A 124,169-nucleotide genomic window follows, 5' to 3' on the forward strand; every position below is an offset into this window, starting at 1 on the left:
AGGTTATTTGGATAAAAACATGGGAATGGGTTTTGATGGTTTTGGAGAAGAGATTTTTGGGAACTTGGTTGATGCACCAAAAAGGCCCACGATCGATGAAAAAAATGTTCAATTCAGGCCTTACTCACAATTATATTCTTTATGAGAAAAGAAAGAATCCATTTAAGGCCCATCGGATGGGCCAAATATCTTTAAACCCCCTTTGGGTCCTTAAATAAATTCTCCTGATCCCTAAAAACATATTTGCTTTCCGGGTTCACGAAATCCAAATGTTTTGGATGAATGCCAATGGAACCCCAATATCTTGAAGGCTCCTTGGTATTCAAAGAAAACATAATGGTTCCGTAAATTAATCTTGGTGTGTTTATTAAAGTGAGACGGCTTAGATTAATTCTAATGACTAACGCGTTGCATTTATTTTCATGGCATTCAAACAATCCTAGCATACGTCTAAGCATCATGGCATAGTGTGAAAAATCAAAGTCCTAAGCATGCATTCTAATGCAATCATCATTCACAAAATCAATTCCTAATTTCTATATGCTTCTAACATCCTAGAATATCATGTATGCCTTTTCTATTTTACATCCACTATTTTTGCTACACTATTACAAGACTTACATTTTATAAGAATACATGACAAATAATAAAATTAAAAAATGAAATTTATACAAATGTACAAAAACCCAATATTGCCCGCGAGGCCCATTGCTCCAATCCAACCCAAATCCTCTAAGTATTCCCCTCGGCCCAAGTGGGATCAAGCCCGGTCCAAGCCCCAACAAACAAACACAAAAAATGGGGGGTCAAATGGGTATTCAAAACCAATATCAAATTCAAATTAAATTAAGCACAAATTCCCATATATTATAAATATATAAACTAACATGTATACATACACAAACACATATACATATACCTATAAACCTGTACATCTACATAAACATATATACACGTACATAATAAACCTGCATCTATAGACAAACTTATATATACACATACCAACAAATTCATATGTACACACAATATATATACATGTATATAAACACAATACAGATCCTAATATGAGACCTAACATTAAGCCATACATAAGAATGACCGGCCTTAATTCAAACAGATCTAAGCAGAGATGTCATTTAACAGGGAAACAAATACCTTAGGCTTTACTTTTAAGTCCAGTAAACCAAGAAGCCACAAAACCAAATAGGCCTTCATCGAGTCATACCTCCACAGATTTTATGGAATTCACATATATGCACAGATTTATGTTACATGTAAATGCTTTTTTCCAAATCAGATCTGAAACTCCCATTTTTAAATTACATTTTGGCCAATCAATCGGACATCCAGAACAGAACTTCAGGCAGCCAAACCACATATTAGAATAATGAACAAACAGGCATAGCAAGGTCAGATATCAAAATCAATGGGCAAACAAACATGGACCATATTTCACTCACCCACAAATCACCTACGGCCAGCAAAACCTCAACGTGGGCAAACACATATTACAAACTCAAACAAGCCACATGCAACATATCGGTTACTCATCCTTAACACAAACCAATGATGTGAACCAGGTCTAAAATGGAGCCACATTCATGAAAACAGAGCATGATAGAAGCCTGTGCACACCATTACCATCTCAGAAACGGAATCCGGAAAATGCATCATAGTTTTAGAAATTGACTAGGAACATGCATAAATAGAACCAGAGGAATAGAATCAATAATGATAGAGATATGTGCGGGCTAACCTTCTCAAAAAGATGAAACCACACCGCTTTTCTTCTCACAAACTCGCTCTTTTCTTCTCTGCCGGCTCCTCTCTTTTTTTTTTTTCTTTTCTTTTTCTTTGTTTTGTCTTGGGCGGCTGTTTTTTTCCCCTTTTTTCTTTGTCAAAGAATATTGCATTCCTTTTATACTAAGAGAGACCTCATCTCCTAAAACCCTAGTTCTTTCAATTTGTCTTTTTTACCCTTACTTTCCTTTTCTTTTAACCAAGGTGGCTATTCTTTTTGGTCTTTTTAGTTTTCCATTTAATTTATTTATTTTTATTCTCTAGATATTTTCTAGGGTTTTGTTGTATTGGGCTTGAATTTTTATGGGCTTATGGTCCAAGAAATAGGCTTTAGGATTTTTTGCATGCTTGTGGGTCCAAGAAACAGGCTTTGAATTTTTGTGAGCTTACGGGCTCGAGAACGGGCTTTTGAATTATTATTATTATTATTTTATTATTATTTTTTTTTTGGGGGCCGGACGAAAACCGGGTACTACAGCTGCCCCCCTTTGTATGTCTTTTATGAAATAAAAGATAAACAAAGGTGTAGTCAACCGAGTTTCGTACGAGAACTGAAATGCGCGGGATCACTGTGGCCATTCCCGGCTTGGCCAACTGTTTGTGCAAGAAAATAAAGGGCACGGGATCACAAGGCCATTCCCGGCTTGGCCAAATGTTGGTGCAGAAAAATAAACGGCGCGGGATCACAAGGCCATTCCCGGCTTGGCCAAATGTTGGTGCAGAAAAATAAAGGGCACAGGATCACAAGGCCATTCCTGGCTTGGCCAAATGTTGGTGCAGAAAAATAAAGGGCATGGGATCACAATGCCATTCCCGGCTTGGCCAAATGTTTGTTTGAATTTATGCAAGAAAATATCCATGAGTGTATGAATGCATGAAGAAAATTGTATTTTCTTTTATTTTCCTTATTTTGAAAATTTGATTTTGGTTAATTGTCGTAAGCACCATCACCCCTATCATCCTGCAATTATCCATCATGAGAAGACTGCATCTTTTGCCTCCATCCCATCTTGAATCTACCATGTTACACTTATTCTTGTATCTTTCATTGTTGTTTTGTCTTGTCTTTCCATCGATTTGCTGCTTCCATCTTATTTCCATCAAATCCGACATACCTTTAATGCCAAACCAAAGCTTTTCGGCTCCAGAATCTCTTGGGTCCCACTATGTCTTTTAACGTCATTTAATTTCTTTTAGCCTTCTTAAAATTAAGAACACCACAATCTCTCAGGCTCCACCATGCCTTCTAGCACCATTTAATTTCTTTTAACTCCTTTACAATCAAAAACACCAAAATCTCTTCAGCTCCACCATGCCCTTTTAGCGTCATTTAATCTCTTTTAGCTCCTTTACAGTCAAGAACACCAAATCTCTCAAATTCCTGCTAAGAACAATGTCCTAATACACTTGTCATGATTCTTTTATTACTAAACTTAACTTCCAAATAAATTCAATAGTATGGCGACGCTTGTACTACACGAGATTTCTGAAGGCAAAATATATAAGCAATAAAATCGTGAAGAACACAAGCAATGAATAAGGAATTTGGAAATGAACTGAATAACCTCAGAGAGTTTTATTTAGAATAGATAAATAACAGGAGAGATTGATCAAGTATATATGATTCAAGAGGGTTAGAAATAAAGGAAATAGCAGAAACTTTTACAGGATATGAGATAACTTTGACACCGCACAAAACTGCCCCAGTTTTGTGTGCCCCCATTTTGCAATTATTGAATCTGACTACTTCCATATGAAGCTTCTCCGTCATAGACTCATCATGCATACCCCTAAACATAACCAATTTACCTTTGTACAGCCTCGCTATCTGTCATTCATTGTATTTCCTTATATTCATCTCAAATCCTCGAAAGGCCTCTGCCACCTTCCCCTTAGTTGTTTTCACCACCCCTTTCTGATCTCAATATTATTTGAAGCTCCCAGGAAGGGTTTTCACTTTAGTAGAGACTTTAATATTTTCCCTAACTTTTGCCTGAAGCGCCCACGAGGGGTTTTCACTCCAGCGGGATTTTTATGGCTCTAATTTTTGCCTAGACCGCCCTTTCGGGTTTTCAATCTAGCGAGCTTTTTAACTCTAATTTTGCCTAGATCGCCCTTTCAGGTTTTCAATCTAGCGAGTTTTTTTTTTTTTTTTTTTTTTTTTTTTGCTATGAGTAATACTTTTTGATGGCGTCTGCATTCACCGGATTAGACAATTCTTCTCCATCCATTCTTGTCAAAATTAATGCACCCCCTTCAAAAGCTTTTTTCACCACATATGGTCCCTCATAGTTCGGTGTCCACTTCCCTCGGTGATCCTTTTGAGGTGGCAAAATCATCTTCAACACTAACTCTCCCTCCCTGAAACTGCGAGGTCGAACTTTCTTATTATGTGCTTTCATCAATCTTCTTTGATACAATTGCCCTTTACAAATTGCTCGTAATCTTCGTTCTTCAATCAAATTCAACTGTTCATATCGCATTCGAGTCCATTCTGATTCTTCCAATCCTGCCTCCAGAACTACTCGAAGGGATGGAATCTCCACTTCGATAGGCAAAACCGCTTCCATGCCATACACCAAGGAGAAAGGTGTCTCCCCGGTAGATGTCCGTATTGAGGTCCGATAACCATATAGAGCAAAAGGGATCTTCTCATGCCAATCTTTGTAATTCTCTGTCATCTTCCCAATGATCTTCTTGATATTCTTATTCGCCGCTTCGACAGCCCCATTCATCTTCGGACGATAAGGAGTCGAATTATGGTGATAAATTTTGAACTGGTCACAAAAATCCTTCACCATTTTGCTATTGAAATTCGTGCCATTATCAGTGATAATTCTTTCTGGGACTCCATATCGACAAACAATCTCTTTCCTCAAAAACCGAACAACCACGCCACTCGTCACATTAGAATATGAAGCAGCCTCCACCCACTTGGTAAAATAATCAATAGCAACCAAAATGAAACGATGCCCATTAGAAGCCTTTGGCTCAATTGGACCGATGACATCTAATCCCCACATCGAGAAAGGCCATGGTGACGTCAACACATGTAATGGATTAACCGAAACATGTGTCCTGTCTGCATAAATCTGGCACTTATGGCATCGGTTTGCATAACTTATGCAATCCCTCTCCATGGTTAACCAATAATACCCTGCACGTATAATCTTCCGTGCCATTGCATATCCGCTGGAATGAGTCCCACATATTCCTTCATGAATTTCCTCCATAATTAGTTTAGCCTCCGCCATATCGACACAACGCAAGAAAACTACCCCATCATTCCTTTTATAAAGAACATTTCCATTCAAGAAGAAAGATCCCGCCAATCTCCTGATGGTGCGCTTATCATTCTCTGATGCCCCTGATGGATATTCTTTCTTTTCAATGTACTGTTGGATATCATGATACCATGGTTTACCATCAGGCTCTTCCTCTAAATTTGAACAGTAACCTCGAACTTCTCGTTTCTCAATTTTAATTAGCTGCACTTCCCCTTTTGGGTCTACATCAAACATTGCCGCCAAAGTCGCCAAAGCATCTGCTATTTGATTTTCTTCCCTGGGGATATGATCAAACTCAATCCAATCAAAAAACTTAACTAACTTTTTGATATGTTGGTAATATGGAATGAGCTTGTCATCTTTAGTTTCCCACTCATCATTCAATTGCCTAATCACCAACTGTGAGTCACCATAGACCTGTAGCCTCCTAATCCCCATATCGATAGCAGCTTGAATTCCCATCGTACATGCTTCATACTCAGCCACATTGTTAGTACATTCGAAATACAACTTAGCTGTAAACGGGATAATATTCTCATCAGGTGATATTAACACTACACCAATTCCACATCCCATGATATTAGAAGCCCCATCGAACAACATAGTCCATTTTGCCAAATCCTTCTGATTCCCTTCTTCTATCGACACAGTCATGACATCAATATCTGGAAACTTCAAATCCATAGACTGAGTATCATCAATTGCTCCATCTGCCAAATAATCTGCTATTGCACTCCCTTTGATTGCCTTCTGTGTAACATACAAAATATCATATTCTGATAACAACATCTGCCATTTAGCTATCCTCCCTGAAAGAGAAGGTTTCTCAAAAATGTATTTGATAGGATCCATCCTGGAAATCAACCACGTCGTATGATAAAGCATGTATTGTCTAAGCCGGTGTGCAGCCCAAACCAAAGAGCAACACGTTTTCTCCAACATCGAATAATTTGCTTCACAACTAGTAAACTTCTTGCTTAAGTAATAAATGGCATGCTCTATCCTTCCTGATGAATCATGCTGTCCAAGCACACATCCCATCGAAATATCCGAGACAGTCAAATAAAGAATAAGCGGCCTGCCAGCCACAGGAGGCATCAACACTGGAGGACTTTTCAAGTATTTCTTGATCTTTTCGAATGCAATCTGACAATCTTCGTTCCACTCAGTAGAGTTACTCTTACGCAACAATTTAAAGATAGGTTCACAAGTAGCTGTCAACTGTGAAATGAATCTGGCAACGTAATTCAATCTTCCCAAGAAACCCCTAACTTCCTTTTCTGTCCGAGGGGGTGGCATCTCCAAGATCGCCTTCACTTTATCAGGATCTACCTCAATTCCTTTCCTGCTTACAATAAAACCTAACAACTTCCCCGAGGTTGCCCCAAATGTGCACTTAGCTGGATTCAACTTCAATTGATGTTTCCTTAATCGATCAAACAACTTCTGAAGATTCACAATATGATCTTCACCTTCTTTGGATTTTGCTATCATATCATCGACATATACTTCAACTTCTCTATGCATCATGTCATGAAACAAAGTGACCATGGCTCGTTGATAAGTAGCACCAGCATTCTTCAGACCAAACGGCATGACTTTATAGCAAAAGGTTCCCCAGAGGGTAATAAAAGTCGTTTTCTCACGATCCTCTGGCGCCATCTTGATCTGATTGTAACCCGAAAATCCATCCATGAAAGAGAAAGTTGAATGTCTAGCCGTATTATCCACCAAAACGTCGATATGGGGAAGAGGAAAATTATCCTTCGGGCTTGCACGATTGAGATCTCTGTAATCGACACACATCCGAACCTTACCATCCTTCTTGGGAACAGGTACAATATTTGCCACCCATTCAGGGTATCTAGCCACTGCTAAAAAACCAGCGTCAAACTGCTTCTTCACTTCATCTCTTATTTTCAAAAGCATATCTGCCTTTAATCTCCTCAACTTTTGTTTCACTGGAGTACATTCTGGAATTAATGGCAACTTGTGAACAACTATACTTGTATCAAGACCGGGCATATCCTGATAAGACCATGCAAAGACATCCTGGTAATTATGCAATAAATCTATCAATTTCTTCTTGTTTTCTCCTTCGAAGGCAGCTCCTACCTTAACCTCCTTTTTCTCCGTTTCAGTTCCCAAATTAACAACTTCTGTTACCTCTTGATGTGGCTGTATTATTTTCTCCTCTTGATTGACTTGTCTTAACATTTCAGGTAAAATCTCAATTTCTTCCTCTATTTCATAGTCAGATTCAACATTGCTAATGGGTGCATCAAAATCTGGTTCATTAAGCTCGTCATCTTCGTTATCATCATTTTCAATCCTGTTGAAGAAGTGAATAAAATAGCTTTGAGAATGGAGAAGAAAAACTCAAATGGGAATGAAGAAACATGAATATGGATAACTATCAAAAGACTCTCATTTCATGGAAAAGGGAATATGTACAAAGATAGAACATGCAATCGCCATACTATAAAATTTATTGAAAGCAAAGTAAAGCATGCTCATTACAAAAGACCCAAACGAAGGCCGTGAGCTGGGCCCACGATGGTAGTGCACTCGGGATTACTCTTGCAAGTTCTTGAGAGATAATGGGAGCTCCAGACTGGTCCAGTTGCCTAATTTGAAATTTGAAGGACGCGAGATGACAAAGCAAGGTCTAGCAGCCGAACTCTGTTCCTTTTCCACCACAGCAACTTGGAAATCTTCAAACTGATCACACATATTTGCCAAAATTGCCCCAATTTCATCAGTCGATTTTTCAACTGGCAGTTTTCCAGAAACTGCCCCAGTATCAGCCAAACTTATCTTGTTCTGCATCCCTCCATACACAAAACTGTCATAAAGCCAAGGAATCGATTTCTTTTCGACTTCCAGCTCCTTTCTTTCCAGACGAGCAAACCTCTTTGCCTGTTTTTCTGCCTGCGCACGGTTCTGATCAACCCTAGTTGGCTTATAACCCAAGCCCCAACGTTCTGGATGTTTCACCATTTCTACTGGCTTCTTAATTCCTTGTCGATTCTTACCAAGTCCTTCTCCCGGGCGAAACCCTTTTTTCAACATAAATTTTGCCACATTCTTCGTAACCTTGGATACTTGTGGCTTTAAGGGAGAGAGTCCTTCCTTCACATAGCTAGCACTAGCAATTTCAAAAGATTGGAATGAACTCTCAACCCCCTCTGCCGGAGCATCAATAGGAGAACTATTAGACAAACTAGCAACCATCCATTCTGACTGGCCCTTTACTATATAAACTCTTCCATCATGGACAAACTTGAGCATCTGATGCAACGATGAGGGAACGGCTCCTGCAGTGTGAATCCAAGGTCGTCCCAACAGGCAACTGTAAGTTGGTGAGATATCCATTACCACAAATGGTACATTGAAAGTTACGCTTGCAACCTGTAAAGGTATTTCAATTTCTCCCATAATCTCTCTACGTGTTCCGTCGAATGCCCTTACTACCATCGGCACTGGTCTTAAATAAGATCTGTCAATCGGCAACTTTTCAAAAGTCTCCTTTGGTAAAATATTGAGCGATGACCCATTATCCACCAAAATACTTGCTAATTCCTTTCCACGACACATGGCTGAAATATGCAAAGCTTTGTTGTGCCCCATCCCTTCAGGCGGAATATCATCCTCAGTAAAGGACAATAAATGGGACGCCAACACATTTCCCACAATGCCATTAAAAGAGTCTGTAGGAATTTTGTCTGATACATACGCCTGATTTAACATTCTCATCAAGACTTGTCGATGCGGTTCAGAACTCATTATCAACTCCAAGATCGAAATCTTTGCAGGGGTTTTCTTCAATTGATCCACTATCATGTACTCACTCTGTCGAATAATTTTCAGGAACTCCTGGACTTCCACATCAGTTACAACTTTCTTTTTCTCCTCTGGGCGTACAAAAAGACCTTCTTCTGGAATAGAACCTGATCCTTCAACTTCAGGTATTGCTTTCCCTTTTCTTTTACGTTCAGCTTCAAGATCCACCACCGGATTCCCTTCTGGCTCATTTCTCGTGTAACATCTCCCACTTCGGGTAACTCCACTGACACCAGAAATATTATCTACCATTTCTCCTTGCTTTCCTTTAACTTCAGCCTCATAATTCCATGGCACAGCCTTGTCATCCTTGTACAAAGGATCTATCTTTGGTTTGAGTGGCCCAACTGGTGGCGCATCTTCCACATAATACTTCAAGACAAATTGCGGAGCACGGTTCGGCCTAGGCCCTTGATAATATCCTCCTATAACACTGACTTCATTTGATTGGCCTTTCACCTCAAACTTTATTATCTTCAAATCCATTAACTCTTGTACCTTCTCTTGAAAGCCACAACAATTCTCAATAGCATGTCCCCTTTGTCCTCTGTGGAACTCACAAGTCTTCACGTCATCAAAAAGTCCACGTTGAATGGGCGTATCCATTGCCACTTCCTCAACCAATCCTTCTTTCCTCAACACCATAAACAACTGGCCCAACGGCATTGCAATCTCTGATACCCATCTTTTTGTAGCACGAAATTCTTCAATGGCATTCACCCCCTCTTTCTCATGATTAGGCAATGGATTGTTGTTGACATTTGGTTTATTGATTGCACTAAGATCCAGCCATTTCGCTTCAATCATCCCCTGGACTATCCTTTTGAATTGTAAACATCCTTCAGTTGAGTGCCCGGGTGTACCCCCATGATATAAGCATGTAGCATTAGGATCATACCAATGGGGATATGGAGGTTGATGGACCCGTCCCGGAACAGGAGCCACTGCTCCTTGCGCTTGAAGTTTCGTGAAGCATTCAGCATAAGTTATGGGTAAAGGATCGAAATGCTCAACAGGCCTTCTGGGTCTTTGGTTTTGGAAATTTGGACGAGGGCTTTGGTAAGTGTTTGGATTTTGAAAATTTTGGTAAGTGTTTGGGTTTTGAAAATTTTGGTAAGTATTTGGGTTCTGCGAGTATTGATTGGGTGATGGTGTATTGAACCGGGGTGGATAAGGATTTTGGGTGTGGGTATGATTATAGTAGGCTCCTGGGCTTGACATCCTTGGAGCATTGCTTCTAGGGCGATAATCTGAAGTAGGCACACCATAAACAGCTGGATTTGAATCAAAATTCACAGAATGCACTTCCGCCTTCTTGCCTTTACTTGCTTTAGCGGGGTCTGATTTATCAAGGGTGGGATAATACAGAGTACCTCTCTTCATGCACCGTTCGACTCGTTCACCTGCTTGTATCATATCAGCCAAGTTATTATGGCCACCTCCCGCCAAATTGGAAGTATAAGGCTCCTGGAGAGCATCAATGAAAGCGTTCAACAAATCCTTTTCTGAAAGTGGTGGAATTATCTGGGCTGCCAAATCCCTCCATCGATGGGCAAATTCCCTAAAGCTTTCCCCACTTTTCATTGTTGTGTTCTGTAGATCGTAAACGGTAGGGATCTTTTCTTCGTTATGTTTATACTGTTTCATAAATATTTCAGCCAAATCCTCCCACGAAGCTACTGATGAAGGATTAAGGGTATTGAACCACCTTTGAGCTGCCCCAGTCAGACTATCTTGGAAATAATGCATCAACACTTTCTCATCGCTTGCATATGGCTGCATGCGCCGACAATACATCGTTAAATGATCAAAAGGGACTCCAGTGCCATCAAACAAACTGAATTTTGGTAGTACAAAGTCATGTGGAACATTCAAATTCTTCACCAAGCACAAATTGGCTGGGTTCAGCATCCCTGCAGTATTGAAACCCTCCATGGCTCTTAATCTCTTCTCTAACTTCTTGATAGCATCTATTGAGCTACTTTCTTCATTCTGAACTCCCTCAGTTACTACCCCGCCAATAAAGGTTCCCGCGGTATCAGCACCGACTGGGAAGGGATTCTCATGCCCATGAGGGTCAACTTGATGAATGTAAGCTGGGTTCTGAGTCGTTGCCTGTTGAGAAACATATTGATGCTGGTGCAAACCAGGCAAAGATTGGTTACGGACAGGAGTGAACCCGGGTGGGTAAATTGGTACTTCTTGGTGCAAATGATTCTCAGGAACCTCTGGTGTTTCAGAATTTTCAACTACTCCCTTTCCTTTCATCAGCAACGCCATATTCTTCATTAACAGGGCCATTTGCTCTTTCAGTTCAGCTATATCCTGATTCTGACTATGCTCACCCGTTTCCTGCTCCATATTCTCAATAATTCTTGATTGTAGGCGAGTCTGATAGGGGTGTCGATGGTGCTTCTTGGGCGCTATGATTATTTATGATTTTCTCCCTGCATTATACAAACAATGACATTAGTTCTCATTTATTTTACAAAATGTGCATGTATGGGCTATTATTTGTGCAAATCCTAAGCATTCTTTGCAATAGGACAAGACAGTTAAAAGCAGAATCTCCTTTTATTCATTTCATTCATTCAAAGCATACATGAGAACCATCAGATTCAGTCCAATTGAATAACCGGAATTTCAACCACCAAAGCACCTCCTGCTTGTACTGCATTTAATCTCTTCTGAAGCTCCTGTAAGTCACTTTTCAAATTCTTCAAAAATGCCCATATCTTTGTCAGCTCTGGCATTTCCAAAACAGGGTTGGAACTCAAATTTTGCAGACGTCGTTCATAAACCTCAGCCCAATCTGACAGGGTCATCAAGCGACTCATCATCAGCCTTACTTTGAATTTGGTACTTGCCTGCTCTTGTTGGACCTCCTCCAGCATTGAATAAAAATAATCATTCTGTTCCTTTAAAGTTGTGATCCCCTCCACCTGTTGCTGGTTCACTTCAAACATTTCATTCATCTGTTCTATCAGTCCATCCTTCTCAGCTTCTATTCTTCTTTGCTCTTCTCTATCTGCATGCATCTGCAATTGTAGTTGATAAGCGTCTTCTTTCCAAGATGTGAGCTCTTCATTTAGCTTCCGAATCTGCTCCTGCATTTCTTGGAATTCCACTTGTGTCCTGCTATGCTTTGCTAAATCATTCTCTTTTCTTTTCTTCATTTTCTTCTGCAGCTTCAAGAATTTCTTTTTCAACATATCAAACTGTCCTTTTTCCGCTTCTCGGGCTTCCCTCTCTCCCTGGACCTTCCTCTTCAGCTTTTTGCATTTATTCTTATATCTATTATACTTCTTTTTCCATGAATTCTGCCTTGTTTCTATCTCTTCTTCAATTAGGGTGTCCACCACTTCATTAATCTCATTGGATGGTATTTCCAGACTTGAATTTTCATTTTCACAAGATATAGTCTCCTTCCTCTTCGTACTAGTAAAGCTGCCATACTGGGTAATAGTTTTCTTCCTTCCTCGGAGCCATTGTACATATCGATCTTTCCCTTCCGAATCTACAGTAAGCCTTCCGCGCTCCATTATGTGGGTCCTTTTCCAGGCTTCTACCACTTGGTGAGATAGACATTTCCCTTTCTCATCCCCATGTGCGAATTCAAACTCCCACAAGCCATGTGTAACTGGCGTGCATAAATTGCCAGCCTCTTGACGTAAAAACATTGCTGGTGCTTGACCGGTACCTCCCCAGGGTCCCACCAATGGTACCCAGTTGTAATTACCACATCTGTAAAGCAAACCTTTGGGTTTGTACCATGTTGCTCGATCAAATGTCTCCTTCAGCTCTAACTCTTCCAGGAATTTTCTCCACACGTCAACCGCTGGTACATTAGATTGCATCCTCGCCATCTTGAAATTCTGAATAGGATCTCTAAGCATCCGAGTGTGATCTTCAAATATAATGATCGGAGCTCCAATTCCTTTTGGGTACTTCAAGTGACTCACCAACCAGAGTCCTAATAATTGCGAACATCCCCGGAAACTGCCTTCTCCTTGAATACGACAATGATTAAGGGATCGGATTGTCTCACATAAGATTGCAGGTATTGGATTGGCGCCGTACTTGACAAGGTGAACCAATTTGATCACATTCTTTTCTACATATCCTCCTGCACAAGGAAATAACACTGCTCCATACACCGCCAGAGCAAAAGCCATCTGCCATTCTGGAGTCGCAAACCTCCCCTGAGCGAAACCCATAAGTCTGTCAATTGGAAACACCCAAATATTACCTTTATCCTTTCCAGGAGTCCTGGTATGCTCTATCTGTAAAAGTCGGTGAACAATCTTCCTTCCATCAGTTACCTCCCCCGGATTATAAACCTTGTTCATATGTGGATCATATCCCAACAACTGACCATATTCTTCTAATAATGGAGACAAATCTGTTGTATTGAAAGTAAAGTAGCGATATGCAGGGTCCCAATAATGCATTGCAGCCTGAAGAAGAGTTACAGGTGTTCTGACAGTTAATAAATGCCCAATATATCCATAAATTTTCCCAAAATTCTTGCGTGCTTCATTACTTTGTGCCTCCCAAAACTGCGCTAGCCCTGGTGGTGCCTGTTCTTGAAACTGCGTCTTCCGAACAATTCCCAATGGTAAATCATCTTTTAAACTATCTCCGAGTTCTGCCTGTAATTTCTCCAACGCATCTCTAGTTTCCCACGGGCTGTCTCGTCTTATGTCACTGGTTCCTATCACTGCTTCCGCAAACATCCTCTTGTCCAATTGCAAAGAATGTGCCTAGTGAATGTATGGGGGTTTGAAAAGAATAAGTATAAGATGCGTATGAACATGTATGGGTAATTAACATTTATGAAAGTATGTATGGACATGTATGGGTAATTAACAAGTATACAAGTGTATATGAACATGTATGGATGATTAACAAATGTACAAGATCATAACCTAGGCTAACATATTCATGGCAAGTGTATAAAAGATGTACATGTGTGGTTTGATGAAATGAAGAATAAAAAATACAAGAAATAAATAAAGTCAAGGATAGGAGAGTTCCCCCATTGTTCCTAAAAAAATGAGGTTCCTACAAACTTCTGAAGGTCTCGAACTAGATCTAAGGGTTATCTAATGTGCATATGGTTGGCATATCTAACTATAACGCGGCTACGCGAGAGGCCACTGGATCAGGTTAGTTCACACCCCATATCTGGAAGTGGAACCCATCCCCCAATATCTTGAAGGGACGTCAATCCAGGAGGATGTTTTTCCTTGCTTACGTGAGGACAAAATCCATCAAAAGCAAAGATCAATCCTCACTAATCACTAGTAGGACCCGGTTTTTATGGGCCATTTGTGTGCATGTGAATAGTGATGTGTGTGCGGGGAAACATACCATATCCTTAAAAACACTCAAACACTCAAATTTTATAAAACCAAAAACCTGTTATTTTGTCTACAATCATGAACAAACACATTAGATTCCTCAAAATGTTGAAAGACTATTATACAACAAAATAAACAAATCAACCAAATAGGAAAACACCAAGACAACAAGGCCCGACCCCTTTGGTACAACAACCATTGTCCCCAGTGAAGTCGCCAGCTGAAGCAACCGGCATTAAACAACAATGAAGTCGCCACCAATTGATTTTTAGGATGCAATTGGACATCCGTTCTGGTCTACGAGAAAAGTGGGTAAGGGGGTCTATTGAGTATGGGGAAGGTGTTAGGCACCCCACAACTCCCGAAAACGGTTACCTTCAAAAAAAATTTCCTATTTGGCTCTACTTTGATTTGAGGAATGATTGTATGTCCCAAATGTTTTAATGAGTTTTCCAAATGCCCGGAAAATCATGTATTATCAAATGGGTGGAAATGTTCCATTAATGTTAGACCAAGATTTGATTTTAAAAATCTTATTTTTATGGGTTTTGATGTTTTGGATGATTTGGAAATAAGGTTATTTGGATAAAAACATGGGAATGGGTTTTGATGGTTTTGGAGAAGAGATTTTTGGGAACTTGGTTGATGCACCAAAAAGGCCCACGATCGATGAAAAAAATGTTCAATTCAGGCCTTACTCACAATTATATTCTTTATGAGAAAAGAAAGAATCCATTTAAGGCCCATCGGATGGGCCAAATATCTTTAAACCCCCTTTGGGTCCTTAAATAAATTCTCCTGATCCCTAAAAACATATTTGCTTTCCGGGTTCACGAAATCCAAATGTTTTGGATGAATGCCAATGGAACCCCAATATCTTGAAGGCTCCTTGGTATTCAAAGAAAACATAATGGTTCCGTAAATTAATCTTGGTGTGTTTATTAAAGTGAGACGGCTTAGATTAATTCTAATGACTAACGCGTTGCATTTATTTTCATGGCATTCAAACAATCCTAGCATACGTCTAAGCATCATGGCATAGTGTGAAAAATCAAAGTCCTAAGCATGCATTCTAATGCAATCATCATTCACAAAATCAATTCCTAATTTCTATATGCTTCTAACATCCTAGAATATCATGTATGCCTTTTCTATTTTACATCCACTATTTTTGCTACACTATTACAAGACTTACATTTTATAAGAATACATGACAAATAATAAAATTAAAAAATGAAATTTATACAAATGTACAAAAACCCAATATTGCCCGCGAGGCCCATTGCTCCAATCCAACCCAAATCCTCTAAGTATTCCCCTCGGCCCAAGTGGGATCAAGCCCGGTCCAAGCCCCAACAAACAAACACAAAAAATGGGGGGTCAAATGGGTATTCAAAACCAATATCAAATTCAAATTAAATTAAGCACAAATTCCCATATATTATAAATATATAAACTAACATGTATACATACACAAACACATATACATATACCTATAAACCTGTACATCTACATAAACATATATACACGTACATAATAAACCTGCATCTATAGACAAACTTATATATACACATACCAACAAATTCATATGTACACACAATATATATACATGTATATAAACACAATACAGATCCTAATATGAGACCTAACATTAAGCCATACATAAGAATGACCGGCCTTAATTCAAACAGATCTAAGCAGAGATGTCATTTAACAGGGAAACAAATACCTTAGGCTTTACTTTTAAGTCCAGTAAACCAAGAAGCCACAAAACCAAATAGGCCTTCATCGAGTCATACCTCCACAGATTTTATGGAATTCACATATATGCACAGATTTATGTTACATGTAAATGCTTTTTTCCAAATCAGATCTGAAACTCCCATTTTTAAATTACATTTTGGCCAATCAATCGGACATCCAGAACAGAACTTCAGGCAGCCAAACCACATATTAGAATAATGAACAAACAGGCATAGCAAGGTCAGATATCAAAATCAATGGGCAAACAAACATGGACCATATTTCACTCACCCACAAATCACCTACGGCCAGCAAAACCTCAACGTGGGCAAACACATATTACAAACTCAAACAAGCCACATGCAACATATCGGTTACTCATCCTTAACACAAACCAATGATGTGAACCAGGTCTAAAATGGAGCCACATTCATGAAAACAGAGCATGATAGAAGCCTGTGCACACCATTACCATCTCAGAAACGGAATCCGGAAAATGCATCATAGTTTTAGAAATTGACTAGGAACATGCATAAATAGAACCAGAGGAATAGAATCAATAATGATAGAGATATGTGCGGGCTAACCTTCTCAAAAAGATGAAACCACACCGCTTTTCTTCTCACAAACTCTCTCTTTTCTTCTCTGCCGGCTCCTCTCTTTTTTTTTTTTCTTTTCTTTTTCTTTGTTTTGTCTTGGGCGGCTGTTTTTTTCCCCTTTTTTCTTTGTCAAAGAATATTGCATTCCTTTTATACTAAGAGAGACCTCATCTCCTAAAACCCTAGTTCTTTCAATTTGTCTTTTTTACCCTTACTTTCCTTTTCTTTTAACCAAGGTGGCTATTCTTTTTGGTCTTTTTAGTTTTCCATTTAATTTATTTATTTTTATTCTCTAGATATTTTCTAGGGTTTTGTTGTATTGGGCTTGAATTTTTATGGGCTTATGGTCCAAGAAATAGGCTTTAGGATTTTTTGCATGCTTGTGGGTCCAAGAAACAGGCTTTGAATTTTTGTGAGCTTACGGGCTCGAGAACGGGCTTTTGAATTATTATTATTATTATTTTATTATTATTTTTTTTTTGGGGGCCGGACGAAAACCGGGTACTACACACCCTCTTTAGGCTTTTAATACACTAGGAGTGTGGTTTTCACAAGAGCTTCACGATACTCAATATACACCAAGGTTTCAAGAACTCCCTCAAACTCAATAAGGTTTGTGCTCAACAAAGGACTTTTTCAAATAGAGTTCAAATGGGTTCTCACAAGAATAACACTAAGTTAATGAGATGTAGATGTTGAGTGTGGAGCGAATTTCTAATGTTTTGGTGTAAAAATAGTGCAAGTCTAGCATTGCCGTCCAGACGGATGTTCGAGGTGTCCAGACGGCTCAGGTGCTCAAAGTACACGACTTGTCAGATTGCCCTTACTGGAGAGCCTTCCTCGAGGAAGCCTTTGGTAGAGAATGGGCAAATTGTCTTTACTGGACAGCCTCCCTCAAAGTAGTCTGAAGCCTATTTAGAGACATATAAATAGATGTTGTTTTACGGTAGGTAATTATGATTCCTATTGTTTTATTCCTCTGAAGAGAGAGAGAGTGCGGTCAGACCTTGTGAGAGGGAGTTCTTGGTGATTGTACTCTTAATTCATGATCTAGTAAAGCCTAGTAACAAAGTGGACTTAGCTTGTTTGATCGAATTGAGTGAACCACTTAAATCTCTGTGTCTCTTCTCTTTTATCTTTGTTCTTACTTGATTGTGTGATTGTGATTTTGAATTTAGGTGAAAATAAGGAATGTGAACCTTCTCTTTATCTCCAAAATATCTCTAGTTGAACAATCTTAATATGGCAAGAAGATATCCCCTTGTACACTCTTCAACTCTTGCCAACTTGGCATTTTCCATGATAAGTTGAACTTTCCAAATTTACTTCAACCTCTTCTAGTGAATTTAGCATGGTGTTTAGGTGTTTCTTAGCAAGCCCTAGGTCTTCCAAGACCATTCTTGAACTGCCGAAAAATATATATATATATATAAACTAAACTTGAAACGACGTCAAAAATGTTTGTAAGCTCATTTGAGCTTCATGTTTGAAACATAGGTTAGTTACGTTCAAATAATCCAATTTTTAAAATATATAGCATCAAAAGCATTTAGCACATAAATCATTTAAGATATAGTCATAGTTCACACTTAAGATCATGTATCCAAAGTATAAATTAAGAAAGAATTGATGCACAAGAAAGTCAAAATATTCAACATGTATTTTGCCAAGCAACTATCAAAATATATTTTTTTCTTTCAAATTTTAAGACATATTCAAGTCAAGCATGCTCACACATATTTTGATACACAATCATCAAAAACATAATATTGACCTAAACATTAAGTCTTGATCCAACAAAATGCATCGGCCGGCTTCTTGTCACAGTTTGTTAAAGAAAATAAATCGATTCCAGACTAGTACATGTACTGTTTAAAACACCAGTAGAAACTCCTTTCCAATCAAAATCGTGTAATATTCAACGCATATTAAAAGTTCAACAACACTTTAGTGACAATGAATAAAAGCAATGCACCTGATAAGTATGTTGTATTATTTCGGATACGAAGTACAAGTCACCAATTGACCAAATCAAATACTACACTAGCTATATATGTGTGTGTATATATATATATATATATATATATATATATATATATATATATATATATAAGTATTTTATCAAAGTTAAACCAAATCAGTGTCTACAAATCCGTGCATACAAATGACCAAATCAATGCAAAGTCGTGCCAATCTGAGCATGAGAAACTATAACACAGATTCTAGATTTCAAGAGAGAAAGCAGCAGATTAAGCATGGCATGTCAATGTTCACAGCTTCAAAAAACCCAGTATAGTATGTAAAAGTCCGAGCAATTCGTTCCTGTTGGACATGACCTCTACTCCACTTGTTGGGTCTGGCATAACCCAGTCCACAAGTGCGGGGGAGTGTAAAAGTCCCACATCTAAAGATGTGGGCACTCATGCCTTATTTATAAGGCCAAGCCCACCTCTTACCACTAAGGCCTTTTCCTAGGCTTGAGTGGGTTGGGCTTAGTCCACCTGCTTGGGCCTAAGGAGAAACAAAACCGTGCGGACCCGATGTATCCACGGGAACCGGACAACCCAAAGCGGACAATATTGTTGGTGTGTATGGTGGTGTGGATTTACAACATAGTATAAACCAGAAGCAGAGAGTAAATCATAGCAAAGCCGTAATCATTGTTATGCACAACATTCGAAATAACGGTATACATATCAAATCAGAGTCTATGACAATTAAACACGTACACCGGATCAAGAAGTTAATCACTTTCAGATTGTTAGATCCGAATGTTCAAAAACGATCTCTTTTCTGCCACTACGAAAACAAACACTTAGTAACATTCACACAATAAACATATATCAATCAAGTACAAAAACACCAAGAATGAAAAACAAACCAAGCAGAGGTGATTTCACTTCTGACCTTAAAGTGATTAATTATCCTACATCTATTCTTGCAGTTTAGGGCTTTGGTCGATGTACTTCTCCCTCCATATGTGATTTTCTCTTCTTTTGATGCTTTTTTTCTTTGGAATGGGATAACATGTTTTAAGAATTGATAAAATTATTAATTACTAGTTCATCGTTACCGATCGATCGGTATACCATCAAAGATAAATACGTAGAACCAATAACCGAACCGAAATTGAACCTTAAAACCAATTAACCATTGATAGTGGTTCTGATGTTATATGGTCTAATTTTGGTTTCAATATATGTAAAACCGTTAGTTTCGGTTCGATTAGTGGTTTGGATTTAATGATCCGGTTAGCTGGTCCATGCACAACCTTAGAAATGAGATCACTTTTTTTTGTTTTAGAAAATATAGAAGGATTTTGTAATGCATTTTTAATATAGGCTAACGTGGCGAAGCAAACAATCTACTAGCATATATAGTGATGAAGTGACACATGGCTAGTAAGTGCGTTGCACGTGACCCAGCATTAGAGTGGAGGCCCCACGCCCGTACTTCCGGGATAGTTTTCTGAAAAATATTTGAAAATGAATAATTTCAAGATTTTGTTTTGAAAAAACGTTTTAACTTTTCCTGACTAAATGGCTTGCTTGCGTGTGACTAGTTCTTTGGTCTTGTATTTTTCTTTTAAAAAAACCACAAAAGTCTATAAAAATATTTTTTTGAGATGTTTATTCATTTATGTATTTATTTTAAGATGGTCAAGCTTTTTTGTTAGAAATGCTTAGTAAATTGAAAGTTTACAAAGGTGAGGGTTTGGATCCGGGGGGCCTGTGCACATTGAACAGGTTATTAACTTGTTCAGTGTTTTGCACCGTCAGATCTTGGTTCTAAGATCTGACAGTGGCCCCCATATTTTTTTTTTTTTTTTACCTTTAAAGATTAAAGTTGTGGTTTGTTTTACTGGCATGAACTTATAACTTATGCACTCTGACGAATAAGCTATTCATAATTTGTATGCTTATCTTTTCATTTAACTTTGAACACTACTGTCGTAGATGAACTGTATGATTTCTTGGCAGCAGAATTTAAATATGCACTTTTTAGTAAACTTAAAACCTGCAAAAACATGGACTGAATTAAAATTTGCACTTTTTACAAACTTAAAATATGCCAAGAAACTGAACTTGATTAAAACCTGCACTATTTACAGTCTTATAATCTGCAAAAAACTGGACTAAAAATCTGCACTATGTACAAACTTAAAATCTGTCAAGAAACTGGACTAGATTAAAACCTGCATTGTTTACAGTCTTATAATATGCAAAAAAAAACTGGACTAAAATCTGCACTTTTTAAAATACCAAATCAGTCACCAAATCACCATATGAAACATGCACTGTTTACAAACTCAAAATCTGCAAAAAAACTGGGCTAAAATCTGCACTTGGTACAATCCCAAATCAGTCACCATATCAGTATTGAACACTTTGTAAATGAACACTTTGTGCTATATTGAGACTCGAGCAACCCAAAAGAAATAAAAAATCTCAAACATCAACCATGGCAAAAACAAATAAGCAAAATAAAAGTATTTAAAAATTAAAAATTACCATATTAGGATTGCAAGATTTCTTAACTTTTCTTCTATGCGTCTCATATTGTGGTTTCATTCTTCTCTTTCCCTTTCCCTTTCCCTTTTGACCTTCCTTCTTCTTCAATCCTTTGACATTTTCCATTCGATTGTTAACCTTATTTTGAAGCACTTTCTCAATCTCATCTTCCTTACACAATGTGAAATCTTCAAGTTTCTTACTACACTCATTTATCATTGATTCCATGATAATACGTGAATCTTTATTCATTGAAGCTTGATATGTTAACCGTAAGAGTTGTGATTGAACTCTTCGAGTCCAATCTTACCATCTTCTTCTTCATTTGGCTTCCCTTCATCTAAGACAATCCGACTCTTCACAACTCTCGTAAGTCTATGGCAAATGTATTTCTCTGGAATTTTCGTTACATTAAGCCGGCTAAACACTCTCAATATATGACAACACAACATCCCCTCACTTTCAAACTTCTTGCAACTACAAGTCATCAAGTCATTGTTAGTGTCACAAAAAACCTTATATTGTTTCTCCATTTTCCAATATGGAGAAACAATATATACATATGGGTCTTGTATGTACTCCTTCACTATATATGAATCGACAAAACCATACTCCTCTTTGAATAGATGAAAAAATCTAGGAGTGTACATTTTCGAAACTTGTCTTATAGTATTGGAAATTTTGAGAAACCTAGCGAAGGTGCATGTTCTCTCATTTTAAACTCGGCCTCTAACTCATTATTTCGCTTTTGTTCCACCACCCTATCAAAATGCTTGAAAAATTCACCAACACTCAAAGTGCTTTTCAAATAATCTTTCAAATCATTGTTTACACTTTTAGACATTTGTGTGCTTCGAATGCCCAATGTGAATGAATTTTTCATATATGCCTTGGCCCATTTTTCCTTTTTCCCATATATGCGAGCCAACCAACTATTCTCCATCAAATTGTTGTCTTCAAGCATTTTCTTCCATTTATTCTCAAATTCCCCTTCATCTTCATATTCGTATATGCACTTATTAAAATCTGTCATAAATGGAGACTTATTCCTCATGTAACAACCAAGATGTTTCAATGCATTCTGTCTAATATGCCAAGTGCACAATCCATGAGATACTTTTGGTCACTCACTCTCTAAGGCATTTGCCATAGCAGCATCTTCATCCGTAAAGATTGAACGAGGCTCCTTACCACCATGTGCATTTACAAATGTGTTAAAAAGCCACTTGAAAGATTCAGCAGTCTCATCATACAAAAGTGCAGCCCCAAACAACACTATCTGTCTATGATGATTATATCCAGTAAACACGCCCAAGGGTCTCTTCGCTTCATTAGTACCAAAAGTGGTATCGAAAGTGACCACATCACCGAAAGTAACATAATCATCAACCATTTTTGCATCAGCCCAGAATATATTAGTGACTTGATCATCACTATCAAGTTGTAGTGCATAGCAAAACTTAGGATCACTCATATTTTGCTTCTCAAAATATGAGAAAATACTACCAAGCTCCCCACTTCCAATATTTCTTTCCCTCCTAGATCTTAAATATGATTTTTGATCTTCAATAAAAAACCCAAGCTTAGCCCCACCACCAGCTTCCCTGCTCATTAATTCTTGTGTTACTTTAGGAGTAAGCCCTGAATCAGAAGCCAATTCAATTGCTAATGCATGCGCCGTAATAACCTCTCTATGTGATCTAAGCATGTGAATTGTTGTCGGAGGTTGTAACTCATGATTATGTTGTTCAACAAACTCATTCACAATATATTTTGCTCTATGTTTATCTAAAAATACCTTTAACCTTGCCTTGCAGTCAGTTTTCGTAGACGAATGGTGGCGGATCATGTCATCATCATCTTTTTTTTTCCTTTTTTTTCCCCTCCTTGCAACACACAAACAATTGACTAACAACAACTCCTGTTTTTCGATTTTTGTTGTTGTACTCTTTTCTAACACCAAAACCAATCTTTTTTGAGTAAGCTTTCCAAAATTGATATGCACCATCTAAAGTGTCAAATTCCATACCAATTCTTGGTATTCCAATTTGCTCCTCATCTCTCATTGAAGGACTATTATCACAAGTGGCAATTAAGCTATCCATGTTTAAAAAAGTACCTGACAAGAAAAAGAGAAGGAAGTAAGTGGGCACGCATGAAGAAAGGAAAAATAAATATAGTACTTACACACAGATGCAACAAAAAAAGGTTTGATAAATACACTTTGCTACAGTAGATAAAACAAAACCAATTCCAAATCAGCATGTGCAAAGATGATCAATGCCTTGAAAATAAACTACTCTCAGTCACGCAAGTACAGGCTTATAAAAAGATCTAAAGTAGTTCATTAGTTCCACAAAAGAAATGATCAAATTAATAGATCTGGAAGAACTAAAGTAAGGAAATTCTCTACACCAGTACAAACAATGCAAATAGCAATAAATCAAACAAATTCTAAGAAACGAAAAGATCAATAATCGGTGCTAAAGTATAAGCATAATGCAATTGAACCCAACAAGTAGTTTACCTTAAGAAAATTTACGGAAGGATAGCGGCTGCATAAAGTGTCAACAAATGGAGATATTTGCTTGCAATGCAAGTTAGAGGCTGCTTTAACATGGACAACAGAGACTCCTGCAATTTTTATTTCGCTTATTGGAATATAGACTCACCAGTCAAGCTACTCTCTCAAGCTTGGTTCATTAGGACTCATTGCATCTGGATTGACCATCACCTGCACTCATGAGATCATTCATTCGTTAATGCAGAATCAGATAAAGATGCAGGCATAAAAGTATTTGATTTTCCTTGAAGCCAAGAATCAGAGACAAGGTTGAAGAAGACGTTGCATAGGCGTGGAAAACTGTACAGACGAAGTGTTGCACGTATGAGATAGGGTTTCACACTATTGATAAAATTTTTTACATAAATTTTTTTAATCTTTACAGGTAAAAAAAAAAAATGGGGGCCACCGTCAGATCTTAGAACCAAGATCTGACGGTGCAAAACACTGAACAGGTTAATAACCTGTTCAGTGTGCATAGGCCCCCCCCCCCCCCGGGGATCCGAGGGTTTTGGTTGAGGAAACTTTTGTGGAGAATTATTGCCCACCCCCCCCCCCCCGGGATCCGAGGGTTTTGGTTGAGGAAACTTTAGTGGAGAATTATTGCCCAATTGCTCGATCTTTTCTGCGCTAGACAAAAGATCAACTGCTTTAGAAAATTGAGAATAGGAGTGTTTGAATTGTGGATGATGTGTGTTCAAGTGTGTTAGGACTTGTTATCAGTCTAAAGATTCTGATATGAAATTGTGCCAAATCTGACTTGTCACCAAACGAGTTGTGTGATGTCTGAGAACACAAAACTACTGGTTTGAGGTTATCCTTTTAGAAAAAAGACTTGGAATTTATTAGTATCAAGTGAGAAAAGTAGGATATATAATACTAATACCGGAATGAAAGAAATTATATTAGCAAAATGAAAAACAACAAATCATCATAATGCATCTAGAATTTCTTTAACTAGGAATACATCATGAAATGTGTTAAGGAACGTGCTTTACAATCTAAAACAAAGACATAGCCACAGAGGCTACAACCATGAAGTCTGTGTTTAATGCGGGGTGAGTGTACGTAAATCTCTCTTCTTCTTCTTTTTATAGTCTTCATGGTGATCTTCATCTCCTGTTTTCTTGGCACGATCTGGACATGTTCTGTCGTGGGAGATCGTGGGAAACAATCTTCTTTCATGTTGCTTGAATTGCAAGTTCAAAACTCTTCATAACCGCAAGTTCTTCATGATAATGGACATTTTGAGAATCTCAGGTCGTGCTCCTTCTTGAAGGTGGATGTGGGCATATTGAGAACATGCATTCTACTCCACTCTCTTGGATCGAGGGGAAATGGCTAATAGTCATCATATAGGTAATGGTCTTGTATGCTTGAACGTGAGAAAGTTTATTCTTCCTCAAAACGTAGGATGAATGTACGTGGTTCTGGCCTCTAGTTATCGTGTAGTTGTTATAGATGTGTTTGAGATTTTTTGGGAACGTGTAGGTTACAAACTCCAAAATCTCCAAAGCTTCTTGTGTGCTTATCCAGTTGAAATCTTTGTTTCCATTTAACTAATTGTTTTAAATCAAAATAAGACAACTATGACAACAAATCTCTTGATGGTAAACTTTTGGACATGGTTCTTCAGGCATCCCTACTTTCCAGCAACCACCTGCTAGATTTTAGCAAAATGAACGTGTCTACTGATATTTAGTTGATCATTGTCAATTGTGGGCTCCAATCTGCCATGTATCGATAGTCAGATCACTGGAGGTCACTTTTGGTACAAATATCAATGTAATAATACATAGTGATATTAGTTGACCTATGTATATCGAAAGTGATTCTTTTGTGTACATTTCGTTTTCAGCCCAAGTAAATTAAACAAATTGCTACGACACTTCAAAACTTAAAAGTTTTATCATTTTTTTTAAAAAATGTTGTGCTTGTTTTGTAATTATAATAGTAGTGCAACGAGATACGTCAATCTTAACCTAATTCAAGTCCTAAGAAATATTCTGATTCAATGGGACTCAAACATTAATCTGATAAACTTCTAAATTATGGTTTGAATGTACCTTAAAAGCCGAAATGTTTATAACTTCTGTCGCGCTAGCTAAGCGGCGACATCCAATAGAAAAAGTTGTTAAGAAATAAAAATCTATGTGATTTATATTGTAATTGATAAAACCAAATTGCCCTCCACTCAACAATGAACACACGGCAGCTTAGTTGGACACTGAGGACATACACTGCTACAGTTCAGACGAAGATAACTTGGTGTTAGAGAAGTGAAAGGATATGTTAGAGAAGTAAAAGATCTGTATTTCACTATATGTTGATTGTGTACAACATGCCTTTATATAGGCGTTAGAAAGGAAAAGTAAGAAAAATAATGTCAATAAAGTAAATCAAAAATGTTGTTGATATCTTTGACAAATTCAAAGATTTTGTTGATTTGTCAAAGATATCATTGATATTTTGTAGATATCTTTGACAAATTCAAAGATTTTGTTCATTTGTCAAAGATATCAAAGATTTTGTTGATATCTTTGACATCCCCCCTCAAACTCAAGTTGGTGCAGTAGAAGTAAGCTTGAGTTTGGAAACTAAGTCTCTGAAACGACCTGGCAGGAGTGGCTTGGTGAAGAGATCAGCAGGTTGGTCAAGAGTAGATATTGAGCAGAGTTGAATAGTTCCCTGTGTGACATGCTGACGAGTAAAATGGCAATCAATCTCAATGTGTTTGGTACGCTCATGGTAAACATCATTGTGAGCAATGTGGATTGCACTTCTATTATCACAAAATAGAGGTGTAGGACTGGGAGATTGAACTCCCATATCTCCAAGAAGCCAACGAAGCCAAACAATTTCTTGAGTGGTAGTAGCAAGTGCACGATATTCAGCCTCCGTGCTCGAACGAGCAACTGAAGTCTGCTTCTTGCTTCGCCAAGAAATGAGAGAATCCCCTAACAAGATGCAAAAGCCAGTGGTTGATCGTCTATCAGTGGGATCACCAGCCCAATCGGAGTCAGAGTAGGCGCGCAACTCAAGTGAGGAAGCAGCAGAAAAATGAAGGCCATAATAAAGAGTTGCTTTGATATAACGCAATATATGAATGACTGCTTCATAGTGGGAAGAGCGAGGAGCTGACATGAATTGACTAACAACATGTACAACATAGGCTATATCAGGGCGGGTGACAGTAAGATATACGAGACTACCAACCAATTGTCGATAGAGGGTGATATCACTGAGAGGAGTACCATCAGAAGGTTTAAGCTTGATATTAGGTTCCAGTGGAGTAGAAGTAATCTTACTATCTGTGAGACCAGCCCGAGCAAGTAAATCAGAAGCATACTTAGCCTGAGATAAATAGTACCCGGTAGTGTCCGAGAGTACTTCAAGGCCAAGAAAGTAACTTAGAGAACCAAGATCCTTCATCTCAAATTGTTGTTGAAGATATTCCTTAAGATCAGTGATACCAGAATAATCATCTCCTGTAATAATCATGTCATCGACATAAATTAGTAGAAAAACACAGCCTAAGGCTGTCCGACGAACAAAGAATGCTGAGTCATAAGAACTGGATTGAAAACCACGTTGTTGAATAGTAGAGCTAAACTTGGCAAACCATGCGCGTGGAGCTTGTTTGAGGCCATATAAGGCACGACGAAGGCGACAGACTGTATTAGGGGGATGTGAATAGCCAGGAGGAGGTTTCATATAGACTTCTTCAGCAAGATCACCATTGAGGAAGGCATTCTTCACATCCATCTGTGACAATGTCCAGCCTCTAGCAGCAGCAATAGCTAACAGACTGCGTACTGAAGTAAGACGAGCAACTGGAGCAAATGTCTCTTCATAATCAATGCCATACTCCTGAGTAAAGCCTTTAGCAACAAGACGGGCTTTGTATCGCTCAATAGAACCATCAGACTTGGTTTTTATTTTGTAAACCCATTTGCAACCAATAGCAGACTTATCTGGTGGGAGAGAAACAAGATCCCAAGTATGAGATTGCTCAAGTGCCTGCAATTCTTCAGACATAGCTTGTTGCCAAACAGGATTAGATTTGGCCTCCGAATAGAACTGAGGCTCATATAAGGTAAGAGTAGTGGCAAAACACTGAAAATCACGAAGTTTAATAGGAAGTTCTCTTACCCGGGTAGAGCGTCGAAGAGTAGGGGAACTGGTAGTGTCTGCAGTAGATCCATCAGACAAGGAAGACAGTTCAGGAGCAGGCAAAGTAATTTGAGTGTCACCTGTATGAGACTTAGAGGGAGATGGTTCATCAGGAAATAGATCAACCATGTTAGTGGGAGAAGGAAGAGATAAGAAATGTGATACTGAGGAGAACAAAGTGTTTTCCAGAAATACGACATGACGAGAAATGCGAAGTCGTTTGGAGATAGGATCCCAACATCTATAACCTTTATGTTCTATCCCATACCCAAGAAAACAGCAAAGACGAGTACGAGGTTCTAATTTAGTGTGTTCATGTGGTTGAAGGAGAACAAAACAAACACATCCAAATACTTTGAGTAAATTGTAGTTAGGAACAGACCCATAAAGACGTTCATAAGGTGATTGATTACCAATGACTGATGAAGGAATCCGATTGATGGTAAACACAGCAGTGAGAGCTGCTTCACCCCAAAAACGTGCAGGACAAGAGGCAGAGATAAGGAGAGCCCGAACAGTATCTAATATGTGTCGATGTTTACGTTCGGCTCTTCCATTTTGTTGGGAAGTACCTGGACAAGAACGCTGACAAATAGTGCCATGGTCATGTAAAATGGTTAAGAATTTAGAATCCTTATATTCCATGGCATTATCAGTGCGAAAAGTTTTAATAGGACATGAAAACTGAGTTTTAATCATCTGAGAAAATTCATGATAGATTGTAGTAAATTCAGAACGAGTTTTCATGAGATAGATCCATGTAAAACGAGAGTAATCATCGACAAAAATTACAAAATATTTGGATCCCCCCATAGAAGCAGTAGGAGAAGGTCCCCAAATGTCAGAGTGCACAAGGTCAAAAGGTGCATGAGAAACAGAATCACTATTATTGAACGATAAAGCAGATTGTTTAGCTAGAGGACAAGTTAAACAATCAAAATGATTATTAGAAACAATTCCCAAATGACCATGAGAAACAAGAGACTGAATACGACTAACAGAAGCATGACCCAATCGAGAATGCCAGAGACTCAAAGAGGAAGCTGGAACTGTGGATGCAGCGAACTCATGACACGGGAGAGTAGGATGCAAGGGGTGCAAAGAGATGAGCTCATACAGTCGCCCAACTTTACGGCCTGTCCCAAGCGTCTGTCCCGTCTTCGGATCCTGTACAGAACAGCCAGAAGGAGTAAATAGAATATTAAGACCAAGTTCACATAACTGACCAACGGATAACAGGTTCAAAGTGAGTTGTGGAATAAGAAATGTATTGGACACTGATAGGTTTGGAGTAGATATGTGCCCAATATGACTAGCTTTTATCCTTGAACCATTGGCAGTTTGTATAGATGGCAAATGCGAAGAAGAGTGTGTGGAAGTGAAAAGAGTAGAGTCAGCAGTCATATGATTGCAACATGCTGAGTCAAAGAACCATGATGATGATTTACCTGACACAGTGGTGGATGCTGAAATAGAATGGTTACCAGAGTTAGAAAGGAATTGACGAAGTAGTGACTCAAGATCACTGGTCAATTGAGTGGTTGTGGGTACATGTTCAGGACTCTCCTGTGCAGTATGATCAGTTGTGGCAGCGGAAAGATGTGTTCTGGAATGAGTGCCCTGAGTTGATCCACCTTTGCTGGGACAATCTTGTTCATAGTGTCTTGGTCCAATTTTGCGACATATGCGACATTTGCGAGTTGGACATGTAAGTATCATATGACCAGATAGATGACAATATCGACACTTTGAAGAAGTGTCAGCTTTCTTTGTTTGGTGTACCTGAGGAGTGGCAAGTACTGTGTCGAGATGTCGTGGTTGACGGATCGAGAGCCGTGTTTCTTCAGAAACAAGATCATCAAGGGCTTGATCAAGAGTGGGTAATGGCTTCTGATGAAGTAAGGCTGCACGAGTAGGCTCAAAAATATCTTGTAAGGCCATAAGAAATTGAATCAGCCGGCGATGGTCTTTATATGTGGTAAAAGCTTTGGCATCTTCAGTATTCTTCCAGACTGGTTCAGTAGGAGTGAGTTGATCCCAGAGAAACTGCATTTGAGAGTGAAAGTCAGTGACAGTTTGTCCGGATTGTTGACGTAGCTGATTGAGATTCTGAATTATCTGATATTGATGAGAGAGATCGGTGGCAGTGTAACGATGAGCAAGATGATCCCAGAGAGTTTTGGCAGTATCAAATCGACCAAAGTGAAGATTGATGGAGGATACTGAAGTATTACGAAACCAAGTGATGATTTGATGATTTTTGCTATCCCAAGTTTCTAAACGTTCAGCAAACTTATCATCAGCTTCATCTTGGGATTGTGTAGGTAGAATGAAATCACCAGTGACATATCGCCAAAGTCTCCTACCCTTGAGAAAGCTGCACATGGCTTGTGCCCATAAAACGTAGTTACGCCCATCTAACACAATGTTGATGGGTTGAGAGATATCTGATTTGTCCATAATTGCAATAAACAGGTGCAAAAATAACAACCAGATCAAGGAATGACGAAAGAAAGGACTGCAGTAGGCAAGAAAGATGAAATAGAATTTGAAGGTGAGAAACTGATATGAAATGGGATAGTGATTACCAAGCCTCTGATACCATGTTAGAGAAGTGAAAGGATATGTTAGAGAAGTAAAAGATCTGTATTTCACTATATGTTGATTGTGTACAACATGCCTTTATATAGGCGTTAGAAAGGAAAAGTAAGAAAAATAATGTCAATAAAGTAAATCAAAGATGTTGTTGATATCTTTGACAAATTCAAAGATTTTGTTGATTTGTCAAAGATATCATTGATATTTTGTTGATATCTTTGACACTTGGTATGACCTGAGCTGAGGTATAATACATTTTATTACCCAGATATCTCAGGTCGACCCATATCTCGATATATCTATTACAGCTATGTCATATAAAACATGGAGGCCATTTAAAATAGAATAGAACCCCCAAGTAGAATCCATCTCCAAATCGAAGATCAAGAGAGGTTGTGTCCTAATCCAGCTAGAAGTTTCTCAAAATAAAAATCACACTCCATAACAAAGTATGAGCTATTCAACTACCATAAAAAGACAATTCAACCCGGTATAATTTACACACACAATTTATAATATTATTATTTTACTTGAGAACTCCAATCTATGAAGTTCTCAACCTCTTGCTTTCTCACATTATGACTTAAGTATCAGGACATTTTTTCAAGGAAAACACACCTCGGGGAGTCAGGGGACCTCTTAGCTTACATTTGCTAACATCTCATAGAAGCAACTTTCAACACGCATATAGACTGAAAAGCCTAGTTGACAAACCTAATACATTAGCAAACCAAGCTAGATTTGCACATCATGAGTAATTATATTTAAACTCTATAAAAACTCAAATTTGCTCAAGTTTACCATTAATTAGAGAAATGACATTGTAATACTAACTTGATTATAATTCTATTATAATATATATATATTAACAAAATAATTATATATATATATATATATCTAATTTTGTTATAACTTGAATATTATATGTTGACAATTGAAATAACTAAAAAAAAAAAAAAAAAACCCAACATGAATCTTAAAGTAGAATTGAAAATGACGTAATCTTAAGTTTTGAAAACCAGAGATCAATAAATGACAGTATAAAAGGCTATAATTAAACACTGCTCTACCTCGTCACCTACTATGTATACCTTCCATAGAATTTATGCGGTTTAAGGCTTTACGCACCATTTATGGCCTCCCCGCCTTGAAATCCTTACTTCATAAAAATGATTTAATGCTTCATTGATTTTTGTAAACCCAAACAATAAAAAAAAAAACACACACACACAGAAATATATAATTTGGAGTTAAAAGAAAGCAGTGGCAAGTAATAATTGGACACCCCAACTTCCGCACATAATCCAGACCCAAACAGAAAGTAAGTGTGTGATGAGTCTCCCCTTACCCTTCACCTTTCTTCTTTACTATTCAAAATCTAAACCACTTTTGGAGTCATCAACCGTTATTGCGCCTCTCCCTCCCTTCACTCTCTCTCTCAAACACACAAGAAAAAGAAAAAGAAAACAGCTTTAAAAAGAGAGACAGCACAAAGTGAACGGCCCATATTGCGCTTACTTTCCGTGAACCCTAACTCTCTCAACCCGCCACGTACCCCCACCTCCACACTTTGACGTGTCAACCATTCCCTCTACTTCATTTCTACATAAATACCCCCCAAGTCCTCTTTCCCTCATCGTTCTCTGCTCTCCCTCCTCTCTTTTTTTCTCACTAAAATGTCAAGCTCTGATGTTGTAGCAATGGACGGCCCAGATCGATCCAAAGACTCTCCTCGCGATTCTCGTGACCTTCCTTCTTTCATGTCCTCTTGTTATCCGATTACACTCAAGGTACTCAAACGACACCGTTTATTATCAATTTCACTTAGTTTTACTTGAGTCAAACAACCTGTTGACTTTGTTTGACCACGAATTTCATGCAGTTCATGGACGTGTGTTACCGAACAAAGATTGAGAACAAAAGCAAATGGAATTTCAATTTAAGTCATGTAGTTGGCAAATCATCGTCCGATCAAAGATCAACGACCGCGATCCAAGAACGGACGATCCTTAACGGGATAACCGGCATGGCATCCCCAGGCGAAATCCTGGCCGTTCTTGGTCCGTCCGGAAGTGGAAAATCAACGCTGCTAAACGCAATTTCCGGCAGACTCACTGGTCACGGAGTCACCGGAAAAATCCTCGCGAATAACCGGAAAATGACTAGACCAATCATGAAACGCACCGGATTTGTAGCTCAGGACGACGTTCTCTACCCTCACTTGACCGTTCGCGAAACCTTGATTTTCTGTTCGCTCCTTCGGTTACCAAAAACACTGTCGAAGAAAGAGAAGGTTCTGGTAGCCGAATCAGTTATAGCGGAGCTGGGATTAGGTAAATGCGAGAATACAATAATCGGAAACACCTTCCTACGTGGCGTTTCAGGAGGTGAAAGAAAGAGAGTGAATATCGCTCACGAAATGCTAATAAATCCGAGTCTGTTAATCCTCGACGAGCCCACATCGGGATTGGATTCGACTGCCGCGTACAGGCTGGTGTTGACGCTGGGTTCACTGGCTCAGAAAGGGAAGACGATAGTGACGTCGATGCATCAACCGTCGAGTAGAGTGTACCAGATGTTTGATTCGGTGTTGGTGTTGAGTGAGGGACGGTGCTTGTACATTGGGAAGGGAAGTGAAGCCATGAATTACTTCGAATCTGTTGGTTTCTCTCCTTGTTTCCCCATGAATCCTGCGGACTTTCTCCTCGATCTCGCTAATGGTACGTCTCTGCTTTCTTTTCTTTTTTTTCCGCTTATTGTCACTTTGTTACACTGAGGATGATGTTTGGTCTTAGTTGCATAAACACGAAACTATTATAATCACTCAATTGTGTGCGTATTAGGATTAGTTTATGTTGCTAGCAAGTTTAATTAGAGATCTAACAAATAAGTTTTGGTTAGAATGATCAACTTGATTACGTTAACATTTTGCAAATGCGAGTGGTTGTAAATTCAACTCTCATGCTCACATGCTTTGACCCGATCTTACCTGTCATTAGTGTAGAGCAAATTGGGTTAGCGGTCCATATTTAAAACTGTCTTAGTTGTCTAGTGGACATTTTAGACTTAGAATTTTTGGAATAAAAAAAGTTGAAGATATCTTTATATTGTCATCCTCTGAGTTTTGTCCCGAACTATTTCGTTAAGAAACAATTAAGGATGGTGGCAAGTGCTACCCCAATTCTCCTCCTAGCTATATCCAGGTTTGGGTCGGATTGTGTAGGCAGTTTATTATCGTATTAGTGATTTAGTGTCTATTCAATGGGAGATATTTTATCCGATGTTCGTGAAAGGACATCTATTGAATAGGATATGGTATCACATATGACTTTGGACTAGAAAGGGTTATGTAAATATAGATGGATTGTGATGGGTGGTCCTAAGGAGTTAATTAGTTAAGGTGGCATGGCACCACACTCCGGATCCCTACTACTGTGTAAGACATACTAGCTACTTCTCCATGCCTAACATGCTAGCTATCCTATATATATATTATTTTTTCTATCCTACATATATTAACTATTATGATCATCTTTTCCAGTACATCTATGTATAAATTAATAAACTATGGGCCATTCCGCCCACCCACTTTGACACTCATGATACAATAATATTCATTATTTTATGCACCTCTCTCATGACATTAATTAATATATTATGTTCCATTTCTCGCACAACTTTTATGACACTAGAATTCAATTAACAAACATGGAATATATATATATAAAGGGGATTTGATGGTTTTAATAATAGTGAAAGTTGAATTATTTATGTATGGTAGTGGATAAAAATTGGAGTTAAAAAGGATTACGTGAAGACGTTTTAGTGCGGCATATAATGCTCCCCGTTTTAAGTTTCAACACAACGTGTCCTCTTTTGCTTCAGCTTAAGACTTGGTCCACTATGTTTGGTTGTACCATTCCAGCCGAAATCGGAATCCTCAATTCCTATTCCTAGCAAATTCCTGCGTTTTGTATGACACACAATGACGAAACGGAACGTTGAATTTCGATCCTCTCCAGAACTCCTATCTCCCCTTAGGACTTGTATATTCCAGCGGAAATGGAACTTGTTTACATTTTCAATTACAATTTTATCCCTCTTCTCTCCCCTCTCTCCATTTGCATTTCGTCTCTTCCCTCTCTTCAGCATCCCGTCTCTTCCCTCTCTCCAACTGCATTAAGATTGCAAAACTCCAACTGAGATTTCAGTCCAAAACTCCAACGAAGATTTTAGACCACTAAACCCCAAATTCAAATCTGACTAAAACAGAGAATGGGATGGGGAATTTGAGAATGGGCATGCAAAATTTGGTTAAAGGAATGAAATGGGGAAGATGAAGAGAAGGTAGTGAAAGAGGCAGCCACCATGTTTGAGTGCTTCAAAAGCTGATGTAGGAAGAGGAAGAGAATTATGTTTTTTTTTTAGAGAAGATAAGGTTTTGGAGAAGATAAGATTTGTGAGATATTTATTTTATATTATTTTCTATAGAGACGATAAAACCAATATAGATTTTTGTTTCTGTTTTTTTTAAAAAAAATAATATAGTGTTTATTGAGTATTTATATTTATTTTTAATTTTATGGTAATATTTTGTTTTATGTTATTTTGTGTATGTATTATAGAAATCAAAGTATCAAATATTAGTACAGAACAAGGGATGGTATAGTCTTTTTGCAAATAAGGAATATAATATTTCTATCTTAATTCTTTTACCAATCAAACATTGAAATCATTGAAATTCTCATTTCCATTCATATTCTCATTTTCATTCATATTCTCATTCATGTTTCTATTTCTGTTTTCATTCTCATTCCCGTTCTCACGACTAACCAAACATAGAGTCATCATTTTTTTCTGTTGGAAAAAGCCTATTTTCACGCGGGCGTGATTAATCAGCCTGGAACCGCCTAGTCCTCATATTTGATAGATGCGTCTCCGTCTAAGAGGACGAACGTACCTAGGGATGGCAACGGGTCGGGTACCCTTCCAATTAGGAAATACCAAAACCGTTTCCATTTAAGATACTCTATACCAAAACCGTTCCAAAACCATTTAAAAAACCATTTAAATTTCCAAACCCGGAACCGTTCCATAACCGTTTACCATCGGGTACCCGTTTACCATTTAACTTTTAATATTTTTATTTTTTTCTTTGATGATTATGTTAATATAAATTAATATGGAGTATGATTTATATTAATTATGATTTTATAATTCAAATTAGTATAATTTATAGTTTTATTAGTATGTTTCTATAAATATATATGTTTTAATATGCTTTATCATGTTATAATTTAGTATCCTAGTAGTATACCTTTATAGATGATTTATAATATTATTACTATAATGAATCTTTTTATTAAACGGTTCGGGTACCCTAAACCCGGCATCAAAAACCAAACCCGACCCTAAACCATGACGGGTTTGAAAATCAAAACCAAAACCGTTTCCAAAACCTATAGGATCGATTTTCGGGTTTTAAATGGATCGGATACCCTGCGGATAGTGCTCGGATCGGTTTTTTTTGCCATCCCTAAACGTACCGACGGAAGGGGCGCGTGGTGTGTACTTGAACTTAAACGCGCCTGTTTAATGATATCGTGGTTAATGGTGGATGATATTATTGTCCCATCCTGCGTCATGATGGGAATTACCAAATTAGGATGAATTGGTAGAGTATGGGTTGACTACTTTTTACTGTAAAGGTTTGGCGAATTACATTTTGTGGTGGATGCAACTTAGATATGCATATAAAATAGGGGTAATAAAAAAAGAGTTGATCAGATTAAATTGGATCACCTTATATTCAAAGTACTAACTTGAGAATTGGAAATGAAGAATTATTTTAGTATGCGTACTCGAACGTTTTTTCGAATGATCAAATTGCTCATGTACAATAAAAAGTCGATATAAAGAATCTGTCTGAACAATAAGACATCTGTACTTTTGTGCATACTCGATTAATTTTCAACTTTATGCTCTCAACTTGAACGTTGTGAATATTCAGCGTCTGAGTTGGAAATTGACACTCTTTACCAAAAGTTGGAGTACCCATATAAAATAAAAAGTTTTTGTATTCATGTCCATCTTGTAAGACACATATCTAGGTTATATAAATAAATTAATAATAGTGCTTACTATCTAATCTAACTATGTGTCAAAGCACTCACATCATATTAATTGAATATGGTTGTTTTACTATTTTTAGAAATTAAATAGAGAGGACTAGTCAAAAGCATAGTTTCATCATATTACTACCTATTTTACATAAATGTTACAGTGATTCCCTACATAACCATTGTAGCATTACTTACAAATAAAATAATAATAGAATGTCTTTACCATACATAAAAAGTTTGAACATAAATTTTCTGATGGGGTAGTGTTTGAGCCAGATCACTGTCCGAGTCCAACTACTTATATATAACAGAGAATTCGAAGAAGGGAATTATCTCCTTTAATTAATTATAATATGATTTAATTTTAATATATTCTTATAAACCATGATGATGATTTCGATTGGATGGATGTGCACAAATCTAATGACATCATTGATTGCATGAGAAACCATCTTTTGTCTCTCTAATTTAGAGCCATCCACCATATGTGACCAAATTATTGACATTGTGCTTCCACTAGTATCATTTCTTTACTATTATTGCCAATATTTTTATTAAATAATTCCATTAGCACCAATTTCTTTACTATTATTCTCAATTTTTTTATGACACAAAAAATCAAGAACATATTATGTCATGTTGTGTGTACATATGCACCCTACTTTGAAATTAATTATGTTAATCAACCGACACCACAATTAGCAGGGAGATGATTTGATATGTAAAGAACTTTCTATAATTAGTCTTTCAAGGTATGGTTTTGTTTGTTTTGTTTGTCAATGCAATGCATCGTAGTCGAGTTGGTTGAAGATGAATCATTCTCAACAAAACATTTAAGTTGGAAGGGATAGTCATGATTTACTTAATTGATATATATTTTGGAGAGAGTGAACATATCACATAGTTGCTGTTGGGGATTTTGCTTTTGCAAGAATAGTCTTCAAAGTGGTTTCTTTTCCTATTCTTCTACTGACAGATGAGAGATATAGGGAAAGTTTTAAACTTTGGGTTGGCTTTATGAATTATATATATCATGAATTGAAGAAGTAGTAATACTTTGTTGAACTTAAAATTGAAAACTTTGATGAGTAGAGGTGTGGTGGTCCAAGAAAAAGCTTTAGTAGGAGCACCAACACTGATTAGTGGAGTCCCACCCCTTCCCACCAACACTGGTCAGCTAAATAATGGTTACTATTATTATCATTACTTGTCATGTACCTGCCACTAAAGTCTTTTACACTATTAAAACTGCTCTCTCACTCTCTCTCTCTCTCTCTCTCTCTCTCTATTACTTAATTAGTTAATTGTTTGAGGTTGTTTTCGGTCCAACAGACTATATGTTTATCATTTCTTAAGATTAGCTTCATGTGATGCCCTATTAAGATATAGATCTTGTTTATCTGTAAGAGCCCTTGCTTTTGCTAGAAAAAAAATAAAATAAAGCAAAACTTCTCAACCTGACCTTTTTTGCACTCATAGATATGAATATATATGACAAACACAATGATGCATTGTCCACAAGCTTTATCGTATTTAATTATTATTAATTAATTAATTTTATATGCTCAAATCATGCATGTCTTTATTCTTTGCTATAGGCCACAATTAATAAAATCTTGAAAGAGTCGTTGGCCCGGGCCCCGGGACCATACGTGTTGGGGATAGTTGGGAGGTGAGGATTGGGAAAGCTTGGAGAACTGAGGGTTTTGAGTTTTTAAACCTCGTTTAGGACGAGGAATAGCATTGAGGTATCAGTGTATGTTTTGCAAAACAAGGTTTGGACACTTACCTTTCCTAACCCTCTCGAACCACTCTGCCAATCATAAACTAAGGGTCCTATTCATCGAGTAATGTGATATTTTAGGCCGTTTTTAGTAGCTGATAAAGCAGAAAACGATTTTGAAGCAAGTTACTGACTCCATATGTATAATTTCCAATGAAACCATTATAATCAGTTATACTCCATTTGTTGTCAATAGTTCCATTACAAGGTTTCCTCTGTTGAATTTCACCAAAATTTATCTTTCTTTAATGTTGTCTAATGAGGAACTGGACTGAGAAAACCAATTATACCTCAACCTTTGTGCAGGTATTTGCCAACTTGGTTCAAGTCAAAGAGACAAATCGAACGTAAAGCAATCCCTGATTGATTCTTACAATACAATGCTGGCACCAAAGATTAAAACTGAGTGTTTGATGGAGTCAGCCACTGATGCCACAAGAAATATAGATTTCATTGGGAGCAAACAACATAGAAACAACAGTAGTGACAGAATCAGCATTTCCATTTGGTTCAACCAGTTCTCTATTCTCTTCCAGAGAAGCCTGAAAGAACGTAAACACGAGTCATTCAACATTCTCAGAGTATTCCAGGTAATCACTGCCGCAATACTAGCAGGTCTAATGTGGTGGCATTCGGATTTCCGGGATATTCAGGACCGATTAGGCCTCCTCTTCTTTCTTTCAATCTTTTGGGGTGTTTTTCCATCCTCTAATTCCGCATTTGTATTCCCACAAGAACGCGCAATCTTCATGAAAGAAAGGGCTTCCAGTATGTACACACTATCTTCATATTTCATGGCTCGAATAATCGGAGACTTGCCAATGGAGCTGATTCTGCCCACTATATTTCTCACCGCGGCTTATTGGATGACTGGTTTGAAACCCGAATTGAATGCTTTTCTTCTGACTCTGTCAGTTCTGCTTGGTTATGTGCTTGTCTCTCAAGGACTTGGACTTGCTTTAGGTGCAGTAATTATGGATGCTAAACAGGCTTCGACCATAGTTACTGTCACAATGCTAGCATTTGTTCTGACTGGAGGATTTTATGTTCACAAGGTCCCGTCTTGCTTGGCTTGGATCAAGTATGTTTCTTCAACATTTTACAGTTACAGGCTTCTTATCTATGCTCAATACGGGGATGGGGAGAGAATTTCATCGACATTAGGTTGCTCAGACCGGGGAAGCTTTACTGCTAGTTGCAAGTTTATTGAACAAGATGTTGGAGGCCAAATTAGTCCCCTGCTCAATGCTGGTGCCTTGATGTTTATGTTTGTGGGATATAGGTTACTGGCTTACCTTGCTTTGAGGAGAATTTAAGTTTGAAATTGAACTAGTGTTTGGTTTAGGGGATCTTTTTCTCAGATTGGACGTCTTTGTTAACTGTTATTTTTTGAGTAATCAAGAGATGGCGAAAGATCAATGTATTTGTTTCTTATTGTTCGTAAAGGCAGAAGGTTCAATTCGTAAAGAGGGATATTGGAGTCACGCTTCTTTGTAACTGAAATGTTGAAGAAGAAACAGTTCAATTGAGAAAAATTGTGAATAACAAAGCAAGCATGAGCACTTTTTCAGTTCAATGTCATTTGATTTTCAGACTGCAATGATCACATCGCTTAGAGGGTGGCGATCAGAGTGAAACCCAACTTGGCCCGTGTGGGCCTGTGTAAAAGGCTAAGCCAACATCTGTATGAAAGCATTAGGGTTTCCCACATTTTCCTCTCCTTTTATTGGAGGTGTATGTGCCTCATGACGCAAACACAAAGTTCCTACTGAGAAAACACGAGAGAGACATAGGTCTTCAATTTCATTATCAATCATAAATTCACTAACATAACAGTACTTACGACCTATATATCAAATGCAACCACCGACTTAAGCTAACGGCGCATTTGCCACCTAACAAAACCTTTAACAGAAATAAAATAACACATTTGGGTTTCTATCAACTACCCTCTCCTTGAAAGAATCCTTGTCCTCAAGGATTCAGAGCTACAAGTGGCCACAACCAAGAATCCCAATATCAAACACCTAAAATACAATTTCGTTGAATTTGGATAGCCGGATCCCATTGTAGGAATGAACAATTTCAGGGAACGCTTGAGATTTGCAACAACAATCTTCCAGTACTTATCCTTGAGCAACTTACGACCACGAGGATAAAAAATGAGAGGTAAAAATCCATTTTCCCCCTCATGTAGCATATAGTCTAAAATGTCTATTGTACAAGGTTCTATACCTGGTTGAGGTAATTCATCAAACACCTTATGTGTACTTGTAAGCAACTCAATTTGAACTTGCAACCTCTTGAATTCTTGCCGCATATCAGCCACTTTCTTAATAGCAGCTATTCTGTCTGGACGAAATTGTTCATCCATGAAAGCATCAAACCAATCTCATGGTTGATAGAACTTAAAATTTGGGGTCTTTTCATTAATCAATTTCTTTGGATAGTCGCGAACAGCAACCACCAACATAGTGTCGGATGCGAAATTTGACAAACTCCATGTGACTGAATCTGCCTGCATCTTTCACTTCAACAAAGCAAGGGAATTCGACTTTTTGCCAGTGAGTTTGTTGATTTGGACAGCGTGTTTCATGTCCTTCAAATCGTCGCACAGGACAATTGAACTTTTGCTTAAAACGTTCATCATCCTCTTCAACAGAACCTAGATCCTGGCAATGATTCATTTCATACTTTCCATTAGCAAGAATGACAAATAGCTTAGCATCGATTCATGAATCAATCAAACTGGTAGTTTAGCAAATTCAGCATGAACAAAGATTTGTAAATTGGCGAGAATAGCAGTGATCTTTGTAACTTTTTCTTCCAGAATTAAAACTCAATTTTCAAGATTTTTATCAATAAATGATACTTGATTATCGGCTAAATCATATTTTATGTCCTTGAAGTTTCATGGATTTTTCGTTTATATCCTTAAAATTTAAAATTCATTGTTTATATTCTTAATGTTTCAAAAAGTCACCCAATTCTATCCGATATCTCTTTTCCGATGAGTGAGCGCCGGAATTTGTGTAGTTGGCTATTGAATAACAATGTGGCTTACACATGGCAAATGACATGGCATTTAATTTTAAAAAATAATTTCTTGAAATAATTTTATTTTACACATGTAAAATAAAAAATAAAAATTCAGAAAATATTTCAAAGTGGTTCTAGCTTAACAAGGTCGATTGATTCTATGTTTGAGTTCGAACTTTGAATCGCTTATCCTTGGAGAATCGAACTGGTTCACGAACTTCAAAAGATGTGGTGGTGATGGTGGATGTATGGGTTATGGTTGTGGTGGTAGTGGTGGATCTATGAGTTATGGATGGGTTTGAGTTTGGGGTTTTCGTGGGTATACATGCAATGATTGTTACTATAGCCAATTTTGATGGAGAAGTGAGACAATGGTTTGGAGAAGTTGATCTATGGGTTGTGGGCCGTGCTTTGGATAAGTGGATCTATGGATTTTACTGGAGAAGAGAGCTTGAGGCCAAATCCCATCATCCATATCAATTACTCCTCCTCCTCTGGTTTTCAGATTTCCTTCTACAACCAATATCGATCCTTCCAATTCCTTCTTCTTTCACAAATCATCAACGGTTCCACAGCTATAAACCTTTGTAGGGGCCATGTGTTTACAGATCTGATGGTTCTCTTTTAATTTCTGTTGTCTTATAACGATTGTTGAAATTATTCAGCAAAAGTTTTGTTCATTGAAGGATAAAAATGGAGGAAGAGCATCGACAACAGTCACCGAAAATATACACCAAAACTACGGCTTCTTTGGGAGCCCTCTACTCTAAATGCTGGCGCGTTCCAGCTCAAGGAGCCATAATCTTCGATTGACTGGAAGTGTGAAAGGCAAGTTTTTTGAGGATCTCCATTGAAGTTTCCGTTGAGTTCTTCCATAGTGATGTTCTAAGAATCGAATTGATTAAGACTAAGAGCTGGAAGAATTAATTGGGATTTTGGGCTTTAATATGGGGGGTTTTTCCAACGTGGCTTTTTTTTTTCTTTTTATATGATTTTTTTTGCATATTTCTTAAGTTCTACGTGTAATGCCACTGTTAAAATTGGTCATCCGATTTCCATGTAGGCATTTTCCGTTGAAGGTACAGTTGGAAAAGGCGTGTCCAGATAGAATTAGGTAGTATTTTGAAACATTAAGGATAGAAATGATAAATTTTAAACTTTGAGGACATAAACGAGAAATTGATCAAACTTCAGGGATATAAAAATATGATTTAGCCCTTGATTATCCATGGCGTGTGTGAAGGATTGGGACGCACATGAAGGGAATTGTAGGCTCCGATACCAATTGATATGAACCCCTTTCAACTTTGACATAGTTGTTGAGATGGAATGGAAAGAACTAGAATGGGTAGAAGAAGCCCTTTATCCATGGTGTGTGTGGAGGATTGGGATGTACATGAAGGGAATTGTAGGCTCCGATACCAATTGATATGAACCCCCTTTCAACTTTGACATAATTGTTGAGATGGAATGGAAAGAACTAGAATGGATAGAAGAGAAAAGTTGGCCCAACAAACACTCGAGGTATTGTCCCACATTGGGCCATTGGGGCAAGTGGGTTTTGTCCCTAAAAGAGCCCTTAAGTGGTGAAGGTTGGTTTCCAACTTATAAACCATATCACTTGGCTTGAACCAAGCAATGTGGGACATTTTGTCTAACATATACTTCATTACTCAAGCTATTAAATACGATGAGCGCTATATGCACCTCACATTTTACTAAGTGCACTCCAAAATCTTGTCAAAATACTCAATCTTCAAACACCCCATTCTCTTGCTCTATTCATCATCATTAATCATAAACCCATAGAAAATCCAAAACCATCCATTCATCTCTCCCTCCTCTCTATCTCCAAGACTCTGACCTCGCTAAACCTCTCTGAACTAAGCATGATAGCATCTTCAAAAGCAAGCATGAATTAATTTAATTAATCCTCCACCAACTGAGCCAAGTTTTTGACTCAATTTTGCCGGAAGGGTTCCTGGAGAGGACAAAAGAAACGGGTTTAGTAGTGAAGGTATGGGAACGACAAGTTGAGTTAGTAAGTGGATGGGTTCGTGAGTCAGTGTGGCTTGGCCTTTTTACGCGGAGCAGCATGTTAACGCAAAGGCTTTAGTTGAGGAAATCAAAGTGGCTTTGCCAGTGATGAAGGTGGAGGAACTAAATTATTGCTGCCATTTCTGGGAGTATTGATTCGTGTTGAATTGCGTTCTTATTATTGCAAAATTTTCTGGGCTTTGTTGTTGAAATTCTAATTTTGGTGTTGCTGCTGCTTTGAGATTTGATGGCAAGGAGAAGAAACCCTAGGCAGAGGAGGAAGAAGAGGGGTGCAGATGTATTTTTTTTAAAAAAAAATGAAAAGGGGTGCACTACATAATGTTATTTTTTTTTAACTAGGGTGTAAAAAGATTGGGGTGTACTTAGTTATTTTTTGGTGCATATAATGTTCATCATTAAATACAACTCATTGACAAAATCATTAATTTTAGACTTTGCTGCACCATAGAATTGGAGTGATTTGTAATACTCTAGTTTTGTAGTCTCCAGAGCCTGTTTGTAATCCTTATGAAAAATTGAATGTGTTCTCAGATGCCCAAGCTTTGCTACCATTTATTTAGCCAATGCTCGTCTGCCGTGGTCCAAATTATAGTTAATCAATATGATGTTGGTATGGTCAAAAACCTCTTTGAATGAGTTTATAGCATCTTTAAATGCAACTTGAGATTTCATCAAATCCTTCCTTTCAAGTCTAATTCAACCAAGTTCATTGCATACCCAACCTCTCTTTTTGTTGACAAATTGTATTTCTGCTGAACAAGAAGGAAAGAGCACTCAGTGGCTTTTTAGCTTCTTCATAACAACTTAGAGCAGCTAAAAGATTGTGTTATGGTCCTTCTCATCTCCAACCAAAGGACCCTTAAGATACTTAAATATCCCACCATCATTTGCTTTAGATGTTTCTCTCATAGCAATTTCAGTATGAGAAATCACTGATGAATCTACATAATGCATCCTTGGAGAACCATCCAGTCTTCCCCAACAATTAGTATGCAAGGAATTTATATCAACCTTGTCCCCTATTATTTTAGAAGCGTCGCTATGGGTGTTACCATCTTTGCTGTTGAGCAAACATTGACTATCAGAATGTTTTGTGTTTGGATTAACATTTTCATTTCCACAATCCTCCAAAAGCAAGAAGAAAAAACTTTTACCATGAGATTTTTTACTATGCTTTCTGGCATAAACTTTTGACTGCATATCCCATTGCTATCACTTGTGCTGCTACCACTATTGGCTCTATCACTCTTGCAACTGCAATTCATTAACGAGCACGAGTTGCAATTCTGGTCATATTACCTTAGCTTCTTCGTCTTCTTCTTCAGCCTTTGCTTCATTGAGTGATCAAATGATTTCTAAATGCTAGGAAATTTTATATGAGCATTCTAATATGTATGAAATGATTTATCATGCAGTAATTTGAATTTTATGAGTTTTTTTTCTAACATGATTAACCAAAATGCCTTTTATGAAACTCTTTGAGCTTACATACAATTGGCGAGTTCTATCTCCTAATTCCTTATAGGTTAATCATCATTGTGGTCTAATATCTCTCAGAATTCGTTAGGTTCAAGTGAATTAAATTTCGGTTTTCAAGAATGAGCTTGGAGCTCTAGAAAACCAAGAAAAACCTATCTTCATGAACTTTCCAATAAGGAAATTATTGAGGTGATTGGAACAAACCTTCTGGCTATATATTCTTGCGTATATGAAGATGCAAATTCTGTTTGTATATTGAAGATTCAGACCTGGACAACTGATTTTTCAAGAAATACCTTATTGTGCATAATGTGTTTCTTGAAGACATAAGTACAATGATTAATTTGGACCGGCTATATGGAGCTTAGCATTGCTGGAATTTAATCTTTGATCCTTCTACAAGAAGTTCAATGTGTTTCTAAAAGTCTAGTAGTTTATTGTTGTTTTGGTATTTGTGTTTTATTGCTTATTTGGTTGTGTCTATGTTTATGAATGTGATTGTGGTCCGAGTTTGGTGTGTTATCCCCACATATTTCCCTTTTCCCCAACCTTTTATTTGTTATACCATATTTTTCAATGACTTGGCATAATATGATAGGATTTGTATTGGCAATGTCATCTGCGAAAGGAAAAGAACTGTGTGATTGTTGTTCAGACAAAAGTGATAGTGTTGATATGTGGATGATTCAGAATTTTAGAAAATGCTTGACGAATACATGAGTAGTTTAGAGGAAAAAAAAGAAATTCTGAGGTTCAAGAACAAGGACGAATAAACCTTGAAGTTAATGTAGAGGATGGGGAAGAGGGAGAGGATGTTATTGATAATAATGGGGATTTTGGGGAGGATGAAGATGACAATTTGAGTTTAGGCACTGATGAAGATGATCCTGAATTCATAATGGTCTATGAATAAGATGAGTTAGAGAGTTTAGCATCTGCTGGTGATGAAGATGGAGCTAGGATTCGTAAGAAAGTAAATCCAAAGTTTAAATCCCAACTGTGACATGAAAACTTTCAACTTTCAATTAGGGTAGGGATGGAGTTTACATATATTAAATAGTTTAAAAGCGTTCTAAAGGACTATGTAGCGGAAGGTGGATATTGTGTGAAGTTTGTAAAAAATGAAAAGAAGAGATACCAAGTGAAGTGTACAACAAGTTGTCCTTGGATGGTTTGGTGTTCTAAACTTGTAGGTGAGACAACTTTCGAGATTAAAACATATGTTAAAAGGCATAGATGTGGTAGATCAATGTTAATTAAGCAAGCCAACTCTAAATGGCTTGGAGAGAAACTGGTAGATAAGATAAGGACGGAACCTACTATCAGTTGTGGGGAGCTTGTTACTTATGTGAAAGACAATCTTGCATTGGATATAACCAAGACTCATGCTTTTAGAGCAAAGAGAAAAGCCTTGGAGATGATAGAGGGTAATAATGTTGAACAATATGCAAAACTGAGAAACTACTATGCAGAGTTGTTGCACACTAATAGAGGCTTCACTTGCTCAATATTGCTGGATAGACGCACATTGGATGATCCACAAATATTCAATAGGATGTATGTCTATCAAGATGCATTGAATAAAGGATTTTTGGAAGGATATAGGCCACTAATTGGCCTAGATGGGTGCTTCTTAAAGACTATCTATGGGCAGCAATTGCTTATAGCTATGGCATAATATGGGAACAATGAGATTTTCCCAATTGCTTGGGTAGTGGTGGAAAGAGAGAATGTAGATTCTTAGGGTTGGTTTCTTAGAAAATTGTTGCTTGACATTGGGTCACTGGATGAAACACATATATGCAAATACCAGTCAAAGGTGGAAAGGAGAACAATACAAGGACCAACTGTGGAGGTGTGCCAGAGCTACAAGAATTTCAAGTACAAATGCAAGTTATGAAAAAACTTGATCAAGAGGTATGGAAATACTTAGATGAGATAACACCATGTTTGTGGACCAGGGTTACTCTTAGTACACACTCCAAGAATGATGTACTGGTGAACAACATGTCCGAGAGTTTTAATTCAAAGATTCTGTCATTTAGAAGCAAGCCTAGTATATCCATGCTGGAGGATTTGAAGGATGATGCAATGTCAAGACATATAAGGATTAGAGAGAAAATGCAAAGATGTCAGACAAGAGTTGTTCCAAGAGTGAATTTGAAGATGATTGAGGAGACAAAGAAGAGCCAAAATGGCACGCACAATGGTCTAAGGATGGAGAACATTCATTGTCTCACGTAAATACTAACACTGTCAACAATGTATGTACTAGATAAACATGCTTCTATTTAATGTATGTTTCTTCTATGTTTTATAGGTCACATGCAGACCAGAGTAGTTTGTTGTTAATGTGAAGCATTCAACATGCACATGAAGGGTATGGGACCTTACATGTATACCTTATTGTCAGTATGGGACCTTACATGTATACCTTATTGTCATGCAATCGCAACAATAGGATTTCTCCACAAGGATCCACGTGAATTTGTCCATCAAACATTCACAAAGGATACAATCCTTCAAGTATACCGACACAATTTCATGCCTACTAGTGGTGCCAGTTTATGGCCTCAGGTCACTAGTGATGTGGTACTCTCACCCCTTACAAAGATTGTGATTAGGAGACCAAAGAAGAAGAGAAGATTAGAGCACGATGAGCCGAAGATGAAGAGCAAGCTTCGAAGAAGGTATCTGAAGTTAAGTTGCATAAAGTGTGAACAAGAAGGCCATAATAAGAGAACCTATGGTAGACAAAGGAATCAAGTAAAAATTTTGTTACTAGGTTTTATAAAATTATCCATTATAGAGAATTTCTTTATGAATGTATGTTTGTAGCAAAATGATGGATCCAATGTTGGAGCATGTGTTGGTGGTTCTGATGGTCCCTTTGGTTGTCCAAATGTTGGTCCCTCTGGTGGTCCATCTATTGGTGGTTCTGCCATTCATTCTGGAGTAACCATTGTTGGTGTTGCTACACAAAGGAGGAATGTTACTGGTGGAGGTGGTGCTCAAACTAGATCAAAAGTGGCTGTCAAGAGAGCAACCACCACAGAGACCCTACAAGCTGCCACCTCATCTTCAAGATACACACCCATGTTTAATTCCACACAAACATATAGCAGTCACACTACTTTTAACTTCAATATATTTTCTAATATGTTTATGTTATTCTGGGGCTCTTTTTATGTGTATTGAAATATTGATGGAATATGTACTGAAATTCAGGTATGATCACCCTAGTTTTTTTTGGACCATTATGATACATATTTATTCTGTCAGGGGCTTTTTTGTTACATTGTTGATAAGTTCTGATAGTTTTACTTGCTATTCCATATGTCAATTTGCTAACGTGCCATCTGGATTTTCATTAAAAATTTAGAAAAAAAATATTCACTTATGCAAAAGTTGGTTAAAAAACAGTTAGTTTGAATTTTTATGACAGGTCAGCAGTTTGACTGATCGGTTTTACAAAAATTATGCCCGTGAAACACTGGTGTAAAATGAGTAGACAAAGTGAAACAAATGAAATGTGAGGGACTGAGTTGTAACTATCAGTGGCCAAAAGTGTACTTTCCTCTTGAATTACCGTATGCTAGATGATAAGATACGTATAAAAGCCAAGTAAAAAGGCATATAATAGAAGATTCTATAACTTTTAGGTCTCAGTGCAAATTGGGAGGAGAATCGTGGGAATGGGTTGAAGAGTGCCGGGCAAAGCCCGCTGTAATTCATTTATAAGCTTACAACATACTACAATTTTTAGTTTTTTAAAAAACTATGATTGTGTATTCATCAAGATTACGGGTCGAACGATATTTTTTTTGACCCAAATAAAATCAAATTGAATATTGAAAAGGACATGAATTTTTGGAGTGTTGAATATAAAATCACTATTTTTAACTCAATCCTATTCAAATGGGACAAAAACTGAGATTTCAAAAAAAAATTCATAAAAAAAATTCGTTCTTTTTTCTTCCACAAATGCCTGCCACACATTAATAACACAACCAAACATTCTACAATAGGGTATTGATAATGAAAATGCTAATCCTCCTAAAGATTTGGTCCATATTGTTACATAATCTATGTGACATGGCAATTCAGCATGCCACATAGATGAAAACTAAAAAAATCTAAAAAAGAAACATGTTTCCCGCTCCTCTCTCCTCGAACATTTCTTTTTCACCTTTTCATTTGCTATCTCCTTTTCCTTGTTCTCTACACTTTTCATCTCCCTCATTCTTATCTCTCCAATATTCTCTCTTCTCTCCTCCTATCCCCCTCTTCCTCGTCCCTCTCTTTATCCACAAGGCCAATGGAAGTGATTGTCATCCATCATTATGCTCCAGCCTATGGGACCATCAAATCCACTAACTTGTTACTTATCTCTCTTTCTTCTCACCCGAGCTCACCACTACCCATATATCATATTTTCCGTCCGACCACTGTTTGTGACATGACTGGTCCCAAAGGAACCACAAAGAGATGAGGACCCAAACCCAATAAACCCCAACGAGTTTTATCCATCGTAGATGGAGACAATTCCTTATTATGCTTTCTTAATGGACAGTGTAACTTATTACATTGGAAGTGTAATAAGCCACTGTCAGGTTTGATTGCGTTGTTCAAAATGTAGAAAGTGCTTTAGTGTGAGGTACCAATTGAAAAATGATGTTTAGTCACTCTGTTGTAATTAGACAACGTAATAAGGCAATCCCATGTTGGGATGCTTTGGCTTAAATAAAGACAATTCCTTATTACGATGTCCTTATTGGACAATGTAATAAGTCACAACCCAATTTGATTGCATTATCCGAAATTGGCCAGACAGTCTATCTAATTTTGCTGCAAATGACCACAATGTAATTATATACATAATACAAACATCATCATATTTTGCCTAAATTTAACAAACATCATTATAATTGTGTAATGAGGCACTGTGTCCCTTCATAACAATATAACAATAAGAGATCTAGGAGTTTAGAGAGAAATAGAGATGGGAGAGAGGATTGGGCTTTGAAAAGAGGCATGTAGATGTTGAAGATGTAGATCTTGTAGGTCGCTTCTTCACACGCTTTTTTTCTTCTTCTTGTAGGTCTTTAGATTATTGATTCTTGTTGTATTCTTGCATATCAGAAGAAGATGGAAGAATGAGATTAGATGAAGAAGGGAGAAGATGAAGAAGAGATGGAAAGCAACTAAAAAATTGTGTTCGTATATTCAAGTTGTAGTTACATTCATGACTGAAATAGCCCTTAATACAACACAAGCAATTTGAACTACAACGGCTACTGTCTGTCTTGACAAGACAGGAGCCAAAAATCACAAACAAGGAGAATAAGAATTGTGTCATTTAAGGCAACAAGAAGTAAAAGACATTATGGGCCTAAATGCCCACAAAACAAATGTAAAAATAAAAGACCAACATGGCCCAATAAGAGAAAGAAAGACTTGAAGCCCATGAAACCCAATAGACCAGCAAGGGCTCTCATGTGTTGGACCTATGGTCCTATATGTCTAATTTTGATGATATTAAATCATTTATAAATCATAATGAAACATTAAAGCAATATTTGATTTATATGAATTGAATTTAAATGACTATATATTTTTTAGATAGTGCTGGAAATTAAGTTTTGAAAACAAACATACATGGACTAAGTTAGAGCATCAATTTTCCAATTATCATATCTTAACCAACTTAGGTCTAAATGACTTGAAACTTGAATCACATGCACATAAAGGTTTAATATATGTTCTAGGACTATAATCATGAGAAATTAAGTGCATCACATATATATTTGGTCATATGCTTAAATTCCGCCAAAACTAGGTTTTACCTAATTTTGTGCATATGTGTTCTTTGTGAACGTGGTGAACCAAATGAACTCCGATTTAAATGAAATTTCGTGTGCATCTTAGTTTCATCACTATGAACATATTTGATTTAGTAAAGTTCAAGAGAAAAGGTCATTTACACTGAGTTAGCAAAATGACTTTGAATTTACACTTAGAATTTATCGGTTTCACTATTAGTGATCAAATTGCTTGGTTGAGTGACCAAACGATTTCCGATTGTTATGAAATTTTACATGGACATTCTAATACATATAAAATGATTTATCATGCAGTAATATGAATTTTCTGGGTTGTTTTTCTAATATAATTAACCTATGCGCTCTATATGAAGCTCTTTGAGCTTACATGCAATTGGGGAGTTCTACCTCCTATTTCCTTGTAGGTTAATCATCATTGTGGTCTCATATGGCTCAGAATTCAGTATGTTCAAGAGTGGTCGAAGTCCAGTTTCTAAGAATGAGCTTGGAGCTCTAGGAAACTATGAAAAATCCTATATTTGCCAACTTTCCACTAAGGCACTTAATCAAGTTAAAAAAAGGAGCATGTGCAACGTCTATTTGCTCTATGGTGGAGATTTGTTTGCTCAAATCATCAATGACCAAGATTAGGAGCTGCAATGGATGGTAGAGATCAACTCTTGAAATTTGATCCAATGGCTGCAAGCATAGGAGAGAATTGCCTTTAAAAGAAGATCTTCCCTTTCATACAACTTGGAGAAGCAAATTGAAAATTATCCTTGAGAGAAACCTCTTGCTATCAAGTTCATCAATCATCAAGCTTTCTTGCTATTTGCTACAACAATCTTCTCCAATACAAGCCTCTACAATCAAGGACTTCTCACTACTCTTGCTTTTGCAAAAGGGAAGTTCCTATATCCTTTAGGCTTTGTTTACTTACAATCTAAACCTCTCTTGTTCTTAAAATCCTATCTTTGAGAGTGTTGCTGTAATCTTGAGAGTTCCACACCAAATACCTTTGAGGTAACCTGTGAGAACCTTGGTTGAAAATCCCATTGAAAAATTCCCTTTGTTAAGGGAAATTGTAAACATTGAAGTTTGAGGGAGTTCTTAGAAACCCTTGGTGTAAGGAGTTTTGTGGGTCTCTTAAAACCACACCTTAGTGGAGTTGGGAAAATCCTAGGTTGGTGAATCTAGGTAGTAGACGTAGGAGAAGGGTCTCCGAACTACTATAAATCGCTGTGTTGATTTTTTTTGTTTACTTGTTTATATTTACTACTTGTTTCAAACTGCAGGATTTTCAAAACCCTAATCTGTCCGAGATTAGCAGACTACCTTAAACTTTGAATTTTGATCTGAAATTTTGATATAGTGTTTATTAAGGTGTTGTGACATTGCATATAAAATTTCGTTGCATTTTGACATCATTTGATAGGTAAAATCTGAGTTGACAAATCTGTGTGCAGTGTGTTGCTTGAAAATCTGTTTTGTGCAATTCTTGATTATTTGATATTTGGTCATTCACTATATTGTATCACATCTTGCATTGGATTGAATATTGATTAGGAAAATCATTAGAGTCTAAATTTGTGTGCTACTTGTTAATTGCCATTAATTTGTTTAAATTGAAAAAGGAAAAGAGTGAGTTTACTAAGGAAGATAAGAGATTACTTAGCCTAAATAGTAAGGCAATCAACACTTTGCACATTGCACTTATTAGGAGTGAATTTGATTACATAGCTCAATGTAAGAGTGCAAAGGAGATTTGGGATATGTTAGAGTTGAAGCATGAAGGAACAAGTCAAGTGAAGGACTCCAAGATAAACATGCTAGTCACCGAGTTTGAGACCTTTAGAATGAAGAAGGGTGAGAGCATTAGGGAGATGTTTTCTAGACTTACTTGCATATGTAATGAATTAGAAGCTTTGAACAAACCATATGAGGAAGTTGATAAGGTCCAAAAGATCCTTAGGAGTTTACCTAGGATTTGGAAAGATAAGGTAGTAGCCATTAAAGAGGCTAAAGACCTTAGGAAGCTTAAGATAGAGGAATTAATAGGAAGTCTAATGACACATGAGTTGGAGATGTCAAGATTAGATGAGGAAGATGCACCACCTAAGAAAAATGGCTTAGCTCTTAGGATCAATGGTGACACTAGTTCGGATTCTAGTGATGATGATAGTGAAATAGGGGCAGCCCTATTAGCTAAGCATTTCAAGAAGTTCTTGAAGATGAACAAACGTGGAGGATTCAAGAATAGAAAGGCTTTTAAAGAAAAGAGAGAGGAGAAAGAGAAAGAAAAGAGTACTTGCTTTAAGTGTGGCAAAGTAGGTCACTTTATGACCGATTGCCCTAAGCTTCAAAAGAAGAAGCATAAGGAATATAGAGAGAAAGAGAAGAAGAAGGAAAAAGGGAAGAAGGAGAAGAAGGCATTCAAGGCCACTTGGGATGATTCTTCATCATCATCTTCAAGTGATAGTGAAGAGGAACTCCAAGCCAACTTGTGTCTCATGGCAAATGAGGAAGAGGAAGTGTCCTCATCAAATTCGGATGAGATGGTAACATCTTCTAAATCTTCTTATGATGAGCTCTCTTGTGTTTATGATGAACTTTATATTGCTTATGAGAAATTGATGCATAAACACAAGCATGCTAAGAAAGAAGTTAGTAGACTTTCTAAAGTAGAAAAAATGCATCTAAATGAGTGTTGTGATTTGAAATCTAAATATGATGATGTATGTTTTTCACTTGATGCATTAGTTCAAGAAAATGAGGATTTAAAAAATCAATTGAAAACATGTGTTAATTCTAGTAACATTGCATCATCTAGCAATTCACATGACTTAGATGCTTTGCATGCTAGGATTCATGAGCTAGAAGGTGAGTTGGATACATGGGATGATCATGAGTGCATTATTATGCCTAACTCTTCTTCTCTACAAAAAGAGCTTGATATGGCCAATGAGAAATACAATATGCTTGAAAAACAATTTTCAAAATTTTCTATGAGTTCTTCTAAATTGGATGAACTTCTTGCATCTCAAAGACATTATCTTGACAAGAGTGGATTAGGATATGATCCTATGAAACTTAAGGACACCCTAGAGGCTAAGGAGGCCACGGTCAATGTGAACAAAAATGGTACCTACCCCAAGGGTAAGGCTAATGTTCCTAAGGGAACTACACCTAGGAAGAGAAAAGTTTATGTGAAGAAGGTTTGGGTGCCTAAAGGGTTGAATGACTTTGAAAAGAAAGCATATGTGATGAGAACTTTCAAAATTGATGCATATGCCTTTATTGCTACTAACCCCAAAGGATCCAAAGTTTGGATACCTAAGGTATATTAAACATGTGTTTATCTAGGTGTGCTTAAAATCCAAATCCGAATCATGCAAATGGTATTTGGATAGTGGTTGTTCTAGACACATGACGGGAGATGCTTCATTATTCACATCCTTTGAAGCAAAGAAGAATGGAGGATTTGTGACCTTTGGAGACAAGGTCAAAGGTAAGATCCTAGGCTTGGGATCCATAGGTAACTCTTCTTTCTCCCTTAGTGAAGTAAGATTGGTTGAAAATTTATCTTTTAATTTATTGAGTGTTAGTCATTTAGCCGATAAAGGCTTTGATATTCTTTTCAAAAATGATAAATGTTATGTGTTTGATGTTTATGGTAATGTTGTGAAATTAGGAAGTAGAAGTGGTGATATGTATGTAATGCATTTTGATGCTATGAAAAATTCTAAAATATCTTGCTTGCTTGCTAAGAATGATGATGCTTTGCATTGGCATAGAAGATTAGGTCATATCGGAATGTCTACATTGAAAAAGTTGTGTGCCAATGAACTTATTAGAGGATTGCCTAAGTTAAATTTCAATGTTGAACATGTTTGTGATGTTTGTGTTAGGGGTAAACAAACTAAAGAGTCTTTTAAGCCTAAACTTGATATTAGTACTTCTAGGCCTCTAGAATTGTTACATATGGATTTATTTGGTCCTAGTAGAGTTAGGAGTCTAGGTGGAAAATACTATGCATTTGTTATTGTGGATGATTATACTAGATTTACATGGTGTTTGTTTCTTGTGCATAAAAGTGATGCATTGCATGCTTTTGAAAACTTACTTAGGAGATTGCAAAATGAACATAACTTAAAAGTTTCAAAAATTAGAAGTGACCATGGAGGTGAATTTGAAAATGCTAATTTTGATTCTTTGTGTGCTTCTTTTGGTATTAAACATGAGTTTAGTGCTCCTAGGACACCTCAACAAAATGGGGTTGTAGAAAGGAAGAATAGAACTTTACAAGAACTAGGAAGAACCATGCTTCTAGAATATAATCTTCCTAAATATTTTTGGGCCGAAGCTACTAGTAATGCATGTTATGTGAGTAATAGACTTAGCATTAGAAAAGGATTAAAGAAAACTCCTTATGAACTCTTGTATGGCAAGAAACCTAAAGTAGATTACTTTAAGGTTTTTGGTGCTAAATGTTTTATTTTAAATACCAAAGACAATTTGGATAAATTTGATGCAAAGAGTGACATTGGAATATTTTTAGGATATTCATCATCATCTAAAGCATATAGAGTATTTAACTCTAGAACTAAAATTGTGGAAGAAAGTGTAAATGTTAAATTCGATGATATGACCACACTTGCTCCAAATGTGCGTGTAGAAAATAAATTTTCAGATTTGGAACATCCTTTGAAGCACAAAAATGAAGGTACACATGGAGTACAATTGCTAGAAGAAGATGAAGATGATGTCCCTTTGGTGGAGAACTTAAGGGAGATGAATATCTCAAATGAAGAAACACCACCAAATGAAGAAAGTAAAGGTGAACCCGAGGGAAATGAAGAACAAAATGAAGTTGAAAATGCTATGGAACAACCGGGTGTTCACAAATACAAGGTGATGAAGTCACATCCAAAAGAACTAATTATTGGAGACTTGCATCAAGGAAGGCAACTAAGAGCCAAAAGGGACTCTACGGTCAATTCTAATCCTTTAAACTCTTTTGCCATGCTTTCTTTAGTAGAGCCTAAAAATGTACGTGATGCTTTGCATGATGATGATTGGGTGTATGCCATGCAAGAGGAGTTAGAACAATTTGAGAGAAGTAAGGTTTGGACTCTTTGTCCTAAACCTAAAGACCACACCATTATAGGAACAAAATGGGTCTATAGGAATAAGATGGATGAAAATGGTAATGTAACTAGGAACAAAGCTAGATTAGTGGCCCAAGGATATTGCCAAGAAGAGGGCATTGATTTTGATGAAACCTTTGCACCGGTTGCAAGGTTAGAGGCTATTAGATTATTGCTTGCATTTGCATGTTACAAAAATATCAAACTTTTTCAAATGGATGTGAAAAGTGCATTTTTAAATGGTGTGATAAATGAGGAAGTTTATGTTAAACAACCTCCCGGATTTGAAAGTAAGAAATTTCCAAACCATGTTTACAAACTAGACAAGGCTTTATATGGTTTAAAACAAGCTCCTAGAGCTTGGTATGAAAGATTGTCTAAGTTCTTGCTTGAAAATGGTTTTCAATGTGGTAGTATTGATGATACTTTGTTTATTAAATACAAAGGTCTTGATATGCTAATTGTGCAAATATATGTTGATGATATTGTGTTTGGTGCTACATTAGAATCTATGTGTGAAGATTTTGCATTATGCATGAAGAATGAATTTGAAATGAGTATGATGGGTGAGTTGACTTACTTTCTAGGTTTACAAATTAAACAAACCCCACTTGGCACTCACATTAGTCAAACTAAGTATACAAATGAGATATTAAAAAGGTTTGGCATGGATATTTCTAAAGGTTCATCCACACCTATAGGAGTGGGAACCAAATTAGAACCCGACCTAGATGGTAATGATGTTGATCAAAAGAGATATAGGTCAATGATTGGTAGTTTACTTTACTTGACCGCATCTAGGCCCGATATTATGTTTAGTGTTTGCATGTGTGCAAGATTTCAATCTAATCCTAAGCAAACACATCTCATGGCCATAAAGAAGATTCTTAGGTACTTAAAAGACACACCTTCCCTAGGGTTGTGGTATGATAAGAAATCTTCATTTGACTTGCATTCATTTGTAGATGCCGACTTTGCGGGTTGCAAAATAAATAGGAAAAGTACTAGTGGTACTTGTCAATACCTAGGAAATATGCTCATATCTTGGTTCTCCAAGAAGCAAACATGTGTTGCTTTGAGCACTATCGAAGCCGAATATATGGCTATTGGTAGTTGTACTTGCCAATTGCTTTGGATTAAACAACAAATGCTTGATTTTAATATAGAATTTTCAAACATTCCAATTCTTTGTGATAACATAAGCGCCATACATTTGTCTAAGAATCCTAGATATCATGGTAAAGCTAAGCATATAGACATTAGACATCATTTCATTAGAGATCATGTTGCTAAAAAGAGCATTGTGCTTGAACATGTAGAAGGGGAACATAATATTGCCGATTTGTTCACTAAACCTTTAGCTAAGGATAGATTCATAAAACTAAGAAATGCATTGGGTTTGTGTGAAGCACCTTGAGTGCATATTACTTGAATGCATATCCTTGTTTGATTGATATCCCAAGATTGAACTTGAATGCTTATTATATTTTCTTGGTGATATGTGCTTATAAGCTAAATGTATAAATTGGTATGCATGATTGAAGGGGGAGTAACCTAGTGTCATTAGGAGGCCATGGGTCACTTAGTGTGATAGGCTCCAAATTAGGTCACTTAGGTTCTATTAGTTCAATTGGTGTGTAGCCATGATTATTTGTTGATGAGAACTAGTTTTGATATTATTTGAAGAATGTTTATGGTCTTAAATCACTTTTGTGATAAAATCTCAAAAATGCTTATAAATCTTTTACAAAACTTGCATCAACCCCTTAGTTCTCCACTTTTTGAATTATTACAAAAAGGGGGAGAGACATGATGATAAATTGCATTAAAATCATTTGCCAAAATGCATATATAGGCATAACTTAAGGGGGAGTGTATATGCCATGATTGGGAGAGAATAGATGTTTAAGTAAGGGGGAGCTAAGCTTACTTAACTAAAGTTGTATATGAGTTTCAAAATTGTTTTAAATTGATATCATTAAACTTTTTAATGCACTTTGAATTGATATTAAATTCAATTACAATCAAATAGACATTTATATCATGCATGTTTTGTAATCATCAAAAAGGGGGAGATTGTTGGACCTATGGTCCTATATGTCTAATTTTGATGATATTAAATCATTTATAAATCATAATGAAACATTAAAGCAATATTTGATTTATATGAATTGAATTTAAATGACTATATATTTTTTAGATAGTGCTGGAAATTAAGTTTTGAAAACAAACATACATGGACTAAGTTAGAGCATCAATTTTCCAATTATCATATCTTAACCAACTTAGGTCTAAATGACTTGAAACTTGAATCACATGCACATAAAGGTTTAATATATGTTCTAGGACTATAATCATGAGAAATTAAGTGCATCACATATATATTTGGTCATATGCTTAAATTCCGCCAAAACTAGGTTTTACCTAATTTTGTGCATATGTGTTCTTTGTGAACGTGGTGAACCAAATGAACTCCGATTTAAATGAAATTTCGTGTGCATCTTAGTTTCATCACTATGAACATATTTGATTTAGTAAAGTTCAAGAGAAAAGGTCATTTACACTGAGTTAGCAAAATGACTTTGAATTTACACTTAGAATTTATCGGTTTCACTATTAGTGATCAAATTGCTTGGTTGAGTGACCAAACGATTTCCGATTGTTATGAAATTTTACATGGACATTCTAATACATATAAAATGATTTATCATGCAGTAATATGAATTTTCTGGGTTGTTTTTCTAATATAATTAACCTATGCGCTCTATATGAAGCTCTTTGAGCTTACATGCAATTGGGGAGTTCTACCTCCTATTTCCTTGTAGGTTAATCATCATTGTGGTCTCATATGGCTCAGAATTCAGTATGTTCAAGAGTGGTCGAAGTCCAGTTTCTAAGAATGAGCTTGGAGCTCTAGGAAACTATGAAAAATCCTATATTTGCCAACTTTCCACTAAGGCACTTAATCAAGTTAAAAAAAGGAGCATGTGCAACGTCTATTTGCTCTATGGTGGAGATTTGTTTGCTCAAATCATCAATGACCAAGATTAGGAGCTGCAATGGATGGTAGAGATCAACTCTTGAAATTTGATCCAATGGCTGCAAGCATAGGAGAGAATTGCCTTTAAAAGAAGATCTTCCCTTTCATACAACTTGGAGAAGCAAATTGAAAATTATCCTTGAGAGAAACCTCTTGCTATCAAGTTCATCAATCATCAAGCTTTCTTGCTATTTGCTACAACAATCTTCTCCAATACAAGCCTCTACAATCAAGGACTTCTCACTACTCTTGCTTTTGCAAAAGGGAAGTTCCTATATCCTTTAGGCTTTGTTTACTTACAATCTAAACCTCTCTTGTTCTTAAAATCCTATCTTTGAGAGTGTTGCTGTAATCTTGAGAGTTCCACACCAAATACCTTTGAGGTAACCTGTGAGAACCTTGGTTGAAAATCCCATTGAAAAATTCCCTTTGTTAAGGGAAATTGTAAACATTGAAGTTTGAGGGAGTTCTTAGAAACCCTTGGTGTAAGGAGTTTTGTGGGTCTCTTAAAACCACACCTTAGTGGAGTTGGGAAAATCCTAGGTTGGTGAATCTAGGTAGTAGACGTAGGAGAAGGGTCTCCGAACTACTATAAATCGCTGTGTTGATTTTTTTTGTTTACTTGTTTATATTTACTACTTGTTTCAAACTGCAGGATTTTCAAAACCCTAATCTGTCCGAGATTAGCAGACTACCTTAAACTTTGAATTTTGATCTGAAATTTTGATATAGTGTTTATTAAGGTGTTGTGACATTGCATATAAAATTTCGTTGCATTTTGACATCATTTGATAGGTAAAATCTGAGTTGACAAATCTGTGTGCAGTGTGTTGCTTGAAAATCTGTTTTGTGCAATTCTTGATTATTTGATATTTGGTCATTCACTATATTGTATCACATCTTGCATTGGATTGAATATTGATTAGGAAAATCATTAGAGTCTAAATTTGTGTGCTACTTGTTAATTGCCATTAATTTGTTTAAATTGAAAAAGGGATTCCAATTGGAATTTGGGGACACAATTCACCCCCCCTCTTGTGTTAAACTCGATCCGTCATCATGGACCTTCAATGAAGCAAAGCTACGAGACACCAGAGAAAAACTTTAGGTAGGACAAGGAGAAGGCATCTTTATGTCTCAGTCTAACATCCTCCCTCAAGTGGAGCATGATCAACTTGAGTGATCATGTTCAACTTTCCAGAGATGCTCTAAAGTCGGTAGGTTTGACCAGCTTTGGTAAAGATGTCCCAAGGCTGAGCTTTTGTTTTGAGGTATGTTAGCTTCAATAACCCTTCTTGAATCTTGTCACGAGTGAAATGCAAATCGAGTTTAATGTGCTTAGTCCTTTAATGAAAAACTGGGTTATTGGCAATGTGAATCGTTGCTTGATTATCACAGTGTAGAGTCATGGGTAGAGCAACTGCAATCTTTAATTCTTTGAAAAATTGTGAAGCCATGTGAGTTCACTAATGGCAGCTGTAACTTCTCTGTACTCTGCTTCTGTAGAGGACCTTGATGCTATGTGTTGCTTCTTGGACTTCCTGGAAATTAGGCAGTGCCCTAGTATAACACAGTATCCTGTGACTAATCTCCTTGAATCAATGCACGCAGCCCAATCCACATCATAATAAGCCTCGACCTGTAATTTGTTAGTGCTAGAATATAATAGACTCTGATTCACGATTCCTTTGAGATATAAAATTATCTTGTAGGCTACATTTAAATGTTGGTCAGTAGGTTTTGTCATGAATTGACTTAGCTATTTACAAGATATGTAATGTCTGGACTCGTCAAAGTCAAGTACATCAATTTCCCTATAATCCTTCTATATTGTAAAGGGTCTTCTATTAACTTGCCATTGTTTCTAGTGAGTTTAACATTTGCATCAGTGGGAGATGTACTTATGTCATTTCCTCCTAGTGCCATGTCATCCATATAAAGTAATAACATGATAAATTTAGAGTCCTTGTTATAATAAAACAATGAATAGTCAACTTTACTTGGAGTAAAGCCAAAGTTTAACAGAGCATTTTTACACTTCTCGTTCCATTGCCTTGAAGTTTGCTTCAAGCCATAAATGAATTTATTTAACTTACATACTAGTTTGTTATTCTCTTTGTCAAAACCTAGAGGAATTTTCATATACACCTCTTTTTCTAAATCTCCATTTAGAAAAGCATTGTGCACATCCAAGTGTTGGATATGCCAATTATGCATACTGGCCAATGCTAAGAAAATTCTCACAATGGTTATTTTAACAACTGGTGTAAATATTTCCTTATAATCAAAACCTTTTGTTTGATTAAAACCTTTAGTAACTAACCTAGCTTTGTGTCTTTCAACTGTACCATTTGAATTGTACTTCATTTTGAAAATTCATTTACATCTTATGCCTTTTCTTCCTTGTGGTAAGCTAGTTAGAGTCCAAGTGTCATTATTTTAAGGGCCCGCATCTCTAAATTCATAGCATCATTCTAATTTTTATCTTTCAAAGCCTTTGTATAATTCTTAGGCTCTTTGTGAACAGATATGGCAGCAGAAAAGACATTATAAGGAGTATGAATGATGCTTTCATATGCATGATGTTGTGCAGATGCTATGTTACACACATAATCTTGTAAGTATTTTGGTGATTTCCTTATCATGTTTTCTTTATTTTCTATGTTTTCATTCTGTTTTTACACTATTATATCAGTAGAATCATCCTTGTGAGTTATGCTTTCTTGTTCTGACATTGTCAGATTTTGTGTTTCCTTGAATGAAAATTCATCTTCATGATAAACTACATCTCTACAGATGTATATTTCATGACTTGGAATATCCATCAATCTGTATCCCTTTGTTCAAAGGGAATACCCTAGAAAAATGCCTTGGGTTAAAACTTCGAACTTTGTGGCCTATTGGTTTTTGCTAAACAATAACATCCAAATGTTTTAAAATATTTTTAGTTTACATGCCTTTTGTAGAGAATTTCATAAGGTCATTTGTTGTCTATTACTCTGCTAGGTAGTCTGTTAATTAGAAAAATGCTAATTTGAATGCAAAAAGACCAAAAGTATTATGGAATGCCACTCTGTATCTTGAGTGTCCTAACAACATTCAAGATATGTTGTTGTTTCCTTTTCACCACTCCATTTTGCTGTATAGTGTATGGACAAGAGATTTGATGTTGAATTCCCTTTGTCAAGAAGAATTCATACATTTTAAATTCCAATCCATTGTCTGATCTAATGGTTTTAACCTTTTTATCAAATTGATTCTTAACATAATTCACAAATCCCTGAATATAGGTTCTGGTTTGTCCTTTTGAATGCATAAAATACACCCAAGTCATTCTAGAAAATCATCAACTATAGTTAGGAAGTATTTGTGTCCATCAATAGATATCACAGGGTTTGGTCCCCATATATCCATATTCACAATTTCAAAACACTCTTTGGTTGTAGTTTCACTAACACCAAAAGATTTTCTTTTTAATTTTCCCATAGAACATTCTCTACATTCATTCAAAAACATTACTGAAACCCTCATGAATTAGTTTAGATACATTCTTGGAAGGGTGCCCAAGCCTTCTATGTCAAATCTTAGGGCTAACAGTAGAATTAACAAAATAAGAACTCCTCAAGCTTTGATCTCCATCTTTATGAAACAGATATAGATCCTTATGCACCTCCCCCAAGCCAATCTTCCTCATAGTGACCATGTCTTGCATGTCACATCTATCTTTTGTAAATATCATTGAATAGTGTCCTTGTTTAATTAATTTACTCACAGATATCAGATTAAAAAAAAACTAGGAACACATAAAATATTTTTTAATGTCAAACCCTTAGTTAATTTTACTTCTCCTATGTGTCATATTTTATGCCTTTCATTATTTGGTAAGCTCACATATGCTTCATGCATTACATGACAAATGATACGATCACTAGCTCCACTGTCAATGAGCCATTTATGTAAATATTTTTGACAATTATTTAAACTGTTACTTGTGGCTGATGCCACTAAAGCCACACAGCGAAGCTCAAATTGCTTCTCTGTGACACTATCATCATGATTGACTTTGTTCCTCGAGAAAGAATGGCATTGAGCATTTGTCAAATCTATGCCATTTTGTTGTTCTGAATTCCCATTGACTTGATTGACTGTGTGAGATTTGTTGTTTGAATTCCCTGGATTGTTCGGTTTTGCCTCTTGAATGGCTGTTTTGGGAATCCATGAATCCCGTAGCATCTGTCCATAGTGTGATTTGTCATCTTGCAGTGAGTACAGAACAAGTTTTCCTTTCCATTCTATTGATTTCTTGGACCATTGTCTGTCTCTTTTGTTTTGATAATTCATGTTGAAAGGCTTGGAACCATTGTTGTTTGCCGAATAGTTAGAAGCCATTGCCATTGCTTCCCGAGACACAGATCCAGTGTTCTCTATCACTTTCTTCTTTCTTTCCTCTTGATTAACTATGTTATATGCCTTGTTTACATCTGGAATTGGGCTCATCATTAGGAGTTGACTGCTAATGTGACTATAACAATCATTCAGCCCCATTAAAAACTGCATGAGCCTCTTTCTATTTCTATTTTCTAAAAATAACTTGTGTGTTGCAAGACTTACACATGGGAATCTCCTCATATTCCTGTAGCTCATCCCACAATGCTTTGCACTTTGTGTAGTAGTCTGTCAATGACAGATTGGTTTGCTTGATAGTAGAGAGTTCTCTATAGATTTCAAAAATTCTAGCTTCATTTAGGACTGAATATGTATCCTTCAAATCCAACCACACTTCCCTTGCTAATTTCCAAGATGAAATGCTTCCAACTATTTGAGTAGATATTGAACTAGTTATCCATGTCTTTAGCAAACTGTTGGCTTGCATAAAAGGTCTTGAGTATCTAGAACTGGTATTGATCCATCAATGAACCCTTGTTTGTTTCTTGCCCCTAAGGCATTGAGAAAATTACCACTCCATAAGTGGTAGTTTGAACTATTTATTTCAATGGTAATCAGCTTGTTGATTGAATAGTCACTTGGCATAAAGCTATATGGACTTGAAAAAGGGTTTTGTGACAAGTTATTTGTAGGATTTGTTGCATTCACAGCTTGATAAGGTGAGGGATATGGTGCGATTGCAGTATGTGTAGAGTAAATAGGAGGTGGTGTAGGTAATATAGGTTGTGATGAAGGCAATAATGGTGGTATATTTGAGATTAGAGGAAGCAAAGTGTTTAAGCCTCTTATAAAATTTGTGGCTTCAGACACAACTGATGACACTAATGTTGATGATGGTGGATTAGCATTGGATGATGTTAAATCAACACCCAATGTATCCTACTCCGATACCATATTGAATCTTGTTGTGTTCTTGCAAGTCAGAAGAAGATAGAAGAATGAGATTAGATGAAGAAGATGAAGAAGGGAGAAGATGAAGAAGAGATTGAGAGCAACTCAAATATTGTGTTCATATATTCAAGTTGTAATTACATTCATGGCTGAGATAACACTTAATACAACACAAGCAATTTGAAATACAATGGCTAGTGTCTGTCTTGACAAGACAGGAGCCAAATCACAAACAGGGAGAATAAGAATTGTGTCGTTTAAGGCAACAAGCAGTAAAAGACATTATGGGCCTAAATGCCCACAAAACAAATGTAAGAATAAAAGACCAACATGGCCCAATAAGAGAAAGAAAGACTTAAAACCCATGATACCCAATAGACCAGCTAGGGCTGTCGTGGACCTTCAATTGACGCAAAGCTACGAGACACCAAAGAACAACTTCATGCAAGAGAAGGAGAAGGCATCTCTATGTCTCAGTCTAACGCAGATACCCTAGATGGCACTGTTGGAGGCTCTGATCTGTTGGTGGATGCCATTAACTGCAAGAGATGGAGAAAAACATATGAAAACCCAGATCGAAAGGAAGAGCTTGAGGAGGTCGTTGTGAGTCATAGCGATGAGCTCATAAGGAGGTCTTCGATACCATTGATCGCGAGAAGGAGATGGAGAGGTGGAGGGTAGAGAGAGAATGAGGGGATGGGTGGAGGAGGGGGAGAGAATAAAGAGAGAGACGAAGAGGGATAGAGAAACATTATTTTAAAATTTTTTTTTTGTTTTTACTTTTGCAGGAAAGTTTAAAAATTAGCTTTTTCAAATTTTTTGAAATTATATTGTTTAGGTGACATGCCACCTAGGTTATATAAGGTTATAGATAAAATCCTTAGGGATGTGTATCACTATCGATTTTTCAAACTTAAAATACATATTTTCTCAGATTCCAATGCACTTTTTTCATCCTTATTTAGTGTCCTAATGACACTCATTAACATTTTCCTAAAAGGTATTAAGATTGTGTTATATGTAAGGGCATTTTTGTCTAGCAAAAAATGAAGGACATATTGGTGTAATATGTTTGGCCTTGAACATGATGCATTATTTTTTACTTAGAGTGTGTTTGGATTGAAAGATTTGGAAGGAAGAGAAGAGAATGGAAAGGGATGGAATGGAGAATACAATTCCCTATTATGTTTAGATAGATAAAAATAAAATAAAATAAGTGGTTTAATTTATTAATTTATCCTTAATTTTTTATGTTTAAATATTATGTATAAGGGTAAAATAGATTTTTAATTTATAAATAACTTAATTAGTTATCACTCCCCTCAAATCTCTCCCCCTAATTTTTTATAAACAATTAGAAGTAAACTTTATTTCTCCTCTTCCTTTCCTTCCAATGCCCTCAATCCAAACACACTCTTTGGGACCTCACAATAAATTTCCTAAACTTGAAATCTATATTTTATGACACTCTATACAGGCTCCTGACTAGTTAAATGACTTAAATGTAAAAATTTTCTACCATCCCACAGTGTTCTAAACGTACTTCAATATTTAACACTGTTGGACTTGTACAATGTACATCACAATTCGAAAGATGGTTTCCTCTTGACTATTCAAAAAATCATGCAAACAGTGTAGAGCTTAAACCTGATTTAGTTAGATCAGGAATACGATTTTTATGAAATCATATGCTATGGCTCGAATTCATAGTCAATCCTATTTCTGATAAGAGTAGTTGACAATCGAATCTAATTTTTCCCATTATTTTCGTATCCATAATAGTGTGAAAAGAAAGCCCGACTCTAAATTGTTCGATTACTCAAAAATAGCTTTATACCAGAGTAGCGATCATATATACTGCATACTGCAAAGTAATAGTTTTGCACTAAATAATACTATTAAGAGACAACATATGAAGTCAATATTACTGGAGATGATTGAATTCCGATACAAGAGATGGTGAGAAAAACGCTAAGGAAGCTTTCTAGATTCTATAGCTTTAATTGTGTCATCAGTGGGGAGAGTAACCAACCCCGGTATTACATGGAAACGTGAGGACTTGCCCAGTAAAGCTCCAAGGCAGGAATAAAATTGCCATCCAGGACCTGCAGCTCCACTTAATTCAGTATTCTCAAAAGTCGATACCTTTACTACTTTAATCGGATTTAGGTTGGACAGGAGAGACTTGAACAGCATGACTTTCATTCATATATTCTTTTCCTCTTCAGCAGGGTAGGAATTATAATTACGGATCCGATAAGGAAAAGCACAGACAAAGTTTTGAAACCATACAGATCCTTGACTGACTTCAGATCACCAAGAGCCAGGCCAGCCTGAAAACAATAGCAGTAGCAGCAGCACAATTAAGAGAGAATTATATCGAACAGTCTAAGAAGTCACTATTCAATAAATCAGAAGAAAATAACACTTGCCATGCGGCATTGTAACAAGCTGATAACCCACGAAAAATTCTCATCTCTTATTATAATAATTGGCACAAGTAACCGATTAAGGTAATCCAGCCAAAGAAATTATTGCTGGTAACTAATTACTTGAGGCAAGCATTAGAGTCTAAATGACTTAAAATTAAGTAGGACTAAAACAAAATATATGAAATATGAGTTTAGTAATAGTAGACAAGGCAGCGAACAAACAATTGAATTAGATGGGAGAGAAGTAACAAAAAATAAGGCTTTTAAATATCTTTGATCGATTTTTCAAGAAGATGTAGTTATTAGGATTAAAAACGGGAGGGGTAAGTGGAAGAGTGCATCCGGGGTTTTATGTGACCAAAGGATTTCTTTAAGGTTGAACGAAAAATTATATAGGTCAGCTATACGACCCACAATAATGTATCATTCCGGGTGTTGGGCTATCAAGAGACAACATATCCAAAAAAGCTTCAAGCATACATGCAAATGTTTCGTTGGATATGTGTTCACACTAGAAAAGATAGAATAAAAACTGAGATTATTGGATCTAGGGTAGGAGTAGCACCAATTGAAGATAAGTTGCGAGAAAATCGTTTAAGATGATATAGACATGTTCAACGTAGAGATAGCGGTGCAACGGTGAGGAGAAACGAGAAAGTAGGAGACGATGAGAAAGACCTAAAAAGATGGGGCCTGAAGTAAAAAGAAACGATATGAAATTAGTAGGAGTGGATGAATGCATGCTAACACGTAGTGGATTCCCATTCATGTTCTCATATACTCATGTAGCCGACCCCAAACTTTTGGGATAAAGGCTTTGATGATGATGATGAACTAATTAGTAGAGGCGGTATCAAACAATAGCTATACTATCTAGGAGAATTTTCATGTAGAGGGCACCGTGCAATTTATACACAAAATTGAGAGGACTCTAAATATTAGCTTTTGCAAACACAATTTACCCCAAAGGCTGAGGAGTGAAAAAGCAGCAAACATCCTGTTCACACAAAGATATCATTTGACATGCACAATGAAGAAAATGCAAAATTCATCCATCTTTCATTCGTGTTTAGCATCCTGATTCTTGCCTATAAGGAGCTAGAATGAGTATTGAAAATGATGAGTAACGTCCATATGACCAAATCATGCTTTTGGGTAATGTACCCTGGCCCATCCTTTCATTCAGTCATGAGATGTGATGCAGATTAAAAGACACTAGATTTAAAGATCATGGAATTTAGAATTATGGTTTATTTAGAAGTCTAGGTCCTTTTCTTTTAGATTTAGGTCTTATTTATTATTTATTGGAGTTGGTATTATTGATTGATCATTATTATAGGGTTTTATTTAAGTTTTAGAAGCAAGGGCATTATCATAATTTTTAGGTTAGTTAGATAAACGAAACTAAGTATTTATAAGCATTTTATTATGATATTTTAGGGAGTCTATTGCTTATTAAACAAGTAGCAGCTTTTAGAGGTTTTAAGGGTCAATTAGGGGTAGTTTTATTTATTTTTAGTATTTGTTTCCAATTAGGAGTGGTTTAGACCTTAGGTTTTGGCCTATGATTTCTATTTAAGGATTGTAAGCTCCAATGAGAGAAACAACTTTTGACTTTATTCCATAATAATAAAAGATTTTATGTGGATTTAACCCTTGAGATTCCCTAAAGTCGATTCTATCGTCCCTTATTCTAGTCTATTCGTTCAAATCCCTATTGAACTATTCATTATTGTTGTCAATCAATTTTCGCCGCATCAAATTGGTATCGAAATGAAAATTGATTGACAACAATAAGGAATAAATGCAATAGGGATTTGAACGAATAGATTAGAATAATGGATGATAGAATCGACTCAAAGGGAGTCTCACGGGTTAAAACCCACAGAAAATTCTATATTATAAGTTTACAGTCTTTAAATAGAAACCATAGACTTTGCCCTAAACCACTCCTAATTGGAAACAAATACTAAAAGGAAATAAAACTACCCCTAATTGACCCCTAAAAGATACTACTAGTTTAACAAGCAATTAAATACTTAATTTCTAATTGACCCTAAAAGATACAACTTATTTAACAAGCAATAGACTCCCTAAAATATCATAATAGAATACTAATAAATACTTAATTTCGTTTATCTAACCTACCTAAATATTACGATAATGCCCTTTCTTCTAAAACTTAAACCTTATAATAATGACCAATCAATAATACTAACTCAAATAAATAACAAATAAGGCCTAAATCTCATCACAATGTTAACCTCGCCTAATGTTCACTGCCTCCAAGCACCAATGGCGCAAGTCACCAAAGGAGAAAACCCTTGGTAACCCTCTCTAATTTGTCATACATTGAACGCCTACCAATGTAATGTGTTGCTTTCAGCAAACGCCCTTACTAACCCTCAACTGCTTCTTGCTGTATTCAAAGACCAATGCAGGATGTGAGAGTAAAAGCCAAGTAGCCAACCCAAAGCTCTCTCAAAGAACACCCAGTGATTCTTGTGGATAGGTTTTTAGTTTTTACCCAAGGATTTCGCTCCAAAAAAAAAAAAAGAACTAAAAAGAGGTTTTTTGACAAAAGGAGAACTTATAGAGAAAATCTTCTATAAGAAATATTAGCACAAAACATCAGTTGGTATCTTTTCTGTCACTTGTAACAACCCAAGACAATAAACATGATTAGTACTCCCAAATTCCATTCACTGGGAGAAGAAAGACAGTCAGCAGAAATTTCCCTTTTTCCAACCAAAAAGAATAACTTAATAGTTCCCAGACAGACACAGGGCTAAAAATTAAGATGGATCAAAAAGGGGGCGACTAACATAATAACCCCCATTCAGTTAAGCTCACATTTGCACATAAGTCTATTTGGCTACAGGAAATGAGAAAAAAAAGACCAACAAGTTATTGCACAAGCTCCAACACTAGAGACATTCCGTACTAAAAGAAAACACCTCATATCAGAGTTCAGAGAGAATTATTTAAACCAAAGAGTAAATGAATGTATGCACAGCACCTCCAACTGTTTGAATAACATAACTATTTCTGCCAAATCTAGGAGATTGAGAACGCCCTTCATACATATATCAACTTATCTATACCTATATCCAAATGTTTTAATAGCACAACCAGCAGAATAATAATCTACAATTTAAAAGAGAGAAAAAAGAAGAAAAAATCAAATGTATTGTGTGTCACAAACACAGGCGAGGGGCACGTACACATGCATATCTCAAATCAACATAAGCAAGCCAACCAAGAATTGCAACTGTGGATACGCAGAAGAGGTACTTACTCTGACAGTGATAAAGGAGGCTGGAATAAGACCAAGCAAAGTTGCCAAAACGAAAATGTGAAATGGTATGTCAACAATGGGAGATGCCAAATTAATGAAAAGGTTAGGCAATGATGGAGTTATCCTCAGAAAAAGCATGTAATTCAGCAGCTTTTCCCGACGCTTCCCTATCTGAATCCAGAAAAGGTTCACATCAATACAGTCCCCCACAACTGGTTGTATTGCAAAAGAAGTTAATGAACATCAAAGTAGAAACTCATCTATAGTAATAAAGATAAAAGAATTACCTCTGCCTGAAAAAATCTTAACTTTTCAGGCCATAACCTACAAACTAACGGTCTGCCAATCAACTTAGAAAGAAAAAAGCAGGATGATGCTCCAGCTGTTGCATTTAAGACAACTAGGGCAAGGCCTCGAACAACACCAAAAAGTGCTCCAGCGAGCAGAGACATGAAAATTGTTCCAGGAATCATAAATGTCTGCATGAATATATAAGTTGAGCAGTAACCCAAAATAAATTGTGCCGGATAATCCTTTGCATATGCCGCCAGATGGTCCCTAAGTCAAATGTGAATGCCAAGACAATCTATGTCAGAAAATTAAGCTGCAGCTAAGACATTAAGAAAAAAAGCTATCACAAAGAATCCATGGCTGCATTCCACTCAAAAGTGGATGCTCTAATACAAAATAATAAACAAAAATGACCACGCAAACAGATGTGAAGCAAATAAAAGAATTTGCAGGTGTCCCACAAGTAGATTTTGACGCAGACATCTACATAGATCAATGACAATTACGAATTTGAAGCTATCCTGTACTTACTACTAAACCCTTTACCTGTACAATCAATATGTTAAAATATACTGCAAAACACATATTTAGACATGAAAGAAGTACTTCATCGTATAACTGTATCTCAGAAGCTTCACTATTTATATACGCTTCGATGCAATATTTTATATAGTTTGGCAGTGCAGTAAAAACAATGATCGTTATAGGTTATGAACAACAAAAGAGTAGGAGAAAAAATACAATAAAAAGTAAATAAAAAGTTACACAGGATGAGCCAATCAAACAGAAAATAGCTATTTGTGCAAAACAGTGGCATGAACAAAACCCATAAGAACAAAATTACAAGGATTACACTAGAGTTCCAGCGTGAAAAACAATTGTTTCTTGAGAAACCTTTTACCCTCAAACTGAATAGCATCTGAATATTCTAAGAACTCAGATCCTTTCACCAAATATGCTCATCTTATGATCAAATACAACCTCTCCTACCAAACAACCGTCCAAATCTCTCTTTTTCTTTTAACGAACATTCAACAAAGCTTCTACCCTTACTCAACAACAAAATATGCATCCCAGGATAGCCAACTTTACAACCCAAAATTGTAACGAGAGTGGACATGGTTGTTCGGACCATGTTCTTAGCTTCAGCTATGAACACGTCTCCAATTTCACTCAATTCCCGTTCCATATACTCCACCTACCAGCAACAAAACCGCTTTATCGAAATAAAAGAATTACAAACAAAAGCAGATCAAAAAGCCATACTTTAGCATACGGAGATCCGAAACAGTGCGTGGCAGCTTGAGCTTGCCGAACTGAGCTGCAGGCATTGTCAAATAGACGCAGAAGAGCCCCGTCGAGAAGATAAGAAAGACACAAACAAACACGACGAGTTCCCATCGCGTGAAAGGAAATCGCTCAGATTTGAGGCGCTTGGCAATGGGAGAGTCGTCCTCCGCTGCGTTCTCCTCGTCCTTCATGGCCCCCACCCTACCCACCGGGTCGCCTAGCAGGCTCCTCGGCGCCGCCATGGAGGAATGGAGACTGGAATCAGATGAAGCGGGAGGAGCGTGATGTGGATCAGGAAGCTACCCTATTCATGGAGAAATATGACCGTTGTAACAGCTAGTAAGAGTCGCACGCTGTCTTTGGTGTAATTGTTCTCCACTTTTGTTATTGTTTTGTTTGTTTTGGTCTGTCCTGTTGGGCTGGGTCTTGGTGTTCTGGCCCTGTTTTGTTGTAGGGCCTTCGGCCCATAATTCTAGGGTTATGTTCGTAGTCTGTGTTTGGTTGAAGTAGTTTTGAAAATAGAAAGAAAAAAGAGACTAGTTCTCCGCCGTTGTCCCAATTCTTGGCATCTGACAAGATCAACAAGTGTTGGTTGATATTCTCTACTCTAATCTTGGTATTCTTAGGAATCAACAGGGTTTTAGGGTTGAATTTACATCAGTTGGTATCGAAGCAGGTTCGTTCCACTGTCCGTGATCTGTTTAAGGGTATCAGTCCAGTTACGATATGCCACCTAGGAAGCGCAACAACAAGGGGGCCGAGGAAGGAGGTGCTAGCAGTCGGGGGGATATAGACAAACTGACCGAACAGGTAGCCACTTTGACCCAGCAGATGATGGGGGTCACAACAGCCTTGCAGGGCATGAGTTTTAACCAACAGGCTCCAGACTTAGAGGAGACATTAACGGAAGGGTCAGATGAGGACTTTAGTAACCCGTTTGCACCAACAAGGCATGAAAACCACCGTAGAGAGCAACACCCAGTGGTAAACGTTAGTAGATGGGAGTCTGGAATTCGGGTTGATATACCAGAGTTCACGGGTGGTTTGCGGGCAGAAGAGTTCATGGATTGGCTGTATGTTGTAGAGGAGGTACTTGAGTTCAAAGAGGTACCTGCACAGAGGCGAGTTCCTCTGGTGGCTACGAAACTTAGGGGGCGTGCGGCGGCGTGGTGGCAACAATTTAAACTTAATCGTTTGAGGCAAGGAAATGCCAAAATCGATTCCTGGGAAAAGATGAAAAAGTATATGCGCGCGGCTTTCCTTCCCCATAACTACGTGCGAACTCTATATCAACAATTACAGAATCTGCGGATGGGAACGCGTAGTGTTGATGATTACACAAGTGACTTTTATCAATTGGTGGCACGGAATGATTTAGGGGAGACAGAGGATCAGCTCGTATCTCGCTATATAGGAGGGTTGAGGGTGCAATTCCAAGACATTCTTAACATGTTTGATCTGTTTACAGTGTCGGAGGCATATCAGCGCGCGAAACAAGTAGAGACCAGACTAAGCAAGAAGGGAATAGAGTCCTTTTGGAGTGGAGGAGTTGCGGGACACAATGCTAACAATAGTCTTGGAAACAAGTCGGATAGTACCGTGGTGACAAAAACTACTCCACCCATTTCTTTGAATCGAACAGCAGTTGGTGGATTAAAGTGTTACAAATGTGGTGAACCGGGTCATCGAGCGTTTGAGTGTCGTAAGGGTGACCGTGGGGGCAAAGCACTGCTAGTTGAATTGGATGAGGACCACCCAGATGAGCTGGAGCAGGGTGATGATCCTGAACATGTTGAAAGGATAGAGATGCAGGAGGAAGTATTGCATGGCGACCAAGGCTCCTCGCTGGTTGTCCGTAGATCTTGTTACACACCACGAGTGGTGGATGGGGAAAATTGGTTGCGTAACGCAGTGTTTCAATCAACTTGCACTATAAATGGGAAAGTTTGTCACTTCATTGTTGACTCCGGGAGTTGTGAAAATGTCATTGCTGAGGAGGTGATACGGAAGCTTAAACTTAATACCGAAGAACATCTGAATCCATATCGGCTGTCATGGATACGAAAAGGGGTTGAGGTACGAGTATCTAAGCGATGTTTGGTTTGTTTTTCAGTGGGTTTAAAGTACCGTGACCAGGTCTGGTGTGATGTGGTTGAAATGGACGCGTGCCATTTGTTGTTGGGAAGGCCCTGGCAATTCGATAGGCACACCATCCATGATGGACAGAGGAATACCTACACTTTTGTGTTCGAGAGCACAAAAATTATTTTGATACCAAGCTCTGAACAGACCCCACAGGTTGTCGTTCCTTCTACTGTGCCTAATCTGTTATCCTTTCGCTGCTTTGAGGACGAGTTGGCTGATTCTGAAGTAGTATATATGCTCGTGGCCAAAGAGGTCACAACTGGTAATAGAGTCCCTACGGAAGTCCAGAACCTGATGAAGGAATTTGGGGAGGTATTCCCTGACCAGTTACCTACGGGCTTGCCCCCGTTGCGTGATATCCAGCATCGCATTGATTTGATTCCTGGAAGCGTTCTCCCAAATCGTCCTCATTACAGGATGAGCCCTCAAGAACACGAGGAGCTTAGAAGACAAGTAGAAGAACTGGTAGCAAAAGGACATGTGCGGGAAAGTCTTAGTCCTTGTGCGGTTCCCGCATTATTGGCTCCAAAAAAAGACGGATCGTGGCGGATGTGCATTGATAGTCGTGCTATCAATAAGATCACAACTAAGTATCGCTTTCCCATTCCTAGGTTGGATGATCTCTTGGATCAGCTTACGGGTGCCACCATTTTTAGTAAATTGGACTTGAAGAGTGGTTATCACCAAATCCGGATCCGACCCGGGGATGAGTGGAAGACAGCATTTAAAACACGGGAGGGACTGTATGAGTGGTTAGTTATGCCTTTTGGTTTGTCAAATGCACCTAGTACGTTTATGCGATTTATGAATCAAATTCTTCGACCATTTATTGGGCGGTTCGTCGTGGTCTATTTTGATGACATTTTAATCTATAGTGCTAATTCGGATGTGCACCTTCAGCATCTTCGAGAAGTCCTACTGGTGTTACAGCGGGAGAAATTATTTGGGGGCTTAAGTAAGTGTTCCTTTATGGAGAGTAAGATACTCTTCCTGGGTTATGTTATTTCAGCTCAGGGCATTGCTGTAGATGATGCTAAAGTGGAAGCAATACGTGGATGGCCAGAACCAAGAACTTTGTTTGAGGTACGGAGTTTTCATGGGTTGGCTTCTTTTTATCGGAGATTTATTGCTGATTTCAGTTCCATCATGGCTCCAATCACGGATTGTATGAAAGGTAAGAAATTTGTATGGACTGGGGCTGCTTCAGTGGCTTTCCAAAAGATCAAATTGGTACTTTCTAGTGCCCCTCTCTTGGCTCTACCAGATTTTACCCAACTGTTTGAACTTCATTGTGATGCCTCTAAAGTGGGGGTGGGGGGTGTTTTAAGTCAACGGGGAAGACCGATTGCTTTCTTCAGTGAGAAGCTTTCGGGAGCCAAGCTTAACTACAGTACGTATGATGTTGAGTTCTACGCCATTGTTCAAGCCTTGTGTCGCAACCGGGGTCACGACGCGGACCGGCGTGGGAGGATGAAAAATGTTTAGAGTCGCCACCAATTGATTTAAGGTGCAATTGGACACCGAAAAGACCTGCGAACCAGAGAAAAGGGTACGGGGATCGATTGAGTGTGGGGAAGGTGTTAGGCACCCCACAACTCCCGTTTGAAAACGGTTACCCGGATTAATCTAATGGCTATCTTATGAAAACTTGCTCTTTGCAAGGTGTAATTGTTAAAGTTTGAATTATTACTTTCAACACACTTATCAACTTATGATAGTGTTTGAAAAAGAAAGCTTGGAATATTACTATCAATTTATGATAGTTTTTATTTGAAAATAGGTTTAAAATAACACTATCCACTTATGATAGTTTTGGGAAAAGATTTGTAAGAATACTATCAACTTATGATAGCATTAAAAAAAATTGTAATGTTACTATCAACTTATGATAGTTTTTTTTATTTGGAGACACACTACCAACTTTTGATAGATTTAATTTTAAAACACCAACTTATGGTGTTAACGATAAAATGTCCTACCAACTTTTGGTAGGTTTAATTTTGAACACGAACTTATGGTGTTAATGATAAAATGTACTACCAACTTTTGGTAGGTTTAATTTTGAACACCAACTTATGGTGTTAATGATAAAATGTCCTACCAACTTTTGGTAGGTTTAATTTTAGATACCAACTTATGGTTTATTTAATAAAATGCCCTACCAACTTTTAGTAGGTTTAATTTTAAATACCAACTTATGGCATAAATGATAAAATGACCTACCAACTTTTGGTAGGTTTAATTTTAAATACCAACTTATGGCATAAATGATAAAATGACATACCAACTTTTGGTAGGTTTAATTTTAAATACCAACTTATGGTATAAATGATTATTTGGAAAAGTGTCATCTATCAATTTAACCTATTATTGCCAACTTATGGCAAATTCATAAATGAAATCAAATAAGGTTCATAATTCAAATAAAGGAAATCAACTTATGATTTCTTTAATTGAAATGACCTATATTCAATTTTAAGCCTATATATTCATAATCCACACTTGTACAAATAATCCAAATAATAAATGTCGAAATTATACAAATCGACATGAATAAGATAAATTACACAATATGGGGGGCCAAATATACACAAATTGTAATAAACCAAACAAAATCTTGAAATTGCTCAAGCCTCCATCAACTCGTCCAAATAATATCCAAGCCCGAGCCTCGTCCAACAAAACAAACATAAAGAGAGGGAAAAATAGAATACTCAAATGTAAATCAAGATTTAAATCGAATCAAGACCACATTATGAGATTCACACGTATCCAAACCAAGAAAATCAAATCCAAATATGGTCTCTCCCGCTTTTTCCAACAAGAAATAGAAGAAAAAAAATGCAAAGAGAAAGGGCTCAACATATTAGTATCGAAAACACTCCCAAGCATCACATATGTCCAAGGTGAATGCAAGAAACACCATGTCTATTCTTAGTCAACATCCGAGGATGCTAAAAATGAATCAAACATTGAAATCAAGTGTAAATAGAGCAATACTTGAGTGAAAGATATGAGGGGTATGAAGGTTCTACCAAAAAATCCAAAGAATCGGTTTTCCCCTTCTCTCCTTCTCTCCTTCTCTTCTTCTCTTCTTCCTCTCCCCTCTCTTCCTCTCTTCCTCTCTTCTTTTTTTGTTTTTCTTCACCAAAAGCCAAAGCCTCTCCTTTTTTTCTTCCTCTCTCTCACGCCTCCTCTCTTCCTCTTTTTTTTTTTTGTTTTGTTTCCTCTCTCCCCCCAAACCAAAGTCTCTTCTCCCCTCTTCTTATTCTTTTTCTTTCTCTTTTCCTTCCCCTTTTCACTTCCCTTTTTTTTTACCCTACTTTCGGCCACTTTTTCTTTTCCTTCTTTTTTTCACTTCCTTTTTTTTTTACCCTACTTTCGGCCACTTTATCTTTTCCTTCTTTTTTCACTTCCTTTTTTTTTTTTTTTTACCCTACTTTCGGCCACTTTATCTTTTCCTTCTTTTTTCACTTCCTTTTTTTTTTTACCCTACTTTCGGCCACTTTATCTTTTCCTTCTTTTTTATATATTTTTTATATATTTTTTTTTATATTTTTTATATGATATATATATATATATTTTTAATATATTTGTTTTTATTATTATTATTTTTGTATTTTGTATTTTTTTGGCCGGACGAAAACCGGGTACTACAGCTGCCCCCCTTTGTATGTCTTTTATGAAATAAAAGGCAAACAAAGGCGTAGTCAACCGCGTTTCGTACGGGCCTGAAATGCGCGGGATCATTGTGGCCATTCCCGGCTTGGCCAAAAAGTTTGTGCAAGAAAATAAAGGGGCACGGGATCACAAGGCCATTCCCGGCTTGGCCAATGTTGGTGCAAGAAAATAAGGGGCACGGGATCACAAGGCCATTCCCGGCTTGGCCAATGTTCGTGCAAGAAAATAAAGGGGCACGGGATCACTGTGGCCATTCCCGGCTTGGCCAATGTTCGTGCAAGAAAATAAAGGGCACGGGATCACAAGGCCATTCCCGGCTTGGCCAACTGTTTGTGCAGAAAAATAAAGGGGCACGGGATCACAAGGCCATTCCCGGCTTGGCCAACTGTTTGTGCAAGAAAATAAAGGGGCACGGGATCACAAGGCCATTCCCGGCTTGGCCAACTGTTTGTGCAAGAAAATAAAGGGCACGGGATCACAAGGCCATTCCCGGCTTGGCCAACTGTTTGTGCAGAAAAATAAAGGGGCACGGGATCACAAGGCCATTCCCGGCTTGGCCAATGTTTGTGCAAGAAAATAAAGGGGCACGGGATCACAAGGCCATTCCCGGCTTGGCCAACTGTTTGTGCAAGAAAATAAAGGGGCACGGGATCACAAGGCCATTCCCGGCTTGGCCAACTGTTTGTGCAAGAAAATAAAGGGCACGGGATCACAAGGCCATTCCCGGCTTGGCCAATGTTCGTGCAAGAAAATAAAGGGCACGGGATCACAAGGCCATTCCCGGCTTGGCCAACTGTTTGTGCAGAAAAATAAAGGGGCACGAGATCACAAGGCCATTCCCGGCTTGGCCAACTGTTTGTGCAAGAAAATAAAGGGGCACGGGATCACAAGGCCATTCCCGGCTTGGCCAACTGTTTGTGCAAGAAAATAAAGGGGCACGGGATCACAAGGCCATTCCTGGCTTGGCCAACTGTTTGTGCAAGAAAATAAAGGGGCACGGGATCACAAGGCCATTCCTGGCTTGGCCAACTGTTTGTGCAAGAAAATAAAGGGCACGGGATCACAAGGCCATTCCCGGCTTGGCCAACTGTTTGTGCAGAAAAATAAAGGGGCACGGGATCACAAGGCCATTCCCGGCTTGGCCAACTGTTTGTGCAAGAAAATAAAGGGGCACGGGATCACAAGGCCATTCCTGGCTTGGCCAACTGTTTGTGCAAGAAAATAAAGGGGCACGGGATCACAAGGCCATTCCCGGCTTGGCCAACTGTTTGTGCAAGAAAATAAAGGGCACGGGATCACAAGGCCATTCCCGGCTTGGCCAACTGTTTTTTTTTTAATCTTTGATTTTTTTATTTTTTTTTTGGTGAAAAGGTGCTCCGGATCACTGTAGCCATTCCCGGCTTGGCTGAAAATTTTTTATTTATGCAGTGATGATGCATGCACTGACCTATTTTGCTCAATTATGAATGTCTCATGAATGAATGGATGCATGTTTTCTCATGGTTTTGCCATCCTCCAACAAGCGCACAATTACGAATTGCTAAACCAAATTTGTTTCTCTGTCAGGGTTGACTTTCTGACTCACTGAGCTTTCAATGTATCTTCTCTAATCTGATTAGTGAAGGCCTTTTTCCGTTCTGGACCCCAGCTCTTGAGTTATCTCTTTTCCTTTTCCAATGTGCATTCCCATAATCAATTCATTTTCCCTGAAATTTGCATGTTCGTACGCATCTGAATTCAAAGCTACCCATTTATCTGAATTTCCTTATTCAAATCTTTTTTTTTTTTTTTTTTTTCACGGCTTAGGAATGTGAGCTTCTCTTTCCTGCTAACACCTGCTTCAGCTTCAGGCTTTTCACTCAGATCCTTTCCAGCTTAGGATGCCAAAATCCATCAACTTCCTATCAAAAGTATTGTCCTGATGCACTCATTATATTTCCTGTCAAAACTTTGTCAGTGATAAATTCAAAAGTACAGCCATGCTTGTCAATTATTGAAAGCAAATGATAATAATTTTTTTTTTTTTTTTTTTTTTGCACGGCTTAGGAATGTGAGCTTCTCTTTCCTGCTAACACCTGCTTCAGCTTCAGGCTTTTCACTCAGATCCTTTCCAGCTTAGGATGCCAAAATCCATCAACTTCCTATCAAAAGTATTGTCCTGATGCACTCATTATATTTCCTGTTAAAACTTTGTCAGTGATAAATTCAAAAGTACAGCCATGCTTGTCAATTATTGAAAGCAAATGATAATAATTTTTTTTTGGAGTATGAAATGAGAATTGAATTGGGATGTGGGAAAGGAGACAACAAGCAACAAAATTGAAGAAATGAATTTCCTCACAATTTGATTTTTGGAGTATCAAATGAGATTTGAATTGGGATATGTAAAAGGAGACTACAAGCAACAAAATTGAAGAAATGAATTTCCTCACAATTTTTATTGAAAAGGATGGGTGGTAATAAAATATTTTAGAATGAAATATGTACAAGAAAGTAGAGAAATCAAAGGCAGAAAGGACAAACCGAGCTTCTTCAAGATGAAATATGTGATAATTCAAAGATTGTACCAAAATTGCCCCAATTTTGGTGTGCACCCAATTAACAATAATCAAATCTGCTTGTATAAGGCTATCTCTGAACCTTCCATTTCTGCCAACAAACTTCTTCTTCTATGTAACAGACTAACACCTTAGCAAGGTAAAATATCTGATGGTATCAAAAGCACCCCAAAATCTGCCCCAGTTTTGGGTACATATCCAATTAACTGATCTCCAACCCTTCAATTACGAAATTAATTTTGCACTCCCACCTATGTCAATGTGAGACAAGTTAACAGCCAACTCAGGCACCACTCATCAATTCAACAAACTCGTAATCCAACCATCCTTCTTCAAACAATCTGAAATTTGAACTTGCAGCCCAAATTGAAACGCCTGTGAGGTTTTTTTCACTTTAGCAGATTTTTTTTTTTGCCCCTATTTTTGCCTAGAGCGCCCTTGCGGGTTTTCACTCTAACGGGTCTTTTTTTTTTCTTCCTACCAATAAAACTTAACAACTTCCTTGAAATTGTCCCGAATGTGCATTTTGAGGGGTTCAACTTCAACTAGTGTCTTCTCAACCTTTTGAACAAACTTTTCCAAGTTAATCATGTGATCTTCATCCTCACTTGGCTTGGCAATTATGTTATCCCCATGCACTTCAATCTCTTTATGCATCATATCATGAAACAGAATGACCTTGGTTTGCTGATAAGTATCTCCCGCATTTTTAGACCAAATGGCATGACTTCATAGCAAAAGGTACCACATAAAGTAATGACAGTAATTTCCTCTTTATCTTCTAGTGCCATCGTGATCTGATTACAATCATCCTTTTTCAGTACCGGTGCAATATTTCTATATCATTCGGGGTATTTTACTACAGCAAGACATCCGACATCAAATTGCTTCTTTATTTCATCTCTAATCTTCCAAGTTTGCACCAATTCAAATTTCCAACCCCAAATTAACAACCTCATCCATTTAAATTATCTTTTCTTTTTGATTAAACTTGTTTCAACATTTCTGACTATATCTCAGATTCATCCTCAATGTTCAAGTCAAACTCGAAATTGTTAATGGGTGCCCCAAAATCTGGTTCATTCGGTTCATCTTTCCATTATCATCAATTTCAATCCTGTCAAAATGGAATTTGCAAGATTTGGAATTTGCAAGTGATGGACAAATAAAGGCAAATAAATGTGGGATGATGAATGTAACAAAGGCATCAAAAACACGGGAATTGGGCAAATAAATGTGGGAATGATGAGTGTAACAGAGCATCAAAAACATGAGAACTGGAAGCATTGAACATGCAAAAGCTGTACTAGAGAAATTTATCAAAGTAAAGTAAAGACATGCTCATTATTAAAACCCAATCAATGGCCGTGAACCGGACCACAGATGGTAGTGCAGATGGATTTTACTCTTGAAGGCTGCTGACAGAATCTGGCAATTCCAAATTGGTCCAGTTACTGAGTTTAAAACATAACTCCCCAAAATTTCTAGTGTTTGGACTTCCGTACCATATCCATGACTGCGGCCAACATGTGCTCCAGCCTTTGCTGTCCCTCTTCTAGTGTTTGTAGCCCCATCTCTAGTCGGGCTATCGCTGCATGCATGCGATCTGATTGTGGAGATGCTGCAATTGCTGATGAGGAATCACCAGGTGGTGATGCTGAGTGACCTTCTTAGGTCTGCTTCTTTCCAGCAGAAGTTGTTTTCAAATGACTGATGCTCTGACGCCATGTCCTTCTTTCCATCATGGTGACCTGATATCCCAAAGATGCTTGAGGCCGAGGAGGTCGAATGCTTTTGAACAAAAGCAACCTTGTGATAAGCCGTGGGAAAAATAACTTCCCCGCCTTTGTTGGCTTCTTCTCGACAAAATCCTTGGCTTTGAAGATCGTGGCCAGATAGATCTTCCCAATATCAAACCACTGCCCTTTATACATAGTAATAATCATACTGTTGGACAGGAATTTTATTCTAGGGTATAAAGAACATTGTCTATTCCATCTGCAACAGATCCAAGTTGTACTGTGATCTCAGTGATTGCTTCGTGCAATTTATCTGGGTCATGAGTACTTGCTTGTCTGCCCCATGACATATATCGAACACCTTGTATGGCATGCTTTGAAACCATAAGTTGCCTTTTGTAGTCTTGAACTTTGTCGGTTGCTTTTTTAAGTCTCATTTTGGTTTCCCTCAAAGCTTCTTGTAGAGATTCGATGGTTTTCTGGGGATTGTCCTCGTATACGTCTTCCCTTATAGGGGAGAGGTTGAATCTGGGATCATTTTCACCTTCCTCTTCTTTAGAAGTAGAACCTTCATCAGTTCTAGACCTTTTTGCAAGTGGAGAGTTAGGAGTATCCATCCTTGAAGATTTCTTGAGGAAGATGAACAAAGTGTTGGACCAAGACTTAGCGTCTAGGTCAACATTGTGTTTTTGATGATTGTGTATGATTGTGAAGATGGAGACGGAGATGAAGATGGCTCAGAGAGAAAACACGCTTTTGCCAGAAATGATTGAGATGGAGATGAAGACGAAGATGGCTCTGCATATGCGAAGACATTCGCAGTGCCTGTCACATCAGTATTTACTTTACTGTCACCTTCCACTGTTATTTTCCCGCTTGAGGACGAATTTTTTTTCTTCCTGCTTCTCTTTTCAACCAGATAATAATAAAAAACAAAACTGTCACACTCAACTGTTCATTTCCCCGCTTGAGGACGACTCTTTTCTCTTTTTTTTTCCTTTTTTTTTTCAACTAGATAAAAATAAAATAGAATAATAATAAAAAAAAAACTTTCACACTCCCCGAGAAATTACGAATATTTGCACAGTGAGGCAGGGTGCATAACAGACGATCAGGATTTAATCCAAGCAGGACCTTTTACGCTGTCTGATAAGAGATTCCAACGGTGGTGGAGAACATGGCTCTGATGGTGATGGTGGTAATAAACATAGATCACAAGTCTTCGGAAGCTTTCTCTTGTTGTTGATGCATCTCTCTTGGTTTCCGTCTCTGGTCATGTAACCTTTCAAGCGCTTCACATCGAACAGCTTCACTGACTTTAAAATAAATCCTCTACTCCTTCTTCCAAGCATCTGTCGATTCGAGTCACTACGTTCTCAGATGACCTGATTTCCACCGGAATCTCTCTCAAGGCAGACGATTCCTTGATTTTCTTTAGCAACTCATCTCCTGTCATTCCAGGCATACAGTAATTGGTGATAATTAGATCCACTTTCAAACTATCAAACCCAACAGGACAATTATTCTCCTCGTCTAATCCCAGAAACTGAAGTATTCTTATTCCACTGTCCACTGCAGTTACTTTACAGGAAGTAATCTTGAGCAACCTTTCAATGACTGGTCTATTAACAAGGTTGTCATCGACAGCCAAAACGTAAACCTCCTCAGAATCAGACATAAAATGATCCATTCCCACTTGATCAACAAGAAAATTAAGAGTCAATTTCCTCACAAACTGCCCCATTATATTTTTTTTGTTGTTCATTTTCATTGTTTTAGCAATTCACAACTGTAATCTTATACTATAAGGATGGCAAAGACATGAGTGAATTGGTGTTTTTTTTTTGTTTTTTTTTTTTCATGCATGACTATGAACTTATTTAGTTTGACAAAATGCAATGACTGTGAATGCATGAGAGAAGAAACCAATAATGGAAATTACAATTAAAAATGTGTAAGACAAAACATCGACCACAAATGAGTAAATCACACAAAAATAGAATATGCCATTACACTGGGTAACCTAAATTTCTGGAGGTTTTGGGCATGGATCTAGGGCTTTATAAAGTGCTTGGGTAAGTTTATCTAACTATTCTGCGAGGTCCCAGATCATGTTGCTTTTAAAATCCCAACTATTGGGACAAAAGCTCCTCCCTTAACTTTTAAGAGAAGTCGATCCGGTGAGGATATCTTCCACTACCCATGCGGAGACGGAATCTCACGAGAATAGTGGTCAACCCTCTCTAATACTAAAGGTAGAGCCCAGCTGGTAGGCTACAGTGAGTGTAAATGTATGAGATGACAAATACTTTACCACAACAAAATAAATCAACATCTCTGACATATAAAGGAAACAAACAATTAATCATACAAGAAGAAGTAACCGTAGCCAATCAATTTAATCATATGGGCTTGACCCTCTTAGGTTTAAAAAACCTGGTGTCCCCATCCATGATGGACAGAGTGCCATTTGTTGTTGGGAAGGCCCTGGCAATTCGATAGGCACACCATCCATGATGGACAGAGGAATACCTACACTTTTGTGTTCGAGAGCACAAAAATTATTTTGATACCAAGCTCTGAACAGACCCCACAGGTTGTCGTTCCTTCTACTGTGCCTAATCTGTTATCCTTTCGCTGCTTTGAGGACGAGTTGGCTGATTCTGAAGTAGTATATATGCTCGTGGCCAAAGAGGTCACAACTGGTAATAGAGTCCCTACGGAAGTCCAGAACCTGATGAAGGAATTTGGGGAGGTATTTCCTGACCAGTTACCTACGGGCTTGCCCCCGTTGCGTGATATCCAGCATCGCATTGATTTGATTCCTGGAAGCGTTCTCCCAAATCGTCCTCATTACAGGATGAGCCCTCAAGAACACGAGGAGCTTAGAAGACAAGTAGAAGAACTGGTAGCAAAAGGACATGTGCGGGAAAGTCTTAGTCCTTGTGCGGTTCCCGCATTATTGGCTCCAAAAAAAGACGGATCGTGGCGGATGTGCATTGATAGTCGTGCTATCAATAAGATCACAACTAAGTATCGCTTTCCCATTCCTAGGTTGGATGATCTCTTGGATCAGCTTACGGGTGCCACCATTTTTAGTAAATTGGACTTGAAGAGTGGTTATCACCAAATCCGGATCCGACCCGGGGATGAGTGGAAGACAGCATTTAAAACACGGGAGGGACTGTATGAGTGGTTAGTTATGCCTTTTGGTTTGTCAAATGCACCTAGTACGTTTATGCGATTTATGAATCAAATTCTTCGACCATTTATTGGGCGGTTCGTCGTGGTCTATTTTGATGACATTTTAATCTATAGTGCTAATTCGGATGTGCACCTTCAGCATCTTCGAGAAGTCCTACTGGTGTTACAGCGGGAGAAATTATTTGGGGGCTTAAGTAAGTGTTCCTTTATGGAGAGTAAGATACTCTTCCTGGGTTATGTTATTTCAGCTCAGGGCATTGCTGTAGATGATGCTAAAGTGGAAGCAATACGTGGATGGCCAGAACCAAGAACTTTGTTTGAGGTACGGAGTTTTCATGGGTTGGCTTCTTTTTATCGGAGATTTATTGCTGATTTCAGTTCCATCATGGCTCCAATCACGGATTGTATGAAAGGTAAGAAATTTGTATGGACTGGGGCTGCTTCAGTGGCTTTCCAAAAGATCAAATTGGTACTTTCTAGTGCCCCTCTCTTGGCTCTACCAGATTTTACCCAACTGTTTGAACTTCATTGTGATGCCTCTAAAGTTGGGGTGGGGGGTGTTTTAAGTCAACGGGGAAGACCGATTGCTTTCTTCAGTGAGAAGCTTTCGGGAGCCAAGCTTAACTACAGTACGTATGATGTTGAGTTCTACGCCATTGTTCAAGCCTTGTGTCGCAACCGGGGTCACGACGCGGACCGGCGTGGGAGGATGAAAAATGTTTAGAGTCGCCACCAATTGATTTAAGGTGCAATTGGACACCGAAAAGACCTGCGAACCAGAGAAAAGGGTACGGGGATCGATTGAGTGTGGGGAAGGTGTTAGGCACCCCACAACTCCCGTTTGAAAACGGTTACCCGGATTAATCTAATGGCTATCTTATGAAAACTTGCTCTTTGCAAGGTGTAATTGTTAAAGTTTGAATTATTACTTTCAACACACTTATCAACTTATGATAGTGTTTGAAAAAGAAAGCTTGGAATATTACTATCAATTTATGATAGTTTTTATTTGAAAATAGGTTTAAAATAACACTATCCACTTATGATAGTTTTGGGAAAAGATTTGTAAGAATACTATCAACTTATGATAGCATTAAAAAAAATTGTAATATTACTATCAACTTATGATAGTTTTTTTTATTTGGAGACACACTACCAACTTTTGATAGATTTAATTTTAAAACACCAACTTATGGTGTTAACGATAAAATGTCCTACCAACTTTTGGTAGGTTTAATTTTGAACACGAACTTATGGTGTTAATGATAAAATGTACTACCAACTTTTGGTAGGTTTAATTTTGAACACCAACTTATGGTGTTAATGATAAAATGTCCTACCAACTTTTGGTAGGTTTAATTTTAGATACCAACTTATGGTTTATTTAATAAAATGCCCTACCAACTTTTAGTAGGTTTAATTTTAAATACCAACTTATGGCATAAATGATAAAATGACCTACCAACTTTTGGTAGGTTTAATTTTAAATACCAACTTATGGCATAAATGATAAAATGACATACCAACTTTTGGTAGGTTTAATTTTAAATACCAACTTATGGTATAAATGATTATTTGGAAAAGTGTCATCTATCAATTTAACCTATTATTGCCAACTTATGGCAAATTCATAAATGAAATCAAATAAGGTTCATAATTCAAATAAAGGAAATCAACTTATGATTTCTTTAATTGAAATGACCTATATTCAATTTTAAGCCTATATATTCATAATCCACACTTGTACAAATAATCCAAATAATAAATGTCGAAATTATACAAATCGACATGAATAAGATAAATTACACAATATGGGGGGCCAAATATACACAAATTGTAATAAACCAAACAAAATCTTGAAATTGCTCAAGCCTCCATCAACTCGTCCAAATAATATCCAAGCCCGAGCCTCGTCCAACAAAACAAACATAAAGAGAGGGAAAAATAGAATACTCAAATGTAAATCAAGATTTAAATCGAATCAAGACCACATTATGAGATTCACACGTATCCAAACCAAGAAAATCAAATCCAAATATGGTCTCTCCCGCTTTTTCCAACAAGAAATAGAAGAAAAAAAATGCAAAGAGAAAGGGCTCAACATATTAGTATCGAAAACACTCCCAAGCATCACATATGTCCAAGGTGAATGCAAGAAACACCATGTCTATTCTTAGTCAACATCCGAGGATGCTAAAAATGAATCAAACATTGAAATCAAGTGTAAATAGAGCAATACTTGAGTGAAAGATATGAGGGGTATGAAGGTTCTACCAAAAAATCCAAAGAATCGGTTTTCCCCTTCTCTCCTTCTCTCCTTCTCTTCTTCTCTTCTTCCTCTCCCCTCTCTTCCTCTCTTCCTCTCTTCTTTTTTTGTTTTTCTTCACCAAAAGCCAAAGCCTCTCCTTTTTTTCTTCCTCTCTCTCACGCCTCCTCTCTTCCTCTTTTTTTTTTTGTTTTGTTTCCTCTCTCCCCCCAAACCAAAGTCTCTTCTCCCCTCTTCTTATTCTTTTTCTTTCTCTTTTCCTTCCCCTTTTCACTTCCCTTTTTTTTTACCCTACTTTCAGCCACTTTTTCTTTTCCTTCTTTTTTTCACTTCCTTTTTTTTTTACCCTACTTTCGGCCACTTTATCTTTTCCTTCTTTTTTCACTTCCTTTTTTTTTTTTACCCTACTTTCGGCCACTTTATCTTTTCCTTCTTTTTTATATTTTTTTATATATTTTTTTTTATATTTTTTATATGATATATATATATTTTTAATATATTTGTTTTTATTATTATTATTTTTGTATTTTGTATTTTTTTGGCCGGACGAAAACCGGGTACTACACCTTGAAACACTGGTATTGCTATCTCATGCATGACGAATTTATTCTTTACTCGGATCATGAGGCTCTGAAACACCTCAATAGTCAAAGCAAGCTGTCAGCTCGTCATGCCTCCTGGGCCAATTTCCTCCAAAGGTTCACATTCACGGTTAAACACACTGCAGGTTCCCTGAATCGAGTGGCGGACGCGCTGAGTCGTCGCACCTCTGGCTTGGCTGTTTTGCGTGCTCGGGTGGTAGGCTTCGACCATTTTCAATCTCTTTATTCTACTGATGTGTATTTCAGTCCTGTCTTGGATACTATCGCAGCTAGAGAGCCATCTGAATTTCATCTCCAAGAGGGATTCTTGTTTCGTGGGAATCAGTTGTGTGTACCTGATTGTAGTCTTCGGTTGCAGATTATTAAGGAGGTCCATAACAGCAAGCATATGGGCCGTGATAAGTCTTTTGCCAGTGTGGCTGCTTCATATTTTTGGCCTTCCATGAGGCGTGAAATTTATCGTTTTGTAGATGGTTGTCGTATCTGTCAGGTTTCTAAAGGTGCAACTACTAATGCAGAATTATATATGCCATTACCAGTCCCTTCACAACCCTGGACGGATGTCAGTATGGATTTTGTGTTGGGTCTTCCGCGCACCCAACGCGGATTTGATTCTATATATGTCGTGGTTGATCGATTCTCTAAGATGACTCATTTTATGCCATGCAAGAAGACTACGGATGCAAGTCGAGTTGCCGATTTGTATTTTCGGGATGTGTACAGGCTTCACGGGCTCCCTCTTTCCATTGTGTCTGATCGAGATACCCGCTTTCTATCACATTTTTGGCGGAGTCTGTGGAAACTAACGCGTACAGACCTGAAGTTCAGTAGCGCTTACCATCCCCAGACGGATGGGCAAACCGAGGTAATTAACCGTTCCTTGGGTAATCTGCTTCGAAGTTTTGTTGGTGATCATTTGAAAACCTGGGATCAATGCCTCTGTCTTGCTGAGTTTGCATTAAACAGTACGGTCAACAGGAGCACAGGATTTCCTCCTTTCCAGGTTGTTTACGGTCACGTGCCCCGTACTCCCATTGATCTACTCCCTTTTCCAGACTTCCATCGTGTTGAGGGTAGAGCTGGAGATTTCATTGATAAATTGCAGCAAGTTCATTATTCTACCCAACAGCGACTCCTTGACTCTACTGTCAAATACAAACACTTTGCTGATCAGAAGCGCCGCTCGGTGGAATTTGAGGTGGGCGATTTTGTTTGGGCCATTCTCACCAAGGATAGGTTTTCCCCTGGTGATTACAGCAAACTCTCTTCCAGGAAAATTGGTCCCTTTGAAATCATTTCTAAGATCAACAGTAATGCTTATCAACTGAAGCTTCCTAGTCATATTCGAACCAGTGCTGTGTTTAATGTTAAACACCTTATCCCCTATGTGACTGACACTTCCGATGATGAGGTGCCATCGTCGAGGACGACTTCTTCGTTCCCAGGAGGGAATGATGTGGATCAGGAAGCTACCCTATTCATGGAGAAATATGACCGTTGTAACAGCTAGTAAGAGTCGCACGCTGTCTTTGGTGTAATTGTTCTCCACTTTTGTTTTGTTTGTTTTGGTCTGTCCTGTTGGGCTGGGTCTTGGTGTTCTGGCCCTGTTTTGTTGTAGGGCCTTCGGCCCATAATTCTAGGGTTATGTTCGTAGTCTGTGTTTGGTTGAAGTAGTTTTGAAAATAGAAAGAAAAAAGAGACTAGTTCTCCGCCGTTGTCCCAATTCTTGGCATCTGACAAGATCAACAAGTGTTGGTTGATATTCTCTACTCTAATCTTGGTATTCTTAGGAATCAACAGGGTTTTAGGGTTGAATTTACATCAGAGCGTTACTGTAGATGAGTAGGCGAATTCAGGGATCATCATGTGCAATTGAATCCATTAAATCACGCTAATCGGGCAATTACGATGTCTGTATGACTAAAAAGATTTTGAATTGAGAGTGGATCAACGGCCATGACGTAGTGAGGATTTAATTGTGGGATGATTGGGGAGGAGTGGAAATCGTGAAAAGAAGTATGGCAGTATATTGCGTCGGTATATTCTCAGCGGGAGCACTAGGTTGCATTTGATAGATAATTTTGACATGAACATATATTATACGTAATAAATGGAGATAATAAATGGTAGTATATATAGTGATTGAAATGCAAGTAGGAGTATATATGGTGTTAAAATTATTGTGAAAATTACTCGTAGGAATATTATTTATTTAAGTTGTAACTGGTCTAAATAAATAGCAATATAAATTATAAATAATTTCTTAAATATTAATAATTATTTAAATAATTTTTATTGACAAAATAATTATAGAATTACTTAAATAAATTATTTATAATTAAAAAAAAAGTAATCATTTAAAGAACAATTTACTTAAAGAATAATAATTTGAAAATGACGTTAATCAAAATCATGCAAAACTCACAATAATTGGAGTTGCTGGCTACATGTCAAATTAAACAAGACAAGCAACAAAAGTAAAGATCAAAGCAATGAGGAATAAGGTGAACCGGAACATGTCGAGCACGAATTCGAGTGGCATGGAGATTCATAAATCTTATAGATCCAGATCTACATGTGGATCAAAAAGCCTTACTCCACTTCTTAATGAGTTCACACACAAAAAAAATTGAGCATGCAAACAATAAATGAACATTATTTGCACCTCATTTTTTACTAAGTACATCACATTAACCCTTTAAAAACACACTAGAGTGAAGTGTACTTAGTAAAAAATGGGGTACAAATAATGTTCATCAAACAATACCTTGAGTAGACCCAAAGCCAAAAGAGTTTCAGTGAAGAACTTGACAGCCAAAATCATGATCGTCAATGTGGTCTCATAACCAGCAACGAGTAAAGCCAGATGAAGGCGACTGTATGAACAAGAATTATGACCTAACACGATTTACAAGAATAAGATTTTATTTTAAAATAATCTAACTCAACAATCCAATCAGCTTGCCACCTAGACTAGGATATAAAGTTGTTGGGACATTTAGACTTTTCGTATTCTCATATATATATACGTATTTACTTATAGAATCAGGGGACGCTAGGCATCCCGCATCCCATAAGAATAAGATTGCCTAATCGTACCACTTATCATATTTAACCAAGCATCTCCTAAGCGTCCATAAGCACATGTGGCATGACACATAGGACTCTGACATGGTAATTTCAAACCAAACAAAAATCAATAAAAAAAATTGGGTGGACATCCTTTACGTGTTGCAGTGAGAACCGGTTGTAGAAAGTATCTGACATTTCTCTCACTTCTCTCACTTCCCTCCGTTCTCTTGCTTCTCTCCCTTTCTCATCAACCGGAAGCCTCCATAGAAGACTGTTTATACCTCTCTTCATGATGGACGTCGCAACAACACTATGGTTTCCACAGTTTATCATGAAAACAGAGACTCGCAAAGCTCGTAAGTAATTTTTTGGACTCATTTCTCAGATATATGAAGATTCGACATTTTGAACCATTCTATTTGTGTATTTGGGTTTGGGCTTTGTTGAGAAGTGTTTTTCTAACATAAATTTTTTCTGACATGCTACTAATAATTGAAAGGAACGATTACCAAGTTTTAACACATCTTTTGACGAATTTATACCCTAAATTGTTTGGTATTACACTGCTTTTGACGAATCTCTGTTCTAATTTGTTACTTACAACAATGTTTTTGATAAATCGTTGCCCTAAATTGTTTGATATTACACTGCTTTTAACGAATTTCTTGCATAAATTGTTTACTACACTCTACTTTTGACAAATTTCTACCCTAACTACTTGTTATTTCATATCCCCAACTCTTGAAAGGGGGAATTTGTACTTCAGTTTACTCACACTAGTTTTGTGAATATGGATTGCAATAGAATGTAGATATAATAACATTGCTTCACCAGTTTATTGCATTACTATGTCGATAATTACATTCCTTGACCTAAATCATCTTTGATGGTAAAAGTAAGAGCAAACAAGACTACTCCTGTCTCTATTTTAGCTGATGATGATGCCTCTAAATGTAAATATGTGAAGCCCAAGGCAAAGAAAGTGCAATTCTGTTCAAACTTATTAGGGATAACCTTCCTACTAAAGAGTCTGAAATTGAGGAATATGCATAAAAGGAGTTTCTGGAAGAATCCCTTTTGGCTTATATTTAAAAAGTTCATAAAATATGATCAAATTGATGTGAAGACAAGAAAGAGGAACAAAAATTACCAATATCATTAGCTCATATACTGAAAGTAGGGGGTGCTTCATGCTAGGAAGTAAAAAAAGTCAAGCTAACAGAGCATGATGTTAAGCTAATATTTGGCATGGTGTCCGGCGATAGGCGCTTAAGGATTGGTATGAAGAAGAAGTCTGTAGAATTTGAATTTGTGAATCGTAGGTTTGTATAGACATCAATAACATGAAGTCTTCCTATATAAAGGATGCAATTGATCTGGGATTAGAGGGTGACTCAGATAAGATTCTGATGATGTTGCAAGATTATTGATGTTATACATGTGCTTGACGCTCTTTTTCTCAACAAGAGCGGACTACATTTCCTAGGCTTTTATCAAAATTGTTGAGGACTTGGACAATGTTAAAAAATACAACTTGGCCAAGGCAATATTGGATATTCTCATGAACTCAGTAAAGAAGTACTACAAATCACATGGAAAGGTGATAGGATGTGTGACATTGTTGTCGGTAAGAAACTAATTTAATGTTGTTATTCTTATTCCATGTATTTATTATGTCAACAACTAACCATGCAACTATATCCTCTTTCAGTATTGGATTTGTGAACATACTAGGGTCATTGATATGGATTTAATTGCAAGCGCACAAATCACACAAGTAATAAAGAGGTGAGTAAATTAGTGTTTCCACCAGGGATGTGCTGGCAATAGAAATCAATGTCAAACAAGCAACAATTATGCAAATTGGGTAAAAAGGATTCGAGATCAGTTTTGTTTTTAAACTAAACTAAAGCAAAAGAACAAAGACAAATCAAACACAAGTATGTAATCAAAGATGGAAAGCACTAGGGTACTTAACGTCACCTCACCTATCCAATTCAATTCCCTTGGTCCCTTAATCCCTAATTCCTCTCTCTATAATGACAATCGATTTCCCAACCTATTCAATGTTCTATTTCTAGATACATCAAACGTATTTTCAATATAAATCTCTGTTATTCCTAACAATCGGATTAATATATCAAAAACCCATTAAGAACTATGAAGATCATTTAACAATTGCATAAGTCACAAACTTATATTCCTATGGTTCATGCACCTTATGTCATCTATGGCTTGAGGCAAACCCTAGATATCTCCTTCCGATCTCAATCTAGCCAACAATTGAATGATGGTCAAACATTCAAGAGCATTAATCACACCCATAGACAATCAAGAGAGAGAGAGAAATCAAGAAATAAGGAAACCAAGTTTATTAAATCTTCAAGGTTTGGTTACATTAAGACCTTAGTAAGAAATCTAGCCACTAATGGAAGCAAAATACATCATTAAACAAAGGAAATCAACCATGGAAACTAGGATAGAAAAGGAGAGAGAAAACCCCCTTGTAGACCCTCTTCTTCTCCAAGCTCCAATGGTGGCTCCAAGCTCTTCAATGGTGGTAGGATGTGTGAGAATGTGTGAGAGGGTCCCTCTAAAACCCTTAAAACTACCTATTTATACTCCCCTAAACTCCTATGTCGTTTCTCATACAAGTTGGGGTCGTTTTGGATCGGACCCACTTGAATTCGGAGTTTTTTCATGAAATTTGCTATGCTGTGAACAGTAATCCAATCGATCGGGAATATTTCCGATCGATCGGAAATACAATCTGTCTCCATGAGTTTTTTGGGTGTTTTGGCAGGTCCAATCGATTGAAAATCAGTTATGGACTCCAAATCTTCATTTTGCACTCTTCTCCTCCCTTTCTTGCCTTGACACCTACAATATGCAAATATAGTTTCTTAGGTAATATCAACTCTTAATCAACTCAAAATGGGATGAACTCATGTGTAAAGGATGCACAAATGTATGTATATATTTGGCACGTCAGTCGTAAACCCCATCCATTCTACCATATTCCCAAGACTACTAAAGTGGGATCTTAAAGGATGGTCGAAGGAATTCAACATTCGGTACATTAAGGAACTTAAGAGTGACGAGGTATATTAACCTAAACTTTCATAACATTGTTACTTTTCATTAGTATACTATGATGCATTGTAATTACATTATTCGATATATGCATCGGCAATACTATATTTGAAATGTGTTCACTTTATATACTTCTGTTATTACACTACATTTCCTACTAATACTACCATCACCCAAATTTATAATTGTTTTTGGTTTGACAATTTTTGAAGGTGCATTGATAATGCATGACCAAGAGAAAGAAGTGCTGGACAATGAACGTCCCACTTCAGATTCGGCCATTGATGTATATACTCCATCCATTAGCTCAGTCCCAAGTGTGTCTAGTAGTTTCAGTTCTAGCAGTGGACTTCCTAATCTTCGCAATGACACTACGCAAGCTTCACCATCAACTATGGAAGAGAATGTTCCTTTGGTTCAAATGACTGGACCTTTTAAAAAATTTCTGATGAACTTCAAGAGATGAAAGATCTGTTAAATGAAGCACTGCTGAATTTTAAAAGGTTGGAGGAAGAAAAAATTGTTGTTTTGGAAGAGGTTGAAAGTTTGAAGTGAGAAAAATCAAACAAATGAAAGAGAGGGAGAGATTGTAGATAGAGAATAAGTTGTTCAACTCTAATTTGCAAGACGAAATCAATTCAAAAGAAAAAATTACAAATGGGAAGGATTGGATCATGGAAGAAGTCTTTGTATTGTGTGAATTGTTGGGTGGTGATAACTCAGATAAGAGTGTGACAGAGAATGAACTAAAGAGTATGGAGGAGAATGTCAAGTAAGATGCACCAGTTGATCCTTTATCAATGGTTGAAGGAAACAAGGAAAATTATAGGGTCAAGGAAGATTCAGATTATGAATATGTAACTTACATTAAAAGAAGTCCAAGAAAGAGAGAAAGAAAGAATGAAGATGGCAGGGAATTATAGAAGTTTGCAATTTGGATGATGTGGAGATGATTAAAAAGTTCGAAAGCACAAGGAGTTGAAAACAAACTAAGGAGCTAACACATACCTCACACCGGAAAAAAATGGCAAGATTGCATCATATTGGAAACATTGGCAAAGATGAGTAAGCATCATTCCTTACAAAATTTATTATATCTATTATCAAAATAGATGTTTTTTTGAACACAAGTACCATTCCACATATATTATTTGTTGTGTGTTCAGTACTGTAGTATGGAATGACACAAACTTCATCATTTTTGGAGAGATACTATTTCTTTGGTAAACAATGACATGGCTACAAGTAATGTAAGTATCTATGTCATGAAACTATACATTTATTTACATTGTTTAGCATTTTACTATGATTGATAATATTTTTGATAACTACATAATTTATTACCATGATTAATATGCTCTAATATTATTTTAAACATTCTATAATTCAAAATCACATTTACAAATCAACTACTAAAGTTCTCTAGAGCCAAACTCAAGTGATTGTGGACCACCAAAGATTATTACCATGTGAAATACCCAACAACAAGCCGATGATTTGTAAGTTACCATAAAATACTTGAATTATATAACATTGACTCAATTATTACCTATATATCTTGTTGAACACTATATTTGTTGTCTAATATGTAGGGTTGATTGTGGGGTCATTTGTATGTTCATCATTGAAAACATTTTGGACCACGTGAACATTTCGAAGAAACTGACCAAGGAACACATATTGAAGTATAGGTCAAGAATGATCCAATGTACTCATGTAGTACACATGTAGTAGATTTAGTATAATGTTTTGTTTTCTAAACTTGATTGGGCATTTTGGTTATTGATACAGATTGAGATTAATGATGTAGATTGAGATTGCGATATTTCAATAAAATATTTAATTAAATATCTCAATCTCAATCTGCATCAGTTATTATCCTAGAAGTAAATAGTTATTTGTACTGATTTTGTGTCCACAACAATAAATATGCAATCACCTGTTCTGAATTATAATTACATAATGTATCTTTATTATTACACATTTGATGACTTTAATTATATATGGACAATAACTCCACTATGCAGGATAAAGACATTACTCATAGTCATAAAAACACAACTCCAACATGTTATTAGATTCTAATAATTTCATTTATCAAAATCAAAATTAGTCTTAATAAAAATAGACTCAATTACAATTAACCATTAATAAGCATATGATAAAAAAACATACACAAAAAATCCAAAACTTAATATAAGTTTATAATAACAACATTACTAATGAACGTTCATATAACAATTGAACATAAGTTCAAATCCCTGGAGCATGAAAATCAGCTTTTTGTTGCTCTGATGCACCACCTGATATACTAGCACCTACACTGCATTTTCTCTTGAAAATTCTTTTTTTCATTACACCAACATAAATGTTACTAACAAAGTTGAACCAAACACTATCAGTTGTCAAGTATTTCTACTACCACCATTTCTACTAGCATATCTGCTATTTTCAATATGCTTTATCAAACGGACCCATAATACCATCCCTCATTACAACTGAAAAATATGCATACCAATCATATATATACAAGTAGATCTAAAACTGTGGTACTCACCTAGAATAATCATTGGAACTCTACATTGTAGATGTAAAACTGCTATCTTCAAATCAATAATGAAAATCAGTTTGAAGATACAAAAACATCACCAAAACAATGACTCCAAACTAGACAAAATCAGGTAAAGGGGAAGCTAAAAAATTGGGTGGTTCCAGCTAAAAAAGTAACTTGTTGAAGCCCAAAATCTTCGACTAAGCTCTACTACTAGGTCAAGGCAGCTCAAGCACTAGATGCATGGGCCGATCTAGGCTTGGTAGGAAGAAGACAATGGACAGAGAATAACGATGAGAGAAACAACTACTATGAGGTTTGGTAGGAAGAAGACAATGGAGAGAAAAACGCCTCCGTATACGTAAAAGTTAAAACATGGATCTAGGTTAATATCCATTTCTTACGTGGACTTAATGCAAATTCTTAATTGCCTATGTATCTATGTGGCACGTGTTAGGATATTTATGGACGTTTAGTGTTTTCGATTGCCTAAACATCTATTTTAGAGCACAAATATGGAAACGAAAATGACATGTAGCCCATCAAATTTGGTAACCTATGGGAGCCCAACATGTTTATTCCATTCCAAATCAATGGAATAAAATTTTTTTTCATTCTTTTATCTCAGAGTTCATTGTCCAAAATTTATTGTTTTAATATAGATTCTATTATTTTTTAAAGCACAATGTAGAATTCATTGTTTTAGTTTTGAATTCATTTGTTTTTGAAATTCCATTGAAAAAAACAATGGAATTAAGAAATTCCATTGAAAAAATAATGGAATTAAGATTTACCCGATAAAACTCATTGACAATGGATCTTGTTAGAAAGAGTTTTATGCACTGATTCTGAATATGTAATTTTTTTTAAATCTAACATGTATTTTGAGGGTTAAAATGTTTTAAATTTCGTTTAAGAGACTTGGGCTACCACTATATGGCCTACCTAGCACTACTGATATTGAAATATAGATAATTAATAATAATTAAAAAAAATGTCTGCATCTATAGTGGTTCCCTACATTTAGAGCATTCACAACAATTTTCTCTAACAAATTCTTTAAAATACAAATAAAATACTAACAATTCCTTATAATATAATAGATAAAATACCAATGTTCCCTATTTTACAAATTTCCTATCCAACCAACATTGCATTAGATTACCTATCATATCCTCTACTTCATTAAAATAATAATTTTTCTCTCTTTTATTATTGTATTAATACAAAATTAAAATGTTTCCCTTTCTCTCTTGGTAGCTTCCCAGACCCATGGATGTTACTAGTGGTGGATTTAGGATCCAAACTCACTAGGGGCACAATTAAGTATCGAGGGTCCAGGGGCAGGGACTCCAAAAAAACCGTTTGGGGTTATTTATATGGGACTATTGTACTATTCAAACAAATAAAAAAAACATATAATATTTATAAAAAAAAAAAGAAATTTCAAGAAAATAACATCTATATTAATCAAAGAAATTGGTGGAATCACTATCACTTAAGAAATTGCTGAAAGTTTGGCTGCCCGGGAAGCCCTGAAGTTTGCTCTAAGTCTTAATCTCCAATCTTTCGTTCTGGAAGGGGACTCTCTTTTGGTCATTTCTGCTCTAACTTCTGTAGCTGTTGATCTCTCTGAGACTGGGTTGTGCATCACCAAAGCTAAAGAGATGCTAAGCCTATTCTCGAACGTGGCTTGTAGTCATGTTAAACGCACAGCAAATAGTGTTGCTGATGATGGATCGTACTTAACACAAGAGGGGGGTGAATTGTGTCCCCAAATTCCGATAGGAATCTCTTTTTAAAATTTAAAAGGAAATCAATGTCAATTAACAATTAGCACACAAATTTGGACTCTAATGATTATCTTAATCAATATTCATTTCAATGCAAGATGTGATACAATATGGTGAATGATCAATTATCAAATAATCAAGGAATTGCAAAAACAGATTTTTTAAACAACACACTGCGCACAGATTTTACAACTCAAATTTCACCTAGCAAATCAAGTCAGAATTCAATGAAATTTGGTATGCAGTATCACAACACCCTAATGAATACTATATCAAAAATTCAGATTAAAATTCAAAGTTTAGCTATGTGAACAGTGCACGAACAGACTAGTGGTTCAGAAAATTCTACAATCAAAACACTTAATCAATCAACAAGCAAGCAATGCAATCAAGAAAGTCCACACAGTAATTTATAGTAGTTCGGAGACTCTTCTCCTACATCTACTACCTAGGTTCACCAACCTAGGATTTTTCAACCTCCACTAAGGATGTGGTTTTCTCAAGAGCTCCACAAAACTCACAAGGGTTTTTAGGTCACCCTTAAAACTGAAGATTTCAAGATAATCTTCAAACTTTACAACCAAGGGTTTCAAGCACTCCCTTAAACTCAACCTCAACAAGGTTTTTGCCCAATGAAGGGACTTTTACAAGTGTTCGGTATAAATGGTTCACTCAAGGTTTGCACTAAGCAAATGGGGTTGAGGAACACTCAAGAATCACAATATCACCTCACGGGTTGGATAGAAAATGAAGAATAATGAGGATTTTCGAATCTGAAAATAAGAAGCCAAATGAGAAGCACTCCCTCTTTGCAAAAGCAAAATAGTGAGGAAGCCTTTAGAGTGGCTTGGGTAGAAGCTTGGATTCAATGGCACAAACTAGCTTGAAAGTTTTGAGAGCAAGAATTTCTTCAATATAATTTTGGCTTCTCCAAGTTGGAATGAGGAAGAACCCCTCTTTATAATTTACCAAGCTCTTGTGATTTCCACCATTGGATCTTTTTCTATCTTCAAATCTCGACCTTCAATTACATGTGCAAATCTTGGCCATTGAATGAATAGATCATTAAATCTTGACCTTACAATATGTAGCCGTTGCACTTGCATTATTTTCCAAGTCTAGCTTTCCAAGATTTGAGTTGTCATGTGCACTTGCAGCCATCTTTGACAATTTGATCAAACTTGCACCAAATCTTGACCTTGGTATCTCCAACAATTTTGTCATCTTTGACCATTTGATCAAACTTACACCAAATCTTGGCCTTGGTATCTCCAATGATTTCCTACAAAATGTGTAGCAACTTGCAACAATCTTTGACTCCAAAAATCAAGTAAGATCTTCTTTTAAGTCAAAAATTGCAAGCAAGAATATGGTCTTATGCACAACCATTGGATTCACCTTTTAAATGGTCATCTTAACCCTTCAAGTCTTGTTGTAATCTGATCCATTCATAATTCAAAACAATTCAATCTCAGCCATAGATTAGTGTACCGTTGGAGCTTGTAGTCTTCAAGAATATCTTCATAATCTAAGTCTTGTCTAGTTGCAAAATATACTTTCTCATCTCTTACAAATTTCAACCATTGCATTTGTCCTTTAGCTTCATCAATTGTCTTCTCACAAAAATATGATCATTGACCTCAATAAAGGAAGCATGTGCAAGATCTTGTTTGATGAAGACAAGAGATCCTTCAAGTGACCAAACATGTCCCTCCAATCTTGACTTCAAACTCTGAATTTGGCAGCACCAATATATCCATATTATACAGCCCTAAGGCTAGTTCCAATCATCAATCAAAATGCCTTAGTGGAAGGTTGATGAACATAGGTTTTTCTTGGTTTTCTAGAGATCCAAGCTCATACTTGAAAACCGGACTTCAATTCACTTGAGCAAACTGAATTCTGAGTGATATAACATCCTCATGATGATTAACCTACAAAGAAATAGGAGGTAGAACTCCCCAATTGCATGTAAGCTCAAATAGCTTCATATAGAGCGCATAGGTTAATTACATTAGAAAAACAACCCAGAAAATTCATATTACTGCATGATAAATCATTTTATATATATTAAAATGTCCATATAAAATTTCATAACAATCGGAAATCGTTTGGTCACTCAACCAAGCAAATAAGTCACTAATAGTGAAACCGATAAATTCTAAGTGTAAATTCAATGTTATTTTGCAAACTCAGTGTAAATGACATTTTCTCTTGAACTTTACTAAGTCAAATATGTTCATAGTGATGAAACTAAGATGCACACGAAATTTTATTTAAATCGGAGTTCATTTGGTTCACCACGTTCACAAAGAACACATATGCACAAAATTAGGTAAAACCTAGTTTTGGCGGAATTTAAGCATATGACCAAATATATATGTGATGCACTTAATTTATCATGATTATAGTCCTAGAACATATATTAGACCTTTATGTGCATTGGTTCAAGTTTCAAGTCATTTGACCTAAGTTGGTTAAGATAAATTATGATCATTAGAAGATTAATGCCCTAACTTAGTCCATGTATGTTTGTTTTCAAAACTGAATTTCCAGCACTATCTCAAAAATATATAGATATCAAATTTACATAGAGATATGCATAAGCCTTCATTTAAGTGTATATGCACAATTAAGATATTAAACAATTAACCAAATAACCATTTAAGCATGTTTTCTAGCATTTTAGGATATGTTCAAATCAAGCATGCTCACACACATTTTAGTATACAATCATACACAATCATCAAAAACACAATGTTGACTAGACACTAAGTCTTGGTCCAACAGCTGATGCTTTGGCCAAGCAGGCCTTGAATACTTGTGAAAATAGTGTTTGGACTGGGAATATCCCAGGATTTCTTACTCATGTATTTGTTGGGGACTCGTTCCCCTTTACTTCTTAATGAAAGGTGTCCTTTTCAAAAAAAAAAAAAAAGTGCAACTGAAACCGACAAAAGAAGATGAGCTATTTGAGCAAGCCAAATGCCCACAAGCCTAAGAGAAATCAAAAGAGGAGAAACATCTGCATAAGCACGGGAAAATCTATATAAAGAATGAGCCTAATTATTTGTTATTGGAGGCCTGATTAAGTCTCATTGGAGGTTTAATTAATTTTGACTTGGGTTGGTGCAAAAAGCTCTATATAAAAAAAAATTCAAAATTTCACTAGGGGCCCAGCCCCAATAATTCTATACCAGCTCCGCCTTTGGACACTACCGCAATTTCTTCTACCCACAACAGAAAAAAATAAAATCAATTCTACTATGGCTGATCCGGCATTCAAGTGCCACTTCGAGACGAGATTTTGGGCTTGTTTGGGAATGCTGTGAGGTGCTGTGAGATGTGGTGTGGTGCTGTGAGTTATAAAACTATAGTGCTGTGAGGTGAGTTGGAACGCAAAAAACTGTTTGGCGCATCACTTTTAAAACTGTGGTGCGGTGCGGTGCGTTTGGCGTATCTAAATTACGGTTATATTTGATGATTAATAATATTAATATAAAATCACTTAAGGTTTACATTGTACATTAATCTAAAATAAAATAATTGACCTAATTTGATTACGTAGAACAATTTAACATATATTGTAAGCGTTTTGGGAGTGCTGTGAGGTGTGGTGAGGTGCTGTGAGGTAAAAAGCTGTGGTGCTGTGAGGTGAGTTGGAACGCAAAAGCTGTTTGGCGTGTCACAAAAAATTGTGGTGTTGTGAGGTGTGTTGCAACTGAACAAGTTACAACATACTGCCAAACTCATGCTTTGTGAACATAGGGGTTACCATGGCATTCAATTTAGCATACTATAGGCAAGGTTGCAAAAGTTGCAATAGAAGCTGCAATCAATTCAATAAAGTGATTGCAATAGAAGCAGCAATCTATTTCTTGATTTACTAATATGCTCTAAAAGATGGATCCGGTTATTTGGTTTGTCAGGTTTAGGTTCGACAATGGCCTGTGGTGACCGTTGTCTTTGGGCGGCTGAGTCATCGAGTTTGATACTAAGCTCAAACCTGCGGATCTTCCACCGTATACATCAATTCCCAAACTTGGATTGAGAGGGTGGTCTCTTTTCTCCAAGAACTTGAAGAACACCAACCAAAACTAGTGGAAACGATTAGAGAGTAGAGAGGCCTACTGGTGTCTCAAAACTTGTGTCAAAACACACACTATGTGTGTATTTATAGAGTTTGGCCACACCTAGGGTTTTCTCCCTAGGTGGGCCGGCCCCTAAGCCTCTCCCTCTCCTAATTCCGGTACGTTTTGGTTTTCCTGTATCTTCTAGTATTGGACTTTTGGGCTACAGTGGGACCAACTAGGAAAAATAAAACATGGCTTCCTATGAATTTAATTATCAGCCCAAACCCATGGACATAATTATAATTCATAAATTATAATATATTCCACTAAAATATTATAATTGCACTCCCCGTTTTATCTTAAATTAAATCTGAGCCTTTCGTTATACTTGTTCATAAATTCCTAACGTTAAGTTACAGATACTCGTCAATTAAATATGTCACTGACATATAATATTTAATTGACATCTTTAAATATTTCCTTGATCTTACCGCTTAACTTATTTGAATGTGTCGGATTAATTAAAATCCACCTGCAGGGTTTTGACACAATCTCAAATCCTATAAGCATTCTCAAGAGGGTATCATCAACCCATAATTGGACGTGAATTTTATTAACAGATTATTTTCCATCGTACCATTAATGCGGTGACCCAACTCACTTGGTGTTTGTTGGCCTGTACAAAAAGATCTCACCCTTTAGTAAATCAAAGTTTCGTACATGTACATTAAATGCACATGTACCAATAATCTTTAATAAATTAAGAATATGAACAATTCTATAACGTCTGTGTGAGTGTACAATTTTCCATATAGTCAGACTGGGAAAATTGACTCACAAGTAGTCCTGATCAATACACTCCAAGTGTACTGGTATAGTAAGTTCAAGCTTTGCTGCTCTCCGTAACCAAGATAGGTATATTGAAATACTATATCACAGTCAAGCCAACGGTTTGTCCAATTCCGTCTTAGCTGTGATCGCTTACTTATATTCGATAGGAACCTATGAATTGATTTTCCGTGTGCAAGCTCAGACTCTACACACCAATTCATATACCATATAGAATAAAAGACACTGATGTCAATATGTCTTTTCTCATTTTAAATGCTAGATATATTTTATTCAAATAAATAAATCGAGTTTGAATATTACATAAAATATTGGCCTTTAGCATACTATTCTTATCATGTTCGCCCCTTGCTTTGTGTGTTTGGGTGCCTGAGTGTGCACAGTCAACAGGTTTGGACGCCTGTGGACTTGTTAGACTCATGTCTCTCTTGGTTAAATTGGCCGACTAGATAATGTGTTGATCGACAGGTGAACCAAGACGGATTTTGGCCCCTACATACTCCATGTCCATGTTGAGATTGAATTAACTTTTCAACTCTTCTATTTTTCATTATTTTTAATACCCACTTTTATATTTTCTATCAGACATAATTTTACTAAAAATATCGAACAAAACATTAAGCCACAATGACCTGAACCAAAACAACGATGCACTATGAACACTATAACAAGAAAAGATTTCTAATTTTCTCTATCAAGTCAATCAAGAACCAAATATGATACAAATATAAATCAAAAATCGAGAAGAGAAAGATAGAATGATAAAACCTAATGTTCAATCAATAGAAGTCTAAAATCTATAACTAACCACAAAGTCCCAACACCCATCAAACGGAAAGACTTGAGAGATGAGAAATTATTTAGAATAGAGGGAGAAAAAGAATGTCAGAGTGAGGCTGAGAAACGGATGAAATGGTAAATAGAGGAAGAAATAAGAGATGATCTTCCAGGTTACTAACAAGAGTTGGCTTGATTAGTAATCGGCTGGGTTAGGTATATATATGCCCAAAGTTCGATTCCGACCACAAACGTAATTCTTTGTAGTAGTTTCAAAAAAATATTCATGAAAATTCAAAGGTTAATAGTAACAATATTTAAAAAATAAAATAGTAATTGATTGAATTTTTAATGATGACACTATTAATATTATAACAAGATTAGTGGTATTTGTAATAATAAGTTTAAAATTGAAGATAGTTAAATATAGTTATGTTAGAAAATATAAAAATATTTGATTTGATGTTGAAATAAGGATGTGGTTGGATTGGTAGAATAGAGATCGGAGCTGCTAAATAGCCCAACTAAAATGGACCCAAGTTTGCCCAAGTCAATGTGGCATGCATAGTCAGCATGCCAACATGATAAATTTAAAAATATAATTTGAATGGAAGCTCAGTAATCGTAGTGCATTTAAAGCCCACAACCACCATTTCTTGCATTGAAAATATAACCCCCAAAACCCATTGCTTTTCTTTATTCCATTGCATCTTGCGAAGATTTTGGACGAGTTTCTACAGTTCTTCCATTGCTATGTTATTTTGGTAAGGTTTCTTGACTAATAAAATATCATGGGTGCATTACTTTGTTTATTTCCATGGGTTTCATGTGTTGTTTTTAGATTTTGGATGAGTTCTACAGTTCTTCAACATCGATAATGGTGAGGGGAGGTATTTGACTGGTTTTCGTCGTAAGGACTGATATTTCAGATGAAAATCAGTGTAACAAAGCAAAAAAATTTCAGGTAATGAGTTCTCAGATAACTCCAACTTCGTATATGTGCGATTTTGACTACTACGACTTCGTATATGTGCTGTTGGTGAAGACCCATTTTTTGTCCGTAACATTGTTTTCGTTGACTTATTCCTCCAACTGCAAATTGTTGGTCTTCCAAATTTTTTCTATTACGTTGTATTTATATGGGGTTTCTTGATTGATTGATGACCAATTTCAGCTATTCTTTCATTATTTATGCATTGCATTGTTTATTTCTATGACTTTCTTGACTGGTTAGACACCCAGTTCATCTTTGGCCCCAACGTATATCAACTGCATTGTTTTTTGTTTGGATATTTTGAGTGATTCCACACCCAGGTGAGCTATGCCCCCAAAGATATGTCCATTGCATTTTTTTTTTAAATTGGGTTTGATGATTGATTTGCTGAAGCAGACCTCAATTGTGTCGCCCATTAAATTGTTTTCCATTGCATTGTTTCTCTATTGAATGACTCCACACCCAACTGAGTTATGCCACCAATAATATGTTCATTACATTGTGTTTCTGGTGCTACAGGACTGAATCAAGACTAGTTTTAACTATGCCTTCAATTGTTGTGTAATTAATTGTTTATTTCCATGGATTTCCTACTAGTTAGACATCCAGTTGATCTTTGGCCCCAATGCATATCAACTGCATTATTTTTTGACTAGATATTTTGATTGATTCCACACCCAGGTCTAGCATTGCCCCCAATCATATGGTCATTGCATTGTTTCTTAAATTTGGGTTTGATAGATAAATAGTCTTGGAACATGATTGAAGACCAATTTCAAATGTTTTTACATTATTTGTGCATTGCATTGTTTCTTAGATTGGATTTCATGACTATTAATTTACTTTCTCTTGCATTGTGACTCTGTTGCTTAATTCTACAACAATTTGACCTAAGCCCCCAATTAATGTCCATCGAATTGTATGTCTGGTTGGGTATGTTGAATGATTCAAGACCAATTTCAGTTATTCCTCAAATTGTTGTGCATTGCATTGCTTATTTCCATGAGTTTCCTGACTGGTTAGACACCTAGTTCATCTTTCGCCCCAATCTATCTCAACTACATTGTTTTTTGGATGGATATTTTGATTGATTCTAAACCCAGGTCTAACAATCCCCCCAATCATATGATCATTGCATTGGTTTTCCCAATCCATTGTTTCTTTGTTGACTGCTTCCATACTAAGTTGAGCTATGACCCAATTTTGGTCCATTGCTATGTTTTTTCGGTAGGGTTTCTTGACCGATAAAAGACCATGGGTCTCTCTATTTTTGGATTGGGTATTTTGATTGATTCCATCACCAACTGAGCTATGCCACCAATAATATGATCAATACATTGTATTTTTGGGTAAGGATTCTTGATTGATGACTACAATGGTGACTGGTACGACAACATCCAAAAAAGAGTACCTGCTTTAGTATAAGTCAAATCTTGGGCAATAGCAATGCTACTGAAGAACTTGTCTTTACGGAGGGAGCATGAAAAGTGGTTGAAGAAGACACCATGTTAGAATTTATTCAAGCAATAGATGGGAGCAACTCCAAAAGTAAAGATTGGAAGAATGACAATAGACTTTGTGATATAATTTGTGCTACAAAACAATGCAATGATGTGATGGAACAATGTAACTAATATGCCTAAGTAGGGGTTTCTTTACTTTATGAACACCCAATTCAATTGTGCTCCATTATTTGTCCATTGTATTATTTTTTAACTTCGCTTTGATTACTTATCCCACCACCAGTTCAGCTATGTCACCATTATTAGGTCATTGCATTGTTTTACTGCATTACATTAGTTGACAAGTTTAGCTATGTTCCATTGTTTGTCCATTGCATTGTGTCTTTGGCTAGGTTTGATGACTTATTCCACCCTCAGTTCAGCTTTGCCCCCATTAATTTTCCATTGAATTGGTTTATTTTATTGGGTTTTTTGGCTGATTCCAAACCCAACTAAGATGTGCATCCAATTATATGTACATTGGATTGTTTTATATGTACATTGCTTCGAGTTTTTATCCATTTTCCTCTGATTGATTGAACACTAAGTTCAGCTACACATCCAATATGCAATTATATGATGGAACAATGTAAATAACCAAAACACAATGCAATTTAACGTAAAACAACTTAATCGATACATAAATAGTCTCTGATAAAACAATGCATTTTGCACTTCAACCATTGTTTATAAACATTTTGATCCCTTTATCTCCAAGTCCTCCCACAATGGATATGCCTCATCATGCCCTTCCATTTCTTTAACAAATCAATATGTTTGCCCTGCAATTACATGGTTAAGGACACAATGTAATTCACCACAAATAATAACGAGTAAACTAATACACATTATTCTCATAAAAAATGTAAACCAATAAAATCAATAAAGCTCAACTACATTGTTCTCAATAACAATGTAACAAAATTGTTCCATGTCCACTATGGAAACCTCAAAAACCTTTCAATTCCTTCTCTCACAATAAATCTTCGTGAAATCAACAAAAACAAATGCATAAACATAGGAATGTCATGTGCAAATTCAATAATCCATAATCTTTGTCCATTTAAATCAATGCAAAACCAATTTAATAACCCATACCTCAACAATGCTACCCAACAAACCTTCACTTCCTCTCTACACTAGAAACTTGTCACACCATCAACAATGCTAAAAACTCGTCGAACTTCATCCAATCAACAAACAAAGACCAACTCGACCAAGACCAAAACTTTCTCCAAAAACACCAATGCAAACCAATTTATCTAACTACGAAAACTTAGCCTACCTAGATTACAATGTCGGAGACATCCATTAAGTGTATCAAGGCATATCAGGATTTCTTTGAGAGAGAATCTAGGATAGGGAGAGGAGGGACATCGAAAAGCGTGAGAAATTGGAAAGAGAGGGAGACCTATGTAAGAGAAGCAGGAAAATATGAAGCAAATATCTCAGTTGCTATTTTTTCTATTTAATCCATGCTGGCATGCTAACAAATCAATCCACCTCAGCGCCACATAGACTTGGGTTTTGTTGGGTTAAAATTACTTGGGTTTTGTAAGACATTGTCGATAGAGAAAAAATCTTCTCTCCCCATCTTCTTCTCAGTCAGCAATGGCAGAGTCGACAGCAAAGATTGAAAATAGGAGGGATTGATTTGGATCTTGTAATGAAAAAGATGAAGACATTATTTCATGTTTGAGTTTTTGATTTGTGCTTTTGGAAAGAAACCTAATCCTCAAATTGTTTTCCCTTGTCTTATTCTCTCTCAAAGTTGGGTTTAATGAGATTCTCTACCCCATGTTCTGTTAATTTTCCTTTTTTGCTTTTGATTGGGGGTTCCACCATAATATTTAGGTTTTTGATAAAATACGATAACAATGATTTTCATTGCTTTCTTGCTAAAATTAATGCTATTGCATTTTTGTTCTAAAACATTTTCTTGTTTTGGATGTGTACCCGCTCTCTCCATTGTGTACTCAATTAATAGTTTTGGGTAGGCTTGATGAAATATGTTTGTTAATGTTTCAGATAAAAAAAGAGGCAGCAGAGATTTAGGTGAAAACTAAAATTGAATGTGTCGTGGTTGATAGTTTTGAAAGTGAGGATGAAAGCATAAACCACGAAATGCTACCATCTGATGAACCGTACAAGAACTTCAGATTGGCATGGTATTTAGTACGGTTGATAAGATGTTGGATTTTATAGAAGGTATGGAAAACATAAGGGGTTTTCAGTGAAGCAAAGGACATTGAATAAAGATAAAGACGGGATGGTAAATATGCCACATTTACGTGTGGACGATCAGACAAGTTGAAAATTCGTTCAAACAATGCATTAAAGCCTAGTCCTAACACAAAAATTGATTGCAAGGCAAGACTCTGTTGTCAATTAATTCTTGATGGAAAATACATAGTTAGCCATTTTGAAGACGAGCACAATCATAGATTGAGTCAAAATAAAGCAAAAAAAATTTGTGCAATCATGGAATAAGTTCACATGTGAAGAGGTAGCTTGAAATAAATGATTTTGCTGATATTAGACCAAACAAAAGCCATAATGCACAAGTCACTGCAGTAGGTGGACATGAGAATCTTTCATTTCTTGAAGTGGATGCAAGAAACATGCTCGCCAAAGTGAGACGATTACAGCTTGGTTAAGGTCATGCAAATGCAGTGCAAAACTTTTTTTTCGAAGATGCAGTCACAACGTGATGGTTTCTTTTCAATGATTTTTGGGATGTGGATTAATTTTTAATGAAGACACTGAGACATTTACATGGCTTTTCGAATATGGCTTGCATGTATGCATGGATCTACCCCAAGTGGAATCATCACTGACCAAGACAGGGCAATGAAGAATGCAATTGCGGTTGTATTTTCTAATACGAGGCATCGTTTGTGCTTATGGCATATAATGAAGAAAATGCCAAAAAATCTCGGTGTTTACACTGAATATAAATCCATATCCCTTTCCCTTGCAGCAGCTGTTTATGACTTACAAAGTCAGCTAGAATTTGAAGAGGCATGGAATTCAACAATTTGCATATGAGGAGAGACACTTGTAGGTTCCAATCTTCATGAAGCATAAATTTTGGGCAGAAATGTCAACAACACAATGAGGTGAAAGTATGAATGCTTTTTTCGATGGATATGTAAACTCCAAAACTACTCCGAAGTAATTTGATGAACAATATGAGAATGCTTTGAGAAGTACAGCTAAAAAGGAATGCCAGGCTGATTATGAATTTTTTTGCAAGCAAGTGAGTTATGTAACTTTCTACGATATGGAGAAACAAATTCAAGCAATTTACACAACATCAAAGTTCAAAGAATTTCAATAAGAAATAACAAGAATGACGTATTGTGGGATCACTTCTATAGATCAAGATGATATGGTTGCAGTCTATTTGGTAGTCGAAGATATCCTTTATGGGGAAAGGGGGAGAAAAAAGTGGTGTATAGGGTTTTATTTGATGCGGAACAAGGTGAAGTTAATGTACATGCTTCAAGTTTGAGTCAAAGGAATGCAATGTAGACATGCCATTTCAGTCTTAATATGAAATAAGATTGAATTACTTCCAGATAAGTACATCATCAAAAGATAGAGAAATGATTTAAGAAGATGTCATACGAGGATCAAAATTAGTAGCGATGGATGTATTACCACACCTGAGCAAATGCGATACGAACGTGGTTATAAACGAGATATATGTAGTCTAAGAATGCAAAACTACTAGTAGGAGGTTGTCTTTCGGAAAAAGAACTCAAAATTCTTTTAATAATGTCAAGTGAGAAAAGCAGAAGGTAGAAGACAAACACCGGAATGAAAGAACTTCTATTGACGAAATAAAAAAGAGCACATCACTAAAATGCCCTTGGAATTTCATTAATTGGGAATACATCTTGGAATGTATTTAGGGGCATGCTTTAAAACTAAAATAAAAATATAGCCACAGAGGTTACAATCACGGGGGTTGAAAGGTAAATAGTTAGGCTAAGGATAATTAACCGGAGTCATTGTTAAGAGAGTAGTAAAGTTTGTAGATGCGGGGTGAGTATGAATCTCTCATCTTCTTCCTTTTATAGTCTTCATGGTGATCACCATAATTGACTGGAGTTGTTATACCCCGAACTTCTTTTCCTTTAGAAATTAGAGAGGACCGACATGTGTTGAGTATGTATATATATATAAAATCATTAGAAATTTATACCGAGTGATTTGGGGGTGTACGAGTGGTTTTAAAACTGAAATTTTTACTACAGAGGTAACGGTCCGGACAGCTTTTAAAAGCCGTTCGGATAGCCATAGAAGAACTCAAAACAGAGAGTTCCAGGCATAGGTGTCCGGACACCTCTTTAAAATTTGCACCCGAGAATTTGTTTTAAACACCCATTTTCGCTATTCCTTTCAAAATACCGACCTAAACAAACCCTAAACCTCATTTTCTCTCAAATTTCCTCCCTCCCATCAATCTAAGATCATCAACCAAGGTAAGATTATCCTCTTTCAAGTTGTTTCAAGTTGGATTCATAACTTCTCTCTCTAGTTTACATATTCTTAAATTCATCTCTTTGTTCTAATCTTTCAAGGTTTGAACCCAAAGTCAAATCCATGAGTTCCTACATCATTTGAGGCCTAAAGGAAGCTTGAATCCCTTCCTTCTACTTGTTTCTACAAGCTTGGTAAGTTTCTTAACCCTAAAAGCTAGTATTTAGAGATTGGGTGATTTGGGATTCTAGGGTTTTATGGGTTTTGTAGATTTGGGGAAAAATCTTTAAATTAGATGAAATTGGTGATTTAATAGGTTGATTTAGACTTGTTTATGGTTGTATTGCTAGATTCTATTGTTGATTGGAGTAACAAGCTAGAGTAGGTGAAGTTCAAGAGCTTGGAAAGTTTTGGGTAGGAGAAGGTAATGGGTTCTTGATTTATTGGATTAATTTGTGTTAGATATGTGAAATTGAAATTGTTTGTATATTGATTGGAGGATGGGCCGAATAATAGGTTGGTTGAGGCCGGGAAAAGTCAAGGTTGAGTATTGATTTACATAGCTAATTTTTGGAGTGTGAGGTAGGAAAATTTCATCCTTTGCTATTCTCTTTGAATATGTCTTCCTAGTGAGAACATTTATCCTTCCACATTGTTCATTATGATGCGTTCTCGTCTTAAATGCACCTAAGGGAGAACAACCCCATCTTGTGATATCCATTGTATGATTTGAATTATATTGCATACCCTACTTGTTCAATCTTCCATTGACCATGAATTACTCTTGAACATGCATCATGTAGTAGTATATATATATATATTTAGGTTGTATGTATACCCTATTGCATAATCATGTTGGACATGCATTGTAATTGCATGGAAGATGTCGGGTATGGACCCGTATATCTCCTAGTTGTGATTGATGTGGAATGTGGAATGTGGAATGCCGTTGGGTCATTCAGGGTTCCCATGAGTACAGGAATACCGGTGGGCCGGATCAGGATTCCATATGTGCTCGAAACACCGTGCGATAATGTCGTTGGGCTGTTCAGGGTCCCGATATGTATAGGATGCCGGTGGGCCAAGTTAGGATCTCGTATGGTGTGGTTATATACTGGTTGTTTGGTGTACATGATGTTAGTTATCATATTGTTACATTTATGCCTTTCTTTAATATTTCAGCCTTATACTTACTCTTTATTATTCCCTACTGGGCCTTTCGCTCACCCTTTTCTTTCTCCTATTCCCTCCTCGCAGGTGAGTCTAGTTCCGGTACCAGGGTCGCGGATCAGGAGGAGGGTGATAGGACTAGATAGTTCTAAACTTTGATTATGTTTTTTTTTACTATTTTGTCGCATCTATATTTCTTAGTTGAGACATTGTGTGATATCCCTATTCAATGGTGGGATGGAAGATAGGGAGGGTACTCCATGTGATCGGGACTCCCGAACCGGGTTTGTGGACTTTGTGTCCTGATGATTTATTATGTTTGCGGATTGCTATTTGCGTTGGATGCTGATTATATATGTTGTTGTGTGGAGAAATTATGTGTGACTGTTAGGTGGCTTGAGGTCCTGCTTAGATGTGAGAATTTGATTGATTGTATGATTTTTTAGGTAGCCTAAGGCCCTGCTTAGAATTGAGAATTTAACCGTGATATGAATTGTTAGATGGCTGGAGGCCCTGCCTAGGTTGTGAATATATTTGTGATTTTGCTGCGTGTTCACTCCAAGTTGGCATCCTCGGTATAATGGGGAGGTGCTGTCAAATTTTTTGGACACTTAATGATTGAATTAATTAGGAGATTGATTAAGAGGATACCAAAAGTAACGCATTCCGGGTCGGGGCGTTACAGGAGTCATTACTAAGAAAGCAAAACATTGTTTCTTTGGCACAGTCTAGACATATTATGCCATGGGAAACAATCTTCTTGCTTCTTGCTTGAGTTGCTGTGTAAAGGCTCTTCATAACCGCAACTTCTTCATGGCAATGGACATCATGGTGAGAATCCCAGGTCATGCTCCTTCTTCAAGGTGGATATGAAAGTATTGGGAACATGCATCCTGCTCCACTCCTGTATTGTAGATCTTGAGCTTGCGATTGAGGAAAAATGGCTACAGTTGTCATATTGGTAGTGCTTATGTATCCTTGAATGTAAGAACATTTCTTCTTCCTCAAAATGCTGGACGAACATGGTTCTGATCTATGTCTGGCGTATAGTTGTTAGATACGTGTCTGCGACTCTTTTAGGAACGTGTAGGCTGCAAACTCTGAAATCTCTTGAACTTCCTCTACGATTATCCAGTTGAAATCTCAGTTTCTATTTAACAATCTATTTTAAATCAGAATAAAATAATTATGACAATAAATTCCTTTATTGTATCCTTTCATACACGATTCTTTAGACACCTTGATTTCTAGCAAATACCTCTTGAATTTTAGCTCATATAACACCAGATTTCCTACAAAATGAACAAACATTAATTTAAAATCCTCTTGCCCACATGTCAACTGGTGATTGGTTGCCCGTTGTCAATTGCAAACCCTGCATTGCTACCTATCAGCAGGTGACTGGAGCTTGGAGGTCACTTTTGGTACAAACAATCACTTGAATTATTTTTCATGTAAACTAAATATTTGTAATATATACTACGTACGGAAAAAAATAAAAGTCAAGGGCCCTCTTGATTTAGGAGCCTAAGGCGGCCTTACTTGGCTTAAGAGAGAAGTTGAAAGATTTGTAGAGAAAAGTATTTCTTTGCGTTACTACATACTCAAGCCTATTAATAGTCATCAACAGCGACCACATTAATCAACAATTGTCAAACCACATTATTTTTACGTGCTACAAATGTATTACTTGAATGACATCCTAAACCAATTTTCCCTAGCCAAACTAGAATTTCCTGTATATCTCAAGATTCAGTTTCAGCATATTGTAACAGGCATTTCGCTTCTAGCCGATCGAATTCTAACTCTGTGTCCTCGTGGCATCCTACCAAACAAATTGCACCAGAAGATCTATGGCCAATCTCGACATAACATTATATTACTAGACCTAACCCTTCTCTTTTGCCTACCATTGAACATCCACAAACTCGCATTCAGATAGAGTCTCTGGTTTCATGCTTTTGCAAATACTCTTAACGATTCCAGTCGAGTCGACCAAATAAAATTGAACAATAAAACGTAACATGTGCTTTTGAACCTCAAGGAAGGCATTACAAGTTTACAGAGTGGCTGGACCATAATGGAAATAAACTGTACTACTGCTCTAGCTTTCCTTTTATAAAGGGATATTATACAAAATGAAATAACTGAAGCTCCTACAAGGGCTTTCAATACTCAAGGGACATGAATATCAACAGCAAACACTACAGTAACAAAAAAAAATCTCTCTCTGGTACACTACTTTCCTTGTAATGTAGAGTTCATAGAGAAACATTACTTCTGTATCTTGTGCATTGCAATCATTTCTCCTCAAAATCAACGTCAATAATCTGAGGATCACTTGTTGATGAACTTTTGCTTCTACCTCCTTTCGAAAAGAAGTCGCCTTCAGGTTGCCATACAATGTTTCTGCAGCTTGTACAGCGAATTATCTGATTCTTGTAGCCAAAAAACTGCCTCTGACAAGCAGGACAAGCCCCCTGACAAAATTTAATACACAAGGCAATATAAATGCTTTCAGACGACATAAATTATCAATAACTTATTGATCCATAGTAGCAAAAATGCAACCAGGAAAATGGAAAATAACAGTGATTGTTCTGCAACTGAGACACTGGGCTGAGCTCAAGGCTTGGGGTCAACAGAAAATCGATAGAGGAAAAGGAAATCATAGATGGCATTCACCATTAGTTTGTTGGTTAAAATGGAGAAAAAAAACAAAGGGTAATCCGTAAATGAAGACAATGAATCGCCCCTTCAGGTTTTACAGGATAGATGGACCAAACACACCATGGATTTAATTTGGTGGGCATAAATGAATGCGTATTTTTTGATTCTATAACTACTCTTACAGGCTACAATTTATAACAGGGTGGCACCCCCTAGGCGATTTTTTCACCAAATCACAATTGGCTCGACAGATTAATCATTAATGCAAATGTCAAGATAAGATCATCTTTTCCTAAATATAAAACAAAAATCATTCGACAAAATTGTACAAGGTAAGAAGAGAGATTTTTTGTTTTCTTCATTATTTTTTCCCATTTGGGAAAGGAGTGGAAAACCTAGCATTTCCATTTAACGTTGCTTCAATTTTAGCAATAACTAGGCAAAAAGAAAGAGGTGCAGAAATCAATGAAGATATGAAACACAAAAGAAACACTCTCTGTAGGTCTAGGGGTGACAGTTCAAAATGTATTTATATATTAGAATGAAAAAAAGTGAACAATAAAGATGAATTGAAGGATACAAGATAAGATAATCAATTGAATCATAAAAGTGACAGAACCACTGTAATTTTGGTCCAAAGATCAATTTGAAAGGTGGCTACATGCCTACATGACCTCTAAAGGATGCATGGCATACCGTCAATATTACAAGTTACAGCCACTAACAAGTCAAAGTATGTACAGCACATTGATGAGCAACTCATATTAAAATTCTGTTCCAGTAACAGCACGCAAGTGTACCTTAATGACAAGATTATTGGCAATGGCGCCTATAAGAAGGGGACCAGCAAATGGCAGTACCCATGTAGCAAATATTAAGAATCGAAAAAGCCATCCAGATAATGCAAACCAGATGAAGAAAATTGTCTACAAAGAAAGAAAAGTAAATAGTGAGATAGAACCATAAAATATCCAACAAATGCACATGGAGAACCTATATAAAGTTTAAACTGATAGTTGAAGAAGCATAGAAACACAGTTTACCAAACTGCATGAACTTTTGATGTGGCACTTGTAACAGGATGTAAAATAACTTAAAGCTCAGTACATCACCAAAGATCCCACCATTATAGGTTCTTAAGATGGTGTTCAGGTCATGGACCTGCCCAAACATTTCCCCCAGCTCAGTAGTGCTAGGTAGTCCTAGTTCATACTGGCATTACTTTTGAGCCTCAAAGTCCCTTTGGAGCAGAGGCCCAACTTGAAAGATAAATGTCAAGCTTGAGAACTAGGTTGTACAGGAATCCTGACTAAAAGCAAGAAATGAATTAAAATTGAAATGACAACAGGTGGCGTTCTTCCTTTCAGATCTTTCATGGGAAACTTGCTTTCAGAGTAAATACATTCCCCAATGCGAGTTCAAATTTTTTAGTCTTACAGTGTTTTTGAAAACCGAAAGTCAAACATCCATAAGGGAACTTACTTTTTAATTTCACAGTTGGATGACAAGTTCAAGTAAGCAATAGTTATATTAGCTAATAGGTAAGAAACCATGCAATAGAAGCAGTGGCCAAGGCGATACAGTAGCTGTTGTGGCATTGATCTGGTAATCACAGTAGCAGCAAGTGCCACATCATTGGAAATATCATTGCTGACAAAATACCTTGATATTCAGCAAAAGCAATACTCATAAAACTATCATCATTAACAGATCAGTTTTTTCATAGGACTAAATTAAGACGAGCTTACAGTTTAGTTAATACTCACACTGAAACTTCTTCCCAATGGAGCATTCAGAAAATCATTGAGCTGTTTCCTGTACTGCAAAAATAACAAGGATACATAAGCCTAAAAGTGCTACATCAAAATGACAAGGGGAAAACATGGTTTAGTAAAAATGACCAACTGCAATAGAGTCCACACTCCACACTGACTTAATGCAAGAACAAAGGTCATTGAGCATATGAAAGCATCAAATGCAGCCAGACATTTGCAAAACAAAAAAAAACAGATGAATGAAGATTCTGGACAGTAGACAAGTAAAAGAAATTCTTATGGGCTACGTTTGAAGAGGGATCAAATATGATGGAGATTGGATTTAGATTCATCAATTAAAATATATTGTTAGCAACACTTGACTATCTAGTTGGTCCCAGTTAGAGGCACATCAAACTCTATTACATTGGTCACAATCTCTAGCACCTAAAGAAGACATGTACTATCGTCAACAATGTTACCAGTCAGAAATTTTCATCGTGTCAGAAATTTTCACCGTGTCGTATTGGATTGAGACACTTACAAAGTCCAGAGATGACAAATCCAAAATCCTGGCTTTTGCTCCGAACATATGCATATATTCTTTGTTTACCAGTTGAATTTAGAAAAAAGGACAATGAAGTATGAACTACGAGAAGTCGAGAACCTTCGCCAGTAGACTCATAGTCTCAAACAACCTGCATATTCATTCAATTCACTTAGACTGACTCCTTGAGCTGATCCCATTGTCTTTGGTATGTCAAAGAATAAATGCTAGTTTAAAAAAAATGTGGAAAATAATCAAGATAGATGCAGAACTTGAGAAAAGTGATCAAGATAGATGTAGATCTTTTCAAGGTGAACAATACAGATTGGTATTTATTGTTCATGATTACAGAAAAAGTAAATGACATTATCACAAGTATGATCTATGTAAGGCCATCACCATAAACAGTTCTTTCTGCGTGAGGCCATCATGTAGTGAATGATCCCCAATGATTGTCATTTGTCAACCTTACACTTTCACAATGCAACATTCAATTCTTGCCTCCCTCAAAAATTAAGATTATAACCTCATAGCTATCCCAAAAGGAAACCAAAAAGCATCCCAGATTCCCAGTACGCCATAATATACACCCTGTCAACATTTATGTCATTCATGTTTTAAAAGTACCTATTATCCCTACTTGGTGACAAACAACACATTGGGTAATTTTTTACTGTCATGAAATTTAAAACAAAAATAAAAATTCTCAGTTCAAACCGAAAAGCTAATATATTCTATATTTCTATCTCGTCTAAATATAATCTCAATAGCTCTAAGGTGGTTGCCATTTTCCTGTCAGTTACAGATCCAAATCCTCTTTCATTTTCTGCATTTGCCCTCTGCATACTGCACATAAAACATAGGAAAGTCCAATTCCTTTATTGCCAATGTGCAATAATTTAGCCAGTGCAAAGTTTCACCTAATTCAGCAAGTTACAGCCTTAAAACCACAATTTAAGGCTAAACAATCCACAAGCCACCAAGCTTTTCCTTCTACAAGGGCTATGGTTGTGGAACCCATGAGCCTAAATGCTCTAAATTTAAAATTCATAGCGACATGCGTACTCTCCTAAAACCAAGGGAAATTAAAAGAAAGGAAGAAAGCACAAAAACAAAAGAGGCCCCCTCTTCCTCAATCTCTCCTCTCATCCTCTCCTTTGAATCATCTCCTATCAATCCAATACTAGATTCACACGTTCTCAAATTGTTAAGAGGAACACGGTTTTACTTAATTTAAATGATTACGCAACACGGCAACACCAAGACTCAGATAAAGACAGTCACATGAAGAACCAAAGAGAAGAGAAAACAACCCTGGGCCAGTTTCTGGAGAAGTCCATGCTGAAGGCTCGCCATCTGGGACCAATCTCAAACTCCCTGTCAATGTCCCTAACAGCAGAAGAGACGCGTTGGGACACGGAGTAGCGGCGGTCAATACGCTCTGCGGTTTTCTTGGTCTCGAACAGGAACAGCTCAAAGCGGTCATTTGCGCTGCGCCAGGCGTCTTTCCAGACCTCCCCCGACCTTACCCGACGAGCGAACCTGTCGAAGTCGCTCCGGCCGAAGGCCCTGACGGTGGTGGCACTATTTGGTGCTATGCGCTTCTGGTGGCCCCGTGAATATAGAAGAACCCTTGTGGGGAAGGCGGACAGAGTTGTGGCCATTGCCCCACAGCCACAGACACCTTGTTAGTATGTTACGGACTCTCGAATCACCTTTCCGACCGAGCAAGAATCGAAGGCAACCTACTTTTCCTACAGATTTATCCAGGGTGTCACTGTTCACCGGACTTAAACCCGGTGACCCGGCCCGGGTCTTATCGGCTAATTCAAATTGTCCTTATCGGATCGAGTTTTAGCCGGCCCCAACTTAGAATATTCTGTATTACCATCCGATAATCCGATAAAATAATAAATTAAATTAATAATTTTAGTTTTATATATTATATATATGATAATGATGTAACTAATTAGCTATTATTAATTAATAGGGAGAAGAATCGAAATGACCCCTGAACTTTGGCAATTAGGTCGATTACGTTCATGAACTTTATTTCGGGTCAAACAAACCCATTTAACTTTGATTAATACTATTCGTTAACCCTGTGTCATATTTTCAATCCAAAATCATTGACATATTGTGGACCACTAATTTGATGACATGTGTCAACCTTTTCATTTTTTGATGTCTACTTACTAAATATGGGAATTGGGTAAAAAAATACATTGTATTTGTAAATTTGATACATTTAAACCCTATACATTGATAAAATGGGTCAAAGAAACCCTTATACAATTGATCATCATTGATCATTCAATAAAGAGGATACACAAATATCTCCAAAATCCAAACAAAAATTAAATATTACATCACCACAAAGTCTTCATTTAGCTCCAAATATTTATAGAAAAAAATATAAAAAAGATGGCAAATATAATATAAATCCAAACACACCTACACAAACTCCAAACATTTTAATGTTCCAACAACACAACCACCCATTTTCCCTTTCCCAGATGTTGAACATACCTTCAAACTAGACTGAAGTTAAACCCTAAATCAAGTGGGTATCATTGAGTTGGTGGGAAGGGAGGAGCCGACTATAGGAAAAGTGGCATTTGAAAGAGAACATATCGTGTGAGGGAAAATTTAGGTTTTTAGGGTTAAGACTTAACTTTTAATTCCTCATATTTTCCATGTCATTTCATATTTTCTAAATGATTTTTCCATGTCAACAAAAACATACCACATCAACGATTTTGGATGGAAAATATGACTCATGGCTAAAAGATAGTCGTCAAAGTTTAGGGGTCATTTCGATTTGTCTCCCTAACTAATATTAAATTTATAATTTTATTTTACAATTACACAGTTACACTCAGTGACTCATAGTCTCACTCTATTGCTCTTCGAATAGGACATACACAAAACCTAGGTAACTCTCACTCAACTCATCTCTTGCTCTCATGTCGGCATCGACAAATAATTAGATTAGAGAATGTCATCGGCTTTTCGCAGTCGCCAGAGAAGGGATGTGTAATACTCCGTGCCTTTAGAGTCTTTGTAGGATCGACACTTGTTGAGTATATATCCATTTGAACCGTGTAGATAAGTTTGAATAGTCAAATTTATGGTGTAAAAATATTAAAAATTAATACCGAGTAATTCGGTGATGATTATAGGTTTTTAAATGAGTTTAACTAAACACATGTGCAGTTGTCTGAATGACACTAGTCAGTTGTCTGGACCATAGTTACCAGGAACTCGGTACGCTCCGAGTCGTTATACGGGTATGGGAACAGGATACGCCACTTGATTAATTTGTGGTACATTTAGGGGTAGACTTAATTGGTATGCTAATTGGGAACGTGGTACGATTTGAAGAGTCATTGGGGTCACTTCTAAATATTGAATGAAATATAAAATTAAATATAACATATTTTACAATCTAAAGTACAATTACAATGCTTCTTTATTATTTTTGGAGAATGGGTAATAAATTTTAATGGGCTTTGTTATTTTTAGGTCAATTTTTTAGGCTTTAGTTGTGGGCTTTAATAACCACAAATTTAGGGTTCATATACTCTTCTTTCCCAAGCCCAATGCCCTGAAGTCTCCTCTCTAGTTTGGGTACTCCTCTGCCACACCTTCTGTGATTCTGTCGTGGAGTAACTGTTTCTCTCTCATGCATTCTCAGTAACTGTCTCTCTCTTATGCATTCTCTCTAGTTTGAGTACTCCTCTCCCACGCCTTCCGCTTCTCTGCAACGTCGTGAAGCATCGACCAAGTACGATTTTTGGGTCTTTTCTGGTTTGGGAACTGTCAGTCTGTACGCTGTCTTCTACTCTTCTTTGTTCCCACATCTCAATCGATTTTTGGGTCTTTTCATGGTAGAATTTTGGGACGCTACTTTAGGAGTCCCAGGTCGCGTTCCCGAGCGTCCCAGGTCGCTAGTGTACCCCTAATTGGGACGTTCATCTCAATTCGGGGTACGAGGGGGTAATGACCGTTCCCGATAACTATGGTTTGGACAGATAAGCAAGAAAATTGGACAATTTAGTACAGGTGAAAAGCTATTCGGACAGCTTGTCCAGCCATCCTGACAGCTCATAAAATTCTACACAAGTTATTTGTTTCCACTCTTGCGATTTCTCTTCTTGTGTCTCGGCCTAAACAACTCCCAACCCCCATTTTCTCTCAAAATTCCTCATATCCATCACCAAAGATCATTCATCAAGGTAAGATTCTTTTAACTAGAGTTGTTTCCAAGTTGGATTAGGGATTCTCTCTCTAGATTACATGTTCTTCAACTCTTCTCTTTGTTCTAATTTTTAAGATTTGAATCCAAACTCGAATCCATGAGTTCTTACATCATTGGAGGCCTAAAGGAAGCTTAAATCTCTTCCTTCTACTTGTTTCTATACCTTTGGTAAGTCTCTTTAACCTAAAAGCTTGTATTTGGGGATTTGTGTGATTTAAGATTTTAGGGTTCATGGGTATTTCAGGATTTCTGGTTTAAATCAATAATTTTATGTTGTTAATGATAAATTGTGTTGTTTATGGCTGATTAGCTCAATGGATAATACTCAGAAAGCATTTGGTGTGCACGTGTGTCGATTTGTGGATTTTTCAGAAAAACTCTAAGGAGGAGAGGTGGTGGATTTCTTTTTTTTTTTGGGCTATAAGTTTCAATATTGTTGTTGTTGTTGTTGCTATTCTTGTGGTGGTAATCCTTGTAGAAATCACTCTTTGGATGGTCATAGGTATTCCCTGAATAAATTGTGTTGAATCATTATTTGAGCTTTGGTGTTTTGAATGGCCATGGTGTATGTTTTCTTGCACTTCTAATTTATTTAAATTCCTATTCCTTAATGTATTTAATCATTGAGATTGTTGGACTTTTTTTTTATCTCGAATAAATTCACATTCCTTGACATGTTGTTGATTTGATATTTGTGGATCCTTATCATGTCATTGTTGTCTCTCCCTTTGAAATGGTTATTTCTCATGTTATGTTCATTCTTAAATTCTTTTATGGGAGAAAGTCATGCATCCATGGTTCTGAAATGGTATGGATCACTAATCTTTGTATTGAATGAAGTCATGTTGTGTGTATATGTGTGTGTATATATATATATATATATATATTACTTGGTTTCTTTAAAACTTGCATGTTTTGAACAAATGGGAGGTTGATGTGAAAATGTTTTAAAATCTGGATAAACAATGTAGTATGCATCATGAATTTGATAGGATTTTTCATTGGAATTGTGGATTGGATAAATGTTTGACATAACCAATAACTCGTGCCTAATTGAGCTAAGCTATGGGGAATAGGTTGAGGAACTAAAGCCACGAGGGTTTAAGATTGAGCAAAGCTCTCGGCCCAAGATTCTTTAGTCAGAAGTAAACTATTCGAAATTGTATACTCTAATATCTAAGATAAGGCTTTAGATGTCCTACTAGGTGTGCTTATAATCTAGTTAAGAAATAATTGGTGATCAGTAGAGGATCAAGGAAGAGCTAAAGAATGGTTGACAGTCAAGATTTGTGATACTCGGTAATTGGTTTAAATGTATTTATTTATTGAAATAATTATATTGGATTTGAGCATACCTTTGATGAGATATTACATCATTTGTTTGCATGGACATCATTTATGGATCGTCATATTCAGTTTATCTTTGTCATCTTCGAATTCTACTTTTTGTTTTCTTTTTGACAAAGGTCGTTTGCTTTTTATAACCTACTGGGCATTTGGCTCACCATGTTCTCTTTTCTTTTCCTTGTTTACCTTTGTTTCCACGTGAGTACGAGGATGAGCAGTTGTCGGACGCGTGATGCGAGAGTAGTCCATGTTGTTCCATCTTGTTCCATTTGTTCTATTTGTACTCTAATCATCTAGTAGAACTAATTTGTTTACTAGAACGTTGATTACTTCCGCCTTTAAATATGGTATTTCTAGTATGTTTTGAATTATGCTTTATGTTATTTGGGTGCTTAGATATTGGATGGGATATTCCCATATGTGGATGTTCCAATGCGTATTATGTATGGACTATACAGATTGCATGGATTGTATTTTTTTTTTAAGTTCTAGCTAGAAATTTAAAGGTAATGTTAGCAGTGTCTTTTCACAAATTTTGTTGCATACATGCATTTTTTTACAGTTATATATAAGCTACTTAATTACTTTCATTATATTTATTGAAGATTATTTTAGCTTATGGTAATATTCAAAAATGAAAAATGGAGATCATAAATATTCTTTTGATGGATTTGAAAATAATGTATCATCATAGTTATTATAACTTTCGTTGAGTTTCATTTGTTCCTACGACTTCGCCTTTTTTTTTCTTTTCCCTAATTTTTTATCAACTTATATTTGAATTTAACAAATATTGCTAAACTTTTAGATTTTGGAATGAGGATATGTGGATAATACTTTTTTTTTAGATTCATGTGTTCTACCCGCAAAGAAAAAAAAAGCTAAATTATATGATATTTTGATGGAACAAATTGAGAGTAGCCGCATGGACTACTATGTTGATTTAAGCAAGCTTGGCTTCTTAAAGAGATTTTTTTGTTTTCACTTCCAGTCTTTGTTAAAATTATTTATTCTCTGTTACTACTACAAACCCCCTCCTCCCATAAATTAGAGTGATTAGATAGTGTTGAACCAACTAAACGATAGGGGGTATCATACTTTGTTGTATTTAACTAATACTTTTTAGATGTGTGAATTTTCTACTTGACCCAGAAGAAGCCAAATGTTTTTTGTTTTATATTTAACTTTAGGTTATATGTTCTCAATTGGAATAATTCCATCAACTTACTTTCTCTTTTAATATTTGTAGTTTCTTCTTTCTTCATATCGTTAATATTGGTCACATGCACTTGAAACCTGAAAATTGTTTTTTCTTTATTGAGTATGAAAATTATCCATTGAAGATCATAGATTTTATATTGAATTCACTAACTCAATTGTTGGATTGCTTGGTTCTATTGATTATGTATCTACAG

General features: G+C 36.8%; 5 protein-coding genes across 6 annotated transcripts; 1 reads left to right on the forward strand and 4 right to left on the reverse strand.

Moving 5' to 3' along the window:
• Positions 1–3,968: 3,968 nt before the first annotated feature.
• Positions 3,969–8,966, reverse strand: LOC119979838 (the record flags this gene model as incomplete). Its single annotated transcript, XM_038822466.1, has 2 exons — positions 3,969–7,325; positions 8,307–8,966. Coding segments are annotated over 2 exons (4,017 nt in total), but the record flags the coding sequence as incomplete, so codon positions are not given.
• Positions 8,967–21,066: 12,100 nt separating this feature from the next.
• On the reverse strand, positions 21,067–23,875 carry LOC119979969 (protein FAR1-RELATED SEQUENCE 5-like). Its single transcript, XM_038822601.1, has 3 exons — positions 23,674–23,875; positions 22,638–23,265; positions 21,067–21,772 (listed from the first exon to the last, which is right to left on the reverse strand). The coding sequence occupies exons 2-3, from the start codon at positions 23,152–23,154 to the stop codon at positions 21,663–21,665; spliced, it is 627 nt and encodes a 208-aa protein (XP_038678529.1). The 5' UTR covers positions 23,155–23,265; positions 23,674–23,875; the 3' UTR covers positions 21,067–21,662.
• An 8,221-nt stretch (positions 23,876–32,096) lies between these two features.
• On the forward strand, positions 32,097–39,955 carry LOC120015918 (ABC transporter G family member 25). The gene is made up of 3 exons (XM_038868425.1): positions 32,097–32,270; positions 32,363–33,200; positions 38,692–39,955. Exons 1-3 carry the CDS (start codon positions 32,157–32,159, stop codon positions 39,699–39,701), a joined length of 1,962 nt encoding a protein of 653 aa, XP_038724353.1. The 5' UTR covers positions 32,097–32,156; the 3' UTR covers positions 39,702–39,955.
• Positions 39,956–66,169: 26,214 nt separating this feature from the next.
• Positions 66,170–89,844, reverse strand: LOC120016277 (uncharacterized membrane protein At4g09580-like). The gene is made up of 5 exons (XM_038868966.1): positions 89,646–89,844; positions 71,595–71,903; positions 70,325–70,595; positions 70,038–70,208; positions 66,170–66,640 (listed from the first exon to the last, which is right to left on the reverse strand). Exons 2-5 carry the CDS (start codon positions 71,858–71,860, stop codon positions 66,509–66,511), a joined length of 840 nt encoding a protein of 279 aa, XP_038724894.1. The 5' UTR covers positions 71,861–71,903; positions 89,646–89,844; the 3' UTR covers positions 66,170–66,508.
• A 24,336-nt stretch (positions 89,845–114,180) lies between these two features.
• LOC119980022 lies at positions 114,181–118,910 on the reverse strand. 2 transcript variants are annotated; one of them, XM_038822667.1, is made up of 4 exons: positions 118,460–118,910; positions 116,612–116,665; positions 115,646–115,771; positions 114,181–114,655 (listed from the first exon to the last, which is right to left on the reverse strand). In XM_038822667.1, exons 1-4 carry the CDS (start codon positions 118,808–118,810, stop codon positions 114,476–114,478), a joined length of 711 nt encoding a protein of 236 aa, XP_038678595.1. In that variant the 5' UTR covers positions 118,811–118,910; the 3' UTR covers positions 114,181–114,475. The 2 variants fall into 2 exon arrangements, with proteins under 2 accessions (XP_038678595.1, XP_038678596.1); XM_038822668.1 differs by having other exon boundaries at positions 116,612–116,660; positions 118,460–118,890.
• Positions 118,911–124,169: the final 5,259 nt, after the last annotated feature.

Source organism: Tripterygium wilfordii, chromosome 15 (assembly GCF_013401445.1).
Source record: "Tripterygium wilfordii isolate XIE 37 chromosome 15, ASM1340144v1, whole genome shotgun sequence".
NCBI classification, from domain to species: Eukaryota; Viridiplantae; Streptophyta; class Magnoliopsida; order Celastrales; family Celastraceae; genus Tripterygium; species Tripterygium wilfordii.

Excerpts from the sequence above, each read along its gene's own strand:
- LOC119980022 (XM_038822667.1), bottom strand. The coding sequence starts at position 118,810 with ATGGCCACAACTCTGTCCGCCTTCCCCACAAGGGTTCTTCTATATTCA. Across the intron at positions 115,772-116,611 it reads CATTGGGAAGAAGTTTCAGT|ACAATTTTCTTCATCTGGTT; the intron begins GTGAGTATTAAC and ends CTTTCTTTGTAG. Across the intron at positions 114,656-115,645 it reads CCAATAATCTTGTCATTAAG|GGGGCTTGTCCTGCTTGTCA; the intron begins GTACACTTGCGT and ends AAATTTTGTCAG.
- LOC120016277 (XM_038868966.1), bottom strand. The coding sequence starts at position 71,860 with ATGGCGGCGCCGAGGAGCCTGCTAGGCGACCCGGTGGGTAGGGTGGGG. Across the intron at positions 70,209-70,324 it reads TAAGATTTTTTCAGGCAGAG|ATAGGGAAGCGTCGGGAAAA; the intron begins GTAATTCTTTTA and ends TTCTGGATTCAG. Across the intron at positions 66,641-70,037 it reads CCTCCTTTATCACTGTCAGA|GCTGGCCTGGCTCTTGGTGA; the intron begins GTAAGTACCTCT and ends TATTGTTTTCAG.
- LOC119979969 (XM_038822601.1), bottom strand. The coding sequence starts at position 23,154 with ATGGTGCATATCAATTTTGGAAAGCTTACTCAAAAAAGATTGGTTTTG. Across the intron at positions 21,773-22,637 it reads GCTTGGTAGTATTTTCTCAT|CTATTCAAAGAGGAGTATGG; the intron begins ATTTTGAGAAGC and ends AGATTTTTTCAT.
- LOC120015918 (XM_038868425.1), top strand. The coding sequence starts at position 32,157 with ATGTCAAGCTCTGATGTTGTAGCAATGGACGGCCCAGATCGATCCAAA. Across the intron at positions 32,271-32,362 it reads GTTATCCGATTACACTCAAG|TTCATGGACGTGTGTTACCG; the intron begins GTACTCAAACGA and ends AATTTCATGCAG. Across the intron at positions 33,201-38,691 it reads TCTCCTCGATCTCGCTAATG|GTATTTGCCAACTTGGTTCA; the intron begins GTACGTCTCTGC and ends ACCTTTGTGCAG.